The 144179-nt window shown below is 32.7% G+C and overlaps 5 protein-coding genes, 1 long non-coding RNA gene and 2 pseudogenes across 9 annotated transcripts; 4 read left to right on the top strand and 4 right to left on the bottom strand.

Moving 5' to 3' along the window:
- The window catches only part of LOC114384729, a 14643-nt pseudogene extending 7019 nt beyond the window's left edge, over positions 1-7624 (top strand).
- Positions 7625-9689: 2065 nt separating this feature from the next.
- On the bottom strand, positions 9690-12848 carry LOC114383534. Its single transcript, XR_003660536.1, has 4 exons — positions 12703-12848; positions 11198-11448; positions 10257-10348; positions 9690-10182 (listed from the first exon to the last, which is right to left on the bottom strand). It is a non-coding gene; the product is annotated as an uncharacterized LOC114383534 (long non-coding RNA).
- A 13311-nt stretch (positions 12849-26159) lies between these two features.
- LOC114383848 lies at positions 26160-32963 on the bottom strand (annotated as a pseudogene).
- A 1915-nt stretch (positions 32964-34878) lies between these two features.
- LOC114385459 (DEAD-box ATP-dependent RNA helicase 1-like) lies at positions 34879-45718 on the top strand. The gene is made up of 11 exons (XM_028345545.1): positions 34879-35090; positions 35759-35801; positions 40846-41028; positions 41144-41253; positions 41369-41556; positions 41960-42066; positions 42137-42836; positions 43043-43230; positions 43501-43705; positions 45005-45110; positions 45454-45718. The coding sequence occupies exons 3-11, from the start codon at positions 40856-40858 to the stop codon at positions 45528-45530; spliced, it is 1854 nt and encodes a 617-aa protein (XP_028201346.1). The 5' UTR covers positions 34879-35090; positions 35759-35801; positions 40846-40855; the 3' UTR covers positions 45531-45718.
- LOC114385460 (UDP-glucose 6-dehydrogenase 1) lies at positions 37564-38369 on the bottom strand. Its single transcript, XM_028345546.1, is given in 2 exon segments — positions 37564-37911; positions 37913-38369. Coding segments are annotated over 2 exon segments (477 nt in total). The 5' UTR covers positions 38137-38369; the 3' UTR covers positions 37564-37658.
- A 2459-nt stretch (positions 45719-48177) lies between the features above and the next one.
- LOC114384565 lies at positions 48178-82903 on the bottom strand. 2 transcript variants are annotated; one of them, XM_028344264.1, is made up of 4 exons: positions 49838-49952; positions 49075-49181; positions 48688-48779; positions 48178-48519 (listed from the first exon to the last, which is right to left on the bottom strand). In XM_028344264.1, the coding sequence occupies exons 1-4, from the start codon at positions 49907-49909 to the stop codon at positions 48416-48418; spliced, it is 375 nt and encodes a 124-aa protein (XP_028200065.1). In that variant the 5' UTR covers positions 49910-49952; the 3' UTR covers positions 48178-48415. The 2 variants fall into 2 exon arrangements, 1 of the variants encoding a protein (XP_028200065.1); XR_003660724.1 differs by lacking the exons at positions 49075-49181; positions 49838-49952 and adding an exon at positions 82590-82903.
- A 31841-nt stretch (positions 82904-114744) lies between these two features.
- Positions 114745-115609, top strand: LOC114382984 (14 kDa proline-rich protein DC2.15-like). The gene has a single exon (XM_028342546.1). The coding sequence runs from the start codon at positions 114844-114846 to the stop codon at positions 115222-115224; it is 381 nt and encodes a 126-aa protein (XP_028198347.1). The 5' UTR covers positions 114745-114843; the 3' UTR covers positions 115225-115609.
- A 14828-nt stretch (positions 115610-130437) lies between these two features.
- LOC114384519 lies at positions 130438-136760 on the top strand. Of its 3 annotated transcripts, XR_003660707.1 has the most exons (7): positions 130438-130512; positions 131070-131164; positions 131281-132828; positions 134561-134953; positions 135059-135718; positions 135811-136406; positions 136496-136760. XR_003660707.1 is itself a non-coding variant. In XM_028344213.1 (4 exons), exons 1-2 carry the CDS (start codon positions 134477-134479, stop codon positions 135230-135232), a joined length of 651 nt encoding a protein of 216 aa, XP_028200014.1. In that variant the 5' UTR covers positions 132969-134476; the 3' UTR covers positions 135233-135718; positions 135811-136406; positions 136496-136760. The 3 variants fall into 3 exon arrangements, 1 of the variants encoding a protein (XP_028200014.1); XR_003660706.1 differs by having other exon boundaries at positions 131070-132828; XM_028344213.1 differs by lacking the exons at positions 130438-130512; positions 131070-131164; positions 131281-132828 and having other exon boundaries at positions 132969-134953.
- Positions 136761-144179: the final 7419 nt, after the last annotated feature.

The following is a 144179-nucleotide window of genomic DNA, read 5'->3' on the forward strand; positions in this document are numbered from 1 at the left end:
TGCCTGTAGGTGGATTGCTACAAAGAAGACCGTACGTACACCTGCATACAGGGAGCGCCTAAACCGACTCCGGATTCTGGATGTCTGTTGGATCCCATATGGGGAGCACCGACCGGTCCGGGACTTCCATATGATTTCATGCTATTCTGGTCTCCTGTGTTGGGGGCCCGTTGTTGTGTATTATCGACCAGAGAGGGTCATGTGGCAGTTTGGATACACCCAGACCATTCGTGCTCCACCTGTCGATTCATGGGTGTCGTATGATGATATATACGACAGTGAATGCACTATTCGGATCATATGGTTCCAGCAGGTGAGGTGTGCGCTGTGCCAAGTCAGTGTGTCAGCGACTACATGAACTGGTTCTTCCGCATCTCGCATCCTTTCATGACACCAGGCCAGGCATTAGATCCTCTGCCAGATGGTCATGCTCCGTAGCCCCGAGTCGTCCCTCGGGCTCCAGAGACAGATATCCCTCACGTGTCGGAGCCAGGAGCACCGTCGACATCTGCGAGGACCGCTATGGAAAAGCCTAGACATGCAGTGGTAAGTAATACTAATAATTTACGTCATTTACGTTAATATTTTCATAATAATTTGTGTAATCTTTTTGTTTTGTATTTAACAGGAAGTTTGCCATGGGATTGCTGAGAGGTTGGAGCGCCATCATAGCCTAGGGGTGGTCACGCCAGGCTCATCGACACATGAGGTGATCGAAGAATGCTTCAGGATGGCCAGGAGTGTCACACAGGACCAGCTAGTATATGTTAGGTCTCGACGTAGGCGGTGCACGGATCAGGTGTAGTTTATTTACATATTTTATATTGATATTCGATGTATATACCGATATTGTAGTTGAACCCATTTCATTAGTAATGTTGATTTTATTTATTTCCATTAGTAATGTTAGTTTTATTTATTTCCATTGATTGTGTATTCCCTTTGCCTAATCTAGCTTATAAAATTTTATAATTTTATTCTATCAAATTAAAAAAATGTTTATCTTTAATTTCTCTCCTCAGATAAAAATCTGTATTTATATTTTGTAATTTTATAATTAGGCGTAACATTTATATTTTATTTTAAGAGACTAAAAAATAAAACCTTATAATTAGACATATATAATACTAAAACACTACAAACTTTTATAGGTAATAATATATATATTTTCAGCAAAAAAAAATTAAAGGTAATAATATATAATTAAGTCATACACTAGTAAGTCTTACAAGAAGAAAAAAAAATGTATTTTACTAGTTGTACTTGTATACTACATCGTATTATGGAGGAGGCTATTAAAGAACACTAGATTCTTGAAACCAAAAGCTAAAGTCATAAACGAAATAAGAAAAATCAAAGAACAAAATTGGTCAAAACTGTGAAAGATTGATGGGGTTCCCGTTCCATCATAAATTAGAGCAAACAAATTTAGTGTATTTTGATCACAATCATATATAAACATTGGATTCAATCCTTGATTCTGTGGGCAAAGTCAAAAAATAAAATTTAACCGAATCAGTAAGCACCTTCTACCAAATCCGTTTTAAAGTCTGCCATAAATCTTGTTAATTTGTTAGATAAAATAGAGAGAGAAAAACAAAAAATGACTTTAACGAATTGCCTCCTTTTCTCTTTTTTTTCTTATTAGGTGTCAAATATATTTATGATTTACACAAATTACGTTTGTATGGTAAAAATTAGTGATCACAAATACTGAATCGATGAATCTTATATTTTGTCGAACAAAAAAAAAACAAATACCGAATCAAATGTGTAGATTAATTAGTGTAAACCGTAAAATTGCTTCAGTTAAATTAATAGTTTTGAGTTTAAATATGGAATTTAAATATATAATTATATTAAATACTTGAATCAAAATTTTTACTATTTATAAAAGTTCTATCTAACTTAAATATATTTATAAAATTTATATCTAACTTAAATAAAATTGTTAGCTCCAACAAAAGATAGATGTGTCGTTAAAAAAAAAAATTCAATGGATGAAAACTCATGGTCTAAATGCAATATTTACCTTTGAAGGGAGCTGGTGTCATAGGGTTAGTGAAACACAATTAAAACTTTCATAATGATATTCATCACGTGTTAAGGGAGAGAGCATGACTAGAAAATCCACATCCAACTACTCAAACAGTACATTAACTTCAACATAGTCGAATAAAATTAAATTTGCATCAAATACTACAATTAACTCATGTTAATTTTGCGACAAGGACAACTCGTCTCTTCCATTTTCGGTACAGGTTTACTGAAAACAACTAAAATTTCTATTGGCTCAATCTTTTTCCAGTAGCTAGACTCAATCAACACCTTTATCATGTCATCATTGGTTTTGAGTTCAATTATTTCAAATTTTATAACTTTTTCTGAATACTCACGGTGACTTGGTTTCCGAAAAAACAATCGCCTTACCATTTGTGTTTCATCAATACCATAAGGGGGAATCCCAGTAGGCGCAACTTGCTTGATCAAATCCTTCAGTTCATCCATGGTAAATCCGGAGGGAATGTCAAACTTTTTGAGATTTTTTCCTGTGAACGAGTAACCAACAAACTCATTTTGGCGTGACATGTTCCACCTCCCATTGTAATATAGCAGGGCATCATGAGTAGGGGTTATAGTAGCTTGAAGTAAGTTTAAAATACCATCTGGGGTTCTAGCAATGCTACATAATAACTCAATCGGACCAACAAATGAAAATTCATGATTACACATTAACATTGTGTTAACATCAGCATCATCTTTCAATTGCATACATTGAAACTAAAATTGATTACCTGCATATGTGAAAGGCTGCGGGTAGTAAATTTCATCCAAAAATTTCTTGTCGGTTAGCTTAAGGGTATTGTGTATTTTGGTTTTTAACGTTTGAAAATCACACCCGTTAGGTACTCAAATGGGAATTGGAGTGGAAGCTTGAAAGGAAACACCACTGTCATTGTGAACAATGGATCCATTTGGAAAAATAAAACCTAATGTGGAGTTCACAACTGTCTGACTACTTGTCTCTCCCAAGAATGCCATAGTTTTTTGTAAGAGTTGGGTTACGACTGAAACTTATGGTTTTTTACAGTGTTAGGCTGTGTCATATATATAGATGAGTTTTAATATCAGTGCTGTATTTTTTTAAGATTAAAAATACGCATGCACATGCTTTCTGTATGTGTTGTCAACTACACCAATGACGTGACATGCTTTAGCTTGCATCAGATCTACATGTGTAGTCATGCTGTGCAAGGTCCTTTCGCGCGCTTTATGTTAATGCAGACAACAATTTATCATACACGTTTTTTCACAATGTGTTGTCAACTCAGACAATGATATATCATACATGCTTTTTTAGAATTAAGTAATAACTTTGTTGTGGACGTAACAAATAAATGTGAATATCCAATTCAAAACGATCAGTCATTATAAATTACATGTTCAATCATCATTTATGTCAACATAGTCTCTCTTGAACATCATGAAGCTCTTGTAATGCTGCATTCTGCTAATATATGGATTTGGCCACGACTTCGCCTGAGGATGACAATGGCTAGACCATAACAATGCTACAGGCGGTAAGGGACAACGTTCTTTTAAATAAACTTGTTGTACATGCAAAAAAAGTTCAATCCTACAAAACTCATTGCATAAATATAAAAAAAAAAAACACTTCATATCTAGAATGTACCTCAACAAAATGATTGTCATACACATGACCGATACAAATTATATGACCCAATGAAGAATTTGCCAGCGGTTGACTTCTAAGAGGAAATAATGTTGTGCTTTGTTGTTTAGACAAGGATACAACGATTACGTTATACCTTGATGCAATGACATGTCCCATGTCCGTTATATCCATCCACTTATCCGTAGTCACCTGAATGAAACAAATATACACGTCAAACTTAATTTCAAAGTTAAGTCTTAAAAATCAAATACATAAATTACATACCTTGGTTAATCCATCAACAAGTAGTGACATCCTTAATTCCTCAAATCTCTCCGTGCCACCAAAGAGCTTGATATAGTCTTCTGAAAATTTGGCAAGTTCTTTAAGCAGATGGTTGCGGACCACCGACCAAGAGTCTTGACCCATACCTAATAAACCGGCAACCGACCGATATCCACAGTTACCATCAGCTTTGACATCAACAATCTTATCAATGAAGTCGTGCATAAATGGTTGAAACTGGTCCAACATGAGCATCATCGTGCTTCGATTCGGTTGCTCAGAGGATGATGCAGTACGCCTCACCGATGAATTGCTATTTTGCATAGATTCAAAGGCATCTACATACTCTCAGTAAGATGGATTGCGCTTTGTTGACCTTGGGTTCCTGCTCATAGCTTTCTTCGGTGCCCCCTTTGTGTTAACCTTTGCTGGAGGAGGGCACATCGAATTCTGATCAGGGTATGCAATTTCCCAAAGTTTAGTCTTCAGAGTAAACTTGCCACAAACATCAAGTTCTTCGAATCATTTGGATATTGTTTCCATTACTTCCTTGATGCTAACCTCGGGCTCAGATAACCCTTGGTCTGAAAAATTGAGTCTCCTCCAGAACATATGGATTGAATCCAGTGGGATGCAACCACCAACATATTTGGATAGCTCACAAGTACAAGGAAGACCAAGCGTGGTTCTCACCACGCAACCACAACTTGAGGGATTCTTGCCAGCATAATCAACACGCTCTAATTCAGCAGCAATCTGATTTAAAGCATACCTTGAAACCATTCCAAGAAGTCTCCTGTATAAGGTTTTTTTGAACACATGTCCAACGACATGTGTACTTGTTTCAAATGATGCTTTAATCTCTGTGTGCTGCAACGTAATCATGTTCTTCATGGCATCCCACACACTGCATAAGTCTCCAAGACTATTTTGTAACAATCTTTTTAAAGACGAGTGAGCAGATTCAGCCCTACATTTCAAATACACAAATAAAAATAAACATATACAACAATACAATTCCATCAATTCATCAACGTTAATAGAAATAGCTAAACAGTTTCATACCTGTTTGTTATTGTGTTTCCTAAGTACATTACCTTATTAGTCCATGCGGAAACAAATTTTTCCTTGTGTGGTATTATCCATGTTTCCTTGACATAGTCAACAAACATTGGCCAAGGTGCGCAAGCCATTTCAAACTTCTTCAAGCATTCATCAAACTGCTGTTCTGAAGGACAATCAATCAGACATCCCCAGCAATCCATGACATAATCCCAAGCATTTTTTTGCGCAATTAGTGATTTACATTTGGCCTTCACATTCTTGTTTATGTGAAAGCTGCACAACAAATTTGTACATTCAGGGAATACATCCTTCACTGCATTCATCAATGCTTGGTCTCTGTCAGTGACAATAACTCCAGGGAGGGCATCACACTTTAAAAAAGGTCTCGGAAGCGTTGTAAAGCCCAGACCAAATTATTAACGCGTTCACCCTCCACATATGCAAAACTGGCAAATAATATCATCCCAGTCGGTGTCACCCCAACAAAATTGAGTAATAGGAGTTTGTACCGGTTTGTTTTGTGAGTGTTATCTATCAAAAATACCAAATTACATGCGTTGACTAACTTCACTGCATCAGGGTGACACCAAAAGATATCACGAACCATGTTTTCGTCCTTTATTTTGTGCCAATGAATATACTGATCACGTTCAAGAAACTTCATCAGATGTTGCATTTCAAGATCGCTTCCTCTTATGGAAGAACGGAATGCACTTCTTGCATTGTATATTTGTTTAATGGTCATACAGCTATTGGCATTGTGTTCCTTCAGAATTAGCAGAATGTTTCTTGGCTATACCCTGGACTTCGTCATATCAGCAATAAGTGTTTTTTCAGCTTTAGTCAATCGCCCCGCATATGGATGTCCAACTAATGACTTGGCCAATTCATGATTACGCACTCCACAAATCAACTTCACCATCCAGCCTTCTCCTCCAACCATTGGCTTGCAACGAAGCTTGAAGGGACACCCACATGTCCTAGTCTCAGTGTCTCTTCTGATAAATTCTTTTTTCCTACACCTATACTCGCCACTCCTTTCACAACCAATTAACACAAATGTAGTCCTTCCTCTACTACCTGTGTTTGTATCCGACCTTAAAATCACCGCCACAAATCCGTTTTCATGAGCAACAGATCGAGCCCACCGCAAAACATCATCTCGGCACTCAAACACCTACAAAGCAATCCACATAATTTAAGTTTTCTACCAGTATTCATTTTATTAAATCTATGACAAACATTAACATTATAACCTGAGAAGTATTGAACGCATCGGAACAATCAACATGTGGTTCATTCGCACCACATGCTTCTTCATTTTCATAATCCATATCCGCTTGTTTAGACATTATTTCATAATCCACTCATCTTCGTCCATCTAACCAAATCAAACAAAAAATGGTCATACAAACAAATTAATAATTTAAAAAAAATGGAAACTAAATTCAAAAAACATCACATTTTAAAAATAGTTACGTTTGCGACACAACCACCACCTTCTGCGTACCTCGTTTGCCGCCGCCGACCACCGCAACGCACCTTCACCTTCACCGCACCTAACCATTCACAAAGAACCCGAGACAATGTCGCACGAAAACCACAAAAACAGAGAAAAACAACGAACAAAAATGGCAGCTGTGTGAAGTGTAGGAAAAAAAAGTTTTTCTGATGAAAAAAAAAGACCAGGGACATTTTTATCATTTATAAATTTTGCTGGGTGCACCTAGCAACACTCAAATAACAGCCATCCCGCTATATCAGTACTTTCTATTTTGGCTTGAATAATTATCATTCTATTGTTTCTATAGTTGAGTGTAGTCAATGACCATTAGGATTTTGTTGATGCTCTCTCATCCCTCTGACTGACTAATTTAATTTATCAATACTAGAGTATGAATATTCTTGTTTTCCTATGTTTTATTTTAACCTTTGAACCTAAATCATGCATCTTAAATTCTTGTCCCATTCCAGGTCGGAGGATTTGAGAAGTTGATGAAAAAGGCGGAGGCCAGTGATTGTCTTCAGCATACTGTTCCATCCAGTTTGATTGAAGCACTTCATAGTACCTACAGTTCAGGTAAATATCTTCTAACGTCTCTGGAGATCTTCTAAAATCATTTTTGATTCCTGCATGAGGAATGAATATAAAATATTACTTTTGTTCGTTCAGAAAATCTGTATATTTTTTTTATTCATTAGAAAATCTCTATATTGTGCATGTATCTGGGACGATCTTAATGCTTGATTTTCTTTTCCTTTTTGCTGTTTTGAAGTTACATTGAATGCTTCATAGACTTGGTGTCATGGTTCCATTATACTTGTGGATGAGCTCAACGCTTCTTGATGTTGGTTTACGTTATGTTGTTTTGGATTTACATTAGATGTTTCATTAAGTCTCTGTCATGTTCCATTGTTGGCAACACTAACAAAATTGAAGGAGAAAATTCTGGAGGCCCGGAGGAAACCAAGGATAAGTCTTGCCAATCGATCAGAGTGAGAACAAATATTCACGAGAATAGTTTTGCCTATGAACGGATATACAAGAGATTATTTCACTGTACATTTTATGATTTAATTAGAATGATAATATTATGTATTTTTGGGTTACATATTATTTGTTATCACCACTATTTTTTGTTTAAAATAAAAAGAAATTAATATTATGGTACTCGTCTATTTGTTTACTTTAAAAAGGAGGATGTCTTCATTTTATTGTTTATGATGCACTGTTTATTTGGATGATTTATGTGATTGATTTAAGTATCCACACATTTAGCCAGTTAAGCAATTTTCACCAGCCCCGTCATCTTCAATGACTGAGTCACTAAGTTGACAATTTCATCAATATATAGGGTAATGTGGGCCTTGTCATTTCACTGAGACTAAAAATGAAAAAAAAAAGTACAGGGACTAAAAATAAAAAATAAGAGAATAATTTAGAGGGACTAAAAGTGAATAAAAAGGATTTATTGGGACGAAAATGAAAAAAAAAATGTTCTTATCAAAAGAAAAAGGGACAAATTTGCACGCATGGAAAATAATAAGCCATAAAAAAATCTTGAATAATAAAAAAAATTGTTAATAATGATGCATTTTTTCTTCTTTTTTTTTCTTGTTGCTCATGACTAAGATCACTCACTTTATTCCTTCCCTCTTGGAGACACAAAAAAAAAAACACTTTGTGCATAGATTGTATATTATTTATTTTTTAAAAAGCCTAAATTGGTGCCTAGAGTTTATTATTTTGTTGCAATGAGTGTGTTAGGGAGAAAGAGTAACAGATTGTGAGTGAGTGTTTATGTAATTTGTAAGTGGTAGAGGGACGAACAAGAAAAAATAAAGAAGGTTGAGAAAATGTATGATTCCTAACAAATACAATTTTTTTTGCTATTTAAGAATTTTATTTTATATGAATTTTTGATTAAAAATTATATATTTAAGGCTTAATTTTGTTTGCCTTCAAATTTGTCACTTTTCTTTTACTTTATAATTTTTTTATTCCTGTAAATTATTTTTAGTCACTATAAACTTTTTCTTCTCTCTTTTTTTTCTGTAATTTTTTATTTATTTTTATTCCCTCTACTAATGACATGACATTATAGTGACATTATTACTCATGTGACTGACCGTGTTGAACTTAACAAAAATTTAGTGAATTTTAATCATAAAGACTAAAAAGGAAATGCTTGTAACTAATAAGAACTTTTTTGAGAAAAAAAATGTTAAATTCCATGAATCAAAATCTTATTTAAACTTATAAATCAGGTATGCATGTAATATTAAATAGATGAGACAACTAACATTCCTCAATCACAAGTATCAATAATCTAGGAATTAGTTTATAAATTTAATTTATCGAGACATTGTCCGGTATCATTATTTCAATCCATCATTAACCGAAAAAAGATAAATGTTCTAGTAAAAAAAAAATAGCGAATAAAATCAACACAAGACAAATTAATGTCACGCTCAACTCAAATCCTAGTGATTGATCTTCAAGAACTAAACCTTTGAATCTCAAATCTCAAATCTTAGGACTACCGTATTCCAATCTCTGAATCCCAGATCTCAAATCCCAACTCTCACAGGGTCTTTGCTGTCACAACCTCATGTGTCTTTGCTGTGGAGTCTGATTCCACAAGCTCTAGATTCAAATCTATTGTCGAGGATCCCGTGAAATTGGTGAAGAGGACCAAAGTGTGAGGTGTGTTGGCCTGGGAGGGAGGTTCAATAATGTAGTGTGGGTCAATAAAGGCTAGCTTCCTGGTGGTGGCACTACTTGGTGGAAGGGTTTCTCAAATTTAGTTCTATGGATATGGAGTGAAAGACATAAAGAGAGAGATAGAGAATTGTGAAAGAATTATATTTTATTATTATCTAAATTATTTTAAAATATTTTCCGACAGTTTTTAGTCACTAACAAACAGTCAGAGAATTTAATAAATTAATAATAAAACTAATAACACATCATCATTTAATGATATAAATATACAGTAAAGACTAAAACCGTAATAAAAAAAAATATTTAAGAACCTTGAGTAGTCAAAGTTTGATTTAAGGACTAAAATCTAATATTTAAAACAGTTCAAGGACTAAAAATTTAGTTAACCCAAAAGGATAATGTTACTCCAAATTGAAATAAAAACTTAAACAGTTACTCAACGAAAGAACAAACACTAGAGCCTTTGCATTTATCTCTGCTCATTGAAGAAGTAGGTATATGATAGTTTTTGCTTTCATCTGAATATTGCTAATGTTGTACTGTACTACAAACTGAATGCAAATGGTATTTACCAGTTCCTAAAAAATGAATACATCTCACTACCATTAAGGTACCCATCACAAAGATACAAGTTCTTAAATATGAAGTAGACATCTAAAAACGAAGTTCCACTAAGAATGGAAGCTGCTGAAGATCTGATTTCATAACGTATAGAATTTGCATAAACAAAGTTTTCCATGGGAGTAGTAATTGCTTTCTATGAATATTAGTCGACACCTCATTATCAATCTCTGTTGAAAGTTCTGCGGGGAAATAAAATGATTGCACAAAAAATTACCACCAACAGAATTTCAAGATCAAACTTTTCCTTTAAATTCGGTAAGTTTGCGATCACCCACAAGAGTTAACAGGATATTTCTGCAAGGTCCTTCTACAAAAAGGAAACTTAAGTTAGATTCTTCCTTTAACTCCTTTCGTAAAATCTATCGAGTCAAGATTACTTACCCCCAAATACAGTATGAAGATATTGAATATCATCACGTGAGCAAGCATCTATTAAAGCAACGACACCCGGTCTTAGAGATTCATCCAGTTCTCTGCAAATAATGATGCAATAATTAATATAATTATTTGTTTATTGTTATGATCACTGGCAACACTTTTCTGAAGAAGTCTGCTCATCCTACCAAATTTTATCTCTATTGATATTTTCTAATTATTATTTGGTTCAAAATATGAGCAAGAGAGGCTTTATATAGATGAATTGGCCAAAGCTTAATGAAAGTCAGAAGCAGAAAAGGGGACTCTGCAGTGTGATGGAAATGTAATCTACTTAGAAGACTTGGAGTGGCAAGTGTAACATATTAACTATGCATACTCAATAGCTAAGCTTATGCCCTAAAAGATCAACATATCCTAGGACAACTACTTCATGCAAATGTGACAGATCCCAGATTTAAATTAATTTCAGTAGAGTAATAAGTAGAAAATTCACATCACTGAACACATTCAGTTGGATCCACGCTTAGTGTCAAAGCTTTGAGTGCTACTAACCACCCAAATGTACCAAAAATATATATAACTGCACAATGCCTCCAAAGTTCAGCTGCCATTATTAGATTACAGGCTGTAAGTAGAACCAAGGTTTAAATTTATGGTCAAAAAGTGATACATGATACTGATTTTGTTTACATTGTATAACAATTTAAGTTCCTATCATAATCTATAAGGGTAATCATTACAAGTTTAAAACAAGCATATGCATTCTTGACTTTAGACATACAAGATGCGACTCTTTGTCATCTAGGCCTACATGATATCATTATTAAGATATTGAAGCATAAGTGAATCAGTACCATACTACCCACAAGGAAAAGATGGACGAAAATGTAAATATACACATTGTGGCTGTAATATAATTAGGGAAAACCATGGTCAGTTCAAACCTGAGGCTTCCCAAGCCAATTTGAAGGAATAAATGTAGCCAAACGTCTTAATAAATCTCCTCTTTCCCAAGGTCTACATGAAGATCTTGAAGAATCAAAAAGCAGAACCGCCAGCACTTGTGCTCAATGAAGTCCATGGTGGTTGTGAACCAACACACGAGAGAGAAGCCGCTTTAGAGACTTGTCCATGACTTGACCCATCTATGCTGCCAACATTCATTGGAACAGCTGGGGATGATGCCCCAGCAGAACTGATAAAATTATGAATAATTTGTCAATTGAAAGGGTCAAATAAACAACATAATAAATAGACAAAACAATTGAGTGTCTTATAAAAATATCACAATTTACAATCACCAGTCACCACCCATACATCACATATGCATTAAGTTCAAATCCGTAGAAAATTAAGAAACCATCTGTTTTACATGAATTAAGGAAGGAGGTTAATTCTAAATTTGAGCTTTACAAACGCACAATGGAACCAAAGGGTTTTCACTTCAGTAGGATTAAGACATTGGATGTGTATTGCAATTTTAGCAAGAAAGAAACAAAAAGAAAATGATTTGGAAATAGAAATTGGAGATATCATATCATAAGTTTCTAAGTTTAAGTATCTGGATCAATATTACAACATGATAGAGAAATTAATGAATATGTCAAACACAGGTTAAGTGGTTAAAATGGAGAAAGGAATGGGGTTATTTGTGACCACAAAGTACTTAGCAACCTTAAAGGGAAGTTTTATCATACTGCTATACAACCAGGCAACCAGCTACATACTGTGGTAGTGAATGTTAGGCTTTAGATGGACAAGAGAAAAACGTAGGAACAGCATAAATGAGTATATTAAGATGGAAGAGTGACCACAAAAAAAAGAAGACAGGATGTGAAATAATTGTATAGCGAGAGATATTATTAGTGTGACATCTATCAAGGAAAAAAATGACAAAATGGGGCAAGGTAGCTTAGACACATGCGAAGGTCACTAGAGGCTCCGAAGCGGAGAGTGGATCGCAGTTTTTGTCCCTGTGAAAAGGGGTAGAGGAGGATTAAGGACATTGCAAAAAAAAATATTAAAAAGAATCACGTAGTGACCTCACCGGCTGAGATAAGACTATTGTTGTATCTGCTTTACACAAAGGAGATATATAATGGTGACGATTTAGCCATCAGTGTGGGTACTTAGTAGAGAAATCACGCAAGTTAGCCTTGATTAGGAGGTAAGGGCATAAGCACAACATTTCAAAAGCACACAATTCGCAACAAAAACAGCTCGACACCGCATTTTTTTTTTGGTTAATTAGATCCAATTCTCGAGGTGCAGGAGCAACAACAGCAAATAGTATTGCGTTTTACTGATCAATTGAAGTTGAAACCGAGCAAATTGAAAACAGCGGTTACAGAAATGCACGCAAAACGAAACGAAACCCTAATTAGGGAAGAATTGAATTCAACGCTTGCGAGGAAGAGAGAGAGAGAGAGAAGAAAGCAGTAGTTAGTACCTTGCAGCAGGTGTTGGATCAACGGTGCCTCCGTAGCTGATAACCTCTTCTCTCATTCTCGAATTCCGAAGCAAATGAAAGTGAAAATGATGAGTGAGGGAAGAAAGAGTGGGAAATGGGAATAGCAGCTTCGCGCATATAAGCAAGTGTCAGAGCGCGTGGACTCCACTGCGAATACGAATATTATTTTACGATGCCAATGCCTGCGCCTGCATTATTTTTATCAAACCAATATAATAATATTAAATCTTTCTCTAACATTTTTTTTATTAACTTTTTTACTCCTTATTAAATACAATTGTATTTTAAAATTTAAAAATATAAATAAATAAAAAATATTATCATTGTTAAATAGTGTTCAAAATTACATATTTTTAAGTATAATATAAAATGAATTATTTATTAATAATAAAAAATTAATTTCTGTTTTGGTCCCTAGCTATAAAAAAGTTATTTAACATTCATCCTCTAAATTTTGGAATGCTATTTTTCCCCTAAAATTCATTTTAAGATATACTTCCCATCACACATACAGCATATTAGAGATTTGATTTTTTCTTTCAATGATCACACATTCACACTGAAGTTAAAACTTAGTTGACCCTAGTCCAAGGAGCTAGAGCACATTAGAAGTTTAAATTAAGAGCACATAATACTTATCAAAACAAGACAAAATATTATTTTTGTGTCACTATCAAAACTAAGTAACTAACCATCTTTTTCTGTGTTGACAGACTCTTCTTTCCAAACCAAATGATATCTTGCAGTCTAGCAGAGAGATTCTTATAGAACTCCGAACATTAACAGTTCATTCCAAACTCAAGTTAATAAACAAGGAAAATCATTTATTACAAGAAAAACACATGGGGAGAAAAGAATTCAGCATCAAAACATATCATTGTTCATTAAGGTTTTAGAACTTACCTTGTCAAATTTCTCAGTATCCCCACGGATCTTTCCAATCTCAACCGCGTGAAAGAAAGGGTCTGCCTCAGAGATCATTAGAAAGTAGGAACATCTCTCACTAGTAACTTGAAACAATGTTCATTTCAACTAAGTTTCATGAATTTATTGCTCATTTAAATCTGGAAATTTTAGGGATTGATAAACTAAATACAGTAAATATATAATATTTTTTATTCTATTGACAGAAGCTATCATCTATTAACAAGAATATCAGGATGAAAAATGAATATTTAATTGAAGAGGCCTCCATAGTAGGAGATTAAATATACTTTTTTTGTTCTTAATCCATTCTATATCAAATTGTCCTGTTATAAATTTAAGTCATTTGTCTTCACAGAGGTATGATCTCTATGTATTCATCTTATATAGTTACATATGATGCTCATCTTGTGACATATGTTAAATGGACATTTTTCTTGAATTGTTCGTTTAAAATCTCTGGAAACCAGATTAAAACTTTTGAAAGACTTATAATATAATATTGAAGGTTTCTTTGTATACCTTCTTGAATCAAGGACATTGACATCAAGGATAGAACTCAAAGCTCTGCTGAGAAATATTTAACCAATATTTATAAAAGTGAAACCAAAAGGGTTTTCAGTTGCTTCACTGAAACCAGCACTTACTTTATCAGAGCTAATATTTTCCTGGGAAGATCTAGCAGGTTGATGCTCATTCTTGAACCATTCATCCTTCCACGACCTCATCAATTGTAATCCGCTATTTCATGACATCAGAAAAGTGATAACATTGTAATCTTTATTTTCTTGTTTCTCAAATTTAAAAGTCAACAAGAATGGAGATTAAATTAGAAATCACACGGCTTACAATTGTAACTTGTAAAGAAAGAGAAGAAAAATCTTAACTTTTCATATCTAATTTTTGGACTCACCAATACTCTTCACTATCCCTTCCATATCAACATATTACTCCACACATTTATACACCCAAGATAGAGAGATTAGAAGTATTAAATCCTTATCCCAAGAAAGTACGTCCAACCCGTGATAATTAATATATCGTACCCTCTATATCGTAAAATATACTATGACATTTTGAAAAGATGAAAATAATGTAATTTAAATCTGAATTAAGTGACATAAAGTTTTGTATTAATAATATAAACCAAAAAAGTATATAATATAGATGAATGAAATGAGAATAGAAAAGTGATCCAGCACGCACACCACGTCTTCTTCAACCTTCTTTCTTCTTGATTGCAACCCTAACTAGCCTCGTTCTTTGAAAACTTTCTTGCAATAGGAGGTTTGTGTAAGAATTAATGTCTCATGTGAGAGACATGTGACTTATGTAGGGACTAATAAGTAAATAATTAACGATTAAGAGCTAAATTGTAATTGGGCTTAATAGGAGAAGTTTCTAGGGTTAACTGCTACTTGATGGGAGTAGTGGTTATAAAATGGGCTTAATACCCACTAACGTGAAATAAGGTCCCCTTCCTGACCAGAAAAATGTTCTCTCTCATTCATAGCCATCACGAACGGAGAGAGGCAGAAAAGAAAGGTCAAAGGAAGTGAAATCTTATTTCTCTCATCTTTCAAGGAAATCAAAGTGCACCGGAGAGAAGTTCCTATAAAGAAAGGTACAAGTCTTTCTACGGAGAAAGGTACACAAAACATTATCTATTGTTTATTGATTGTTTGTGAGAATCATAGGTTTCAAGATCTTGTTGTTTCCTATAATTGATAGTCTAGGAAACCCCTTAAGAATTTTTTATATGTGGTATCAGAGCATGTGCTATGAAATTTATGATTCTCCAAGAATGATTTAATTTCTCTTAATTATACATGAACCCTAATTATGAAATTTAGGGATAATTTAATTTCTTTCAATTATGTATGAACCCTAATTATGAAATTTAGGGATAATTCAATTTCTCTCAATTATGCATAAATCCTAATTATGAAATTTAGGAATTTTATTTTCCGCTGCATGTATTGTTTTATTGGCAATATTTTTATTATTGTTGAATACCAATTTTTGGAGAAAGATTATTTGAAAACTTATGATTATGGGAGAGAAAGCTGCACGACATGTATATATTAAATTTGGAGAAAATTTTTACTTCTAATGGTGAAATAAAGGAAGCGTGCCTAAACGTAAAGATTCAATTTCAATTTTGAAAAGCTGCGCAGGTACGTTTGGAAATTGCTATTTGCAACCTTATGTTTGCTATTTCCAATCCCACTTGATCTTTTTTTTTCCGAAAAATTATTGTTGAACGTGATTAAAGGATTGAAAGTTTATATCCTATAATTAAATTAACATGAATGCTTTGAAATTATTGGTAGCAGTAAATATATGTATATGTTACATATTTGCTTGAACGTATTTGAATGCAAAAACATAAATAAATACAAATATTATTTTATGGCCTGGAACGAAATTAATAGAATGGCTATGAATTGTTAATAGCAATAAGTATGTACAGGCCATATATATTTGATTGGAATTAAATGTATGTTGAATTTGTTAGTCACCAAAGTGACCAAATTTGTAAGGTTATTTAATTCCAAATTAATGATTATTTCAATAATATTTGGTTGGAATTAAATGTATGTTGAATTTGTTAGTCACCAAAGTGGCCAAATTTGTAAGGTTATTTAATTCCAACTTAATGATTATTCCAATTACTCATAGAATAATGGATGCTAAATTATATGATTATTGGTTTATGGGTAATTGAAATTCATTGTTATAAGGCATTTATGGATCGCCCAAAGGTTGATTAGTTGTTCTTATAATTAATGAATATAATTGTAGGCAATTTGTGTGTATCATTAGTTTTATTTATATGCCCAAAGGAAATAGATACTACAAATTGGTGCATATTTAATTGCCAAATAATGTTAAAATTTTATTAGCATCATTATGTTTGTATGTTGTATGTTGGTGTATCACCCAAAGGAGAACATCAATATACATTGTCCGTTATCTGAATGAATCATATGTATGACATGTATTTTATGTCTCAAAACACTTATGTGAATTTTATTATGTAATACATGTTTTGAATTCATTGGATTCTTATGTATCATCTGTGCCAATTTTAATGGGCTTAACTTCTCTTACTGAAATGAGCAAGTCCAATTTCACCTCGGTGTTTTGGATCATGATCTTGTTATGTTGGAAGAGAAGTTTGTTACTATTATTGATGCTAGTAACAATGAAGAGAAAGTCCATTATAAAACTTGGGAAAGATCTAACAGACTCAGTCTAATGTTGATGAGAATGACTGTTACAAACAGTATTAAGACAGCTCTCCCTAAAACTGAAAGTGCTAAAAAGTTTATGTGATTAGTGGGAGAGTGCTCTCAAACAGCTGATAAGTCTATTGTTGGGACATTAATGAGTACATTGATCATCATGAAGTTTGATGGTTCACGTACTATGTATGAACATATCATTGAGATGACAAACATTGCAGCAAGACTTAAGACCTTGGGAATATAATGGTTGTGAATGAGAACTTTCTTGTTCAGTTTATTCTAAACTCATTACCGTCTGAGTTTGGCCTGTTCTAAATGAACTATAATACCATGAAAGATAAATGGAATGTGCATGAATTGCACAGTATGTTAGTTCAGGAAGAAATGAGGCTTAAGGATCAAGGAAGTCACTTAGTCCATTATGTTAGTCACCAAGGGAATCAAGGAGCTTGAAAAGAAATTTATGAAGAAGCATGATAAAGGCAAAGGGTCATTAAAGAACAATGACGACTCTTTGCAAATCCAGAAGAAAGGTATCAAAGGACAATAATTGTCAATTTTGTGAAATTAAGACATTTCCAAAAGGATTGCCTAAAGTGTAAGTTTTGGTTCGAAAAAAATGGTGAGCTTAATGCTCATGTATGTTTTGAATCAAACTTAACTGTAGTTTCCCATGATACATGATGGATTAATTCTAGATGTATGACTCATGTTTCTAACATTATGCAGAGATTCCTTACAATCCAAACCATAAGCCCAAATGAGAAGTTCATTTTCATGGGGAATGAAGTGAAAGCTCCAGTGGAAATAGTAGAGACTTATTGTTTAAAACGCAACACTGGACATCGTTTAGATTTACTGGAAACTCCTTATGTACCTAGTTTATCTAGGAATTTAGTTTCATTATCTAAACTTGATGTTACTGCATACTCTTTTAATTTTGGTAATGAATGTTTCAATTTATTTAAGCATAATCATCTCATTGGTACTGGTATTCTTGTGATGGTTTATATAAATTGGAAATAGACAGTTTGTATGCTGAAACTGTTTTAACTCTGCATCATAATGTTGGCACTAAACATAGTTTAGTGAATGAACGATCTGCTTTCTTGTGGCATAAACGTTTAGGTCACATTTCTAGAGAAAGGTTGGAAAGATTAATAAAGAATGAAATTCTTCCTTATCTAGATTTTATGGATCTAAATATTTGTGTGGGTTGTATTAAGGGAAAACAAGCAAAACATACAAAGAAAGGAGCTACAAGAAGCACTCAGCTTCTTGAAATTGTGCATACTGATATTTGTGAACCTTTTGATTTTAGTTCTTTCGGAAAGGAATGATATTTTATCACCATTATTGATGATTATTCACATTACGGTTATGTCTACTTACTGCCTGAGATTTCTTAGGCAATGGATGCCTTAGAAATTTACTACAATGAAGTAAAATGACAATTAGACATAAATGTGAAAATTATTAGATATGATAGAGGTGATAAGTATTACGGAAGATATGATGAAACTGGGCAACACCTAGGTCCATTTGCTAAGCTTGTTCAGAAACGTGCATTTGTGTGCAATACACAATTCTCGGTACACCACAACAAAATGGTGTATCAGAAAGGCGTAATAGAACTTTAATGGATATGGTTAGGAGTATGTTAATCAATTAGACTTTACCCGTATCTTTGTGGATGTATGCCTTGAAAACTGCCATGTATTTGTTGAACAGGGTTCCTAGTAAGGCAGTTCCAAAGACACCTTTTGAATTGTGGACAAATAGGATACCTAGTATAAGGCACCTGCATGTTTAGGGTTGCCAGGCATAAATAAGGATTTATAATCCGCAAGAAAGAAAATTGGATGCAAGAACAATCAGTGGATATTTCATTGGTTATCCAAAAAAAGTCAAAGGGGTATATGTTTTATTGTCCTAATCATAGTATGAGAATTGTCGAAACTGGAAATGCAAGGTTCATTGAAAACGGTGAAATCAGTGGGAGTACAGTTCCACGAGAAGTGAAAATTAAAGAAGTTAGAGTGCAAGTCATTTTAGCTTGGGCCTCTAGCAGTAAGGTGATTGCTCTTTTTAATTGTTGTTACAAAATTAATGAAGAGGAGCAACACAATAATGAACCCATGATGCATAATGAACCTATTATGGAAGAACCACAAGAAGTAGCATTAAGGAGGTCTAAAAGAGAAAGAAGACCAGCTATTTCGAATGACTATGTGGTATACTTACATGAAACAGAAACAAACTTAAGCATTAATGATAATGATCCAATTTCGATTTCACAAGCTATAAGTTGTGATAATTCTGAGAAGTGGTTAAATGCCATGAAAGAAGAGATAAATTCCATGGAACATAATGGTGTTTAGGATCTTGTAGAATTACCAAAGGGTTGTAAGAGAGTTGGTTGTAAGTGGGTCTTCAAGACTTAACGTGACTCTCATGGCAATCTTGAACGTTACAAGGGTAGACTTGTTGCTAAGGAATTTACTCAGAAAGATAACATTGATTATAAAGAGACATTTTACTGGTCTCACGAAAGGATTCTTTCAGGATTATCATGGCATTAGTAGCCCATTATGACTTGGAGCTACATCAAATAGATGTGAAAACCGCCTTTCTGAATGGAGATTTAGAGGAGAATGTTTGTATGGACCAACCAATGGGGTTCTTAGTTGAAGAAAATGAACACATGGGGTGCATACTAAAGAAATCAATATACAGTCTTAAAGCAAGCTTCCCGCCAATGGTATTTGAGGTTTAATGATACCATTATTTCCTTTAGATTTAAGAAAAATATTGTTTATCGATGTATGTATCTGAAGGTCAGTGGGAGTAAGGTTATTTTCTAATTCTGTATATTGATGATATCTTACTTGCAGCTAACGATCTTGGTCTTCTTCATGAGACTAAGAAATTTCTCTCTAGAAACTTTGAAGTGAAAGATATGGGTGAGGTAAGCTATGTAATAGGGATAGAAATATTCCATAATAGATCACAAGGATTGTTAGACTTATCTCAGAAAGTATATATATCGATAAAGTGCTAGAGAGATTCAAGATAGAAAGGTGTTTAACATCGCCTATTCTAATTTAGAAATGAGACAGAGTTAGTCTCGCACAATGTCCTAGAAATGATATGGAACGAAAACAAATGAAAGTAATTTTGTATGCATAAGTTGTTGTTGCATCTTAGAGCTGAATTTGTAGTATGTTTTGAGGCTACAATTCAGGCTAATTGGCTGCGGAACTTTATTTCAGGGCTTGGAATTGTCGACAGTATTGCTAGGATGCTAAAAATGTATTGTGATAATTCCGCAGCAATATTTTTTGTAAGAACGACAAGTACTCTAAGGGTGCTAAGCATATGAAATTGAGGTACTTTGTCGTGAAGGAAGAAGTTCAGAAACAAAGAGTGTCAATAGAACATATTAGCACAAACCTTATGATAGTTGATCCTTTGAATAAGGGATTATTGCCCAAGACATTATAGAACATGTTGAAAGTATGGACATTATTGTTATTGATGATCATTAAGTGTAATTTATCTTATGCATTTTAGTGACACTCTGAGCTCAATTATGATATGTTTCTGATTACCTGTTCTCTATGTTTGCATGCATGTTTGTGTTAGAGTAATGTTAACAGGTTTTGTCTTGAAAGAAGACATTATGTTGGACCAATTATGTACTCCTAACTTATGGTCATATTAAGGAGAAGGCTAATTTGTAGTACATGGGACGGACTATGTCGATTAGATGATGTACAACCGTCATGACTCGAATTAGTTCCTATTCTTAATCATGAAATTGTGATGTACCCTGTGTATAGAATAATTTAGTCAATTTTTAATGCGCATTATGTTAGTTAATCTATTTATTTATTTAGTCCATAATGTTTATTAATGTCACATGAGCCAAGTGGGAGAATGTAAGAATTAATGTCTCATGTGAGAGACATGTGACTTATGTAGGGACTAATAAGTAAATAATTAACGATTAAGAGCTAAATTGTAATTGGGCTTAATAGGAGAAGTTTCTAGGGTTAACTGCTACTTGATGGAAGTAGTGGTTATAAAAGGGACTTAATACCCACTAACGTGAAATAAGGTCCCCTTCCTGACCAGAAAAGTGTTCTCTCTCATTCATAGCCATCACGAACGGAGAGAGGCAGAAAAGAAAGGTCAAATGAAGTGAAATCTTATTTCTCTCATCTTTCAAGGAAATCTAAGTGCATCGGAGAGAAGTTCCTATAAAGAAAGGTACAAGTCTTTTTACGGAGAAAGGTACACAAAACATTATCTATTATTTATTGATTGTTTGTGAGAATCATAGGTTTCAAGATCCTGTTGTTTCCTATAATTGATAGTCTAGGAAACCCCTTAAGAATTTTTTACAGTTTGCACTGCACGCAGCAATGCGAGAGCAGCAGAATATATATGGACTTAAAATATCTATGATTGTATAGACTAATTATCAAAACTATTAATTAATTACGACACTTTTTTTAAATAAAAAAGAGCTAGCTAGAGGTTTTTTTTAGATTCTTGTGAAGATTAGAATAAAGAGAGGTAAAATGAAGAAAAAGAGAAATATAAAATTTTAGTATTTGTATGATAATTTTTTTAATGGAAGTTGAGATAATGAGTATAAAAGATTAATTTCTATGTATATAATATATAATGTCCCCTAAAAAAGGTTTATATATATATGATGTGATGAATTACAATTCAAATTAGGATAAGTATTACATTTAATGTTCACCTATTATGTCTCGAAGACTTGAACTGAATTTTATTTCAAGGAGAAAAAACGTGCAATAAAACAAAGAATAAATTGTAATTTTGCTTTTCTATCATTTTAATTAATTATATTAATATTATTTTATTTGTATTAAGAATTATTAATTTTTTTAAGTATCAAAATTCTTAAATTAAAAATATACAATATATAAATGTTTTTTTAGTTTTACGTTAACAATCAGAGCAAAAATAATTTGTATATTATAATTAATTTTAAAAAAATTATGTAAATAATTTTCATATTAATTCATGAAATTTAATTAAAAATTGATAAAATAAAAATACAAATATGTAAACTATTCAAAATAAAAACATATAAAATAAAATTTAAAATATTTATATAATAAATATATTTTAATTATAAATTTTTGTAATTTAAAAAATAATCATAATTTTTAATTAATGATACATAAAAAATAATTTTAATATAATTAAATAAAAAAAGTAAATATGTTAATGATTTATTGTCTTATTTTTAAAAAAATAATTTTTTTTTATTTTTAAAAATATAAGAATTAAATATTTTGATTTAAAAAAATATTAAAAGTATAATTTAACCAATAAAAATGTAGTATCATTTTATAATAACTTTTATCTAAGAGAAAAAGTGTGTATAATAAAAATAAATATAATATTTATTGGTGGATATACCAATGCAGAGAAGTGATATTTTTTGTAAGAGTTATATAATAAAAAAATTAAAATGGACTCAGAATTTTGCTAAAGAAACTAATTTTGTTATAAATATTAAAATATAAGTTGAAAAGTGTCTTGAAATGTGATAACATTTACTATGTATAAGAGTGCACTATTAAAATATTTAATTTTTATATAATAATATTTACACATAAGTTAGTGGTTCATGTTTAATAGCTAACGAGTGGAGCAATCAGTAATAATTAAATAATAAGATTAATTATATATTTTTTGTCTCCCTATAACTTGCAATATGTAATCTTAATTTGGTTTCTTTTGTTTTACTGTGCATATTTAGTTCCTTAAATTTTAAAATTAAGTCATTTGTATTGTGGTTATATTAGTTGACCATTCATTCACCATTTGAGACATTTGAGAATTCCTAGTTGAAGAATAGAAAGACAGTTTTCTCCTTTATCCTTGAGACACACAAGTATAAGAAATGCATTTAAAGGGAGGGTTTTCTTTTATGATTAAAAACAAAAATTGACTATTAAATCTGAAAAGAATTGTTAATATTAAAATATGTAATTAATGTGAATTTTTTCATAAGTCACATAACTTTTTTTTAAGTAGTCTTATTTTATGTCATTAAATTTTAATTATTTATATATGATTGTATCTCCTCATCTCACCCTTAAATAAAAAGTTATCTCCACTCTTACATAAAAAAAATTATCTTACTAGATATGTCTCATGTGGGTGTGTTACATTGAAATAATTATTTTAGAATTTAAAATATTGATACTATAAGTAAAATTTATTTAGAATATAAATTGAGTGTTATCTATAAATAATTAATATATGGTTGGTAAAATTATAATTTCTGCCAATTTGTTTACACCTCTAAAATATAGAATGGTGGACAACTCTTTTTAGAAAAATAAAAATTACTCTCCCTTCCAATCATCAAATCATTTGTTTATAATTACGATTCAAATACACTTTTAATATGTCAACCAAAAAATGAAAGGGGGAGCTAAACAAATATAAGATCGATACAAAGCTGGCGTCTAAAAACTAAATTTTAATAAGGGTATCAAATATATGACATAACAGACTCAATGATCCCAAATGAGTTCTGATAGTGTCAAGAGAATGCAATCATAACAAAAATCTCTCAGCAAAAAGTAACCATAACAAAATCTCTCAGCAAACCTGCCTTAGGCGCAAATACATGTGACAAACAATTAGTTGTGTTGCTGAAGTTGATGTTGTTGTATTCGCACCTGCACCTAAAATTGAAAAAAAATTAAACAACACATTAGAATTCCAAATAAAGAAAAAATAATAATTTTGAAATAAAGTATAGGAAATTAAGTCCTTAAAAATAACTTAAAAGAAGGGACACTAGCTAAGAAAAGAAAGAAACAAAAAAAAGCCATCTTCATCTTTTAACCAACCAAAAACAATTCCATAGCTCTTCTGCCATTTTCTACACTCCATGCATATATATAAAGGCAGATTCGGTACATTTTGAGCACCTAAAAACTATCTTTAATGGCAAGTCGTTATTATATTGACTTACCCTTTATAACCCTGCAAAGTAATTATTGTATTTTGTTCATTTGTATGATTAAACTTTGAGTATATACATTACTTGAATTACGGCATTCTACATCGTAAGATCTATAATGGGGTGCTGGAGAAGGCACATTTTCCTGTTTGGGATTCTTTTAGAAAGAATTTCTCAAACTAGGACTCTTCTGAAAGTATTTCCCAGGGGGTGTCCTTTTTCACGTAACTAGCCATGCATGGTGCCAGTTCTGATGGCGCCTTCAAGCTGGACGAGGCACGTGGCCACGAAAACGCCATTGTCAGCAGCGTTTTCGCTTTTGTTGAGCTGGCTTTGGAAGCGCCAGCAGCAGTGGCGACTGCAGTGCAGGCCCTAGGTCCTTTGGAAGCGCCAGCAGCAGTGGCGACTGCAGTGCAGGCCCTAGGTCCTTGTTGCAGTGCAGAGGCTTGCAGGGAAGCGCCAGTCATTACAGCGTTTTCACTTTTGATGCTTTGGAAGCGCCATTGGTACCTGCCATTTGCATGGAAACGCCAATGGTGATGGCGTTTGAAGGTGTTTAAATACCTTCGTATCTCAGAGTCTTCTACATTTGTTCTGAGCTTTCCTTTTGAATATCCTACTTTCGTTTTCGTAGCTTAAGCATTTTGAATATCTTGTGGTATGAAGCACTTTCGTTTAAACATTCTGCTTTCGTTTTGGCAGCTGTAGCATTTTAGTTGGTTTGAAAATTTCTATGGGATGAAGCAATTTTTTTTTTTAAAAAATTATATTAGCTTTTATGTTTTTTCTTCAGCGCTTTCCCTTTGAAGATTTTGTTTTCGTTTTGGTAGCTTTGGCATTTTGGTGGCTTTAGAAATTTATGTTGTATGAAGCATTTTATTTTTAAAAAATTATATTAGCTTTTATGTTTAAAAGGCTTGTTAGTGTGTGTTTAAATGTCAAAAATAAACAGAAAAATTGTGTAACGATGTTTATTTGAAGAAAATATTTTGAATATGAAATTTGTATTATTTTTTTAATTAAATTAGGTTGGTGTTGATGAACGTATGAAGTTTGAATAAAAAAAAAATTATAGATGATATTTATTTGAAGTAAGTATTTGGAGTACGAATTTTTTTTTTAATATGAAGTTGTAGTATATTTTTAAATAAATTAGGTTGGTTTGTTGGTGAGTTAAAAATGTAGAAACGTTGAATTCGAAAGTGTTATTTGATGCTTTGTTTTTCCTCGTACTACAAGTATTTTATTATATTTGTAGTAATTTTGTAATTACCTTTTTCCATTTTAAAGTTATTAATGACTATGTTGAAATTGTTCATTTTTTATAAGTTTGTCCCATAAAATTAATTTGAAGTTAATTAAATTTTTTTAAAAGAGAAATTGAATGTGAAGTTCCAATAAAGAGATCTTTTGTGATTAAATTTTATTAGTTTTGGTTAAAAAATTAAGTTTTACAAAATCGTTTGTGTTATTTAAGTGTGTTGATGTGAAATTTATTTAAAGTTAATAATTTTAATTACATCTTGATTAGTTTAAAATTACTACATTGAAATTGTTAATTTTTTTAAAGTGTCTTAATGTGAAATTGATTTTAAGTTAATTTATTTTTAAAATTGTTTTATTTTGAAGTTTCAGTAATGACTTTTTGTGATACCCATTTTGTAATTTATTTGATGTGTTCAAATATTATTTTTGTAGGTACACGATGAATTCGGTTATAACAGTGTTGTATTTCAATGGAAGGGTATATGAAAACAATGATGGTGTAATATTTGAAGGCAGTAAAAAAGCGATTCAGATTAAACGTGGAATTAGTTTCAATGCTTTGAAGAAAAAAATTGGAGATAAGGTAAAGTTACAAAATAATGAAATTATTTCTGCTATTAGCTGTAGATTTTTAGTGTCAGGAAAATATATTGCCTTGCAAATTTGTGACGACGAAGACATTGAAACAATGTTGGAAAGTTTTAAACAACAAGACCAAATGTTAGTTCTGGAATTGTACATAGAAAAGGATGTGGCTGGTGGTTCAATGTTTCATTCTGCCAATTCGCTTACATCATGTGGAAATTATTTATCTAATGATGAGACACAACCGGCAACAAATATGAGTAATTTACATATTGACGAAGATGGTGATGATGATGATGATGATTATCTTGTGTCTAACTCATACGTTGAAGAGTCTTTAGACGAAGATGACAGTGTTGACGGTATATCTGACATAGACGATGAAGTCACCAACATTCCTCAACCAGTAAGAATTGTTCACCCAGCAGAAGGTATAATGTGTTGTATAAAAAAAATTAGACAATACATTTATTATTTGATGACAATTGTATTCAATGCTAAATAAGTATTATTTGATTTTTTATTTTGAACTGTTAGGTGCACAACGAATTGAAAATCCATTTTGGAATGATGCCTCACATTATAGCAATATCAACTGGACTTATCCTGATGAGGAGGACATTTGCGGTTTGGAGATGCCGTCAACCTTTAATGTTGGCCAAGAATTATATGTTGGCATGGAATTTGATAGTAAAGATGCGGTAAAAAATGCAGTCAAACAATATGTTATGAAGGTGCATCAAAGCTTCAAAGTTGTTGAAAGCAAAACGAACAAGTATGTGGTTTGTTGTGTGAATAAAAATGCAGAGTGTCCTTGCCCTTTCTATATGAGGGCAATTATATCTAAAAAAACAGATACGTGGAAAGTCACACAATGGGGTGGACCACACACATGTCTGAATATGACCATGACACAAGATCACGAGAAACTTGATTCAGATTTAATTGCCACTTGTGTAGTAGGTACGTATTTTATGTTCATATTATGTTCATTTTTTTAATTATCATTTAAATTTTGTTATGTTATTGACAGGCGTGATCAGAGAAGATCCATCAATAAAAATTTCTTTGATTCAAGAGAGGATTAACAGTGAATTTGCGTACAAGGTGTCGTACAAAAAAGCTTGGTTGGCGAAACAGAAAGCCATTGCAATTGAATATGGCGATTGGGATGAGTCATATGCGAAACTTTCGTCGTGGCTAACACACATGCAAAATCATTCTCCTGGATCATATTTTCAAGTACTACATGACGATTTTATCGTTGGGAATACGGTTAGTCGCGAACACCGTCAGTTTCATAGAGTTTTTTGGACTTTTGGGCAATGTAAAGAAGCTTTCAAGTACTGTAAGCCAATCATACAAGTTGACGGCACACATTTGTACGGCAAATACCGGGGGACCCTCTTAATGGCCACATCACAAGATGGAAATGGTGGCGTCCTTCCTCTAGCATTCGCGGTGGTTGAAGGTGAGACGTTGACAGCGTGGTCATGGTTTTTGGCACACTTGCGTGAACACGTCACTGATAAGAATGGTATTTGTCTCATATCTGATCGACACGCAAGTATCAAGTCCGTTGTCGCTAACGAAGCACTTGGTTGGCAACCTCCCCACGGTTATCATGTCTATTGCGTGCAACACATAGCAAGCAACTTCAATCGAAAATTCAATAACGCCAAACAAAAAGAAATGTTGAAGAAGTTGGGTAAGATTTCATATTTGATGGTCACGTTTATTTAACTTCCCTATATACTTAAAATTGTTATTGATAACTAATTTTATGCATCCTACACTCCTTGCAAGCACATTTTTTTTATCAAAATTTAGAAAAATTTCGTGAACTAAGTCCAGCCATAGCAACATGGATTGATCGCATTTCAAAGGAAAAATGGACGATGACTTATGATAGAGAAGGACGTCGATATGGCCACATGACAACCAACCTCTCAGAATGTATCAATAAGGTTTTGAAGGATTGTCGCAACATTCCCATAACAACCTTGGTCAAATCAACGTACAGTAGGTGTCGAAAGTACTTTGTTGAGCGTGGCCGCCAAGCCCAGAGACAGTTAAATGAAGGCCAAGTATATTGTTCAAAGCTTGTTAAAGAACTTAGAAAAAATCAAGAACAAGCTTGTTCGCACATCGTTCGCGTGTATGACATCCACTCCACAAGGTTTGAAGTAGAGGAGACCTTCAATCCTATTACGCAACGTGGCGGACAAAAGTGGGCAGTTAACTTGAACGATCATTATTGTCAATGCGGAAGGTATTCTGCGCTTCACTATCCATGTTCACATATTATTGCAGCTTGTGGTTACGTGAGCCTGAACTACTACCAATATATAGATGTTGTTTATACAAATGAGCACATGTTAAAAGCTTACTCCGCACAATGGTGGCCTATTGGGAATGAAGCGGCTATTCCTCCTTCTAATGATGCATGGATACTTATCCCTGACCCAACCACAATTCGTGCGAAAGGTCGGCCAAAATCAACAAGGATAAGGAATGAGATGGATTGGGTCGAACCGTCTGAGCACCGAATAAAATGTAGTAGATGTGGAGCCGAAGGGCATAACAGGCGTCGCTGTCCAATGCAATCTGAGCGTGTGAGTTGTTCAAATCATTGATTTATGTATGTTAGCCGAGTGACTTGAATTTGTTTAAGTTCTCTTCAATGTATTGAATTTGTGGGGTTGAATACATTTGTTAGTTAAAAACATTACTTATTTTGGTTTGTGTGCAATAGCTATTTGTAGGTTTCAATGAATTCGTTACTTAAAAACACATCCATACACCCTAACACTAAACCCTAATCCTCAAACCTAACCCTAAGCCCAACACATTAAGCTCCAACCCCAACCCACCTAAACCCTAAGCCCAATTCACTAAACCCCAAACACCTAAGCTATAACCCTATCCCAACCCCAAAGAGTAAAACCACTAATCTCTAACCCTAACCTAAACACCTAAACCCTAACCCGTAGCACTAGGAAACAACCCTAATCCATATAATACATGAAACCTAACCCTAATCCAAACCCTATCCCCTAATCCAACCATATCCCTTAACTCCCTAAGCTATAACCCTAACCCAAAACAACTAAACATTAACCTCAAGCACTAGGAAACAACCCTAATCCATAAAACCTAATCCTAATCCAAACACCTAAACCATATCCCTTAATAATAGGAAACAACCCTAATCCATATAATCCATGAAACCCAACCCTAATCCAAACCCTATCCCTTAAATCCCTAAGCTATAACCCTAATTCATATAATCCATGAAACCTACCCTTCAACCCTAACCCTACCCCTAAATCATAACCCCCCCCCCATAAATCCACACCCATAACCTCTAACCCTAAACCCAAACTCACAAACCCTAATCTTGGTCTCCGATTTCTCTTATTTTCCTTGCTGTTAGGTAGGTCTTATAGTCATTCCATTTTTTCCTTCATCCTTTTGGTCTTCTTGTGAAGTTGAATCTTTAGTATTTAAAAGGCAATAACAACTTGCTTCGACTGACGAGGGGATGTTGTGCACTCCACTTGTGATGTCACGTCTAAGAAGTGTTCCTTTAGCCTGGGATTTAGGGCTGGGAAAAATTATGGTCTTCGTGATAAGTGTAATTGAATTGACTATGAGGTAGTGGAAGCAAGTTGTGAGTGAGAGTTGAAGGCTGATTTGGATGAGTTGCTCAATTGGGTGATGGTGGCTCGTGCTACTAAGGATTAAGGCAAATAGGCTTTTACCTTGCTGGGAGGAATAAAAGTATTTTCTCAAGATATTGTTGAGAAAAGACATTGTTGTCCTGAAAAATGTTAGGAAAAAGACATTTGTAGCGTACTTAGTGCCCCTCAAGAATTTAAAGCATGGGTAATTTTTTCTTAGTTAACTAAAATGGACAAAAATATCTTTGTACTCCAAAAGGTCATTTCTGCTTTCCATTGTTTGGTATCGCAAGTGTATAATATCACCAAATAATAAAATTTACCATTCTCCATTGTTTGAAAAATTTACCATTTCTACTTTGAATGAAAATTGATTCATCGCTACTATAAAAATGAACTTCAATTACGATTCTACCCAATAGTGTATTTTTGGAACAATTGTAGTTATAGTAGTTTGTTAGTGTACACCTTCTAAAAACCCTAATCCAAACCCTAAACCCATAAAACCCTAATACAAACCCTAAACCCTTAAACCACTAACCTCTAAACCTAACCCATAAACCCCTAATCCAAACCCTAAACCCTTAAACCACTAAACTCTAAACCTAACCCATAAACCCCTAATCCAAACCCTAAACCCTTAAACCACTAAACTCTAAACATAACCCATAAACCCTTAATCCAAACCCTAAACCCTTAAACCACTAACCTCTAAACCTAACCCATAAACCCCTAATCCAAACCCTAAACCCTTAAACCACTAAACTCTAAACATAACCCATAAACCCCTAATCCAAACCCTAAACCCTTAAACCACTAAACTCTAAACATAACCCATAAACCCTTAATCCAAACCCTAAACCCTTAAACCACTAACCTCTAAACATAACTCATAAACCCCTAATCCAAACCTTAAACCCTTAAACCACTAACCTCTAAACCTAACCCATAAACCCCTAATCCAAACCCTAAACCCTTAAACCACTAACCTCTAAACCTAACCCATAAACCACTAACCTCTAACCCTTACCATAACCCTAACCCTAATCCAATTTATTTTTCCTTTGTCTACTTTAGTTTTAGTTGTAAACTTGGTTAATTATTATAGTTTGATGCGCCACATAAACTCTATACATTAGTAAGGCATTAGTAAGGCATAATAAATGAGATGCGATAGATTAATTGTCAAAATCAAATGTCTAACAAACAACAACAAAATTACACAGATACATCAAAATCAGTCATTATGGTGTCCGTGATGTCGTGAAGATGTGCCACATGGTCGATCCCATCTTCGCGCTTGACGATCAGGATTTCTTCTGCCGCCGCGTTGTCTCCCCGCTCCTGCTTGCTCAGCCTCTGCAGAAAACTCCTGACGCAAATCAACACCTAATAAGTCGCCCATATCAGGTATTGCTCCGGGTACATTCCATTGCGGAGCAAATGGGGCGTTAGGTGTTGCCATGGGGGCATCGTGCTGCTGTGAATGAGTCATAGTGGGCCATGAAAAATGAGGTTGTGTTTCCGCAACACCACCGAACGAATGTGAGGTCTCAGAAGTATCAGTATGATGACCTGCAAAAGGATATTGATACATCTGTGAAGGATATTCGGAAAATGTTGCTGGCGTGTAATACATTCCATGACCACACTCCATCATTTGTTGGGAATATTGTTCCGCTTCAACAGGCTCCCTTCGTCTGCCTATGCCCCGAGTTTCAACACTTGACTGAAGAATGGGAAACTCTTGGGCTGGGAATTCACGCTTTGATGCTGGACCATGTGACACTAGTTCAGTGATTCTCTCTTGCTCTTCAGATATAATTGCTAACTTATCCACGTAAGGCACAAGATCATCAACCGTCCACGTGTTCCTTCCTTGTGGTGACACCATATATTGTAAAGTCTCCACAACTTCACCCTGCAATTAGTAGCGTCAACAAATTAATGCTCATGCTTAAGAAATTAATTAGAAGTTAAACATTGAAAAACAGATAAATACCAATGCAGCTGTGTTTGCATTGTTTGGGTCGACAAACATCTTTGTTTTACACCTATACCACACCATGTAGTCCGAGTTATAACCCAGTAGGCCCTCCTGTCGAGGATAAACGTCGACCCTAAACTCTGCTCGATTGTTCCACTGACCAATGATTGGGGCCAACAGGTGGAACCAATTCTCATCTTGTTTGCCTTTGAGCGTTATGCCATGGAGATTCTGCGGTTGCGAAGGACACCCGGGAATGGGTTATTGCAATCCAAATTGTCGTAAAACTCTATCGGGTTGGTGCCACTCAACAACATGGAAACAAATCAGTGGCACCATCGCAAACCAGGCTACACCTCCAACCACACAAATTGGAGGCAACGCTGCCATCACAGTTGCTGTGTATGGCTCCCAGACAAACTGCATATAACAATACACTTGTCAATTTTCAGTCAAACATAACATATTAAAATTCCATTTAAGCATTACATTACGATGTTCTTACCTCATGTCGTTTCATCAAATCCAATTTGCGACGGAAAAGTCTAAGATCATCATTGCCAATATGCTGATTTCCACATCGCAACCACCTACAATAAAAATGAAATCATCATTGTCAACATGTTCCATCATTAAATATTTTATCATTCAAACCTATTTTTTTAAACGACAAACCTGTGTCCGAGTGGTTTATTTTCTATGACGGGAGGCGTCCTCTTTGGAGCTAAGGTCGTGCATCGTTCCCATGCCCACATTTGGATTAAGATGCACATACCTCCGATTGATTTAACTTTGTAATCGGTGGCGCTGCACATCTCTCTATATAAATACGCAAGCACGGCAGGTCCCCACGCCTACGTGCTGCACTGTTCAAAGTCACGTAGAAATTGTAGGTACCTTAAGGAAACTCTGCTACTACTTTTGTTAACAAAGAGGACACCTCCTATGAATCGAAGGATCCACGCACGGGTAAACCTTTGTAATTGGTCAACGTTACCCTCATCAATATTTATGTGAGAAAAATGGTGAGCCAACCAACTTAATTTGACGACACTGCCTTCAATTTCCCCTTCCTGTGGTCTGACTCCTAATAATTCTTCACACAAGTCGGCCCAAACAAGATTAGTTGAACCAATTAATGGTGCTCCGTCACTACGCAAACCTAGTAAAACTGACACATCTTGGAGAGTAATGGTAGCCTCTCCGCATCTCAGGTGAAACGTGTGGGTTTCGGGCCTCCATCTTTCAATGAACGCACTAATTAAGGCCGCATTTATCTTTAGGTATCCCATCCTCATGATCCAATAAAACCCACATTGCCGAAGCAAAGGAACAATTTCCTCCGGTATTTGTTCTTCACCTTGATACGTCGGGACTGCTCGGCTGATGTGTAGTTTTCTGTCTGGTTCCCCATTCCAAACATGTTCTGAAACATGCTTGGGTTGCATCCACAACACGTCACTATCAATTGGACCAGACCTAGTTTGTATACTTGATGAGCATGACAACGAAGAAGCCATTGAGCCTACAAAATAAAATATAATACAATTAATTGACAATAAAATTTATACATTAATTATACATACACAAATTAAGTATATTTACACAAAATTAATTAAAATAAATAAGAAATTATATTTTTTAAATTTCAATAACAAAATATATTATACAAATAACCTAATTCATATATATTCTATAAATAAATTAAATTACAAACAAATATAAATTTAAATATATAAATTAATGACTACAAATAATTACGCGTAAAATAATTTAACATACAAAATCAATAATTTAAAATACGTAAAACTATTCTAATTTAAACATAACATATGAAACTGATAATAATAACTAAAAGTAACGTAATATAAAAAATTTAATTCTAACCTAATTTAAAATTACTAATTTACACTACATAAAATTATTCTTAATCTATCATAACAAATATATACAAAATTAATGACTTCAAATAATTATGAGAAAAATAATTTAACATACAACATCACTAATTTAAAATACCTAAAATTATTCTAATTTAAAAATAACATATGAAACTAATAATAATTAAAATTAAAATTAACATAATATAAAAAATTTAATTCAAACCTATTTTTTAATTAATAATTTACAATACATAAAATTATTTCTAATCTATCATCAAATATTTAAACTAAATGTAATCTACCATATACAAAATTTAAACTAAAGCTAATCTAAACTTAATACGTTATGGTACCTAAAATTATTCCTAATCTAAAATTATTAAATTATGATACCTAAACCTATATAAAAAATTTCAACTAAACTTAATCTATCATATAAAATTATTCCTAATTTATCATATAAAAAATTATTCCTAATTTATCATATAAAAAATTTAAACTAAATCTATTATATCCTATAACATTAAGAATTCAAACTAAACTATACAAAATTATTATCTTATACTACCTAAACTATACAAAATTATTATTATTATTTTACACTACCTACCTAAATTATACAAAATTATTATCATCTTACACTATCTAAACTATACAAAATTATTATCTTATACTACCTAAACTATACAAAATTATTATTATTATCTTACACTACCTACCTAAATTATACAAAATTATTATTATCTTACACTATATAAACTATACAAAATTATTATCTTACACTACCTAAATTATACAAAATTATTATCTTACACTACCTAAAACCATTATATTATCAGAATATAAACATCTATATAAATAAAAATATACAAAAGATTCAATATATAACTTACAATTTTTTTAGAAAAATGGAAGAACACAAGCAAACAGCACCAACCAAGCAAGAAAAACACCAACCAAGCACTCTCTCTTCACACAATATCACTCTGCAAACTCAAAAACGCAGGCTAAAATTTGAAGGCCAAACAGATTTTATAGAAGAAGAACGAGGCGCCAATGGCACCAGCGCCTTCAGGAGGCAGGAAACGCCAATGGCAATGGCGTTTCCCTGCACCTATGGCTAGCCCTGCACTGCTGCTGCTGCTGCCTGACGCTGCTGCTGCTGCCTGACCCTGCTGCAGTCAAAGCGCTAACGGGAATGGCGTCTTGCAATTCAAACGTGAAATCGCCAATGAGGTTTGCGCTTTCCTCCAGAACTTGCCACTTGTCGCACATGCATGAAGTCGTCAGTTCTGCTGGCGCTTCCCATGCAGGGTACGTGCAAAAAAAGCACCCCTAGAAAATATCTCCAGAACAACCCTATTTTGGGAATTTGTTTCTAAAAGAACCCTAAACAGGAAAAATTGCCTGCTGGAGAACCATTTTATTTGTAATTAAAAAAAAAATTTAATTTTCACGTCATTCATTCTAGTGGTGACAGTCTTATAATTAGGTACAATGAAGTCAACGATGGCTTTTGACCTAGGAACCCTCGTAGTATTACAAATATTAAAATTAAACGAGGTAAACCCGCGGCGCGCCTGCATTCCCTCAGTCTGAGGCACTTTCCTTTGTTCCTCAGCCATTCTCTCCGTCAAGCTTTTTACGTTGTGTCCCTGAAACTCACCCACATTGTGTACCTCAAACCCTGTTGTTTCTTGTTATTAGGTTACAAGCCATCGAAAGTGGTTGCACGCGCGCATCCGTACTCACCTCGTGAAACAGGTAATGTCGACAACCCTGACTCTATTTCCGGTTTAATTGTTGATTTCTTATTCTACCTAGCGCAATGATGAGGTTTAATCTACCTAGCTAGTTGCGGTGTGTTTATACTGTTATGGCCACAGTAGCATGATGAAACCACAAAACAACCCGAGTAACTCGAGCTCTAGAAGCCATTAAGGATGATACCAATTTTCCATCAGTGTAATTTCCAATGATGAGGTCAGCCTTGTCTTCCATGAAGTCAAATCTAGTCTCGCTCTGTTGTTTGTATGAAACATAGGTGGTACTGTTACTGACCCTATTTGATTTGAAGTCATGCCCTTGTGTTGTGTCTTGTTTATGTCTTGAAGATGGGTCTCAAGCTTTGTGTACTTGCTGCTTAGAACTTGAAGCATCATTCTTAGAGTGTTGTTGTCCTCTGTCAGTCGTTGTAACTCAGCTTTAATAGTAGGAACCTAATCATAAAAGAAGCAGTGTTGTAAGCTTTAAGAGTTAGCTACATATGGTTTCACCCTGTAGGTAAAATGTTCAAAAGAGGAGATTCATGTTCAATAAGCTTTTGTGGTTATGGATTCATGTGTCTTATAGTTTGTTTTACATTCAATAAGGTTTTGTGGTTATGGATTCATGTCTCTTATAGTTTGTTTGATCAATATTTGTATTTGTAGGCTTCAGTTTGTAGCTGCAGAGAAGGAGGCTGTTTTTTATCAGGTGCCAGAATATTTATGTTTGATATTATTCTTATGCATACATTAAATTAGTCAATATTGTATTTATATTTGAATATCTTCAGTATTAATTACTTTGATGCATACATGTCTGACATGGCAAGTAGTTGGCACCCCTAATTAAGAAATATATTGTTGCCACGATCATCAATATTGCAAACAGTTGGGTGTCTCTATGATAATGAAAATACAGGTACCCACTTAAGGTTTTTGAGGCAACTTGATCCCGAGCTAAGATTTTGTAGGTAGTTTGGACCCAATTAGTACCCATTAGAAGTGCCAAAGAACATCCTCACAACATCATCTTGTTTTATGTGACTTAATGTATATTATAAAGTGACAACTAATCCTAATTATTGATCCAAGACTAATTTGTAGTCGTTTGTATTGATTAGTAATCGCCTTAACGCCTTTGTCCTTTAACGGACCTATAACCTACAGCTATGAATATGAAAACTAGCTTCACAGTCAAGTATCTTCATCTTCATCCTAAAATACCATTATTGTGATAACATCTCTGGTAAATTGAAAATTAGTATTTTTGTAAGTGCTACAACTTAGTCCAATATGTTCTTAGCCAGCCACGACTAGAGTAATAGTTCATTGGAGATATTTTTTTACATTCAACTGTGGTGACATAAGCTATCTTAGAAGGTTTTACTATTACACAAGTTCAAATCCTAAGAAAATCAACAGCACAAAGATCCGAGCTTTACACATAACAGTGGTGACAGAAGCAACCCATTGGTAATGTAAAGGCAAAGTTCAAAACTTCGTCACCAATCTCAAATTTAAATTGAAGGGGAATTCATAATAATTCTCCTAAACCAACTGTATGATAATAAAAGGGTAGGTGTTGATACCTCTGTTCATAAGGAACCATGGGACGGTAAAGACAGCGGTGATGAGAGTTAAACCAATGAAGACATGTTTCTTGTCACCGCTATAGAGGTAGTGATTCAACCTCGACCTGAATCCCCCTCCAACGTTGCTGTTGGATGTTAAATATACCTGTTTTTTAGTATTTGAATGATGAAAATTAGATAAGTGATGATTAATAGGTTTTACTTTTTGAAGCATAGTTTATATTTTCTGTATTAGTACATAGTACTTAGTACCCTACCACAACAATATGAGGCTTCAAATATAGTGATTGGCCTGATCCCAAAATGAAATAGAATGAAAGTTTTTACTTTTTTTTAAACGTAGCTATAGAATGTAACTTTTTTTTTATTGAAGTATCAACACACCATCAAGTAAAAGTGCACTAATTTAAACTAGAGAGATAAAGGAGATGAATGAGGAATCACAAAAGAGAGTATACATGGTTTTGATGATTACACTTGATAACCAACAATAAAAAATTGAGTGAGGTCACGAGAGAGGATATTTGAACTAAGCAAATTTCATTGTGCACGCCCTCACCATCATCCAGCACCGATACTAACAGCGATCTCAACCATCAAGTGCACCAACGGCTTTCATGTCTTCTAAGAAAGCCTTATATGACTAATCAATGCTCTGTAGTGGTGCTGTGTGGCCTACTAGTAAAACGATCCAAGAAGTTTGTTTGTCACAGTCATTTCAACTCGTTTGTTTGTCAGCCAATAGTCCAAAAAGGGACCTACTAGTAGAGGATAAAATCTTATTTAATTATCCCAAATACTACAATACAGCCTCAAGGCAGATGCATTTTTATTTGAATAGTTTATATATGAGCCAGCAACAGGTAAACAACTAACAACAACTAAAGCACGTCTAATGCTTGAAATGATGTGAAAAATATCAACTGGTGAAATGTCACAAAGGATAACATAGTCCTACTCAATATTCATAATCTTCAAGCCTGTTGGGGCATGTTCTTTAGCCATTGCTCTAATGGCCTCCCAATTGAGTACACAATGAATCCAATTTCTCTCAGCTTGTCAACATTCAATATGTTTCTACCATCAAACACAAATGCTGGTTTGTGCATGTTGTCATACACGCTTTGATAATCAATGTTCTTGAACTCATCCCACTCTGTAAGAATGCATATCCCATGAGCATCTTTAGTTGCCTCATAGGCATCTCCAACAACACTAACTTTTCTGTGTAGTAGAACTCATTGGCTGCTGGTCCCATTCTACACCATCCATTGACAAATCCTTTTGAATCTGCTCCTCAGTAACGCATGGATCGTATATGCTCAAGCACGTGTTATCCCCCAATAGTCCTTTGCAAACATCAATTGCAGGAGTCTTCCTAGTGTCACTAGTGTGTTTCTTGAAGGCAAACCCCAGAATTGCAATCTTCTTACCCGAAACCGTGTTGAACATCGATGTCACAACACGCTTCACAAAACGACTCTTTTGGTAGTCATTCACCTTGATCACTTGTTTCCAGTAATTAGCCACTTCAGTGAGGCCATTGCTGTCACATATGTACACCAAGTTCAGTATGTCCTTTTGAAAGCAAGAGCCACCAAAACCAACACTAGCATTTAGGAACTTGGGTCCAATTTTGGTGTTTTTGCTTAGAGCATGAGAAACTTGTGAAATTTCGGCCCAGTGGCCTCACAAAAGGCTGACATAGCATTAATAGATGAAATCCTTTGTGCCAAAAAGGCATTATCAGCTAACTTGGAAAGTTCTGCTGACCACAAATTGGTTGTTATCATTCTGTCTTCAGGCACCCAATGAGCATATATAGCCTTCAGCTTTTGGATTGCTTCTAAACCTTCAGGGCATTGGCTCCCTCCAATGAGAACCCTATCAGGGTTTAGAAAATCTTGAATAGCAGTTCCCTCAGAGAGAAACTCAGGATTTGACAAAATTTGATACTTGATGCCCTTGCTATTAGTATTATGGCATAGAATTTTCTCAATTGCCTCAGCTGTTCTAACTGGGACAGTGGATTTCTCAACAACAATTTTGAGCTTGAACCAGCTCTCCACAGACCTGTTTATACATGGTCATAGTACCGCTGCAGTTGAATTTATTCATATGTGACACCCCCCCAATAATTCCTTTTGACTAAAAAGAAGAAAGCTACCTGCTGACGTTGTGCAGAAGCAATGAAATCAAATGAATGGAGGCTGATAGTTTCAATATCATCTCTGCAGTTTTCTGGATTTTCTTCTTCATTTTTGGTAGTATTTTCAAAATAATCCCTACGACTAGATGATTGCAGACCAATATAACAAATGTCTGAAATTGATAAAAACCGGAAATTCCTTAGAATTATAGGTTCAGTTGAGGATGAACTAATTGCAGACATTTGTCTGCCAATGCCAGCACCATTGTCCGCTTTGTTTACTTTAGTGGACACGAAGTACCTTGGGCTAGTCTCTGTTGGAGGGAAAAGAAAAAAACTCAGAAATTATCAACTTCTTTCATAAAGATTTAATTCAAGACCCCTAATTCTATGAAAGCATCATCCAAAACCAATATAAGATGGTCACACAATCAGGGCATAGGTGCAGACATCAAAATCCTGAAATGCAAGATCTTCAATCATACCATAAGAATGAGAAGATGAAAAATCAGCCAACTTGGATATAATTTTATCTGAGACTACAATATATAAAGAGAGGGGTCTGAAAAGGATTCATACCCTGTTTAAGTTAGTTTGTATCCACCAACCATAGGAGAAGAGACAAAATTAGCCTTATCCATAGTAGTCTTTGCCAATAAATATCTAATGTATTTGGACTGAGTGAGTAGAAGACATAGTGCTGACTTAGTGTACTTAGGTTCATGCCAAGTAGGATTAGGTAGAGCTGACATAGTGTTCTTAGGTTCAGCATGAGTGACAAACAAAGTTGGTTTTATAATACCAACTTTTTCCCTTGTATAGATTGGATGAGTATTATCAAGTCTGACCAGTAAAGTATGAGATTTTGTATTGGAGTGCACTAAAGTAGGAGGTGCTGGAGTAAATATCACCGGATTAGAACATACCACTGGTTGAGATGGTAAGTGATCAGTATATGCTGGTAGAAAAGTAGTTGCTATTGGTTCAGGACTAATTGAAGAAGATGGAACTTCATTTGTGGAATTAGTCCCTAAAGTAGATGAAACTTCATCTGTGGAATTATTTCCTGTGGGATGAGAAAAATAACTGCCACTGTTCCACATAGTTGCTTGATTTCCATATCCGCTGCTGTTATGGTAACCTCCGGTAGTCTGATAATCAGCAGAATTGTAATAAGTGCTTGAATAACTTGCGGATCCAGCATAAGACCCGGTATTCTGAAAGGAGGAAATAGGCTGATAAGGAGCACCTGTGTTTTGATATGCTCCTACAGGCTGTGAATAGGTATGATTAGGTTGCTGCTGATAGTTGTTATAGTAGCCTGAGTATCCCATGCTGCCATAACCATATGGATTAGAAGAACTTCGGTATGATGTGTAAGCATTGTAATCTTGGATTACATTAGCTGTTCCCAAATTTGATGAATTACCAGCAACTGATGATACATTTTGACAATCTTGAATGCTTCTTCCAGGTGGCTGTGGATGCTGATCATACTCAATAGTTTGGATTAGAATAAACTCCATTTCCTGTAGAGCTATGAACAGTCCATGGCGCAGCTTCAGTCCATGGATTAGTGTATCATATTTTGCACCCCTGTTAAATTCATATTTTATAATTTATAGCATTAAATTTTTTATATTATTTTGGACTGTTAATATATTATTAATTATTTACTCTAAATTTGAATAAAGGTATGTCAGTAAATCGAGTTGAATGTCCATCCACTTATAATATACAATTTTACATTATTTTCAATCATAAATTATATTTGAATAATTTTAAAATAATTATTTTAAAAGTCAACAAATATTTAGAGACTAATCTTATTTATAATTTAGGATAAATTGTAGTCGAAAAAATGCAAAAAAAATAAAATGAAATAATAATTAAGTGACAAGGTATGTGCAATGTAGTGTACACTTGCTAATTTTGATTTTTGAGTCAAAAACCTTGTTTGCCCTAACCATTTCACATTCCCCAATTTCCCCGGCCGGGTTGGTGTTGAGCAGATAGAGAGAGATGAACCCGCTAACACTAGTGAAGCGCACTCAGAACATCAATGCCAGAGAAGCTGCACTTGGCATCGGCGACCAAGCCTCCTGGCACACCAAGTACAAGGATTCCGCTTACGTCTTCGTCGGTGGCATCCCCTTCAATCTCACCGAGGGTGACCTCCTTGCCGTTTTTGCTAAGTATAACAACTCTTTCCTCTTCCATTTCAATTCAATTCATCAACTCTTTTTGCTTTTATTTTATTTTTAACATTTTTTTTAAAATCTGAAGTATATGTTTTTTTTTATTACTCAGATATGGAGAGGTTGTTGATGTTAACCTAGTTAGGGACAAAGGTACCGGAAAATCCAAGGGTTTTGCGTTCCTTGCGTATGAGGATCAGAGAAGCACGAATCTTGCTGTGGGTGGGTTCCTGTTCTATGATTTTGTTATGTGTTCTTTTTAATAGTTTTTTTTTTTGTGTGTGTTTGTGGATGCATTTGTTGAATTGCGTTTTGATGTTTGTTTTTTGTGGCTCAGATAATTTGAACGGGGCACAGGTTTTGGGGAGAATTATTAGGGTGGACCATGTTGATAAGTATAAGAAGAAGGAGGAGGAGGATAAAGAGACAGAGCAGCAGAAGAGGGAGGCGCGTGGCGTTTGCCGTGCTTTCCAAAGAGGTGAATGCACTCAGGGAGCTAGCTGCAAGTTTTCTCATGATGAGCAAGTAAGATAAGCATTTCATGATCATGTCACAAAGTAATTTGATTTTTTTTTTTTGGTATATATATTATGTTTTTAGATGTGTATGCTTCGTGTGACTTGAAAACTTGAGCATTAGGGTTTGAGTTTTTGTAAGGTTTAATTGAAGTGTTCAAATGCAATACTTTTTGGCTTATTGGAATGATTTATTGCTCTTTGACTCTTTGATATCGTGGGAGTGGGATTTTGGTATTGACCATAGATTGTAGACCATAAACTACAAATAGAGCTGTATTTTATTTTAGTTAATATTTTTGTTATTTGTTAAGGTTGTAGTCTTAGATATGTCGTTGGTCACATAGAAGTTTGGTATTTCAGCTAATAAGTTGTTCATTAGTAATAATAAGATGCTATGATACTAACAACAGGCATGCCTTATTCATACACTCGCGGTTCTGCCATGGATGCGTCACCCTGTCGACATCACTCGCTGTCAAGAACTTCCTGTCTGTAGTGTTCCTTTGATGAAACGCAGGTACACCTCCACCCATTAATTTCAATTTCGCTATCTCATCTCAAATTGATTAGTTTCACTTCACAACTAGGTTACAGTCGGTACTGGAGGAGAATATGGGAATCTCGAAGCTATTCCCGGTTCAGGTCGCACTTTGGCAAGAAACGGTTGGACCAGGTGACTTTGAGCGAGACCTTTGCATAAACTCGCCCACCGGAAGTGGCAAAACCTTGGCCTATGCTCTTCCCATCGTTCAAAACTTGTCCACCGACACCGGTGGCCGCCTCCGTGCTTTGATTGTAGTTCCCACTCGCGACCTTGCTTTGCAGGTTAAGTGCGTCTTCGACACCCTTGCATCACCGCTGGGTCTCCGTATTGGCTTGGCTGCTGGTCAATCTTCACTTCGCCACGAGCTTTCTAGCCTCATTTATCTACCTGGAGAAGACGACGGTCCAGATCCTGGGTTTTTGTCTCCGTTGTGGTTCCAAAGCAAGGTCGACATATTGGTAGCGACCCCTGGAAGGCTAGTGGACCATGTCAACAAGTTGTCGTTGAAGCATCTTCGTTATCTCGTGGTTGACGAAGCCGATCGATTGCTACGCGAGGACTACCAGTCCTGGTTACCTACTGTGCTTAAATTAACTCAGTCTAGGCTGGCAAAGATAGTTTTATCTGCTACATTAACTCGGGACCCAGGAAGGCTTGCTCAACTTAATTTGCATCACCCTTTATTCCTGAGTGCTGGGAAAATGCGTTATCGGCTCCCAGAATATTTGGAATGTTACAAACTGGTATATGACATTGCATAGGGTTTTTGTTTCTTTTAATTTACAGAGGGTGTGATTGGGATATGATTTTGAACCTTTTTCACGGTAAATTTGTCATGCTATTATATAGCTAGCTAGTTTTATTTAATTCTTCCTTAATCTGAAATTTTTTAGTTTCTACCAAAAAAGTTCCCTTATACTGTTCTATTTATAATTTTATTGTTTTGTAGATCTGTGAAAGAAAGGTCAAACCCTTGTATTTGGTTGCCCTTTTGAAATCCCTAGGAGAAGAAAAATGCATAGTTTTCACAAGATCTGTGGAATCAACACATCATCTCTGCAAATTGCTAAATTGTTTTGGTGATCTGAAAATTGGTATCAAGGAGTTTTCTGGTCTAAAACATCAACGGGTAAGAAGGTACGCTTTGATTAACTCTGAACAAATAGTAAATGTTTTAAACTTTGTGCTGAATGCTCTTTCTTGTAGACTTGACATTATACAAAACTTGTTCTGAAAGAACTTTTTCATCTTTGGATGAGTAGCGTGTTTAAAGTTTAGACTAGATTAACTTATTTTATGTTTGAAAAAACTTGTATTAAAAAACTTTGAAATAAAAATGACTGGTATCCCAAATTTATTGAAAATTATATATGCTGGGGTTTTGACAAAAAATGTTACTTTCTGCAGCAAGACAGTGGGTGAATTTCGGAGAGGGGAGTTTCAAGTGCTTGTATCTTCTGATGCAATGACTCGTGGAATGGATGTTGAAGGGGTAAGAAATGTCATTAATTATGACATGCCCAAATACACAAAGACGTATGTTCATCGAGCTGGTAGAACTGCAAGAGCTGGCCAGACTGGGCGTTGCTTCACATTGATGTCAAAAGATGAGGTATGAAGTCCTTGTCTCACTCATGTTCATTGTTTGTGCAGATCCAGCCTTATGCATTTGAGCCAAAGAAAGAAGCTACAATGAGTTTGTAATGACTACTAACTAGCAGGATTGAGAATAGCACAATATAGGGCTGTGGCAGAATGGAGCGGCCCCTCACTGCAACGGGGGCCCTCCGTAGCGGTGTAGTTCAGTGTCACAGATGCTTTCCCAGATGGAATACCGGGAGTCAGGGTGCTATTGTATAGCTCCCATGAGTGTTGTGATTGTGACTTAAGACATCCCCTGAAACTTTTCTGTTGCCACAGTTACTTAACTCCCTAGCTCCATCTCCCATCTTTGAACAACAGAAAAGTTAGGCTTAGGGTTGTGGCATTTGGGCCATGGGGCAAACACTTTTTTTTTTAGTTTTGGACCTCTATTTGAGTCTAGTTTAGCTTTCTTTTTTTTAAATCATTGTTGGACCAAATTGGATCATGGAGGTGGTTGGAACATCAATGATGTTTGAATCTTGGAATGTCAACTTGTTGGGTGAGCCTTTACCATTAAACTTTGTTGCATCTATGGTTGACAGCTCAGCAATGGAGCTAAAGCAGAAGGGATGTACCGAGGCAGTCATGATGATTAAATTTATATGGAGTCCACCTTTGTCCCTCCCACCACTGAAGCCGTCGGACCTCAATTTCCATGCAGGGACAGTGGGTCGTTCCCAGTTAAAGCTACAAGGGGTGCAGTTGTCTTCCAGCAATTAGAGAAAACTTGAGGAAGTTTCAGTATAATTCCAGTTTTCAAATTCCAACCTTGAGGACAAGAGTGATTGAGGGGTGTATTTTTAGAATATAGGGATAAGGGAAAGTTGATTAACATAGTTAGACTATTAATAAGTTAGTTACTATAGTCAGGATATTGATCAGTTAAGGGGTTAGTTAGTTAGTTGGGGTTTATTAGATATAAATAGGGGAAGAAGAATAGGAGAGAGGGAGATCTTTTTCTCATTTCAATTCTTGGTTCTTAACAAATACATTAAATAATAAAAGTAATAATAAAAGGTCAAAATAGCAGCCATCCCGCTATATCAGTACTTTCTGTTTTGGCTTGAATAATTATCATTCTATTGTTTCTATAGTTGAGTATAGTCTATGACCATTAGGATTTTGTTGATGCTCTCTCATCCCTCTGACTGACTAATTTAATTTATCAATACTAGAGTATGAATATTCTTGTTTTCCCATGTTTTATTTTAACCTTTGAACCTAAATCATGCATCTTAAATTCTTGTCAACTCTTGTCCCATTCCAGGTTGGAGGATTTGAGAAGTTGATGAAAAAGGCGGAGGCCAGTGATTGTTATGAGCATACTGTTCCATCCAGTTTGATTGAAGCGCTTCATAGTACCTACCAATCAGGTAAATATCTTCTAACGTCTCTGGAGATCTTCTAAAATTGTTTTTGATTCCTGCATGAGGAATGAATATAAAATATTACTTTTTTTCGTTGAGAAAATCTGTATATTTTTTTTATTCATGAGAAAATCTCTATATTGTGCATGTATCTGGGACGATCTTAATGCTTGATTTTCTTTTCCTTTTTGCTGTTTTGAAGTTACATTGAATGTTTCATAGACTTGGTGTCATGGTTCCATTATACTTGTGGATGAGCTCAATGCTTCTTGATGTTGGTTTACGTTATGCTGTTTTGGATTTACATTAGATGTTTCATTAAGTCTCTGTCATTTTCTATTGTTGGCAGCACTGACAAAATTGAAGGAGAAAATTCTGGAGGCCCGGAGGAAACCAAGGATAAGTCTTGTCAATCGATCAGAGTGAGAATAAATATTCACGAGAATAGTTTTGCCTATGAACGGATATACAAGAGATTCTTTCACTGTATATTTTATGATTTAATTAGAATGATAATATTATGTTTTTTTGGGTTACATATTATTTATTATCACCACTATTTTTTGTTTAAAATAAAAAGAAATTAATATTATGCTACTCGTCTATTTGTTTACTTTCCAAAGGAGGATGTCTTCATTTTATTGTTTATGATGCATTGTTTATTTGGATGATTTATGTGATTGATTTAAGTATCCACACATTTAGCCAGTTAAGCAATTTTCACCAGTCCCGTCATCTTCAATGACTGAGTCACTAAGTTGACAATTTCATCAATATATAGGGTAATGTGGGCCTTGTCATTTCACTGAGACTAACTGAAAAAAAAAAGTACATGGACTAAACATAAAAAAATAACAGAATAATTTAGAGGGACTTAAAGTGAATAAAAAGGGTTTATTGGGACGAAAAAGAAAAAAAAAAAATTCTTATCAAAAGAAAAAAGGGACAAATTTGCAGGCATGGAAAATAAAAAGCCATAAAAAAATATTGTATAATAAAAAAAATTGTTAATAATGATGCATTTTTTCAATCTTTACTTCTTTTTTTTCTTGTTGCTCATGACTAAGATCACTCACTTTATTCCTTCCCTCTTGAAGACACAAAAAAAAAATACACTTTGTGCATAGATTGTATATTATTTATTTTTAAAAAGCCTAAATTGGTGCCTAGAGTGTATTATTTTGTTGCAATGAGTGTGTTAGGGATAAAGAGTAATAGATTGTGAGTGAGTGTTTAAAGTGTTTATGTAATTTGTAAGTGGTAGAGGGTCGGACAAGGAAAAATAAAGAAGGATGAGAAAATGTATCATTCCTAACAAATACAATTTTTTTTGCTATTTAAGAATTTTATTTTATATTAATTTTTGATTAAAAATTATATATTTAAGAGTTAATTTTTTTACCTTCAAATTTGTCACTTTTCTTTTACTTTATAATTTTTTTTTCATTTTTTTATTCCTGTAAATTATTTTTAGTCACTATAAACTTTTTCTTCTCTCTTTTATTTTGTCTATGTAATTTTTTATTTATTTTTATTCCCTCTACTATAATAATAACATGACATTATAGTGACATTATTACTCATGTGATTTTGATGACCTAACGTGTTGAACTTACCAAAGATTTAATGAATTTTATTCATAAAGACTAAAAAGGAAATGCTTGTAACTAATAAGAACTTTTTTGAGAAAAAAATATAAAGAAAAAAAATGTTAAATTCCATGATTCAAAATCTCATTTAAACTTATAAATCAGATATGCATATAATATTAAATAGATGAGACGACTAACATTTTTCAACCACAAGTATCAATAATCTAGGAATTAGTTTATAAATTCAATTTATCGCGACATTGTTCGGTATCATTATTTCAATCCATCATTAATCGAAAAAAGATAAATGCTCTAGTAAAAAAAAATAGGATTAACTAATTAAAATTTTAAAATTTTGAATTTTAGTTTCAAAATAAATTTTTTATTGGTTAAGGTTCATTAACATTTTTTTATTCAGGTTTTAGTTTGACTGTTTATCTGTGCCATCATACAATGATGCGACATTAATTTTATTTGTATTTAGTTTCTACGGATGAAAGCTACCAAAAGTTAATTCTATAGTATTCATATTTTGACGCTCAACACAAAAATCAGCATAACACAAATTCATGTCACGCTCAAATCAGAAAAACCAATAGCAAATAGAATATAATCTTCAAAAACTACTGATTGATCTTCAAGAACTAAATCATGGCATAGTCAAATTGCGAAAACACCATTTTAATTATTTGAACTTTCACGCTCAAATCAGAAAAACAAATAACGAATAAAATCAACACAAGACAAATTAATGCCACGCTCAACTCAAATCCTAGTGATTGATCTTCAAGAACTAAATCTTTGAATCTCAAATCTCAAATCTTAGGACTACCGTATTCCAATCCCTGAATCCCAGATCTCAAATCCCAACTCTCACAGTGTCTTCGCTGTCACAACCTCATGTGTCTTTGCTGTGGAGTCTGATTCCACAAGCTCTAGATTCAAATCTATTGTCGAGGATCCCATGAAATTAGTGAAGAGGACCAAAGTGTGAGGTGTGTTGGCCTGGGAGGGAGGTTCAATAATGTAGTGTGGGTCAGTAAAGGCTAGCTTCGTGGTAGTGGTACTACATGGTGGAAGGGTTTCTCAGATTTAGTTCTATGGATATGGATTTGGAGTGAAAGACAATAAAGAGAGAGATAAAGAAGTGTGACAGAATTATATTTTATTATTATCCAAATTATTTTAAAATATTTTCTGACAGTTTTTAGTCAATAACAAAGAGTCAGAAAATTTAATAAATTAATAATTAAACTAATAACACATCATCATTTAATGATGTAAATATACAGTAGAGACTAAAACCCTAATAAATTTTTTTTTTAAGAACCTTGAGTAGTCAAAGTTTTGTTTAAGGACGAAAATCTAATATTTAAAACAGTTCAAGGATTAAAAATTTAGTTAACCCAAAAGGATAATGTTACTCCAAATTGAAATAAAAACTTAAACAGGTACTCAACGAAAGAACGAACACTAGAGCCTTTGCATTTATCTCGGCTCATTGAATAAGTAGGTATATGATAGTTTTTGCTTTCATCTGAATATTGCTAATGTTGTACTGTACTACAAACTGAATGCAAATGGTATTTACCAGTTCCTAAAAAATGAATACATCTCACTACCATTTTGGTACCCATGACAAAGATATAAGTTCTTAAATATGAAGTAGACATCTAAAAACGAAGGTCCACTAAGAATGGAGCTGCTGAAGATCTGATTTCATAACGTATAGAATTTGCATAAACAAAGTTTTCCATGGGAGTAGTAATTGCTTTCTATGAATATTAGTCGACACCCCTCATTATCAATCTCTGTTGAAAGTTCTGCGGGGAAATAAAATGATTGCACAAACAATTACCACCAACAGAATTTCAAGATCAAACTTTTCCTTTAAATTCGGTAAGTTTGCGATCACCCACAAGAGTTAACAGGATATTTCTGCAAGGTCCTTAAACTCCTTTCGTAAAATCTATAGAGTCAAGATTACTTACCCCCAAATACAGTATGAAGATATTGAATATCATCACGTGAGCAAGCATCTATTGAAGCATCGACACCCAGTCTTAGAGATTCATCCACTTCTCTGCAAATAATGATGCAATAATTAATATAATTATTTGTTAATGGTTATGATCACTGGCAACACTTTTCTGAAGAAGTCTGCTCATCCTACCAAATTTTATCTCTATTGATATTTTCTAATTATTATTCACGGTTCAAAATATGAGCAAGAGAGGCTTTATATAGATGAATTGGCCAAAGCTTAATGAAAGACAGAAGCAGAAAAGGGGACTCTGCAGTGTGATGGAAATGTAATCTAACAACGGGTAAACTTTGACAGAAAAAGAAATGAGTAAACAACGAGAGTTGTATATAACCTTCTGATGCCACTTCTCTTGTGATCACCATATCCTGAATAAACCCATACGTAATTGGATAAAAACAGAGAACATTGACGACCAAAGATATGTTTTTGCTTGTTTATCTGCATCATGATTATAAAAACAAACTGGGTAAGCAAAAGGAAATTAAAAAGGATAAGCTTTCAAAAGTAAGAAATAAAGATAAAGATATGATTTGTTAAATTACGGCCGTATTTTTTTTTTCTTCAACCAAAAAAAGTTTAATTTCTTGAATTTTATCACAGGCAATCAGTCTACTCACTACATCTTCTACAAAAGGCAGCAAAATGTCCTTAACAATTGCATGATCAAATTCAAATTTTTTCAAATTAAAATAGGCTAAAGTATACAAAATTCATGTTAAGATCCCAATTGCAAATGGGACTTAGTCCGACTTGGGAAGTATGGGACTCTTCTAGTATGTGGTTTATAAGGCTTCGGGCTCTGCAACTACAGTGGCTAACTTTTGTGTAGTTCTCCCAAGAATTTTATCATATATATGGACAAAAATCAAATTTGACCCCCTGAAATCTTGCTACATCTGTCCTTCGTCAATATTAATATAAACAGAAAGCAGGATGTAAAAGCAATTTATGCATAAAAAAATGACTTTCAAAAGGCAGGGCAAGGGGAGTAATTTAGAGGAAGAAAATTACTAATATGCTGTACAGGAAATGTTAATTACGTCTTCATTTTTAGAATTGGAAGGTATAGACAGACTTATATGGATGTCACAAACCTCTTCATAAATTCTTCGAAGAGAAGAAGCACATGCCACTCCCTCTTCTGAAGAAAAGCAAACTTTATTCATTATTGATTCATCATCTAAAACTTTCTCCTAGCAATTAAGAAGAACAGCAGCAGAAGCTTCAAGATGAGCAACACACTGGGAAGATTGTAAAACAAGCAGAATGCACAAAATGTGGTGAGAGATCAGGCATAGGAACATCTAATTGTCAGGATCATAATAAAAAGGTATCAAATTGCACACAGATGCTATCAAAATACATTAAATATATGTTTAAATGCCTTTATAGTCCCTGCAACTAAGTGTTTTTTTTTGTTTTTCGTCCTTGCAAATTATGTTTGTTTGGTTTTTCATCCTTTAAGTGGCTAAACCAGTTTAAGGAAGAAAAATAAAACAAACATAATTTGCAAGGAATAAAACCAAAAAAATATTTTGCAAGGATGAAAAACAAAGAAATGCTAAATTGCAAGAACTAAAAAGATATTTAAGCCTTAAATATATATTGTTAGGGGTGCTAATGACTGGCTTCGAGGGCCAGTGCCTCCAGAGAAGAAGAATCGAGAAGAAGAGCACAAAAGGGGATAATATGTTCTTATTATTTGATTGCTGATTATTTACATATATATAGAACTGCTGCTAACAGAATTTGTCCTATCCTAATACACAGGGAAATTGCAATACGAAATTGGGTAGGATTGACCCCCTAGCAACAGACCCAATATTCAACAATTCATTCATTCCTGCCAGCTCAGCCTTGTCTTTTTGTGCTTCTCTGATTTCAGATGAAATCTTTGAGGTACGTGGGCCTATTGATTGTTCTCTTTGCTTTTGTCATTCGCACCCCTGTTTCTGCTATTTTCGTTGTAGTTCCTGCTTCCTTTTCTGGTATTGTCTCTGCTTTGGAGAAGTACCTTGTCCTTAAGGTAATGGTCTTGACGAAGCTGGTTCCAATCTTCCCATGATGTATCATCTGGGGAGAGGCCCTACCATTGGACTAACACCTCCCAGGGAGCATCACGCATGGTTGACTTGCGGCAAGAATCCAGAATGGCCAATGGGGTGACGACGGGTTGGTCATTGAAGAAAGTAGCAGGTAACAGAGCAGTGTTTGCAGTGGTGGGATCACCATGGAATTATTTGAGCATCGAACAATGAAATATGGGGTGAATGCGGGCACTTTCTGGAAGTTGTAAACGATAAGCTACGGGTCCAATGCGTTCAATGATCTGAAAGGGGCCATAATATCGTTTTGCCAGCTTATCGGAAAAAGATTGAGATCCTTTAGCGGACCGTTGACGATACAGACAGAGCCTGAGTAAAACCCAATCCCCTGGTTGATAATGAACCTCTCTCCATTTCATGTCTGCCTGGGATTTCATAGTAGTTTGGGCCTTAAGTAGTTTCTTGCGAATGCTATGGAACACCTCTTCTCTGTTGGTCAACGCTTCGTCTACGACATCAATATTAGAGGTGCCAGATAGATAATCTGGAAAACTGAAAGGCTTCCGCCCAAATGTGATCTCGTATGAAGTAGTACCAGTGCCAAGGTTCCACGACGTGTTATGGGATAGTTCCACCCATGGTAAGAATTTACCCCAAGTGATGGGCCGCCGATGTGCGAAGGCACGTAAATATTGTTCAATGGTGCGGTTCATCACCTCCGTTTGACCATCGCTTTGGGGATGGTAAGCGGAGCTCATTCGCAGACGTGTGCCACTCAGCCGGAAGAGTTCTTGCCAGAATCCACTCAAGAACAAGGGGTCCCTATTGGAGACAAGGCTCCTTGGCATTCCATGTATTTTAACAACTATATCGGTGAACAGGGTAGCAACCATATGAGCAGTGTGAGCTATCGGTAAAGCGCCCAAGTGGATACCTTTCGAAAAACGGTCCACAACCACGAGAAGAGTCGTCTTGCCCTGAAACTGAGGAAGACTGGTGATGAAATCCAGAGACAAGTCTTCCCAGGGTTTGAATGGTATTGGAAGAGGGCAGAGGAGGCCTGCCGCTTTCTTTGTCTCGTATTTCGTATATTGGAATTCAACACAATTGGCAACAAACTTAGTAACGTCCTCGCGGAGTCCAGGCCAGCTGAAGTTTTCTGTTATGCGAGCCATAGTTTTGGCGACTCCCATATGACCGCCGGTGGGAGTTGCATGGTATTCAACAAGCAGGGAAGGAATAATTGGTAAATCCCGCGGTAGCCAGATACGACCGTGTTTCAGAATGAGGTCTTGAGTGATTGTAAAGTCCGGGTGTGATGTTGGTGAATTAGAAATGTCGTGGAGTTGTTGTTGGTATTGCTGGTGATTGGTCAACTGGTGGCACAGAGTGTCAAGGAAGGCTAAACATAGAACAGAGAGGATCAATGCCATCACGGGTATGTGCTCTTGTCGCTGAGAGAGGGCATCTACTGCCTGGTTATGAGTGCCTGCCCTGTATTGGATGTGATAGTCATACCCTAGCAAGCGAGCGAGGTACATATGCTGCTCTGGGGTCTGGACAACCTAGTTGAGCAGTTCCTTGAGGCTTCGGTGGTCGGTGATGATTGCGAAGGGATGGTCGATGAGGTATTGGGGCCACTTCTTGACGGCAGAAGTGATGGCGGCCAATTCTCTGACGTATGTTGAAGCGCGAAGGAGCTTCTGACTGAATGGTTTACTGAAATATGCTATCGGGTGACCTTTCTGGGACAACACGGCACCCATTCCCGTACCAGATGCGTCAGTTTCAATGGTGAATGGGTGCTGAAAATCGGGAAGGGCGAGAACAGGGGCAGAGGATAAAGCTTGTTTCAGCTATGTGAAAGCAGTTTGAGCTTGAGGGGTCCATGTGAAAGGTTCAATAGTAGTGGTTTTCACAAGGGGGTCTGCAATCATGGTGTATCCTTTGATGAATCTGCGATAGAATCTAGCCAATCCCAAGAAGCTTCGCACAACTTTGGTAGATTGCGGCACCGACCACTGAGAAATCGCGGCAACCTTAGTAGCTATGGGTTCTACTCCCTTCACAGAGACCAAATGTCCTAAGTATTTAACCTGTGGCAAGGCAAAAAAACATTTAGAGAGCTTGAGAACAAATTGATTTGCCAGCAAAACCTTAAAAGTGACTTCGAGATAATGAAGATGAATCTCCATGGAAACACTGTATATTAGGATGTCATCGAAGAAGACGATGACAAAGCGGCATAGGTATGGTCGAAAGATGGAGTTCATGGTCACCTGAAAGGATGATGGTGCATTGCACAATCCGAAGGGCATGACCTTGAACTCATAATGACCATGGTGAGTTAGAAAGGCCGTTTTTGGGATATCATCGGAGTGCATGCAAATTTGGTGATATCCCTGAAGAAGGTCGAGCTTGGAGAAGCATCGAGCGCCGCCAAGTTCGTCCAGAAGCTCATCAATTGTTGGAATTGGAAACCTGTCTTTGATCATGAGGGCATTTAAAGCCCTGTAATCGACACAGAACCACCAGGAGTCGTCGTGTTTCTTAACCAGGAGGACCGGAGAAGAAAATGGGCTCGTGCTTGGTTGAATCAATCCCTTTTGGAGCATGGAGTCCACTTGCATTTCGATCTCTTGCTTCTGAAAGTGGGGGTATTGATAGGGTCACACATTCACTGGTGTTGACTGAGGGATGAGGTGTATATGGTGGTCAGTGGGTCTCGTCGGCGGAAGTGAATGGAGGGGTTGAAAAAAAGCCCCAAATTGAACAAGAAGAGTTTGGATTGGTGGTGGCAAGGTGTCGATGTGTGGCAGCAGTGACTCAGCAGAGACGAGGGCAATATGAAAGAACAGACCAGGGCCCTGCTTCTTGCACAACCGGCGGAATTGGGTCGAGGTCAACATACTCATGTTAGCCGCATGATCCCCCTGAAGCTTTACCAAGCACCCTTCGTAAATAAATTGCATGCACAATGTGGAGTAATCAGTCAGTATCGGTCCCAAAGATTTCAGCCACTGCACCCCCAATACAATGTTCGCGCCTGATATTGGCAAAATATACAAATAAATGGAGAATGGAATGTCCTGAATGGTAATGGTGATAGCTTCACATACGGAGTGGCACTCAAGGTACTAGCCATTGCCAACCATTACGCGTAAGGGAGTAGTGTTGCGGCATGGCAAACCAAGCTGGGTGACGAGTTGTGGTTGAATGAAACTATGCGTACTACCACCATCCACAAGGAGGAGGAGGTGGTGGCCGTTGAGATGGCCCGTTAGGCGTATGGTCTCCGGGGCTAAATGGCCTGCTAAGGAGTTAAAAGAGATTTGGGCCGGGTATAAGTCTGTGGAGTCGAGTGGGTCAGGAGGTGGGTTATCTGTTGGTGGGTCGGGTTCGGTTATATTAGAAGGGGCTGGGTTTTCCTCATCTGCGATGAGGAGAAAACCCTAGAGGCATAGCAGTGTCCTCTGTGGAATTTCTCCTCGCAAGTGAAATAGAGACCGTGTTCGCGGCGATAGGCGATCTCCTCCGGGGAGAGCCGTTTCACGGGAGGTGGGGAAACACGAGGTGGTGGGGGCAATGATGGTGGGAGAGGCTGAGTGTTTATGGTGGAAAGCAGTCTGGGGTTATGTTGGGGTTGAAATGAAGGGCGAGGGCGAGGGGGTTGACGGGTGTCAAGAATCTTTTCTTCTTGCAGGCGGGCCAGGCCGGCGGCCTGGACCAAGGTCACTGGCTGGTGAGCCTGGACTTCTCTCCATATGTCTGGGGCGAGGCCAGATATGAAGCAACTAAGAAGAAAAGGGGAAGGAAGACCAATAATGCGGTTCGCAATGTCCTCGAACTCTGAAAGGTACTGAGAAGCGGTGCCTTTTTGAGTGAGTTTGCAAAGGGTTCTCGTCAGGTCTTTATATTGGGAAGGCGCAAAGCGTGTTCGCAGAGCTTGGAGAAACGCTTGCCATGAATGAAACTGGCCATTGGTGTTCATTCATTGAAACCAGGCGAGGGCGTGACCTTCCATATAGAATGAAGCAATGGTAAGCTTGTCCTGCTCAGGTGTATTGTGATAATCAAAAAATTGGTTGATCTTAAAGATCCAACCAAGAGGTTCTCTACCATCGAACCTGGGAACGTCTAACTTCATACGATGTACGGTTGCAGGGACAGGTTGAGGTGGAGGTAAAGGTGAGGAATCAAGTAGTGTGGGCGACAGGACAGGGCCAAGGCGTTGAATCAACTCATCAATTTTCAGAGTCATGGAGTTCACAGACTCACCTAGGTACATGTTTTGGTTAGTGAGTCGAATGAGGGCTTCCTCCAAGCGGTCGGAGGACCCTGGGTGTTTGGCACCATCAGTCATAAGGCAATGAGAACGAGAGCACCAATTTGTTAGGGGTGCTAATGGCTAGCTTCGAGGGCCAACGCCTCCTGAGAAGAAGAATCGAGAAGAAGAGCACAAAAGGGGATAATGTGTCCTTATTATTTGATTGCTGATTATTTACATATATATAGAACTACTACTAATGGAATTTGTCCTATCCTAATACACAGGGAAATTGCAATACAAAATTGGGTAGGACTGACCCCCTAGCAACAGACCCAACATTCAGCAATTCATTCCTGCCAACTCAGCCTTGTCTTTTTGTGCTTCTCTGATTTCAGATGAAATCATTGAGGTACGTGAGCCTATTGATTGTTCTCTTTGCTTTTGTCATTCACACCCCTGTTTCTGCTATTTTCGTTGTAGTTCCTGCTTCCTTTTCTAGTATTGTCTCTACTTTGCTATCATATATTCCATAGGAAATTTGTCATCTCTAGCTATTTAATAATATGGGAAGTTGTACTTTGGTCAGTGAATTCAAAGATAAAAAAACAAAGCATACCTTGGACGATGCATAATAGTGGTATACAATAGTTCACAACACACTTCAAATAGGTTAACTAAGAATCGGTGATCTACGTGACAGAAATCCACTCTCTTTATTTGATCACAAATATGCTCATCTGAAATCATCATTGTTTCTGATGGACCAGAACCTTTAGAAACTTTAAGCTGATAGAAGTTCTGAAAGAGTGCTACAGGGATATGTAACAAGTGACCCACATGCCACACATCCATCGGGAATAGAGTATGTTTTCTTGAAACTGTAACCAGTACTTCAACACTCAAGAGAATGGCTGACCCAGGATCAGGGGTACTGGCAACTTTTCCAGGTGCCAAGTTATCATAAAAAATAGGCAGGCTCTGTAAATGTACAATAATGTTGAAACCAGAAGCTACAAAACTCTGACAGTGTCTTTTAATCATCTTCAAGCCTTTTCGACCTTAAAAAGGAGAAAAAAGTCATCATTGAATAATTATAATACGTATGCATTGTCCTATTTAACATTTTGCATTGATTTGATCATACATGTAATATGTTGATAGAATAGTAGCGAACAATCAAATGTAATCAGTCTCAATTTGATAATCCAAGTACTTGATAATCAGTCTCAGTATACTTAAGGATTATCACATAGGAAATGTGGCCAGCATAATATGGAGTAACAAACAATGTTATGATTCCCAAAAAATAATGTCAAGATAACGTTACATATCAGTGAGTATTTATGTTACCCTTTATCCCACAAATGAATGTCATAAGCAAAAGTGTGTAGAGGTTTTTTCTGAATAAAAACTAATAAAACTGTAACAACTTTTTTAGTTAATATGAATCAAAATATAGTAATGATGTACTGACTTTAAGTACGACTAAAAGGATACAAAAGAAAAGATGTAATTTGAAGATTTTAAATACTGATGAAATGAAATGTTAGTTCAAAATTGCCATGATATGTGCTCTCAACAGATGTTCTTATTACCTGAAACAAACTCAAGAATCATGACAAAGCATTCAATGCCAGCTGTTACAAATGATGAAAATCCCCCCATCTTTACTTGTTATATCATAAATCACAGTACATCCTTCTTGAATACCAACTAGAGATCTCTCACTGGCCTGTATAGTAGACAAAAAATGCAATTCAGATGGCCTCTCTATATATGCTTTGAATGAATTCCGCAGCCCAATTTTAAATTCATCCAAGGAAAAGCAATGCAATTCAGTAAAAGAATAAGCTTCAACTAATCCTTTATGAAGTGACTTGGTACTTGACTATCTTTCATGAAAGGTTAGTGTTGCCCTTTTTCCTTGCAACGAAATGGTCTTTCCTATTGCCCTCATGTGAATCTGTATCAATTTTGTGTAAACTTTTCTAGAGGAGGTAGCATCAGTGAAAGGAAAATAACCCGCTAATTCTCTCAAATAGTTGCAAGTGCCATCTAACAAAAGCAAAGCAGAATATTGTGGGACCGCAACCATCTCTGTAAATTATAATAACAGGACTTGTGAAATTTCAATGAAAGTAGGTACAAAACTAGAAGGTAAAAACATCATCTTTTAGAAAATTTAACCTCAAAAGAGATGAGAAGACAATTAACAATTGTCTCAGCAAAAAAGCTATTTCAGGGTGATCACCTTTTACCAAGCTTTGCAACAAAGGCTTATTCAAACCCTGTAGCTCAGTGGATTCCACCCTGGCCAAAACCCTGGCAACATAGTTTTCACCATTTGGATTCAACATTCTCCCATGATTACTGACACTTTTGGAGACATTATCAATAGCTGATGAAGTAAAGCAAGTAGCTGCAACTTTAGATTCATTTTGTTTACCAACTAGAGAAACGCCCGTGCCGATGCACGGGCTCATACTTCTATTTGAATATTGATAAATGTGAAGTATGTCAAAATATATGTATAATGTTTGAAAATTTTATTTAATGGGATGATAATAATATTGAAATATATGTAGGGAAACGAAAACATTAATTTAGGAATGTATTTGAAACTAACCTGATTGTATGATAGAATGTTTTTTATGGTGCTGGAAAGATTATGATGGTAACATCTTCTACGGAGTGGGAGACTATACAACATAGTGTTGATGTATACTGCAATATAAGAAATGGTATACTAATAAGCATAGTATATTGTAATAATATAATCAAAAATTGACAAAGTGAAGATGAAACAAACAATTAGTGTTTGATAGAAAATGAATTTTAATAATGAAAATGTACATGAAAAAAAAGGATTTGGGAAGCATACCATGTTTATAAGTTTGCAAAAACTTCTTTGTATACTACATTAATGGTAGTATTTTTGGGAGTGCCTTGATTATCATGAATAAGAATGTGGAACCCTTTTTTGCTTTGAACTCGTGAAAGTGCAACATATAACTCGCCGTGAGAAAATACTGGGGTTGGCAAATACAATCCAACTTGTGCCAACGACTGTCCCTGAGATTTGTTAATTGTCATTGCAAATGAAACCATGAATGGAAATTGTCTTCTAATTAGCTTGAATGGCCATGGTGAATCAGAAGGAGAAAGATTCATTCTTGGTATGTATGTTCTATGACCTATGTTGGGCCCAGTAATAATCTCTGCTTCAACAACACTTGAACCAAGTCTTGTAACAATAAGCCTAGTTCTGTTGCATAACCCATAAGCTTGGTCCAGATTTCGTAGTAGGATGATAGGCGTACCAACCTTGATTCTGAGCTTGTGATTTGGTATTCCTGATGTCTTCAATGAGTTTAGAAATTCAGCTGTTAGTACTCCAAATGCAGGACTGAGTAGTTCATCTGATTTGTCAACAGAATCAGCACTACAATACTCTTTCTCCTCACCAGGAATCAAAGACAGGACATAGTCATTTATTTTATCAACAACATCTTTTGTAGAGGCAAGGACAACTCTTTTTTGCAAGAAATCGCCATTGTTGTAGTTGTGTAATAAGTCTGGATATGTTGCTTCAACAATTTCCTGGATAAGATATTGAAATTCCTTGATAAGAAACTCATCTGGGATATTGATTTCACCATAACCATCATTTGGTTCTGCAAGTTTACCATCACCTATGTCTAGCAACCACTCAGAAAATTGTTTTAGTTCATCCAAGTTGGAATGGTCAGTAGGATTTGATTGCAACCGCATATTTTTTGTCAGCTTTAGAATTTGACAATGGTTCCAAATGTAAGATGAATTTAGAGTTGCATAGACAATGTCAGAACGATTACCTCTTGGCACAACAGGTAGAATTTGACGGAAATCACCACCAAAAACAATGACCTTTCCTCCAAAAGGATTGCCGTTGTGCATGATGTCCTGTAAAATTTTGTCAAGGGCCTCAATACTATATCTGTGACACATTGGAGCTTCATCCCATATGATGAGTTTTGTGATATGCAACAATTCAGCCAAATCACTCCCTTGATGGATATTGCATGTAGAATTTTGTGTTGCAGGGACAAGAATAACAAACTTAGAATGTGTTGTTCTACCGTCAGACAATAGTATTGAGGCAATCCCACTTGAAGCTATTGTTAAAACAATGCCGCCAGTAGAGCGTATAGCAGATGATAAAGTTTTCCACACCAATGTCTTGCCTGTGCCACCATATCCATATAGAAAATAAACTCCACCTGATTGAGTTGCAACCACATGCATAATCTTATTAAAAATAGAAGCCTGCTCATCTGCATTTAGTAATGTATGAATGATTTATTATTAGTGTGGATTGTTGGGCATTCATATTGTGTTAGTAAAAAGTGAAATTTTTTGTAAATACCTGTTAGCGACTGGTAGCATTTGTCAAATTCGGCAGCCAATATGTCCCTGTCGTAAGCCAGTTCATTGTAGATGAGATTATTTTGGTGCGGGTTGGCGGCATATCCTAGTGGGTATGGCATTGAAGGAAAATCTCGTAGGCTTTTCCTATTCGCTTGCAAGAGGTTTTCAATTTCCATCAAACAAAGATGCATTTTTTCTTTGTCTGTTAGTTGGATACCTATGAATAGTAAAAAATGACATTGTCAGGAAGTGAGTTTTTTGCTATGATTGATACGTATTTATTTAGGATTTATGAAATTACCTTGTCTTCTATGATTAAATACAATATCATCTGCCATCTATTGCCAAGTTTGTTTCCACACATATTCTGGCCTATCCATGGTATTCATAAATAGCAGCTTCACAAATAACTTCCTAAGATAGTGTGGAGTTCCCCAAGTGTTTGATTCTCGTAAGGCACCAAAAAATTCTTGATCATTTCCTAGAAAACCTTTTGCAAAGCATGCTTCTCTGAATGTATGATAGACAACATTTTCTACTGTTCTAATATCTTCGTAACATTGTGATCCTTTAGCAGAGGAAAGCATCATCCTCATGTAGAACAACTCTCCACTGGAAAGGGGCACCCAAATGAGCCTGCCAATAGTATTTCCTTGTTTCCTTGGTTTCCAGCATCTTTTTCGTGCATCATAAACAAATTTGGACACATATTCAGCATAAGTAAGATCTCGTCCATGATGGTATATTTTATTAGAATCCATCCAAGCTGTGAACATTAATTCTTTGATTGTACTCTTAGCCAGTACTGTGCCAATTTCTTGGCTATCTTTCCAGTAAACAGGCTGTTGATTTTCTAGGTGGAAATAAAGGCGTTCAACTGCTAGTGCACGTCCATGCATTGGGAATGCGAAAATCTTCCAACATGCTTCAGGAGCTGACACATACCTAGAGAATGAAAAATAAAATATGAACACATAATTTGTAGTAATTATTAATTAGTTCATAACAAAGGGTTTTTTTTGTCTATATAAGAAATGCATTTAATGAGAAGATGATGGACACATACCGACAGTCAAGATAGTGTTTAATTTCATCATGAACCTGATTGTGTGTGCCATCCTGGTCAAGATAGTGTTTAATTTCATCATGAACCTGATTGTGTGTGCCATCCTGGTTTTGGTTATTGACAATAGCTGCTGTAATCTGATCAAATCCTTTGTTGATGTACTTAAACAAATATTTTATTGAGGTACTTTGATTTCACCATTCCACATTTAGGTGTGTTCTATATTTGAGTAGCAAATGTGGACTATATGGGACAACAAATCGATTATCGAGTTGAACACCCTGCTTTTGCACAGTCCGTCTGGTGTCTCTTCTTCTATAAACAGGAAAACCATCTTGGTCAACAATTGTGGTTGGCTGAAACTTTTTTGGGAAAAACCTAAAACACTTGCCATTGGCCATACATGGTGCCCTTCTATTGGCTAGTCCACATGGACCATGCATCATGTGGTTGGAGACAATTTGATACAATTCTGGATGTGTGTCCTTGTTTGGTATTTCAGCAGAAATTATGTTGTCAATGTCTTCTGGATTTTGATACTTATTTGAAGGATGCAAAAAGATTAAGATATGAGCATGAGGCAATCCTCTTTTTTGCCACTCAATGGTGTAAACAACTGTATTACAAATAAAATATCAGTAGCATGATTAATAATGTATAATTCTAAGTATAATTGTAAAATTGGAATGTAAGCAAAAATTGATGTAGGTGGTAATTACTTACATGCAAGAATGGGACCTAATACATGTCCACTCTTAAGATCATGCATCAACTGGTTTAGTTTCATTTTGAATACCCGTGACACAACATCAGGGCAATCATGAGCTGTAAGATTTGACTTTGCAACTTGTCGTTGTATTTCTGGCCATGCTGGATTACACATTAATGTCAAGAATAGATTAAGAAATCCAACATGGGCACAAATTTCCATCCCATCAAAATACAATTGTTATTTGTTCCATATATCTCTGACTACCAACGAACGAACTTGGTAGTATAATTCTCTTACCTTTTTCATTGCCTTGGGTTAAGGGATGATTATTACAGTCATTTAAATTGATGTACTTGTCAACTCAGAGTTCTTGTTGATGTTGTCTAACATAGTTTAGTTTTTGAGACTCAATCATACAATACCCATCAACAACCCATTGGTGAAACAATCTTCTTGAATGAAGTATTGTTTGTGCTTCATTATCCCTTGATTGCATCATGTAACAAAAATACTCACGCATGGTAACTTTGTTCCTCTTTGCAGCATGGCTATGCGGATGATCCTTATGAAGAATGTTTGGTCTGTAGCCATCTTCACCGTGTGGGTACAAAAGAGGATATTGCAAAGGTAAATATGCAGGATGAAGTTCATTTATTCTTTGCAGCATGCCTGTTTGCTTCTCAATGATGATATCTCTGTTATTTGTTGTATGCTCGTCACCAACAATTAAAGCAGCCACTTCAGAAGCATTTGACAAATTATATAATCTGCCATCAGTTTGCCTGTCACTAATGAGCTTTAGTTTCAGGTCACACACTATAGAAGAGTCTAGTTTATCCCTTGCCATTCTGAATTTTTGTGCATATGGATTGTGGGTATCTATCATATTCTTGATACCAATTATAATGTCTTCATCAACATTATTTTTGCTACTGGACATAGACAATTGTTAACGGTAACCATTCTTAAAAAAATATATAAATTTAAATTTAAATAACTATAAAGGTGACATTAGATTAATCGAATGTTTACACTTACGGGTATTGTGAAAGCCTATTGTTGACTTCGTTCTCCGTGTCATAAATATATAGTTGTGCAAACTTTGGTGAGTTATCCGACATAGGTAGGAGGCTTCCAATAAGGTGATGCGATTAACCATGTATGCGCAATGTAGGAGGACCTTTTCTAGTATTATAGGATGTGTCTACTTTGACACCAGGAGATGTGAATGCAAACATTAGGTTGTATAAACGTATGTTTTGCTGGAATTTCTTTGCTTGTGAGTCTCTGCTGTCAAAGAGTAGTTGCCGCAAGGGTTGCGGAGCATCATGTAGTATTGCCAGTTGTATTTTTCCATCACCACAACATAATGAAAACTTTGGGTTTTTTGTCTGTTTATCTTTGTTAATCCTCTCATCATACCACATCTTCGCTTTACATTGCTTGCATTGCCAAATAGGATCTCCAATATCCATGTAACCTGCACCTACATGTAAATACAGAAATTTAGACATGGTATTACATTGTCAAAGGTAATGAAGGACAATACAACATAATTTGGACAGTGAATGTAAAAATCGGTATTTTCATTGTCATATGGTGCGTCTAGATTGCCATCATAATCGGTATGAGCAAAATCCTCAGTTGCTATGTCGTCAAATGAATAATCTATATAGCACATACATAGTCAGCAATTAAATACAAATAGTTGAATATTTAAAAATGTTGTAATTAACATAACAACATATTACCTGTAACAATGTCTCCCTGTGTTATATTGAGTTTGTCATCAGTGTCATCCGAGATGTGCTCTATTAGTTTGGAATTGAATATTGTGTATCTTCCTGAATTTATATGTTGAGAAGTCATCCCAATCTGAGTAGGTTGACAACCTGTAGTTGTATGTGGTGCAGTACATGGTGATGAATTAGGGGTTGACATAGTTATATTCTCTTTCCCAAACTTGGACAACAAATTCCTCTGTATCGAAGATGCATTGATGGTACGTGAATTGACAAAATTTTTTGGTCAAGTTTCAAATTGCCCTGTAAAATCTTGTTGTTTCTGATTCACAGCTAAAGTGCTTTCTGATAATGGTGTAGACTGTGTATGTGGTAACGCACTGTCTACAAAAAGGTGTGTTTCACATGGTGAGGTACGTCTATGCTTTTCTGCACCAATAATTGTGATACATGCATAAATATTTATAAAATAAGTACAAATTAAAAGAATATTTGAATGTATTGTTACCACTATGTAAATCTGGATTAGGAGTGGCAAAGCTTTGTCTTCTTTCTTGAAAAATGTGTTTTCTATGTTTCCTCCATTGAGCAAAATTTTCCATTTAACCTTTTCGTAATGAATAAGTTCTACAATATTGTGTCAGAGCTTCATAATAAAAATGTCAGATCAACATACTCAAACACCATCATCTAATATGCATCCCATACATGTACACTAATTAGTGGACAATAATTAATGTAAAGTATAATTTATTGCATTAACATAAAAAGCTTACTTGAGAGTTAGCAGTAGAAGTAAGTGATGTGGTGTTATTGTTTAGCAGCTTCACTTTTGGTTCCTCATTTATGAATAGATGCGTTTTAGATGGTGGTGAATGTGAGTGAATGTTGTCGAAGATGGAAGACTAAGGTTATGAATTATTCTCCATTAATATTCTGCACTAAAGTTCTTAAACAAAAAAGAAGAAGTGGTTTCGGTCCATTGGCACTAATTTGTGGAGTTTTCTTTTCCTCCAAGCATGTGATCAAAGATTGTGTGGCCCTCACGCTTGTGTCAATCAGGCCCACAGTACACAACAGTACTGGTTATTAATTGATCCATTAACTGTGGTTGTAGCCTTTATTGATATGCACGCAAATGTTATAATTAATCCTGGGAATTTGTACTTTTGATTTGACAAACGGGAAAAGTTGTTGTATTGTGATATCTTTTTTAATATTTAATATATTAATATGCATCGATATTTGTTAATAAAATCCACAGTAGATTTTTTTTATTAAAATATATTTTATAAATATCCGCAGTAGCTAAACTCGTATATATTAGTCATCGTATTTAATGTAGGTTGGTAAAATTAAAAATTTATTGGTGTTCAAACAGAATGATTAATAAGACTAAAAGCTAAATTCATCGTACCCATTACATTGTTTCAGGAATAAAAATTAACTTAATTAACAAACATTGGTAATATTAAGCAATCAGGAATAAATATCATATTAATCAACTAACATCAAATACCTTATTCAAACATGTAAAGGCATAAATATAGCAACTAAGTAAATTGATAATCAATAGCATCCAAATCTTAAGCGAGTTTGTTGTTCATAAAACTTACATTACAAATAATAAATTGTCTGGTTCCCCAAGGGAATATTAAAATGGTTAAAAATATTACATGATTACTAAATAAAATATCAAACAAAGTTACAAATATTTTAAACCAAAATATTAAAGGCTAGTGGATTCTGAACATAAATAATCATGGGGAGTCGTCCTCGTCCTCGTCCCACACAGTTTGCTTTCTGGCAATGACCTCCCAAAGAAGTTGATTCGGCCTGAAATAAAAGACAACTTCATCACCGGCCATCAAATCATTTTCTGTTAAGAATTGGAACCATGGCTCAGCAAAACATTGAAGCCCATTATGCATACTCAACTTCCAAAAGTGACGATGCCCACGAACACCAAGGACAGTAATATACTCGTCTCCTGCATTAACATAATTCACAGCATCGAGTGGCAGTATCTACATTGGAACGAAGCTAGTCAGTAAATATTTAAAAGGTATGATATTAGAAAACAAAAACAAACTTCATATGACCAAAGTGTTACCAATGGATAAAGTCTAACAATCATGCGACTGTTGATCGACATCCACAGTAAACACATATTCTCTGGCAGAATGGGCAGGCCTGCCACATGTCTGTGCATGGAGTGGCGGTGAGAAGTGGATATCAAACTTCCAATTCTTGTCCGGCGCAGCAAATGTGATCATCACACCTTCATATATTCCCATATCCCTCCTGAAGTGTTTGAGACCATCAGCAATGTAGACTCGGTTATTAAATTTTCTAACTCTTATATGGTGCTTCTTTCCATTGTAGTCCAACACCACATAATTCGGGTAATCTGGAGCCCATTGTTTATGATAAACTGAGGGTACCTCAATGATATTCTAGAAGTAAAGACTTAAACGTGTTACTGATTTATATGGGATCATGTAAATATTTCAACATATATTATTTTTTTGTGGGATTAAAAGAAATGAATAAATATCATAGAGGATGGCAAATACTTTCCCTGTCAACATGAAATACGGCCTTAAATTGGTATGTCATACCGGATGCGAATAACATAGGTGGGTCCTGAATGGCATAACCAAAATGCAAGCAAATAAAATAATTTAAGACAAACAAATAATGAAACATAACAGTAGGTATACGAAGGTACTGACAAAAATGATCAATAAATATCGTTAATGTTCCGAATACAATCCTTAATATTCAATAGCCATTGCAAAAAAATGTAGTGAATCATGCACACGCGGGATTATAAGGCAATACAAACAAAAATAATGGTTCATTACAACAAACCTACAAATCAGAATAGAAAAATACGCTATACGAAGGCACAACAAAATATATGTACTTGGGTTTGTGTTTGGAAGGCATTTTTTAAAAACATGTAACCAAAGATGGACCGAAAACATATAAGTATCACACAAATAATAGGAAAAGACATAAATCTTATAGTCATATTTTCTAAATCTGCGGACTGAACATGATGAATATCGTAGTCAACAATGTTACAAACATGAACATCATGTAGTCTATAAAGGGCATATACATATAACATACATATAATATATAAAATAACCATACAAAAAGGAGGGAAGAGTAAAATACACTAACAACATTGCAAGGATTAGTGATGAACGAATGTTGAACATATACAAATGAGAAGGAAAAGAGGAACGATGGAAAAACATATACAAAGTAAAGACGAAGGATGGAAAAGTTAAAGAACTTACAACATTGGAGGCGGTTGATGATTGTGTACTCATATTGTTAAGGGTTGTATAATGTTCTTTGAGAAATGACATAAGAAATGTGGATAATTGTTGGAGGTGGTTTGATATACTGAACGTTTTGTAATTATTATTGAATGAAAATGAACGGGGTTTAGTAAATACATAACCTATTTGTCGTAGCAGTTATTGCTTATTCTCACCTGTTTTTAAGTGATGTCTCTTCAAATATACTACTATTTTAATACTATTTAATAGCGCGACTATCAACACTTAATTAACAGTTCATAATAATAAATGTTTTCTTAATTATATAAACTAAATTCAAATATTTAATACTGCTGATGTGTATTAGTTGGGAGGCTTTTACACTTCCCGTAATAATAATGATTACCTTTCTCCCCCCCCCCCAATAATGATTAGACCACTACAACTTTCGACACATATATTGTGCATTGGGAATTTGCACCTGCTCACATTTGTACTTTATAACTGCTCAATTAATTACTATGTATTGATCTATATCTAAATTGTACCCATAAGACTTATTATAGCTATAAGCCCATGATCCTTTTGATGGCATCGAGCATACCTGTGTATATGTACTATTTCCAAGATGATCCTTTGGTCGGATTTTGTAAATGAGTATACGTTACCTTGATAACTACGTCAGCATGATATGTGAAGCTTTAAATTCTACGTTTGTACTTGTCAACCTGCAAGGAAATAAAAGTATCACATTCCGTATTCCATATTAAAATTATATATTAAAATAATAATACTCAACTTTTGGTTACGAAAATAAAAGACATAACATAAAATGTTCTGAATAAACGAATTCGAATCTTAGGACAATTTTAACTTAATTGTAATATAATGCATAAAACACTTCAAACACCTGCATGTAAATAAAAGTATGACATTCCATATTGAAATTATATACTAAAATGATAAAACTCAAGTTTTGTTTACGAAAATGAAGGACATAAAATGTACCGAACAAATTGATTACACAAATTTGAATTTGACAACAATTTTAATTTCATTTTAATACAATGCATAAAACTATTCAAACACAACACTAAACGTTGAATGATTTCAGTGTTTTGAAGAACAATTAAAATACATTAATGTTTGGTATTTTAATATGAATCTTATATCCGAATTTCATTATGAACAATTTTAAAGTTATTATTTTGTTATTATCATATTTTGCATTAACTATTTTATAAATTAACTCAAGGTTGATGCTGGCATAAGTTGTAACATCCATACAATTCATTCTTCATACATCGGTAATTAAACTTGTTCCACATCACAAAATACATCATAATGATGACCTAATTGTTCAAACCAAAAGGTATGAGATGTCAAACATAACGTACATACATCACTTAAAAAGTTACAGTTTTTAAATGAAAATAACAACTAATTACTCAGCTTTTATATGCTTGTTGGTCGATAGTTCATATGTTGCGAAGTCGTCACTATCAAACTGACTACTTCCTTGCTGATCGGACGTTCTTTTTGCAGGAGTTACAAAGGCAGCATTTCCAGGATCATATTCAGATGACTGTGACAATGAAGGCTGTGTAACAATACATATATTATTAGTAAATAACAATTATTAGTAAATAGCAATACAATAATAATTATAGTGATTCCCGGTAAAAACAAATAATGTAAACAAACAAATAAAATGTCTACTGTAGGATGGCAATCTTGTTGTGATGAAGATGCAGCACCAACAGCCAGTGACTTGTTGCTTATACATTGTTCATCCTGCAAGTAAGAATAGATTGATAAGAATTTTTTTTTTTAAACTACGAATTACACTGACATGGTCAAATTATTATTACCTGTAGACCTAGCGTGGATATCACTGACTGTATATAATGTTCCTATTCACTAAAATCTAACACAGATGATTGGTGCATCTATATACGGTGTTTGAATCTGACAACCTAAGTTTTACCCAACAATTGATAAACACACGCAGGGAACACCTTGATCTCATCACCACTCTACAAATAAAAAACCATTTTAAATACACATTTGTGTTCATTGATCATTTTGTAATATAATTGTAATATAAATAACTTACCGCAATCAACTCTTGACGACATTCATCTGCAGTTTTACCAAATATTTTGACACATACAACATCCCAAAAATGGAAGTTCGCCTTCTCCCTATTCTGTTCCATCTTGACAACTAACTTATACCTAGACCAACAAAACATTGTTACAGAAAACAGTGAATGTGGATGACTTAAACAACAGAAATTTGAATAACTATTCCATTCGTATTCGGCGAAAAATAGATGTTACCTTGGAATAGTGTGAGTAACATGATTCTGGCACGAACGACAGGCTGCACCTATTTTTAATAGATCAAAAGTGGTAGTACAGCATGGACAACTGTCATAACTCCATGGTGTATCAATCATCACCTCATCGACAATGCCCACAGTCAAACAATAACAGTCCTAAATAAGTTTAATTCATTTTGAAAATTTATAAGAAATTAGAAATATCATAACAAAGTCCTCGACTAACTATACATTAAGTTCATCACAAATTGATAATATCATAACAGATTAAGTTCATAACATGAATATAATAATCTAAAAACAATGCCTTTAATAATAAATAAGAATACTTGAAAATGATAATGACTCTCATCATTTTAAATTAACAACAGTTAATAGACTTACTTGTCGCAGAGTCTTTATTTCACCAAAGTTCACTATTTGAGCATTATTCAAAAACTTATCTTGGCAATACTGGGTAGACTGCCACTGAGAAACACCACCCTCATCATCGAGACGGCCAATATAAAATGGCACGCGTAAACTGCATGAATGAAGAATATAAATGTATACCTATACCAAACTGCTTAATAACCCAGCAAAGAAATTCAAATCATTCATTGTACCTATCATGGAACTGTTGGATTTCTACAATGTCACCATTCACATACAACTTCGAACCATGCTTTATATTCTGTACATTGAGGGGATACTTGTCTGCAAAAAATATAATGCATATAATGCATTCATAAATTGAAGTCAACAATGAAACATTTAATAAATGGAAAACGACTTAATACTGACCCTTGGGTTCTTTGATCTTAGCAAGGGTTAGCATAACAACCAATGACTTTTGCACAAAATGGTTTTTCTTAATAGCATCATCCAGCTGAAGAGCATATTCCTTCCACACGGTCATGATGATCTCAGCATGACTATAACATAACAAAACATATATATACATGTTGTGTCTCAACTGGGGTAGAATGACAAAGTTAAATTTGATTACATATCACAGAATACTACAGAGGTGGATTAAAATTAAAAAGACCTGTTGTCTCTCAACTTGACAGTCACTCTGTATGCAGGATTAACTGTTTTGCGTTCAATCACTTCAGCAATAACACCCACAATATCTATTTACATTGCAGACACAGTAATGCTAATTATGTTAAATATATTCATACCAACTAATGATGCGTACAATGATGCCTACCAAAAAGATAAATTGCATACCAACTAAAGTATTAGGTTTTGCAACGCCTGAAATTATATCAGCAAATGAAGTAATGGCATGAACATTAGGAGGAATCTCAGGTCTGTCTACCTCTTTGACAGACGTTGTCTTCACGAAATAAACCAAATATTTAATTGCACTCACTTTGTAGTCAGAATGAGTATCAACAACCTTCACGTTCTGAATAACATATGCACCACCACAATGCAACTTGGGCTCAAATTCAGTGAATAATTCTTGCCATAGAGTTGCCCCAATCTTTGTACCCTGCAACAAATACAAATGAGACTTGTCAGTTAACTAAAGTAGAAAAACTTGTTAAACTGAACAACATTTAAATTACCGTATGGTCCATCAACACCATCTCAATGGATTGTCGACCATTATGCTTGTTAAGACGCCACATATCAGTTATTCGCACGACTATCTTCTAAGTACCTTTCTTTGTATGCAGTTCACATAAGAGGTTTTCTTTGCGAGACATGACTACAAAGAAATTTATGTCAAGCATTGAACAAATAAAAGAGGATTGAAAAAATAAATAAGGATTGAACAAATAAATGAGGAAAGAACAAACCTGCAGGTTTTGTCTTCGGCTTCTTGGTTATTCTCCGCCAACAGACAACCAAATTAAAGAGTATTGAACAAAAATGAGGGTAGAATAAATAAATGACAACAACAACAAAAGTACTAAAACATGCACATGCAACATCAACAAAGGTCCAACCCTTTGTCTTGTTGGCCTGCAAAAACTCATACAAAAACGCATACACCGATAAAGAAGTGAAAAAACCAAACATACCAAACCAAGCCAAACAAAAATGAAGACTAAAATGCAACAAATCTGGGTTTAGGAAACGTTAACATAATGATAAAATGCCCAAAGGTCTAACCTTTTGTTTCGTTGTCCTGCAAAAACTTAAGAATAAAACAAAAACGTATTCACTGATAGACATGCATCATCAAAAATGGTTCACAGACAAAAATAACCCACCAAAAAACGAAAACTCATATACCCTAACAAAAATGCATACACCGATATACATCGGAAAACAAAATTAACCCAGCAGCAAAAATGGAAAATGGAAAAACTTACAAAGGATGCACATACAACGGCAAAAATGGGTCCCAGACAAAATCAACCCACAAAAATGACGAAGAAAACAAAAACGATATACCCCGATATTCAAAAGTCATCATACATAACAAACCAAGCTGAAAACGAAAAACAAAAATGACTAAGAAAACCTTATAAAGGATGCACATGCATCATCAAAAATGGTTGACAGACAAAAATAACCGACCAAAAATGGAAAACCTTGGTGTAGGAAAAGATAAACAAATGACAAAATGAACAAAGGTCCAAGCTTTTGTCTTGTCGGCCTGCGAATACTCATATAGCATAACAGAAAGACCTAAACCGATATATACCAATATTCAAACCTCATCATACATTCCAACCCAAGTTGAATAGGAAAAACAAAAATGAGGAAGAAAACCTTATAAAGGATCCACATGCATCATAAAAAATGGTTCACAGCCAAAAATCGTTCACAGACACAAATAACCGACTAAAAATGGAAAACCTTGGTATAGGAAAACATAAACGAATGACAAAAAGAACAAAGGTCGATGCTTTTGTCTTGTTGGCCTGTGAAAACTCATATAGCATAACAAAAACACCTAAACCGATATACACTGATATTCAAACCTCATGATACATGGCAAACCAAGCTGAATAGCAAAAACAAAAATGAGGAAGAAAGAGCACCTACGGTGAGTCCAACGATAAATGCAAAGGAGAGCAAATCGAAACGAGAGAGAATTCAAAACCCACAATCCAAAAGGCACAACGGAAATGGAAAATGGAAAGGCGTGTAGCAATGGAAAGCGTGAGACATCGAAAAGAGTGAAAAATTAGAAAGCGCGCATTGGTAACATAAGGGTTACACAGAAAACGACGAAAACAATTAATGGCAAGTGAAAAGACATTTTTGGGCGGGAATGGGAAGCGCTGGTAGGGCGACACGTTAGCCCTGGCAATGCCACGTCAGCATTGTCAGGGCCTTGTTTGTATCATGATAGATGACTAAGGCATTAGCCTTAGAAACTAAACTTTTAGATGACAAATAATTGGTACTTGACAAGGATAACTTCACGCCTGGATCTTCAAAATGTTGTGTATTGTGTGAACTTTTGGAAAGTTGATTACTCTCGATAAGCAATTTGTTTACAAAAATATTGGTAAGTTCCATAAGAAAAGATATACAATTGTCCAGTTCAGAGGCATGCTCACTTTTCCACATCAACACTTTTTCTTTTTCATCACTATCTTTAGCATCTGTTTGGTCCGTGGAAGATGTGAGTAGGCCCCACAAAATTCTACTAAAGCAACAAGCTGAAGAGGACAATCTATTAATGTTTTCATAAGACCAAATCCCACATTGACATTGCAAGGGGTATTATGAACAGAAACAAGCAAGCTCTGTATCTGTTTTCTCAAATTCTCAGCCATAAAGGTTAAACATTTCAATGCCTCAAGCTTGGGGGAGTCCTGAGAATATGGAAGCAAATGATTCTCCTCATGGCTAATCTTATGATTAGAGATCTCTTCACAAGGCATCTCAGCTTCTTTAATAATGGAAAAAGCGTGAACAATTTGATATTTTCCTATGCCAAACAAGACATTTGATGTGTAATGCATTAAGGAAAACATCATAGATTTACAAAGAATAATATTTTTTGTTAAGTGTGACTCTTTAATCCCAACAACCACAGATAATGACTTTGAAAGTCACAATACAGGTAGCCAACTTCCAGAAATAATCGAGTTTGGGAAGAATGGGATAGTGTTTGCCTTATCATAAAATCCGACTAATATATGCCATAATTTCTTCTGACAAGGGACAAATAATCTTAAATACTCAAAATAATAATCTCAGTGCATTGTACTCTGAAAATACAGCAAGGCACCAATAAGAAGCCTGAAAAGTTTAAGTAGGCGAAAACTTGAGAATGAATCATTTTGTTTCACAAATTATGCTTCGAACAAATCTTTGCAGTAAACAACTAAAGAATGTGTCCAAGACATTTTATCAAGGGTTCACAACTATTTGAATTTCTTTTTCTTCAGCAAGGATCAAGGAATGTGTAACCAAAAAAAGGTCAAGGAATGTATCATAAACAAATTTGAAAATTTCAAGCAAAGAGAGATGATTTTATAATTTCGTCCAATTAATTTCTTAGTTCTAAGTATTTAAAAAGTTTAGGACCCCAATCAACATTCTAAGTTCTAAGTAGAATAGGACAGTGGTCAGAAAAATTCCTTGGCAAAGTAAATTGCACACTTCCAGGCCATCTGTCCCTCCATTCATGGGATATTAAGAACCTGTCCAATCTGCTTCTAGACTCTCCATTTGGTCTAAACCAAGTGAAATGTCTACCCAAAGAAGGAGCCTCCAGGACCTCCAAATCATCAATCCATTCATTGAATTCCTGTATACTGTTGTCTCCATATAGCCTTTCACATTTTCCAATTCTCTCTGATGGATGCCTTATGCAGTTAAAGTCCCCAAGCACACACCACAATCCTTCTTGGGATGATTGTTTTAACTGTCTCACTGTATCCCCATAATATTTTCTTGTTGTGTATGTCATAAGGAGAATATATGGTAACAATGCATACTTTCTGTGCTTCTCTGATGCATTCCCCTTCCAAAAAGATGAAGCCATTACCAATTACCTTATTTTGTAATTTGAATTTTGTTTCATTCCACATGCAAAGGATACCACCAACTAAGTTGTTAGCAGGTTGCATCTCTCACATAACATCATCACTCCTCCATAAAGCCTGACATAGTGACTTATCAATTGTTTCTTTCTTAGTCTCTTGAATACACATCATATGAACATTCTCCTTGTTAATCAATCTCCTTATTGCAGCCCATTTTACTCCCCTCCCCAAACCTCTGACATTATATGAAGCTATATTCATGGATAATTTATCATGGCTCCCAAACTCTCGGCTTTTATTCTGTCTCTGTCCTCCATACTTCTTATTTTTTCTAGGATTCTACTTTGCTGATCCTCTTCTATATTCCCCACTGTCACCCCCAATTGTTTAATCATTGCTCGCATGTTGATTGCTTCTTGGGCCTGTGTTTGCCTCCACACCGAAGTCATTGCTGATATCTCTTGTCCCACTGGCAGGAGCCTTGCTTCTACTGTCTGCATGTGACTTATATACCTGCTCCTGGTTGGCATTCATTTGCCCTTCCTTCCTTTGGTGTTTCCTTTGAGACCAACTCCCACGAGAATATACTTGTCATTTGCAGCCCACTTCTTTATTATTTTTAGGGGGGTGAGGCCCAGATTAATTGCAGGTTCATTTAGTAGAACAGGTGATAGGCCCAAGTTAGGCCCATATTGTAATGTCATCATCTGTTGTCCCATGATATCTTCTATTCCATGTGCTTTGTCTACTGCATCTTTTTCCTGATAGACTTCCTTCCCTTTTGCTAAGCTTTTGTCTCATGTACAATCACGTGATGGCTGGGGGAGCTCCTTCTGTACTCTGCTAGGCTCCCCCTTCTTTCTCTTTCTTTTTTCATGAAAGGCATAGACCTGAGGCTCCTGGTTGGTAAGATAGCTTCCCAAAGGTGAGACATTTTATGCATGCACCTCGATGTTTGAGTTGACCGTTGCGTTGCCATTCACTCCAGTCATTACTCCGGAAATAAGCATCAGACAACATCTCAAAACCTTGAAATCTAGTCGGTTTGGGTGCATTTCTCTGGGGTCTCACTTCTCTTTGAGTGGTTTTACCATTCCCTTCACTTGTTTCTTCCTCTTCTGACCTTATCATTATTGAAGGTCCCTTCACTTCAGTATTCTGCTCCCAGTCCCAGCTTCTAGATTCATCAAATACCACATCCCTACTGATTATTATCTGCTTACTCTTTGAATCAAACAGCTTATAGCCTCTAGTTGAATGATATCCGAGTAAGATCATTTGTTCACCTTTATCATCTAGCTTCCTTCTTAACTGATCTGGGATATGCCTAAAACAAAGTGATCCAAAGATTTTGAAATGACTCACATTTTGTTTAGCACCACTCCAAGCTTCTTCAGGTGTTATTCCTTCCAATCTCTTTGAAGGGCTCTTATTCAAGATGAAGACAGTTGTAGACACTGCCTCTCCCCACAAGTACTTGGGCAGACTCTTGCCTTTCAACATGCTCTTTACCATATTCATTATGGTTCTGTTTTTTCTTTCTGCAGCTCCATTATGTTGAGGTGTGTAGGGAAGAGTCACTTCATGAATTATGCCTTCCTGATCACAAAATTCTTGAAATTCTGTAGAAACATATTCACCACCACCATCTATTCTCAATATCTTGATCAATAAGCCACTTTGTTTTTCTGCCATATTTTTGAACTTCTCAAAGACTTCAAAGACATCACTCTTCCTTATTATTAGATAAACCCATACTTTCCTAGTCAATTCATCAATAAAGGATATGAAGTATCTATTTCCACCAAGAGATTCAGTCTGCATAGGGCCACACACATCAGAGTAAATCACTTCAAGTTTCTCCTTTACCCTGATTGGTACATTTTGTTTGAAAGTGCTTCTTGATTGCTTACATTGTAAAAAACCATCACATACTTCACTAGGAGGCTTGATATGAGGAAAACCCAGCACCATTTCTCTTGAGTTTAACTGAATCAGATCTCTAAAATTTAAATGGCCAAATCTGTAATGCCATAACCACTCTTCACTATTTACTACAGTGGCAAAACATTTCTGTTCTATCACATCAATCTCAATTTTAAATGTTATATTTTTTGAAAAATGGGACTTCAAAATGAGCTTGTGATCTTTGTCAAACACTCTCAACATCTTGTTTTCAAGCTTAGTCATAAAGCCCTTTTCTAGTAATTCACCTAAGCTAAGGAGATTACTTTTCATACCTGGTACAAAGAGTACATTAGTGATGCAAGACTAACCTCCATCCTTTGTTTTGATATAGACCTTCCCAATTCCTTCAGCACTCAAAGTTCTATCATCAACAAATTTGACTTGGCTATTCATAGATTGATCAAGGTTGAGAAACCACTCTCTTCTTCCTGCCATATGAGTTGAGAAGCCTGTGTCTAGGTACCAACAATTATCACTTGCCCCTTCAATTTGAGTAGTTACCATTAGCAATACCTGTTTAGTGTCTTCATCTTCTTCCTGAGCCAATTTTGCATCATCGCCTTTAGGTTCTCTTTTTTTATTGGGTTTGCTGTAACACTCATCAGCAAAGTGCCCAAACTTTTGACAGTTAAAGCATTGAATACTTCTTTTGTCAAATTTCTTTTTGTTTGAAGAGTTTTGGGAATTGGATCCCCCTCCTTTCTTGTGGTCCTTATCACTGTTCTTATTTCCCCTCCATTTATTGCTCTTCCATTCAGTTTTCTCTTTCTTCCATCTATCACCATGCTTCTTTGGATTAGACCATGCTTGCAAGGCTTGTTCACTTTTCTTCTCATTGATCCTTTCATTCATTCTCTACTCATGAGATTCCAAAGATCCTTGCAATTCCTCTAGGCTAAGCTCTTCAAGATTTTTGGATTCCTTAATGGCTACCACAATATGGTCGAACTTGGGTGGCATGGTTCTAAGCACCTTCTCTACAACTGATTGCACAGTTATCTTTTCTCCATAGCCCTTCATTGAATTCACCACTGTCTGTACTTTTGTGATGTACTCAGTAACTGATTCATTCTTTTTCATTTGTAGTAGTTCATATTGTCTCCTTAGTGTTTGCAACTTGGTCTTCTTGGTTTTTGTGGCTCCATCATGAGATTTCTCCAGAATGTCCCATGCTTCTTTAGAGGTTTGAGCCATTGCTATCTTTTCAAAGTTAGCAGTATCTACACTTTGGTGCAAAATGAAAAGTGCCTTGTAATCTTTCTTTTCCTTTTCTCTATCAACAACCTTTTGTTCATTTGTTGCTCTCTCTCCCATAGGTATATAACCTTCTTCTAAGAACTCCAAAACCCCTTGGAATCGCATCACCACCCTGATCTAAATCTTCCAATTTTCATAGTTCTTTCCTATGAGAATTGGTAGATTTGCAGGAATTGAGCTAGATATTGCAGCCATCAAAGAACTCCTTCAAGAACACCTCCAAGAACCTTTCTTTCTTTTCTTGTTAGGGATTCTTTCCCCTTCTATCGAAACCAATGCTCTAGATACCAATTCTTGGAACACACACATTGTTCCTCACTTAATTGCAAGAGATGCAATTTACTCCCTCACACATTCACCCGTGTATCACTCACTGTTTCAAGCAAAGAATTGCACACCTACACACTAGGAATAGCACCAGAGACAGAAAATGATAGAATGAAAAAAAATGTGTTATTAAGATGTATGTATGTCCTTTTATACAAGCACAACAAAGCAGCAACACTTTACACTTAGGCTAGGCACTTATAACAAAATTTTAAAATTTTGTTACTCTGTTATATTCAATGTACAATCAAATCTACACCACACAAAACAGAATTAAACTCTCACACCCCATAGTTTGTACTACTGACGCCCACATCACCACATACAACTTCAATAATTGTTTGTAAGTAAGTGCTTTGCTGAGCTTGATTGTTGTTATCCAGTTCAGATGTTTCATTCATGTCCACATTGCCATACATGCTAGAGGAGGGGAAATGAACATCATCAAGGTCTCCAGGGTAGTTTTTAACACTTTCCATAGAATCACCATTCACACTATGACATATTATGTCCATTGCAATGATAGATGATGCACGGGTTGAGTCTCTAGCTGATTGGATACCCATTGGGCGGTCACTACCTTGACGGTATGAAGAAACTCGATTTCCAGTAATGTAAGCCTCTAAACCCATTGAATGACTCGGACCGGCACCAGATGAGTCTCTTTGTTGAGGTGAACAATATGTGTCAAAAATATCAGAGTCACGTGCATGTTTTGAAGGACCAGCTGAATATTGTTCACCATCTGTAACTTCATCACCATCACGATCAATGACAGTTCCTTATACACTATCAGCCTGTTGTTGCTGTGACACCTTCTACCCCTACATATATATAAATAAATAAAATATATAAAAATATCGGTAAACAAATTCACATGGGTAAAAGGTTCACATTCACTTCACTATTATCAATTAAAACTTATTAAAAACATATTCGGCTCAAAATAAGGCCGTCAAGATTTACAAAAAGTGTTTTGTTAAATCAGCGAGATAAAATAAAATAGAGTAACATCATTCAATTAATATATAACTTATGCCCCAATGCCATAGCCTATTAAAGTATTGTGTCCCGACGTCCTTCAGTACAAGGTTCCTTAAAGCAATCCACCTAGTCATCTTCTCCCCCGAACACAAAGTTCAAGATCATCACAGGATCCAAACACAAACAATACACGGGGAGTGAGTTATCGCATTCCTAACTAATAGAGTAGCAAGATAACTAGATATACATATCATATAAACAAAATAAAACTTACTTAAACATAACTCACGTAATTTCACCACTTTGTCATTCAAAATTCCCTTTTCAATCACCAATTACACTTTTCAATGATCAATCACATTACACAAGAATCACACACTCCGATCAAGGAATCCCTGGCAATCCTGAGACATTTTTGGATGGCCTCTTCATGTGTGGATGTGCCTGGCGCATTTAGATGCTGCTCCAACGCCTCCGCGATCGCATGACAAGCCTCCTGTTAAATAGAAAACAAAAGAATTATACAAATTAGTATTAAAATAATTGAAGTAAATGACATACATCTAACCAAATAATAACACTTACCATTGCATGTCTGGGCTCGTCTACATCAGGATCCGCATATGTCGATGTCGGTGCTTCCTCATGAGGGATATGATTGGGTTGTGTTGCATATGCATCTCGAGGAGGATCTGTCTGTGGCGTAGTCATGAATGAATGTGATATGACGAAGAACCAGTCTATGTAGTCAGGCGCACACTGACCTGGCACAACACATAGATCACCTACTGCCGCTAGATGGTCTGAGTAATGTGTCCAGGTATCGTCCATGTCATCATATGACACCCATGAATGGATAGGGTGTGCAGGAATGCACTGGACGTAGCTGAACTGGTGCATAACCCTCTCCGGTCTGTATCTGGCAACATGCCCCAGCGGAGCTGTCCCGAGAAGCACGAAATCGGATGAAAGTCCTACACAGGTCGGTGCGCCGCATATGGCGTCCAGCAGACATCTGCGATCCTCAGACGATCCAGGCACTGCCTGTACGTTGTTGTAGATACCTTCTTCACAGTCTTCTTCATCGCAATCCACCGACACGCACGTGATGACACCTCGTCGTAGTCTGAATCAACATTGCACTCCGCAACTGACGAAAAGTGCTCGTATATCCAGTACTATAGGGTTTACCCGAAAATCATACATATTAATTAAATATGCACTCATTAAACCATTATTGTAAATAAATTATGAAATACATGTTAATTACCTGTAACAAGGTGATGTAACCAGCAAGCTGTCGGTTGGTGCTGAGACTGGCATCATTAAGCTGATCATACATATGGACGAGGCCAGCAGCTCCCCATGCATACCACCCAACAAGAGTGAGGTCACGGAACGCCTGTAAATGTGAGACATGAACATGGGCTGTACTCTTATTAGCAAAAAGAGTGCAACCCAAAAGAGGTAGAAGATAAGCGCAAGCGGCAGCTATCCAGTGCTGCATCTGACATCTGCATTGGTATACGTCTCGTAGCCACTACAGGCGTACATATGGTCCACCACATTGGCCTGTCTCGGCCATGGCCACCACTGCTGTGACCATCAGTAACTCAACCAACAGTACCACCGCCTCGTCGGTGCATAGAGGCTGGAGTCATGGAATGCGCCAACGATAGGCAAATGGAGAAGAGATGCGACGTCGTCCAGCGTGATCGACACCTCCCCCACAGGAAGATGGAAACTAGAAGTCTCCCAGTGCCACCTCTCCACAGAGGAGGATATAAATCCCCGATCACCGATGTCCATCGAACACGTGATCAAAGGACTTAATCCTGTCCCAGCAACCATGTCCTCAATTGTAGGAACAGGCCTGCCCAAGTTATGCACCTTCTTCCCATGGGAGCATAACTTCAACTCAGGACGTTCCCGAATCGAAGTACAAAGGAACACACAATTTGTTCAAATAACGTCAATCAGTAACCAAAAACTCAAAAAAAATAAAAGTTAACTAACTTTAATCGTATAAATACCTGTCCAGACCATACGCTGCCCGCAACATGGTCAACATACTTTGTAAGCACTGATGAGTCCCTGGGTCCACCAAGAAATCCCACAGGCTTGTCCCCATCAGTCTCTACACCGGTATCCTGTGCGTCAGTCTCTGCACCGGTGGCCTGTGCAGCAGCATTTACCATGGGCTCATCCCCAGCTACAGCAGCCTCTGCCTCTGGTACCGCAGGCGAGTCCGTAGGTACCACAAGCACATCATCATCAAGAATTACCGGTACCCGTCACTTGCGTGCCGATGCGGTCGGCCTTTGGCATTGGGGAGCACTGTCAGTATCATCACCATCCCCTCCTCTCCCCAAACCTTTGGCACCAACCCTACCTAATGCACGACCTAATCCTCTAGTCTTAACCATGATTTGCAAATGTCTACCACAAATTTCATCACTAAACCACACAAATTCCAATCAATCCTTTTATGTGTGTATGGTTTTCGAAATTTCATTTGGTTGGGTTTCGAGAAATTTGGTGTTTTGTGTTTGGGTTTGGACTATTGCTGTTATGTTGGGCACCGGGATTATAATAGTATACAATAGAAACACGGGCATCGGGAGACATTTATCAAAATAGTATATAAGTATACCTTGAATCATTAACAATTTTCTTGACTTTTACTTAAATAACATACTCAATTTGCATGATCCACTTCTTCAATCCTTTTAATTAGCATTAACAATTATAGTTTTAGAATCATTAATAATTTTCTTGACTTTTACTTGAATAACATTATTCCTAAACTAAATGACATTCGTAGCACACATCCAAGGATATTTTGCATTTTTGTTTGTTATAGAGTTAAACACTCTTCTCTATAAGGTGAGGTAAATGTAAGTACTCTTGTATGTGTTTTGTGTTTAGAGACTCTCTGCATTAGACTAAGGTATCATCTCCCTGGTCTCTTAATTTTCAATTACCTAAAAATATATTGTTAAAACATATAATCATGCATTCATAATTTGTTGATGGCAAAATGGTATTATTACATACCTCTTGTAAGGAAGTATGAGATTAATCAATCAATTATGATATTTAACCAGATTATAGGCATGTTTTTCATGAATGGGATATGCAGTAGCACAATCAATACAATGTACAACATATGATAATAATCAAATATCAAATATGTGTATCAATTGCAAACAAAACAACTAAAACAAGGACCTAATTATTCTTGTGGTTCTCATTTATCCATCTTAAAACTGAAACATAATCCCACGATCTTGTGGTTTTGATTATAACTCATGGGAGGAGTGTTATATAGGGGTCACTGAAATTTAACTTTTCGAAGGACCTAATTATTCTTGTGGTTCTAATCTTTTTTAGGCACATGACAAGGCAGCCTCAAAATTAACCCTAAACCTTAATTTAATAGCATTTTCATAAATAATAAACTAATTTTTATTTTTAAAAGTTTAAGTTCCTTCATGCGGATCAAGTGATCCGCAAGCTTCATGCGGATCAACTTGATTCGCATAAAGCTCGCAGATCAACTTGATCCGCATGAAGGAATTCATCAAAAATACTCATGCGGATCATATACCTTGTACTTGATCCGTATGCTAAACCATGAATCTTGCGGATCAACTTGATCTGCATTTAGCCTTAGAGAACCCTACCAATTGCGAATCAAGTTTATCCGCATAAAACTCGCGGATCAACTTGATCCGCGTTAAGCTTCACACTATCCTACCAAATGCGGATCACCTAAAAACTACGCGGATCATCTACATCCCTACCACTACTGCGGTTCAACTTTAACGCAAACGCAAAACACCTAAATGCATGTGCGGATCAACTACCCTAAGCACTACACAAAGCAACAATGGAAACGTAACGACAACGACGAAGGAGTGCTTACCTTGACAATGGCGATGTGCTGAAGAAGAAGAAGAAGAATAAGAAGAAGAAGAAATGAACAATGGCGCCGCAGAGGGAAAAGACAATGATGGAGAATGGAGAGTTGCCAACGATGGAGAAGAAGGAGGAAGAAGAAACGAGCAATGGCACCGCAAATCAACTTGCTGGGTCGCACACGGTCGCAAAAAAAGGAGGAAGAATGAGTCGCGGGAAGAAGAAAAGCCAATTGCTGGGTGCAAATGTTTTAAATAAATAAGTAGGGACATTTTGGTCTTTTGCGCTTAAGTGCTGGGTGCACCTTGCATGAGCCTTTAAGTTCCTATCATAACCTATAAGGGTAATCATTACAAGTTTAAAACAAGCATATGCATTCTTGACTTTAGACATACAAGATGCGACTCTTTGTCATCTAGGCCTACAGGATATCATTATTAAGATATTGAAGCATAAGTGAATCAGTACCATACTACCCACAAGGAAAAGATGGACGAAAATGTAAATATACACATTGTGGCTGTAATATAATTAGGGAAAACCATGGTCAGTTCAAACCTGAGGCTTCCCAAGCCAATTTGAAGGAATAAATGTAGCCAAACGTCTTAATAAATCTCCTCTTTCCCAAGGTCTACATGAAGATCTTGAAGAACCAAAAAGCAGAACCGCCAGCACTTGTGCTCAATGAAGTCCATGGTGGTTGTGAACCAACACACGAGAGAGAAGCCGCTTTAGAGACTTGTCCATGACTTGACCCATCTATGCTGCCAACATTCATTGGAACAGCTGGGGATGATGCCCCAGCAGAACTGATAAAATTATGAATAATTTGTCAATTGAAAGGGTCAAATAAACAACATAATAAATAGACAAAACAATTGAGTGTCTTAAAAAAATATCACAATTTACAATCACCAGTCACCACCAATACATCACATATGCATTAAGTTCAAATCCGTAGAAAATTAAGAAACCATCTGTTTTACATGAATCAAGGAAGGAGGTTAATTCTAAATTTGAGCTTTACAAACGCACAATGGAACCAAAGGGTTTTCACTTCAGTAGGATTAAGACATTGGCTGTGTATTGCAATTTTAGCAAGAAAGAAACAAAAAGAAAATGATTTGGAAGTAGAAATTAATGAATATTACAACATGATAGAGAAATTAATGAATATGTCAAACACAGGATACAAGTTGAGTGGTTAAAATGGAGAAAGGAATGGGGTTATTTGTAAAACAAATAAGAAAACTACATTGAATTCAAAAGAATAATTTTTTTACTAAATATTTTTGTGTAATCGAAGTTAATATTTCTTTTACATAATTAATATATATTTAATTACATTAAAAATAAAATATCAACATAATCATTATTATTTTTTGCATAAAAATTAGTGTCTAAAATTTTCTCTTTAAGCTGATAACTATTCATTTCTTATTTATTATCCTCTCATTTAAATAAGTTATTCACGATTTTATTCTACCTGAACAAATTTTAATTTTCTTCAACATGTATATGCTAATATGTTCAAATAAAAATCATATATAAAATATCGCACGTAGGTATGATTTTTTATTAATAAAAAATAAGTAAAAAAATTTCACTTAATTTAGAAGGATGAAAATTTTACCTGAGGTCACATTAATATCTAAATTATTATGATAAAACTATATTTTTATAAAATTACTAAGATAATAAAATATAACACATTATATTATATTATATACAAAATTCAAATAAAAAATCTTAAACTAATTTTTTAGACAAAAAATCTTAAACTGTTAATCATGTACGGCACGGATCAAAATCTAATTATTTATTAAAAAAAATGTTGTTTTACTAAAAATAATCGGTCCCAAAATTTTCATTCACGTGCAAGTGTGCAACTGTGTTATTTTGTAATTTAATTAGGATTATGGTACTTATATATACAAAAAAAATACTATTAAAAATAGTGTACATTAAGTATTTATAATAATAGATATATAATATTATAAAAATACTAAAAATATCAATTATAATATAAAAAAATTACGAATTGACATACAAGTTTCGAATACATGTGTGATCATTTAGTCTTCGTAGCTGATTCGTTTCGTTACAACACATTTATTTCAATATAGTTTAAAATCAAATTAATAACATTAATTAATCAATGTATATTTGAGTGGGGGAAATCAATTGCGGAAATTAAATAATACGGGTATATTAATTAATTTGTATCAAATTATACTTGATATCCAAATATAGATATCTTTTAATATTAAAACAGATTAGATTTATATTAAAGTAACTATTTGTATATACATCTAAAAAAAAGTAACTGTTTGTATCAAAATAAAAATAAACTGATATATTTTTTATATTAAAAATAGATTATATTTTAATATAACCAAATTTATTTTTTCTGATTATATACCAAAATTTGTATTTAATTAAAAAATGAAATATACCAATTTTTATTTTGATAGTATATAGAGGAACTTTTATTTTCTAATTAATAGGTTTTAAATAGTTACCTTTTATTTTTATATTAAAAGCATTCATATTAAAATAACTAGTCATATCAAAATAAAAGTTAATAAATTTAATCTGTTTTTAGTACAAAAATAGTATATATGCGTACATATATATATATATATATATATAAATTTTGAATTTAAATTTTTTTTCAAGTAAATTTTTAAATAAAGGTTGCTGTTACATGTTCTTTTACATTTACTATCGTGCCATTAAAAAAAATAATAAATTTTTAATAAAATACAACTATTACATGTTAAACTAATAAGTTGATATTCTGGTAAGATTGAATATGATTTTTTAAATAAAATCTTGGATTCGAGTACATTATATATTATAAAAATATGGTTGAGGAGGAGGTGGAGGGAAAAAAATCATACTAAAGTTCCAACACGAAATCAATAAATATTTTGTACCAATAGTGTAAATTCAAATATTTTGAACAAAATAATTTCTTAATAATATATATCCCATCAATTCAAATTTTTTACGGTATACACAAGGAATTAATATATATATATATATATATATATATATATATATATATATATATATATATATATATATATATATATATTAATTAAATAAAATCTTTAATTCCCGTTTCAAAAATCACATTTAATACCTCATTCTTTCCTTCTTTATAATCTTTGCATAAAATGTGATCGCTCAACGTATATTTTTATGTTTTATTCCCTTTGCTATGCCATCTACAAATTGCTTTTAGTTTGCGAAGTGATTCTTTTCAGTGAGACATTCACTTTGAAGATAGCTAAGTGTCCATTGTACTCTAAGGGGAAATTTGGTTCCAATTTGGTTTTTTAATTTTTAAAAGTTAAAAATAATCTCTTATTTATTAAAAATTGTAAAATGTCTCTTAAGTAATTTTTTATAGTATGATTATCTTTAAAAAAAAACTAAAAAGGACATTATTTCAGAGGCACCCTAAAGCATGCTATAAAAAATTACTTAAAGAAACATTTTATAACTTTTAATAAGACATCATTCTATAACTTTTAAAAAATAAAGAATCAAATTACAATCTAAAATAAAGATAAAATACCATGTTAATAATTTAGTCTTTTTTTCTTTCAATATTTTAAATCTAAAACAAGATAAATTAACTTAAGATTTGTTGCATTTTTTCTTATCTGAAGATATATTAGATTTTTTTTTTGACAGAATGAAGATATATTAGATATATGAATTAGTTCTAACATTTTAAGATTTACTTATTACTTCCCAATAAAATAGAAGAAAAATTAAATTATTTTGGTCGAACACCATAATTTTTTTTACTATTTGTTTTTGTTTGAAAAAGAAATAGAACAATTAGAGTTATAGATTGATTTCAATGGTTTTTGTTTTTGCCAAAGATGATGAGTGTACATTAATCCATTGGATAATCCTCTTCGCCACAGATGGTTGTCATTAATTTAAAAAAAATTTACATACAAAAGAAATCGAACATGAATTATCCCCTTAAATAGATTGTTCCACTCATGTGAACACAATGAGACCTTATACCATTATATCAACTATATTGATTATTGATTTTCAATGGTTTGCTAATGTAGTGTCCCATATTTCTATTAATCAGGGTCTTATTTATGTCAAACCTTATGTAGTTTGTAGATCTTGCTATCTGTTGACAATGAAATTTTGTGTTTGTTTTCATCAACATACATAATCTCAGATATTTGAAGAAAGGGACAAGTACTTTCTTTGGAGGTCTTTTATCCTTCTCGATAGGTCTTTTACAATGGGCCAATGTGTTAAATTTGTATCATTAGAAGAAAAAAAGTGTACAGAAGAAAGTAAAGTGCTTGAATAGAAAGGTATATAAAATTTAAAAAGTAATAAGTTTCGAGGAGAAATTGAGATTCGACAGAGATGAAAATTTAGAAAAAGTATAACAAATGTAAAAGACAATGATAAAGTTACTCTATAAATGCGGTAAAATACTAGAATTGAAATGATTAAGAACATTGTACTAACTCGTCGATCCACGAGCATCGCGACTGTGGACATAAGAGGATATTTGGGTGTTTAGAAGTTTCGACCCTTATCACATAATACAAACTAGTATTTATAGACAAAGATTCCTAACTATCCATACCGGCTAATAACTTCCAATAATCTTCACCATTGATTACTTGTATCTTCAATCTTCATTGTTGATGACTTTTATCTTCAATTCCTATCATTGATGTTTCTAGGATCTTGATGCTCTAAATCTTCAATTTTTGAATACCATAGGGTTAACATAAAACATTATTTCAATACTTAGTCGAAGTAATGTGGGCATTAACACTATGGCAAGATTCCATTGGAGTGACAACTCCGAGGAAAATTTCTATGTACTTCTTCTATTCCATAATAATTCTCATATAAAAAGAAAAAATTTATCCCAAAATAATTGTCACTTTAGTTTTTCAATGTAACATTATTTACTTTTTTCACTTATATTCCTTATAATATTAATAATATGGGTTACAACAGCAAAAATTGAATTAATGATGAAAAGGATAATTTTTTCAAATTAAAATTTTGTTTCATATATATATATATATATATATATATATATATATATATATATATATATATATATATATATATATATATGTATGTATGTATATATATTAAATTTTCTTTATTTGTGTAAAAATAACTTAGCACGACAACTATAATGGAGACATGGAGTAATTGTTTCTTTGTCTGAAAGAAGGAAAAAAAAAACATTTGCACATGGATGAAGTGCTCCTTGGGTCTTTTTCGGAGGCATTTACTTTTTGCACTTCCCTACCTGCTTCCTACACTTCCTATTTTTATTGTGTGGACAACATCTCAACACTCATTCCCCCAAATGTCTCAACCTTAAATCCCTAACACCTCCCTTGAACCTTCAAAATCCCATGCACCCCCGCACGACCCTGCACTTGGACAGAAAGATCCTATGAAGCTTCACTGTTTCCTGGGATTGACTTTGGGCTTTTCCTGCGCAGCTTAGGTAGAGGGCAAAGAAGGCCTCCATCTGGGGGGGCCAGAGCCATCAGTGAGATACCACTCTAGAAGAGCTAGAATTCTAACATTGTGCCAAAACCTACGGGCCGAGGAACAGTCTCAGATAGATAGTTTCTATGGGCGTAAGCCTCCCAAAAGGTAACGGAGGCGTGCAAAGATTTCCTCGGGCTTGCCTGAGTCGGCAATCCCACACGATAGTCACATTGTTTCGCTTAGTAACCTTCTAGGCGCGATACCGACGAAGGTAAGTGATGGACATTTTTTGGTTAAAAATGCGTTGGTCAAATGTGGTGTTGGGTTCTGGTGTGAGTGTGCCTGGCTTCTGTGGAGTGGATGTTGGATTTTGGTGTTGGTGTTCTGGAACATATTTTGAAATTTTCAAGTTTATTATGCAATACTCTTAATACACTTGTAAATCCAAAAATGTTCTACAAAACACCTATTTCGTAATACAAAACTTTATATATTTTGGCTTCTAAAATAGGTAATCTGAAACACATTTCATATTTACAAGTGAGTTATGGAATGATATTCCATAATGAACTTATAAATCCCGAAACGTGTTCCATTATACACTTCCAAAAAAGTGTTTTAGATTTTTTTTCTTTCGAAATAGGTGTTTTGGAATACCCATTTCGAAACGTGTTCTGGAGTATCTATTCCGGATTGCAAGTATATTATGGAACATCCATTCTTGAGCAACATTTGAGGGAAGGGAGTAATGAGACTCATTAAGGATAATTTTGTTCAAGAAATGAAAATAGGAAGAGCAAGAAGCAAGTAGGGAAGTGCAGAAAGTAAAAACCAACTGCTGATATTGAACGTGGCTGAACAAGTTGTGGAGCCAGACCCAGAAGCGAGGGCGAACACCATTATTCATTACTATTTGTTTTTGTTTTTCGTTGTTCTAATTGTGTGGAAAAATAAATTTAACTTTTTTTTTTCAGACTACATTTTCACTTGTTCTTGTCCTGGAAATAGAAAAAAGTGCTTTAAAATTCAAGCTCGAGGTTGAGTTTTTTTAATGCCAATTAATTAAAATAACAATTTTAATATTAATAATGGTTTTCTAAATATTGGTTTAGATTGAATGGATAATTTAGTCTAAGTATATGGTTACCAAATAAGTGTATTTCCTTTATATAATGATATATATTATAACAAATTTCAAATGCTAATATACTAAGAAAAAATAAATTTTCATAAAAAAAGAAAAAAATTAATTTATGTTAATTAAGAAAATAAGTTAATATAATTTAATGTTGATAATTTCATTTAAAAAATTTACTTATTTCCTAAAGTGTCATTTACATTTAATTGCATAGAACAAAAAAAAAATTGTTGAAAATAAAACTCTAATTAAATAAAAAAATATTTTGGAGATGATATCATTAAATAGGAAAAAATTAGTTGAAATTTGCTTAATTATATTTTATCTCACAATATATATATATATATATATATATATATATATATATATATATACATATTTTTTCTTATATTTTAGTCTAGAAATAGTAATATATTAATAAAATTATTTTGAGAATTTGTTTTATATTAGGGTACTGGTTAAAAAAGTAAAAAGAAAAAGATTTTTATTGGAATGTGAAAAGAATATACTCCTATATATAATTATCCAAAATGACGCGATTAAAAAAATAGACATAAAAGAAATGGAAAAAAAATAAATATATTTATAAGTAGCCAAAATGATAATATTATTTATTTGAAAAATATACTATTTGAGAGTGTTTGTTTCACGGAATCTTGTTAGATTTTCAAATATATGAAGATATGAATATATTATTTAGAAGCTATTAAAAAGAGATTCTTCACCATATTTTATTTTCACTTTTATGGGAAAATGAGATTCTAATGCTTGTATTGTTTTTGTATTAATTTGATTTTTATAGAAGGAGATGAGAATGTGAATTCCTATACGGTTAGAATGTGATTTATTATATAAAAATAATATTAAATTCTCATTACTAATATCTACTATATCCTACTATTTCTCTACTTAGCTATCAATTTTATTATTCTTGCTGTTGTGCTCCTACAATAGTAGTTTTCATAAGGGACAATAGGAAAATTCTAAAGGTTCACCTCAATTTTTGGGATGGATAAGGAAAGAGAAACAGAAAGAAAAGAATAAGAAAAAAAATAACAATATGATAAGTGATATCATTAAAAAAAATAGACATAAAATATATGGAAGAAAAAAATATTTATAATTAGCCAAAATGATAATATTATTTATTTAAATAACTATACTATTTAGGAATGATGGTTTCGCGGAATCCTATTGGATTTTCCAAAATATGGACATTTGAATATGTTTTTCAATGTTTGTTAGAAAGGTAGTAATAAAAATAGATTTTTGAACATTTTTTAGTCATGAAAATGAGATTCTCATACTCTTTTTATTTTTGTATTGATTTGGTTTCCATATAATGGATGAGAATATGGATTCCTATAGGACTATGTTTTATGGTATAAAAATACTATTATACTCTCACTACTAATATCCACTACTTCACTACTTTTTTATTTACCTACTAATTCTATTATTCTCGTCATTTGTGTAAATTATATTTTATTCCCGCTTAATTATACTCACCTGAAAATTATACATCATGCAAAACATCTTCAATTGTATTTTAATTTTGAATTTAATTTCATATTTATGTATGTCTGAATGATGCATGACGTTGGTGTCATTTATGATCGATTCATGGTATAGTTGGAGTTTAATATAAAATATAACAATTTCTTTAATACAAAATATTTTAGTAATATAAAATATATTCCTAACAAAATTTGTGTGAGTCAAACATATATTTTAAATATTCCTAGAAATATAAAAAAGAATTTCAATAGTTAACCAAACATTTTTTTTTGAAATAGCCCAAAATGTTATTTCCATTTAATATTCTTAGGAATAATGTTCCTTGAAATCTAATAGATTCCATGAAATAAACATCTCCTTTTATTTTTGTTTTAGTATTAGAGTATCTGCAATGCATAATTATTTAAATTGATTATTTATCTTAAATTTTTAAGTCCTACAATTAGAATTAGGAGTGTACACGAGTGAGTTGGGCTGAGTTTAACACGAAAGTCCCAGATATGTTTTCTTTTTAGCACCTTTGCATGTGAAGTTGGAGCTTTTGACCCTTGTTGTGTAGGAGGTTCCTACACTTGTTGTTATAGTGGTGGAGCTTTAGCACGTGCAAGTTCATTAGGACATTGAGGAGTAAGAGTGGCAAAAGACTTGAGGCACGGACACTTCTATTACGACTTCTATTTGCCATTTGTTTAAAACAACCTATATACTATAAAGAAAAAAATATCAACAACAAAATATACTCGATTAAAAACTACTGAAAACAAATGAGATATAATCCAACATCTCAATTAATATTTACCATTTAAAAAACTTTCAAATCATCCGAACTCTCAATTAATATCTAGCATTTAGAAAAGTTTCAAATGATCCAAAATCTTAATCAAACAGAGTTGTAATCCAAAATCTTAGAGGGCTATTATTATTATTATACAATCAAAGCAAATATGAATACAACCAAAACATTAGAATAGAACATTTATGATGTATATTTAATCAAATTTTTTATTGGAACTATAGACTCAAGACCCATTATACAATGAAAATCATTTAGTACTACATGTTTTTTTAACAATTGTCTGCAAAGATTATTTTTTATTATTATTATTTTTAATATTATTATTATTAAAATAATATATATCTTCGTATTGGGTTGCATCATGAGTCTATAATATAAAACCCTTTACCAACTTATTTAAAACCCGTGAGGTAATTGTATGATTTTCCAAGGTAAAAGAGCCCCGACCAATTAGAAACAAAAATAAATAGAAACAAAGTTCCAATAAAAGGAACCCACGGACCATATTCTTCTCCAATTTGAGTTTTGCTCACGTCTCGAATGAATTCAAGAACATATTCAAAGAAATTCTGACCGAAAGCGGGAATGGTTTGCAGATTTCGAATAATTAGAATGACTGAAACCAATAAGAGAGCAATTACAAGTTTAATTGGATTGAGTTGAATTTTACACAAATACTTAAAAATCTAAATCAATCGATTTGGATTGGATTGATTTTCCTGATCATCTGGACCCATAAATACTCCAATCTACAATGTCATTTAACAATTTTACATAAAAATTTACTCTAATATTAAAAGTTATTAGATTATTTAACGAGTCACATTAAATTGTTACAAAAATAAATTTTTTATTGGTTTAAAATCAGTTAAGCAATAATTGATGATTTAAATAACTCACTTAAGTAATACACTATTAAATTATGTGTTTCAATAAAAAAATTTATTAAACAATATTACTTAAGTTTAAATAACTCATGTAACCATGCGTATCGAAGATGCTCATAGTTGTTTAAAAAAATTCAGAGAAACTAGTGTTATCCTTTAGTATAACGTGGATTCACCGCTGCAAAGAGTTCAGCTGCATCACTAATGTTTGTGGTCCATCGTATATGTGAAAACGAGTCCTCCACCTCAGCACATCACCATAAATATTTCATATATATACTAGTTTTTCTGAGAATTGGGAAAAAGAAAATATTGTTAATTTGCCTCACCTGATAAGATAGTGACTGCCACACTTGCTAGAAAGTGAGGAATATTCAGATTACTAACGAAAGTGATATCTTATCAAACTATTTCGTAACTGTTTGTTTTTTACTTATCGATAAGAAATTGTGGTGACGATTCTGTTCACAAACCAGAGAGGCAATGATGAGGGAATAAAGAATGTCTGGTAATATTATGAATAACACCAAGATTGCTCACATCTTTGTAAAATGGCATTGGTAAATAATGAGTGTCACGGGTTATTTCTTTAATTCTTTACCATCAAAGAACTATACGGAATAAGAGTTTGTGAAACAGAGTACAGTGTAGAAACTAAGAAATTGATCAATAATTTATGTAATCAAAATCAATAGTATCTAAAGTAAGTGAATCCAACAATACTCATAAAGAAGAGGACTGGAAAATAACGTAAATAGAGGAGAAAGGAATGTAAGAAAAATAAGAGAAATATTTTGTATTTTAAATAAGAGAGTGATATGGGAGATTTTTTAAACAATGTGTAAGGCCTTTTTTGCTTAAAAAAAATTAATAACAAATATATTTTTATTGGTAAGCATAAAGCTTGAACTTTATTTGTCTTATCCTTACGTTAGTTCGATTATTTATGAAAAATTTCAAGTTTGAGATGTCCACTAAGTAAAAAGAGTATGATTTAATTTATTCGTTCTTTATGTATACTCTAATTAGTATACTATATTCTATACAATTAGAGTTAATCCTTTTTCTATTTAACATTTTCAATAATTGTGGTGAAGCGTGAGCAGACAAATGTTAATTAGTTTCAAATAAATTTATTTAAGGTTAATTCCATTGGTCTCGAACTGTTTGAAAACTTTGAAGCAAGTCCCTGAATTATTTGGTCAAACTAGCTTATAGTTAGTAAAAGAAACTTAATAAGCTCTTGGAGTACTGCTTTACCAAACACAATCTAAAAGATAGGTTTGTGGTGAATAAAAAAAGAGTTCCAAGAATTAATTTATATAGCGATTTTAAAAGCTCTACGAACTCTTTTTTTTTTCTTACAAAAAATACATGATCATGGCCCAATTAAAAAAAATCTAGACATTTATATGAAAATTCTCAAATAGTTCGTGAACTAAATGCGAAATTTAATCTTTTATCTAATATACACATATTATATTAAAGTGTCCATAGAAAATAAAGGGCATGTTTTATTATTATTTTTTGAAACATTTTTTTATTTCTAAACATTAAAAATAAAAACAAAAAAGCTTGTTTGATAAAAAATATTTCCAGTTAAAATTTTGAAAACAAGTTTTGGAAACTTTTTTACAAAATTAAACTGAGAAAAACAAAGACGACTATATCTACTTAATTATGATGTTTTCAAGAGCTAATAGCTGTTAATATAGTGGCAATTATTTTAAAAATAATTCATTTCATTAATGTTATTTAAAAAAGAAATCTCTAATATGATCTAATATAGTTTTATACATCACTAGGTCTTTAAATTATTTAAAATTTTTAATTAAGTCTCTAAACTAAAAAAAAAATGTAATTGAATCTTTGATCTTCTATAACTTTTGTAATTAGGTAGGAGAAGTTAATCAAACCATCAGAAGTTTTTTTTATGTGATGGTTTTTAGTTGTCATAAACTCACTCCAAGAATCCAATTACAAAAAATTGTAGAGAATCAAAGATCCAGATTAATACATTTTTTTTTAGTTTACAGACCTTAATTAATTAAAAAATTTCAAATGTTCAAGTACCTACTGCTGTACCAAACATATAATGTATTCAGATTTCAAATATAATAATCAAATTAAATTTGAAATTAAAATTAAGAAATATATTTTAAAAAGTAAAAAGTAAAATTAAAATTCAATTTATAAAATTAGGATAAATCATGTAATTTAATAAAAATAAAATAACTCCTAAAGTTACTCTAGTTTACGTATGAAAATTAATATAATATAGGGATATAAATACTATTTTTTAGATTCTATACAAGTTTTGATTAGCCACCATTTTCATTTCATTTTCATCTGCTGCTCTCCTCGTCTTTTTCATCTCCATTTCTCTCCATGTCCTCAGTTCAGTCAGTTGTCAGTTGAATAAGTGTCATAGTCAAATCTGTGTAGGTTCAAAATTTGTGCTGTGGGAAGGAATTGTTTGGGGTCGTCATGCTCCAATCTAACCATCAACAGAACCTAAACACCATGTTGGAGTGGGTGTTGTGATTCATTAAACCTGTACCTTTGTTAATTTGGTAGGGATATGTAGCTAGATTCTGGAAATAAAAAATTATTGGAAGAAAATACGGTTGATATTTCATCTCAATAATTCCATTTTAAATACACATTTAAAATATGGGTTTTCTAAAATATGCATGTATGTTTATGTAAAGGATGTTATTATATTAATTAATTGTTTTATTTTTTATTTAAATCATGAAAACAACTTTATTTTGTAAGAAAAAAAGAGTTATACAATCACGATATAAAATAATTTTACAAGTCATCGAATCAAAACTCACTATATGTTGAGTTTATTGACTTTTTATAATAATTATTTATAAGTCATATAAACAATTATTTGTTATTAGATGATAATGTAAAATTATTTTATATTATTAATGTATGATTTTTAAACTTTTTTTAAATTCTAAAAGTTATCTCTTTTTTCTTGAATTATTTATTATATTTCCTATTTTTGAAAAACTCAAACTTTTTAGAGCTCATTTGATGATCAAGATGTGATAAGATGAATAAAGACATAAGAACAAGATAAGAACATGAACATGATAAAATGAAAATAATATCAATGTTAATCTTATCAAATATTTTGTCACGCTATGATAGGTGGTGGGGAATGCGACAATGATATCAATCTTGTTAGTGACGATAATAATTACGATGGTAGTGACAATAATAATAACGATCATGCATAAGATAGTGCTAGTTACAATAATGGGGATAATAACAATGATAATAATTATAATAACAATAGTAACAGGATGATACAACAATATTGATTGACTATAGTTAATTAAGAGAGAATATATAAATGATGAGTTTTAAAGAAAAGGGGACAATGAAGAGAGATATTTTTGGAAAATAAAACATGAAAAAGATAAAGTTTTTATTTTTAGACATTAAAGTAAAAGAGATAAAAATTCATTTCTATGATTAAGACAAAATATTAAAAAAATAAATTAATGAGTGTGATAACATGTGCAATTTTTTTATTATATTCCCCTATTGTATTCATTCTACGTACCATTATAAATGGAATGAAATTATCTCATTTTCCATAAAAAAAAAATGTACAATTTAGAAAAACACGTAAAGTACAAATTGTCCGATATCTAACGGTTTAGATTCATGAATACATGAAATTGTAAATTCAAAATATTCATTTACGTAGCTTGAAAGTGGTGGAATGGTGGTGCTTCCATTATGCTTTCTTTTCCATGAATAATTTGACTTTAAAATATCTTCAATTATTAAGCAAAATTTTCCACCTCATTTTTTAAAATCATGTTAAATAACATTATATTAAACAACTTCTCCTTTTCATTTTATTCTACAAGCCGATTTTAAAAATCATTCTATAAAATACAAAAATGCAAAACACAATTACGTACCCACAACCAAGCCAAAATTTCTCACAAGATCAATTGAATTTACCAATTTTACTTTCCTAATTACTGAAAAAGAACCCTCAACCACTCTGTTTAAAACATACACTACTAGACTTTTCTCTCCCGTTTAATTTGTATGGTTAGACACTTAGACGTAGACGAATTGATCAGCATGTTGGAACGATGTTCACTCATTTCTTAACCTAGCTAGACAAAAATCGTGGCACAACAGCACGTGGGCAACTAGCATACGTCTAAGTACTAATTAATATGGATTCTCATATCTTTGCTATGGCAACCAACTTTACTCCATTTTCCCCTCACAAATTCGTTCACAATAATTTTTTTTATCAACAAATATTAATTATTAATTTATATATTAATTTTTATTAATGAACTAATTCAAACCTTTCATTTCTTTTTTCAATCACACCACATTGTCAACCATGATATTTGTGCAAGGGAGAAGATTCCAGACAATGAAAACGTTAAATTTGAAATGCCATTAGTGGATTGAAGAGATAGCAATGCCGCCACGTTGACGGCATGAACATTATTATTTTAATGTTTAAATAATATTTTTGTTTCACAGCATTTGTTAGCTCTTTATGAGTTTTAAAGAACATGATATCATTCCTTGCAACTTTCTGAACTTGAGCTAGCTAGAGAAGCGAACCTTCTGCAATTAACTATAAATTAAATCCAGTATTCTTATCGTCATGATTAACCAATCTGAAAAGATAGACTAGCTAAATACAATTTTATTATAATAATTCTTGACAAATTATTTTATTCTTTTCTTTGATATCACATTACTTTATAGTATTACTACATAGGTCTAGATTAATAAAATTTTGTAAAACAATAAATTTACTATGATTGTTTCGTACTTTATTATTCTTTCTTCCATAGAATCTTAGTACAATTTTGTAGGTAATAGTAAATTGTTGTTTTGCTTTTGTCGTTTAAAGATGTATGTGATTCCACCAATTATTTTAAATGCGATATATGTAACATCCAATGGTATTTTGATACGCCAAAACAATCAAATATATGAAGTACTTAATTATTGAGAATGTTATTGTTAAAAGAAAAAAAAATACATATACTTATTTAACCAAAAAAAAAATGGAGGGGACCATGGCTATCCCTGCTCACAAGTATATATCTCCGCCACTGCAACATATGCTTGTTAGTGTTGACATAAACGAAGACCTTAACCTTATAAGCTTATCACTAGAGGAGTTAATTTATATGTATTGGCTAATCTTGGAACCAAATCCATCGTATTCTTTACCTGCCAACTTTTCAACTTACTTCACTAATCTTTAGACTTTCGGCAACCAGGACTGCTCAAGAAAACTAATTTTAAGAAAATAACTATAATTATCATTAATTTTATATAATTAGTTATATAAAAGTAATTATAAAATTAAACTATAACTAGTGTTAAAATTATAGTTATTTCAAGTAGTTTATTTTTATTTATTCATATCTGGTTATATAATTGATTTGAGATATAACTTGTTATATAACTAATTTATACATAATCAATTTATACCCATATTTTTAAAATAATAATTAATTATATAAAATTATTTATAGTTATAATACCTACATATAATTTAATTATTTATTAATTATGATTATAGTTATATAAATACTTAAATCATCAGCATCCCTGTCAGCAATTTTCATGTGGACCCAGTTAAAACACATACTTTATAGACTTACAGTAGTCATAGCCTTCAACAAGATTTAATATTAGTATTATTACTCAAGTAATTTATAAAGATTAGCAACATGAACTATTTTAGTAATTTCTTATTCACTTTTTTTGCTACTTGATTATTATTATTATTATTATTATTATAATTGGAGTATGTTGTATATATCAGCTGTATGGGTCATGTGTGGATGGAGTTAAGGGAAAAGAAAATGAGAAAAAGGTCATAAATTTTTTTTTTTTTGGATAAAACTAACATTTTAATATTTAATATTTGTTGATAAAAAAAATGTATGCATCGGTGTTGACCATGAATACTCCACTCATATTTAGCAATATCTAAAGTCAAGCGTGAATTCAATAATGGTTAGTCCAAAATCCAAATGAAGTAGAATATTATCGCTGCAATTTTGAAATTTGAGACAAACTTGTGTTATTTAACTACATGTATCTTTCATTAAAATTAATTTGTCAGAACAAAAAATCTGTAGTTAAGTTAAAAACAACCTCGTATTGTCTTGATCCAAAGTGTGATTGTATATACTATATGAAGGTTTTGATGATGTCAAAGATTGAAGCAATTCAAAGTTTATTACAAATTCAAGACAAGATCAAGAGATCAAGAGAAAGGATTCATGATAATCCATTATTTGTTAAAAGAATTTCTTAAAAGATTGCAAAGGTTTAGCCTTGAATGCTTAAATTTTCAAAATCTCTTATAAAAAGTTTAAAGTGTTTTTACACCTTTTAAAATAGTATATTTCTCTTTGGTGATCGATTACCATAAGCAAAAATTAATTTTATAAAGCTTTCAGAAAGTTTGAATTTGAATTTTAAAGGTTATAATCCATTACCACCTTTGTGTAATTGATTACCAGTAACGGGATTTTTTGAAATGCAAACTAAAAAGCATGACTCCACAATAATTAACTATGTAATTGATTACCAAAGATCCGTAATCAATTACCAATGAGTAAATTTCAAAAATAACTCTAAAAAGTCACATCCTTTCATGAGAGTTTGAAAAACCACCAAAGGTCTATAAATATGTGACTTGTGTTCGAAAATCTTCAGAGTTTTTCATAACTTCATTGTTTTATTCTCTCAAAAGCAAACCTTTGGCCAAACACTTGCATATCAATTAATAATTCTTCTAAGTTCTTCAAGTTGTATTATTCTTCTCTTAAAGAGAGAAAAAAATCTTTCGTACTTCAAAAGCAAATTGTTGTAATCAAGAGGCAGTGAGTCTCTTGATTTGTAAATTTTTCTGAACACAAGGGAAATGTATCCCTAGGTGGTTCAGAAGTTGTAAAGGAATTTACAAGGATAATGAAAATCTCAAGTGGATTGCTTGAGGACTGGACGTAGACATAGGAAGTGGCTGAACCAGTATAAACTGAGTTTACAATTCTCTCTTCCCTAATCTCATTTACATTATTGCAGTTTAATTTTATTTTGCACATTTAAAGAGCATCGAATAAATTGTTCATCGTTTCTTTTTCTGCATATTAAGTCTGTATATATCTTTTAAAGAGAGAATCAAAATTTGTTAGGGGAAAATTTTGAAACTTAATTCACCCCCTCTTAAGTTATTGAGGCCCCTTGTCTAACAAGTGGTATCAGAACTTAATTCTTGTATAAGGTTCAGAAACTTCAAGAATAGTTATGATCTCATCAAACTTTCTATTTCTCGAATGGAACTCTATTAATAGGCCTCCTATATTCAATGGTGTGGGTTATCATTATTGAAAAACCTGTATGCAAATCTTCATAGAGGCTATAGATTTAAACATCTGGAAAACCATTGAAATCGGTCCTTACATCCCTACTATGGTAACAGGAAATGCAACTATAGAAAAACCTAGGGAACAATGGGATGAAGAAGAAAGGAAAATGGTACAATATAACTTAAAGGCCAAAAATATAATTACATCTGCATTAGGCATGGATGAATATTTTAGAGTATCAAACTGCAAGAATGCAAAAGAAATGTGGGACACCTTACAAGTAACCCATGAAGGAACAACTGATGTAAAAAGATCTAGAATAAATATCCTAACCCATGAATATGAATTGTTTAGAATAAATCAAAATGAAACTATACAGGATATGCAAAAGAGATTCACACATATAGTAAATCATCTTGCATCATTAGGAAAAATATTTCCTAATGAAGATCTTATTAACAAAGTTCTGAGATGTTTAAGTAGGGAATGACAACCAAAGGTAACGACAATTACAGAATCGAAAGACCTTACTAACATGTCTCTTGCAACTTTTTTTAGAAAGCTTCAGGAACACGAAATGGAACTCATAAAACTAAATCAACATGAAGAAAATGACAAGAAAAAGAAAGAAATTGCACTTAAAGCTTCATCTTCAATTCAAGAAGAAAGTGATAAAGAAGACTTGAATGAAATAAAAGAAGATGATGATTTCAGTTTCTTCATAAAGAGATTCAATAAATTCCTAAGAAACAAAGGAAATCAAAGAATAATCAAACAAAGTTGCTTTCAAGATTACTTCAACAAACATTCAAAGGTTAAGCATTTCTTCAAGATTAATACAAGGTTGCTTCAACAAACAAGCATTGCTTCAAGATTAATTCAAGATCAAGCTTTTGCCTCAAAACAAAGTGTTTCCAAGAGATCAAGGCTCAGGTAATCAATTACCAGGCAGTGTAATCGATTACCAGAAGATAATTTTGAAAACCAGCTTTTAAAATTGGTTTTGAATTTGAATTTTGAATCATGTAATCGATTACCAGATGTTTGTAATCGATTATCAGCAATGGCACTTCAGAAAATACTTTGAAAAGTCATGACCCTTCAAAATATAACTTTGTAATCAATTACTAGAAACCTATAATTGATTACCAGTGCAGAATTTTAGAAAAAGCTTTTTGAAAAGACACATCTCTTCAAACCATTTTGAAAAGACACGATGAGCCTATATATATGTGTGTTTGACTTCAAAAAGTAAGAGAGAGATATTCTAAGAGAACTTAATTGTCAAATGCTCTCTCAACAGCTCTTGGCCAAACACTTGCAAATCTATTGAGAATTCATCCAGGAACTTCAAATTGTATTATCATCTCTAAAAGAGAGAAATTCCTCTAGGAAATTCAATTTGTATCATCCACTCTAAAGGAGAGAAATCTTTCTGTTCATCTCAGAAAGTCAGTTGTAATCAAGAGACTGATTGTCTCTTGGATTGTGAGAATTGTAACCAAGAGACGGGTTGTCTCTTGGAGAATCTTTGAACACATGGGTGAAGGATCCCAAGGTGTGTTCAAAGTCTGTAAAGGATTTACAGAGATAGTGGAAAATCTCAAGTGGATTGCTTGAGGACTGGACGTAGGCACGGGAAGTGACCGAACCAGTATAAATCGAGTTTGCAATTCTCTCTTCCCTTATCTTATTTATTTTATTGCAATCGATTTTCTTTCGCACGTTTAAAGAACATTATTAAATTGATTGTTGTTTCTTCTTCTGCATTCTGAGCCTATCATTTAAAAGGGGGTTAAAGTTTGTTAGTGGGAAAATTTTGAAACTTAATTCACCCCCCTCTTAAGTTATTGAGGTCACCTATCCTTAAAAGAAGATCAAACTTCAAACCAAAGAAAAGAGGAGACGATTCATCTTCTGTTCCAAAGTGTTATGAATGTAATCAACTAGAACATCTGAGAGTTGATTGTCCGAGTTTCAAGAAAAGAATGGAAAGATCTGAGAGGAAAACCTTTAATGATAAGAAAGCAAAGAAAGCTTACATCACTTGGGAAGATAACGATATGAATTCATCCGGAGATTCATAAAATAAAGTTGTGAATCTAAGTCTTATGGCAAAAAATTATGAAAGCGAAGAAGAGGTAACATCTTCTAACAATAACTTATCTATTTCCTTTGATGAACTTCAAGATGCATTCACTGATTTACATAAAGAATCAGTCCAACTTGCAAAACTAGTTTCATTTTCCAAGAAAACTATTTCAAACTTAGAAAAGGAAGTTTTGAAATTAAATGAAGAATTAGAAAATCTTAGAACTGAAGTAAAAAATTTAAAACCAGTTGACACAAATCAATCTTCTACCATAAAAGTAATACAAGATAGTAAAGAAACATCTAACTCATGTAATTGTTGTAGCAAGTTTATAGAAGAAATCAAGGATCTGAAAAATTCTCTTGCCAAATTTACTATTGGCAAAAATAATTTAGATATTATACTAGGAAAGCAAAGATGTGTGTTTGATAAGGCTGGATTAGGATATAGACATGATAAACAACAAAAATTATATAAAAATTTCTTTGCATCTACTCAAAAGAATAGTTCTCTTTTCTTAACATGTTTTTATTGTGGAAAGAAAGGACATAGTGCATCTACATGCTATTTTAGGAAAAATAGTAATAATATTAAAATGATATGGGTTCCAAAAGGATCTTTTATCAAAAATGACATTCAAGGACCCAAGAAAGTTTGGGTACCTAAGTCATAAACATGATTATATAGGATTCTTTGAAGAAGAGTTGATACATTGATAGCGGATGCTCTAAACATATGATGAGAGATGCATCAAAGTTTACTTATATTTCTCCCAAGAATAGTGGACATGTGACTTATGGCGACAACAATAAAGGTAGAATCCTTGGAGTTGGAAAAATAGGTACGAATGCATCTACCTCCATTGAAAATGTTCTACTTGTTGATGGTCTTAAGCATAGTCTACTAAGTGTTAGTCAATTATGTGATAAAGGCTATCTAGTATCATTTGACTCTCATAATTGTGTTATTGAAAACAATCATGATAGAAATATAAAACATATAGGCTTTAGATCAAATAATGTATACATGATAAATTTAGATAAAACATCAAATCATGATCAATGTTTTCTTAGTAAAGATGATGATTCTTGGTTATGACATAAAAGAATTGCCCATATAAACATGAAACATTTAAATAAACTAATTTTTAAGGATTTAGTTATTGGTTTACCAAAACATAAATTTGAAAAAGATAGATTATGTGATGCTTGTAAAAAAAGGAAAACAAGTAAGGGTTTCCTTCAAATCAAAGAATATTGTGTCTACAACTCAACCTTTACAACTTCTCCATATGGATCTTTTTTGCCCCTCTAGAACTATGAGTTTTGGAGGAAACTAATATGCTCTTGTTATAGATGATGATTACTCAAGATTCACATGGACATTATTTCTCACTCATAAAAGAGATGCTTTTCATGCTTTAAAGAAACTTGCTAAAATCATTCAAAATAAGAAAAATCTCAAAATTGCATCTATTAGGAGTGATCATGGAGGAGAATTTGAAAATAAGGATTTTGAATCATTTTGTGATGAAAATGGCATTGAACATATTTTTTTTGCATCTAGAACCCCTCAACAAAATGGAGTAGTTAAGAGGAAAAATAGATCTTTAGAAAAGATAGTCAGATCTTTTCTTAATGATACAGTCCTTCCTAAATATTTCTGGGCTGAAGTTGTAAATACTACATGTTATATAATGAATAGACCTTTAATTAGACCAATCTTGAAGAAAACTCCATATGAATTGTATAACGGAAGAAAACGGAATATTTCTCATCTTCATGTTTTTGGATGTAAAGTGTTTTGTGCTAAACAACGGCAAAGACAACTTAGGTAAGTTTGATGCAAAATCTAATGAAGGTATATTCCTTGGCTATTCCTTGAACAGTAAAGTATTTAGAATTTATAACAAAAGAACTATGACCATTGAAGAATCTATCCATGTTGCTTTTGATGAAACTAATCCAATTAGACCAAGAAAGGAAATTCTTGATGATATTTCAGATTCTTTAAAAGGTATGCATATTCATGGTGAAGAGCACAAAGGCAAAGGAAAGGGAAATGATGAAAACTTTCAAATTGATGAAATAAAAACAAGTACAGATCTTCCAAGAGAGTGGAGAACTTCAAGATGCCATCCTCTTGATAACATCATTGGTGACATATCTAAAGGGGTAACAACTAGACACTCTATCAAAGATGTTTGCAATTATATAGCTTTTGTTTCTTTAATTGAACCTAAAAATTTAAAAGAAGCCACAATTGATGAACACTGGATTATAGCTATGCAAGAAGAGTTAAATCAATTTGAAAGAAATAAAGTTTGGGAATTAGTTGACAAACCCGATAATCATCCAGTTATATGAACTAAATGGGTATTTAGAAATAAATTGGATGAACATGGAATAGTAATTAGAAATAAGGATAGGCTAGTAGCCAAAGGATATAATCAAGAATAAGGAATAGATTATGAGGAAATCTATGTTCCAGTAGCCAGATTAGAAGCCATTAGAATGTTATTAGCTTTTGCATCCATAATGGACTTTAAACTTTATCAAATGGATGTTAAAAGTGCCTTTTTAAATGGTTTTATTCAAGAACAAGTATATGTGGATCAACCTCCTGGCTTTGAAATCTCAAAAAAGCCCAATCATGTCTTTAAATTGAAAAAGACTTTATATGGTTTAAAACAAGCCCCTAGGGCTTGGTATGAACGTCTTTTAGAAAAGGGTTTTTCCAGAGGAAAGGTTGATACCACCCTTTTTATTAAAAGAAAATTGAATGATATACTCTTAATATAGATATATGTTGATGATATCATTTTTGGGTTAACTAATGATTCTCTTTGCAAAGAATTCTCTCAAGATATGCAAAATGAATTTGAAATGTCAATGATGGGTGAGTTAAACTTTTTCTTGGACTGCAAATAAAGCAAATGAAGAATGAAATATTTATTAGTCAGTCAAAATATGGCAAAGACCTAATTCACAAGTTTGGGATGGAAAATGTTAAACACATGGCTACTCCTACGAGTACTGTTTGCTATCTGGATAAAGATGAAACCGGTCAGTCAATAGACATAAAGAAATATAGAGGTATGATCGAATCTCTTCTTTATTTATCTGCAAGTAGACCTGATATAATGTTTAGTATTTGTATGTGTGCAAGATTTCAAGCAAATCCTAAATAATCTCACCTTAGTGCAGTTAAAAGAATCATGAGATACTTATTAGGCACTATCAATCTAGGATTATGGTATCCTAAGAATTTCTCTTATAATCTAATAGGATACTTTGATTCTGATTTTCCCGGATACAAAACTAATAGAAAGAGCACTAGTGGAACCTGTCATTTTATTGGCTCTGCTTTAGTACATGGCATAGTAAAAAATAGAATAGTGTTGCTTTATCCACTGGTGAGGCGGAATATATTTCTGCTGGAAGTTTTTGTGCACAAATACTTTGGATGAAACAACAACTTTCTGATTATGGATTAATTCTTGATCATATTCCCATTCGATGTGATAACACGAGTGCAATCAATCTATCTAAAAATCCTATTCTGCACTCGAGAACCAAGCATATTGAAATTAGACATCATTTCTTGAGAGATCATGTTTAGAAAAGGGATTATATACTAGAAGTTGTTGACACAAAGAATCAATTAGCTGATATCTTTACAAAACCTCTCCCTAAAGAAACTTTCTTTGCTATTAGAAGAGAATTAGGACTCTTAGATATCAATAACTTAGATAAATGGCTATTTTGTTTGTCTATCTTTGATTATTTTTCTTATGATTGTTAACTTTTGATTGAGTTATTGATGATTGTTTTTGCTTGAGTTTTGATTGTCTTTGATGATTGTGTTTGATAGTTATGATGATTATTGATTACTTTTGATGATTGTTTTTTTATTGAGTTTTGATTGTCTTTGATGGTTGTGTTTGAAAGTTATGATGATTGTTGATTGCTTTTGATGATTGTTGTTTTTGATTATTATATATTTTGATTATTTATACTGAATGTGTATTTTTGTGGGTGCAAAATAGTTAGTTTTAATGCTTATTTCACTTGAAAATCCATGTTTTAGGGTTTGGTAATCGATTACCATAGAACAAGCCCTTGTAATCAATTACAATAGGTTGTAATCGATTACCAGAGGGGTTTTGGCAGCCGCAGGATACGCCTATAATCGATTACCATGAGTTGTAATCGATTACAGATCGTCCCTGATTATAAATACTACATTTTCTCTCTCCTTGCACAAACCCTCTTCTTCCTCATTCTTCTTGACAACGCCTTCCATTCCCAAAACTTCAAACCTTCATATCTTTATTGTTTCTTGTCCAAATCACTTCAAACAAAGTGTCAATTTCATCTTTTTCAATTCTCTACACACCCCACTAATCAAAATCTGCAGAAACAATTTCAAATGGCAGAACCATCAAAGAAGAGAAAGGGATTATCCTCCACAACCACCGCTGCAGGACAACGCAACCACGACACATCTAGTGACCCACCTAATCCTTCTTTTTCTTCTCCACGGTCATTGACTCTATTTTCTTCAGATGAACAACATCAAAGGTACTATTCTCTATTCTCAAATCGTGTCATTCTCGATCCTAAATATCTAGACATAGAATTCTTTGATGGGGAAACCTTTGATTGTTATCTGGTTTTTCAAAATTCTGAGTTAGTTGATTTTATGTCTCTAAAATTGTCGTTTTATCCTGAATTAGTTCAAGTCTTTTATAATAATCTACAAATTATGGATGGTGTCATTTTCTTTGAGGTGCATAAAATACCCATTGTTGTTGATCAATCTCTATTTTATTCTTTGACAAAACTGAGTAGTCAGGGTGTTCCTTTTGAGGGCACTCTAGTTGATGATTGGAAGCATATCTATTCTAGTCATGATGCCCGTAAAATGGTCCGTAATGACCATGCTGATATGAACGGCAGATTGTTTGCTGGCTCATTCACCTTTGAATGTCGCATTATGCATTATATTCTTTGTCGAGTTTTGCTTCCACATTCCACAAATCTTGCTCAGGCATCTGAGGAAGATTTAATTTTACTATGGACTCTTCAAATCGATCGCCAAATTGACTGGGCCCATCTTGTCAAGTACCGTATGCATAAGGCATTATGGGCCAATGCACCTCTTCCTTATCCTCATCTTGTCACTCTGTTTCTTCAGCATTTTAATGTTTCTTTAGAGGATGAACCTTTTGTTAAGGTCAAACATTCATTTGCTATTGGTGTTGGTGTTGTTGCCTCTTTTGGGTACCAAAAGGATGTGGATGGCCAATGGGTGCGTAAACACAACCTTCCACCTCTAATTCCTGATGAACGCACACCTTCCTCACCATTGCAACGAGATTCCTCATCTTCCTTATTGAATGACGTTCTCATCGAGCTTAGGGATCTTCAAGCTTTCGTCGACGATCATTTTTATGCTATGGACTCACGCATCACGCATCTTGAAGATGACATGAGCTTCATTCGCCGTTCTTTGATCCTCCTGCAGATCCATAGAAGATTCTTTTAAATCCTACTTTTATTTAGTATTATAAGTCGTTAATTTTCTGGACAATTTACTATTTTTGCCTTGTATTTGGCTTTGGCTATTTTAGCACTTGGTTCCTTTGTGCTTGCTTTAGATACTTAGCACTTGGTTATTTCCTATTTGCTTTGGATATTTCCCACTTGGTTATTTTCTGTTGCTATGGATGATTAGCTTTTGATTATTTTGTGATGATTGCTTTGGATTTTGTGGCTTTGTTATTTTGTCCGATATTTTTGACTTTTTGATGTTGCCAAAGGAAGAGGGAAACTCAAGAAAATGGGTAGACTATTTTTTTCTAAACATAGGCAATAAATTGCAAAATTAAGGGAGAGTAAGGGTGAGTGCTCGTCTTGCAAAGTGGATTGCTTGAGGACTGGACGTAGGCACAGGAAGTGGTCGAATCAGTATAAATTGAGTCTACAATTCTCTCTTCCATAATCTCATTTACATTATTGCAGTTTAATTTTATTTTGCACATTTAAAGAGTATCGAATAAGTTGTTCATTGCTTCTTTTTCTGCACATTAAGTCTGCATATATCTTTTAAAGAGAGAATCAAAATTTGTTAGGAGAAAATTTTGAAACTTAATTCACCCCCATTTTAAGTTATTGAGACCACTTGTCTAACATAAAAATCACTAAGAGACTCCCCAAGACCCAAACCCTTTGATCAATGGCCCCAATTAACCCTCATTTCCTACAAGATATAACCTCTCATTTATAGTACTTGCACATAGAATCAAGGGACAAATCAATGTGTCAAAAGTTGCAATTATTCAAATACGAAATGACATAATAATGTCTTGCTCTAGGTTAAAACATTACATGTGTAGGCGAAAAAGGCACAGACAGTTCTATCAACACAAGTTATTATTACCATGGGGAATTGAATTTCTCCAAAGAACTTGGCAAATCATTAGTAGGAAACATAATTAAGCTTTGTGGTTCAAGTTGAACTAAGAATTTGGAGAGGTTATGTACTGGTGAGTTAGGAGTTCAGTCATACAAGTTGTAGGTAAAAGGACAAGCGGTAGTTAGCAGTTCAGTCATACAAGTTGTAGGTAAAAGGACAAGCGTGTAAGTGAAACATCTTTCGCATCATACGAAAGGAATTAGGATTGTTGGATTGAAAGCTAGCGATGCAATAAGTAGGTGGAAACCGATTGTGTTAGTTGTTTCATAAATTCTTTTCATTTTGCACGTGTAGCAAAAGAGTGGAATGACAAAGCTGTCCAAGTTGCTAATTACCACATTGTCCTTTTTCATTGGATCCGTTTGCGCTTAATTATAGTGAGTAACTGTCACTTCAAAAAATATACAATTATGTGGAAATATTTTTTAATTTTGAAAAATAATCTCTCACTTCTAAAAAATACAATTATTAAAATATATTGGAAATAAAAAAAGAGACAAAAATTAACTTAAGTGCATAAATAATTTAAACCTATTATGTTAAATTTTTAACATATTATTATATTAACCATGATTTTTAGCCGTTAGATTAATCATCCTCCCTCTAGCTTAGGCTTGACAACGGGGCAGGTTGAGGTCAAGTTTTGCTTACCCTGCCCTTGACTCCCCATTTTTTCCCGTTCCAGCCCTCGAAACTCGATGGGGTGTAGATTTATCTCCAATCTTTGCCCCCGACGGGATCGAGTTTCCCTGCCCCGCCGCGACTCCGACATGCTTATAAAATCCTATAAAAAATACAATTTTTCATAGAATGAAAAAAACACTTTTGAATTGCAACCATAACATATTTTTAGATTGTACGTGACAACATAAAATCTAATCCAACATAACATAAAATCCAATTCAATAGTTTCAGGTTTTAGTGTGTTATATATATGCCATAATATTTTTGTAAATTAATTATTAGCGAGGTGGCTTCGGGGGTGGGTTTGGGTCAGGTATTAATAATCTCATCCCCGACCCAAATGTAACTTTGGTTGTTGGGAAAAACTCAAACCCGACTTCGACCCCAAATGCAACTTTGGGTGTCACATTCGAGAGTTTCATGGCCCATTAATATAAAATTTTGTTGTAAACCATTTTTTAACAATCAATATCGGGGTTTTCGATTATGAATCCATAAGCCTGATACGGATTGATAATTTGTAATCTACAAGCATGTTACGAATGTATATGAGGGTTTCTGATTGAAAATCCGTAAGGGACTTATGATTCAGTGAAAAACACGTATATTTAAGTTAAATTATTTTCATGTTATACATGTTTTGGTATAAAAAAAAAATTAATAGCTTCTGTTTCTTGATACAGTATGTGAATAATATGATTATCCTTATTATTATTATTATTATTATTATTATTATTATTATTATTATTATTATTATTATTATTATTATTATTATTATTATTATTATTATAAAAACATAGGTATTGTTGCATTTGTGCTTCTGTTTTTTTATTTGGGTATTGCAGTTTTCTTATAAAAATTAATATTATTTTTTAATATTTTTAGTATCAGCATTATATAACATAATATAATAACAAAAAAATAAAAAAATAATAACATATAACGCGTATTTTTCAATTTTATGAAATTTTACTTATATTTATAATTCACTTTAATTTTTCCACATTATAATAGTGTGTTGGCAAATTGCTCAAATTAGGTCCCTTTTAGAAACTAATTCCCAAAAAGGGGCTGTTTTGAAACTTTTTCCAGGGGAGTCTGTTTCTGAAGGGGACTCGCCAGTGGAGCTGGCGAGTTGGACACGTGGCGGCGCCTGGGGGACTCGCCAGTGGAGTTGGCGAGTTGCTGTCCACGTGGCGCTGTCCACGTGGCGGGTCCCGCCACTCGTACTGGCGAAATGCTTTTTTACGGAAAAAAATTTTTAACTTCAAACGGGTATAACTTATGGTAGGAATGTCCGTTTGAGGCCCATAATATGTCAAAATGCTCGAAATTGAATGAAGAATCCCTTGGCAAATTCCCGAAGGGGATTTGGTCAACTCATTTTTCCATAATGAATTTGTCAAGGGATTCTTCATTCAAAACAGCCCCCTTTTGGGAATTAGTTTCTAAAAGGGACCTAGTTTGAGCAATTTGTCCACTATGACAAATTATTTGTTGTTTTAAAAATTAAAAAATATTTTTTTTAATTTTGATTATAAAAATTAAATGTTGAATAAAATAATTTTTAATGTTTCTTAATTTATTTATTATTTTTAATTTGATTTTTTTATTTTTAATAGATTTAATTAGGTTTCTTATTTTTTTTAAGATAAATTAAATTGGATTTCTTTAGTTTTAAAACTTTTAATTTGATCTTCTGTAATGTAAAACTAGCGGAAACCAGAGAATGTAGCGTATGCATGTCTTCATCCCTGTTTTGCTATTACATTTTTTTTATATTAACATTTTTTTATTTTCTTCTATCGGAATACTAGATTTTTTAGAATCATAATTATTACTTTTAAAACATAAATGATGATAAATTATATTTTTACTGTTGATTTTAACATTATAAAAAAACCATTTTTAAAAAAAGGTTTATAAATATGTGGCCTTTCAAGAGTTCTTTTCTGCTTTAAGTTTTCTAAAATTTACTAATTTCTTTAAAACAAATATAAAAAAATCAAAAATAATAATTCTTATATTTTCTAAATTTTATCATAATTTAAAAAAATGAATACTTTAAATTTACTAATTTCTTTTAAACTATTTTTTATTTAACAAAAAAGGGCGGGTTACTCACTCCCACAATTATCGGCATACAATTTTAAATTTATTTAGTTAAAAAAAAGAGGTTATAAGTTACTTTGTGTTAGATTTAATATATTCGTTAATTTTTTATTCATCCCTTATCGTAACTGGGCGTTCCAATTGACAGTGTTATGTTGGCACACACCAACATGAACCTAATGTTGGACCCAATGAACCTCCTGAGTCCCTTAATGATAACAACAATGACAATGATGTTGTGATGTTAAAGGTGCTCAACATGTTGGTCAACAACAACAACTAATAAGTCGTGATTATCCTAGAATAAGAGGAGCAAAAACTCGTTTGAGAAGATGACAACCAACAACAACTAATGCAGTTCAACAGCATGACAAACCTATGACCATATGCACCACAAATCGTTGTGGGACATCGTGAGCTATTAATTTTTTTGATACCAAAACATGTATAACATGAAAATAATTTAACTTAAATATATGTGTTTTTCACCAAATCATATGTTCCTTACGGATTTTCAATCAGAAACCCTCATATACATTCGTAACATGCTTGTAGATTACAAATTATCAATCCGTATCGGGCTTACAGATTCATAATCGAAAAATCCGATATTGATTGTTAAAAAATGGTTTACAACAAAATTTTATATTAATGGGCCATGAAACTCTCGAATGTGACACAAAATCATTATTAATATCATGCTCTAACTAACATAATTGGCCAATGAGATTACTGCTTTTAATTAATGTCAATAATATATAGCACTAGATTTTGTAATGTTAGAGAGTTACGAATTGGCAGACCATACGAGGCTAACCATACAAGGCTTACGGATTTCCGATTATAAATCCGTAAGGCAAGACCATACCAATTGCCAACTCGTATTGGGCCTACGACAACTCATATTGGGCTTACAGGTTAGGGATTACAAAACCGTAAGCCCAATACAGATTGTCAATCCGTATGGGGTTAATGGATTCGTAATCCATAACCTTTTTATGGGTTCGTATGAGGTTTATGGATTGTCAATCCATAAGCCTCGTAAACTTGTAAATATGACAGTTTTTAAATAATAATTGGCCATGTTGTTCATCCTTAAAAATTTGAAGAAAAAAAACCTACTTCTTTATATATTCCATCGAGCAATTAAAAAATATAAAGCAATTTAACATAAAATAGATATTAAAAAATATTTTTGTGAATAAATTTTCAAGAAAGAAATCAAGAAATTCATTTATTAGGTTCAATTTGGTCTAACGACTAAAAATCATGGTTAATATAATAATGTTAAAAATTTAACAAAATAGGTTTAAATTATTTATGCACTTAAGTTAATTTTTGTTTGTTTTTTTATTTCCAATTTATTTTAATGATTGTATTTTTTAGAAGTGAGAGGTTATTTTTTCAAAATTAAAAAATATTGCCACATAATTGTATATTTTTTAAGTGACGGTTACTCACACTACAATTAAGCGCAAATGGATCCAATGAAAAAGGACAATATGGTAATTAGCAACTTGGACAACTTTGTCATTCCACTCTTTTGCTACATGTGCAAAATGAAAAGAATTTATGAAACAATTAACACAACCGGTTCCCACCTACTCATTGCATCGCTAGCTTTCAATCCAACGGTCCTAATTCCTTTCGTATGATGCGAAAGATGTTTCACTTACATACGTTAGACTCCGTCTTCAATCTAATATCAATTCGACCGAAGTTACATTTGGGTGTGATTTCATTAACTTGTTTTATACTTTGAGTACACGAAACAACTTAGGGTGTGTTTGGTTTGTATTTTCATTTTCTGTTTTCATTTTCTGAAAATTATTTTCATTTTCAAAAGATTAAAATTCTGAAAATATGTTTGGTTTGATTTCTTGTTTTCTGCTTTCAAGAAATAAAAACACTGAAAATGCGTTTTCAAAAGGAAATGTATTTTTAGATTTGCTTAAAATTACATTCTTTGTCACCGCGTTTTCATTTTACCCAAAAATGAGGTTCTTGATTTCAACTGAAAACACTGAAAAACGAGATTTTATTATTTGCAGTCTTTGATTTGTTTGAGAAAATATTTTCACTGAAAATGAAAACAGAAATCCAATCAAACACATTTCCATCATCATTTTCTATTTACCATAAAAATAAAAACAGAAAACAATCAAATTAAACACCTCTTAGTAATTCAATTTTATTCGAGTGACACTACGAATTCAATTCATAACATTATGTTCTCATAGCAGTCAAAGATAGATATAAGAGTTTTTAAGTAAATTAGTCAGTTTTAAAAAAACATTAATGTACCTCCGGAGGTTCCTCACTATCGAAAGATATAGATAAGAAGAATCATTGTACATAGTTTTACCCTTATATATACAATGCCCGGAAGTTCCTTGTATGAAGGTATGAAGACAAGATCATTATAGGTAGTCTTATCCAAACATATAGAAAGAGGTTGTTTCCATATTCGCATCCATTCCCAATTGGTCACCAAGGTTCAAATTTACTAGTGTCATGGTTCGTCCTTTGAATAAAATTATAAAGAAAAAAAACTTATAAGCTATAAACTAATTAAAGTAACATATGAAAATAACCAAAAAGCTATTAAATAAACTTATATTATCAAATAAGTTTATTTTAATTAAACTAGCTTATAAACTAGTCAAACTAGCTTATAAACTTATAAAGGGACTTGTGAAACACATGCTAGTTAGTTCACTTGAAATATGATGTTAAATCCCACCTCTCGTATATTGAAAAAAGCACAATAAATACAAAGATATTATTACAGTGAGGAGATGAAGAAAATCAAGTTTGATTTGATATGATCGTAGTTGATTTTTATTATGAAAACCAGATCATCATCTCACGCCTTAGATGCTGACCTCACAACCATTCGAGGCTTACCGACAAAGAAATTTGTAGAGGACTTAATTGTGTGCTACTTGCATAATGCATACCCTATTGATTTCAATAATTCATTCATGCTATACAACCAAGTAACGGACATGAAACACGACAAACTCTTTGCCCCAGTTTCTCTTTGTAATTTGAACCAATTAGGCTGGAAACCACTTATATCCAATGGAAACTAGTCATTTAATTTTGTTGTCCCTCTTCTGTTTGTTTTTTTACTACTTTTTCTTTTTCTTTATCTTCTTAATGAAACATTAACTTTAACTAGCTAGCTAGTTTTAATCTTGGGAAGTCATGTTTTGGAAGAGTATTAATTAATAGTTTTGATTCAAAGGAAAGAACCAAGAGAACCATTCAAGCATGGAGCCTAATCTGCTCAATCTTCATTTTTATTTAACAAAAATCCATACTAAAAATTTGTTCATTCTAAGATTAATCTTATTTAGGAATGCTCATTCTTCCTACCAAATCCCTTCGTGTTAGCTCAAATTTCAAATCATAGACCCTAATTTATAGAATTCTTTACATATCATACTCAAGTTAATTTGATATCAGATTAAAATTAGTGTATAATCTTATAGATAAAACTGATTCATGATATTTCACTTCTAAATTATAACTCACACCCCTCTCCCTTAAAAAAATAGTTTACTTCTGTAATCACATGGCACATAAGCCAAATCTGCCCTTTTCAGAGTTGAATAAGAACAAAAAACTAGTGATTTAGAAAGTGAACCTAGTCCACAAATTATTTTACTGCAGTACTTAAGAGTAACACAACTTTTCATGCTGTAAATTTAACCACAATGTGACATCCTGTGAACCAAGCTTGTTTGGTCAGGACATTTACTTGGAAGTTTCTCCCTATTCTTTCTGGTCCTCTATTTAGATTTTCTAGATTCTACTTTAGTGGCTCCTAGTTCACTGCAGGCTCTAGTAAAAAAACAACAACAATTAATAAGCAAAGAATCTTGACAAGGGTAAGTGAGAAAAAAAAATCCAAGTTACTACTTACTATAGATAGTCCTAGTCTTTAACAACCACTAAGCAAGGAACCTATTATTTCAGAAGCATACAAAAACATCCAACTGTAACATTATCACCCTCTCTTCCACTCAATCAGATTTGCACATGATCGAGCCTCACAATTTGCCTTTAAATTGGTCCACCCCCCCTTGTCCTTCCCCATTGTGATTCATTTGCACATTTGGAAAGTGTTGTTTTTCTTTTTTTCATTTGCATTGCAAAGCAAAAACCTTGCAAATTGCAATGGCTTCCAACAAGGTTATTGCCACCATCTTGGTTCTTTCTCTCCTTGCCTACTCAACATCATTCACCAATGCATGTCGCACATGCCACCCAAAACCTACTCCTTCTCCCCCTCCTCCATCAGGGAAGTGCCCCAAGGACACATTGAAGCTAGGGGTGTGTGCTGATGTTCTAGGACTTGTTAATGTTGTTGTTGGTTCCCCTGTCTCTAGCAAGTGTTGTGCATTGCTTGAAGGTTTGGCTGATTCGGAGGCTGCACTTTGCCTTTGCACTGCTATTAAGGCCAATGTTCTTGGAATCAACTTGAATGTGCCTATCACACTCAGTGTGCTACTCAGTGCTTGCCAAAAAACTGTTCCTGCTGGCTTCCAATGTGCATAGAACTCCATCACATGCTAGGTTCATTCCATCACCTGTGTCCTCAAATTGTTGTTTTGTTTTAGTTCTTCTTTGTGCTATGACACGTTTCATTTTAATAATAAGCTAGGTAAACACGTGTTTGCCTTAGTTAGTAACCTTTTCTCTTTTCTAGTAAATTTGGGGAACTTTGATTATTGTAATTTTTACTTTTGGGGTATATTGGAGGTGGAAAATGTTAAGTAGAGAAAGAGAGTGACTTCCTTAGGGGATGATTAAACCTCTGATGGCATTGTTAAACCTTAAAGACCAATGTTAGTCGACAAAATTGTATGCAAATTGTAATGTACGTTACAATCAAGTGTGTGTATTATCAATTTATGTTAACTACGGTCTATTATTTTTTTTATATTGTTGTCATTATTCACATATCTCTGTTTACAAGAGAAATCAAATCTGTTTTGCTAACTACTTTAGTTAATAGAGTAAAGATTAAAAAAATAAAAAAGAGAATTTTTTTATTAGAAAATGTAATAGTTTGTTATAAATATATTTCTATCAAGATTCTGACAAAAACAATTCTTTATTAATTTTTTAAACATTATACCAAGGCTAATGATTAGCCAAACAGTTTTACATTTTTTTCTCCTGCCTATGAATTTAAAACATTAGTGTTCTTATGCTGCACGTACTACATACAGATCTCAGTGGAGAAGTTGACCGTGTTTTATAATTTTCTCTCCAGAAACATTTTAGTAAGTATAATTATATAATAACAAGTATATTAAGAGAGAAAAAAGAAGCTTACTGCCAAACTGTTTAGAAAGAAATTATTATTGTATAGAATAATGCTATTTCAACAACATTTTTTTAATAGTTTTTACATTAAATAAAAATGAGAGAAAACAGAAAGAAAAAAATGTGTGATAAAATAATGAAATGATAGAGAGAAATGAAAAAAGTATTGTCTGAATAAAATTATGGATAAAATATGTTTGGAATCCAGTCAAATTTAAAAGTATTATTTTGATCCTTATGAAATTTTTCATATTAATTTGTTTCTTATAAAAAATAAAACATATTTTTATGGTGCCTAATAGTAAATTGGTTAGACACAGTTTCTTTTGGGTGACCAACAACCTTAATTATTTTTTATCTCTATCTTTGCGGAACTCATTTTTACTATCTTTCTCCCTACTTTCATAAGAAAAATGCGAGAAAATCATTTAGGAAGTGACAAAAAATTGTTAATTCATTTAGGAAAATTTTAATCGTCATACATTATTTAATTTATTTATAATCAAATTACACATGTATGTTTATTATTCACGTCATATTACTCTCTAACGAAGTTATTATGCTGAAGAGCATAAAAAATCTATTTTATTTTTACAAGAACTAGATTAATACAAAAATAAAAATAATATTTTTAAATTTTACACCAACTCCAAACATATTTTATCCTAAAATTATTCAATTTTATACCATGTTAAATTTATTGATGCATTACTCAAGTTGAGTATAAGGGTCAATTCAATTTACAAAGGTTTGGTATGCATATATATAGGCTCGTAAATGAATGGATTGGAGCGGGATAATTCACAAAATAAATGGGTCAGTATAAGGGTTATCTACACTGGCCCACAGATTGATGGACTAGCATGTGAACCTTAAAAAAGTATGAAAAGGAAAAAGCTAAAAGCTTAAAATAAATTATAAATAAAATATAAAAAATATTAACAATTAACAAACATTAAATAGTTGTACGACCCAACTAAATAACCATAAAATATTAATGTAAAATTTACAATTAATTAGGAAATAATTAATTGATTTATATATGTTAACTCATGAACTTGTAGACCAATAAGTTAAATGCACCAATCAGTATAGATCCATATTCAATAATTCTCATTAAGTTTAAATTTAGATAAATTGCGGGTTATATGGGTGGGCCTGCACGCCACAACTCATACCCAACTCCAGCATTGCATAATCAAAACGGTCTTGTCAATAAAGATTTTATTTACAACGTTCCTAGCTAACTAAATTTACCCTAACTATTATATTTTCAATAACAAGAGCTCAAGCGCAAGGCAACTGTACGTCTTGGCTCGCATTGGGTCCATCTATGATTGATCCAAATCCAGTGTTTTAAAAATATTACTTAAATAATATTTCAAAAATTATAAAAAATTACTTATAAATTTATTTATTGAATAATCAAACAAATGTTTCAACTTATTAAAAAAATTAAATATTAACTGAAATATTTTATCGGGCTTAGACTTATAATAAACATGATTGTCTATTTTAATAAGAGTATTCCTACCAACACTTACCTTTGACTTCCTCTGCCTAAATGAGCCCCAAAATGATGCAGTTTGGAACTGTACGGCTTTGATCTTATGAAAAAATTGGTTCTAAGGTCCAAGATATTATATGACCAAAGGAGTGACCGTTACACAATCCAATTGAATGTATTTTTCTTGAGAGATACAACAGAAATTTGACATCTTAATCGTTAGATGGATCAATATTCCATTAAAGTGTCAATCTAAAATTTAGGCGGATTTTATCAAAATTTGACAGTGTAGGATCATTCGTTTTTATGAGTGGCGGAACTTAATAGGAGGGGAGGGGGGTTTAATTTTTCTATTATATATATATATATATATATATATATATATATATAAAGGTTGTTTTTTAAAAAATTATAATAGTTCAAAATCATGTATTAAAAATTATCTATATTATAATTGTTTTCAATAAGATTTTCTATATTATTTTTAAAGTTTTTTATTTATTAATTATTAATGATTTTAAGTAATTGAATCAACATAAATCATCAGCACTTTAATTGAATATAATCTTTAGTTATTATTATTATAGATGATTGTACATTAATCTTACACTTCAAGTTTTTGCTTTTGATAACATTAGTACTTATGGTTAATTTTAAACATTGATAATTCTTTTCATACATGAATTATTCCATTAATTAATTGTATTTTTATAACATTTTGTTTTCAACTTTTCAAACTTATTTTTTTAAGTTTTTATATTCTCATTTTGTATATGATAGTTTATACAATAAAACTTAAACTTGAATTTTTTTTATAGATTTTTTATGAAAATTATTTTTTTTATAAATTTTGTGATTTCCTTACAAATTTTTTCTTCAACTTTTGCTATGATTTTGGCAAAAATATGATTATTTTTTAAAATTTATTGAAAAGTTCATGAAAATTTTTAAACTAATTTTTTGTGAATTCCCGTACATTTTTTTGGTATAAAGTAACTTAATTTGTCATGTAAATTTTCACAAATTAAAATAATTAAAATAAAAAATTTTATTTTTAATTTAGTAGCATAAGTGTATAAAGAGTCGTTAAAAAATATTATTAATAAAGTAGAAAAATACATACAAATACCATAAGAAGTTAATTTAGAAAACATTTTATATTTACATAATACCATTAAAAGTTTAAAGTTGCTCGTAAGATATTATTTTATAAAAAATATATTACGTTTAATTATATTATAAGCTTAATTATTCTGGTCCTCCAAGATTTTCCGTGAAGCTCCGCCACTGATTATTCTAGTGAAAAACTGATAATATACATAATCCCACCCTTTAAGTTAATTACTTGATTTTAATACATTATATTCATTAATTTATTTGTTTCCTAAAGGCAAATTATAATTTGGACCCTATACACTCCTATCATGCATGCTCATAAAAGGAAATTATAAATACCCTTCCTTTCCTGTAAACATTAAATTGCAGCATTGTACATTTGTACTATATAGTATACCGTATATACGACATAAAGACAACATAAATAGATCGATCTTCATCACATTTAGTAAATGAGAGATAATAATATATAAGAATTGTTGCTAAAATAAATTGTACTGTTGGGATTGTGTAGACGGAGGTAAGTTACACGAGATATGCAGGGTCTCACAAGTCACAACTAGGGTTAGACCCACCATGTTTCTTTGCTTCTTTGATGTAACTTGTTATGCCACACAGCTTGTATTTTTCTAACTAGTCCCAACCCAAGCAACCTTAGCTTAGCCCGTTCCAGAAATTAAGTGGCTGTAGATTGGAAAATCGCTGAAAAATTGTTGTATTTGGTAAAAAGCATACTGGCGATTGTAGTAAAATAATTTCTGAGAACAAAAGAAAAATCCAAAAATACTTTAGGGATCAAAAGAAAAATTTAAAATTATTTTAAGGAACACTTAACATAACATAATTGTAGGGATGAATTAAATGCATGTAAAAAAATTCAAGGGCCAAATGAAAAAAATAAAATAAAAATATTAGCGACCAAATATAAAATTTAAAAATTTTTTAGGGATAAAAATATATTTAAGTCATAATTTAATGTAATTACTTACAACTTGTCATAGTGAAAAACTTTTTGTTTAATGACACTTATTAAAAAGCAAAAGGAGAAAGTCTTTTATTCAGATGCCTATAAATGTGTTCACCTATGACTTTTAAATGCACTCTAATATGATTTTCAATTAAAGCTTTTCTCTTTTTAAGAACACTCGTCGGTAAAATCTTTTGTTTTACAAGTACTTTATTTTTTTCTTTTTATTTTTCTTTTATATAATGTTTGGTTGGAAGGAAATGGAAGGGAAGGGAGAAGGCAAATTGACCAAACTGGGTTAGTTTTAAAAACTATTTTCCAAAACAGGTTTCTTTTCAAACTATTTTCGAAGGGAGTCTGTTTTTTCAAAGCGTTCCGCCATCACTATGAGTGAAACACCACGTGGCAGCATGATATGCGTTTCGCCATTAGTGTTGGCGAAACATGCTGCAACTTTTTTCTAGCGTGACATGGATTTCGCCACTGGTGTTGGCGAAATAAGCTTGATAGGGTTTCGCCAGTGCCACTGGAGAAACAGGTACAGGTACGGAAAATTAATTTTGCCAGGGGATTTGGTCAACTCATTTTTCCAACAAAAAACACCTCTAAGTAGGTGAAAAATAGGATTTAAGATTTAACCACCTGATTTTTCCATTATTAGAGAATAACAAAACTTGAACAAAAATAACTAGCGTGTGATAGTTTTGTCAGGGGATTCCTCGTTCAATTTCGAGCAATTTGACATATTATGGGTCTCAAACGGACATTTCTATCAAAAGTTACACCCGTTTCAAGTTTACAAGCAAAACTAATTTTCCGTACTGGCGAAACCCTATCAAGCTTATTTCGCTAGCATCAGTGGCGAGACCCATGCCACGCTGGAAAAAAGTTGCAGCATGTTTCGCCAACACCAATGGCGAAACGCATGCCATGCTGCCACATGGTGTTTCGCTTGTAGTGATGGCAGAACACTTTGAAAAAACAGACCCCCTCCGAAAATAGTTTGAAAAGAGACCCGTTTTGAGAAATAGTTTCAAAACCAACCCAGTTTGGTCAATTTGCCGAGGGGAGAAATTATCTTTAAACTATGATTGTTTGGTTCAATTTTTAGGAAAGGAAGGGAGGAGAATTGGGAAACCAAACCCATCCTCATCTCATTTTCACTCCCCTCCAATTTTGGGGGGTTTTAAGGAGAGGGAAAAAGGATTTAGAACATTTTAATTGAAATGCCTAAAATATCTCTAGGTGTATTTTGAAAATTAAAATTATAAGGATATAAAAGTAAATTCCTTTTAAAACCACATCCCTTCCATTGTGAACCAAATAAGAAAATGATTATCTCTCTTCCCCTTGATTAAAATTCTAATCAAAATCATTTCCCTATGATCCTCTCCTCTCCCCTCCCTCCATTAAAATCCTTCTCCCCCTTCCCTCATTTAAACCAAACAATAGGTTAAGATTTCTACGCAGAAATCAATAAATGCAATAATTTTTTTATCAAAATAAAATAGTAATGAATTTTTCTATTGTATACTTCTTCATTTTTACTCCACAATAAATGCATAAATACAAATTAATTGAAAATTAAGTGTAAAATAAGGGTATAATGACAAAAGAGTAATTAATGTTATCTTGAATTTTGAAAATGGCGGTCAAATAAAAACAAAAATTTGTCAAAAATCATACTATTAAAAAGAAACAAAGGTATTGACAAATTTTTGCTTGAGACTGAGTTAACTATTGTTAGAAATCCCTCGTTGACTAATGATGAGACCATAATACTGTATATAAGTGAATGACAACCCATACCTTACAAGACAGTTTTGTAGGGTTAAGTTAAACCCAAACCCACCATATTATCCACACATCAAATCCAAAAGTGTTGGGCATGAGATAGTGTATTAGGAAAAATTCAAGTTTCACACTAACTAGAAATAGTACCAAGATAAAATATATAAATCGGGGACAACTCTCATCCTGGGTTAGTTTTTGGGAGTGAATTAGATCCATACCCACATTCTAAGATGGTGTATATATCAGATCCTAGCATAGCAATCTCTGTTTGTTGGTCTTAGTCACATGTTGTCGGGTCGTTATCAGACCGCTCACAAATGTCTAGTCATGTAAACTTCACGCTTGAGATGTTGAAGATCTCACATTAACTAGTGATAAGATCATAATAATGTATATAAGTGGAGGACAACCCTCACCATACAAATTATTTTTGTAGAATTGAGTTAAACCCAATCACATTCTAAGAACTATCAACTAATTAATTATGAGTGAGAATTCAAATTGGCATTCACCATTTTGTGAGTGTTTGATAAAATTATATAGTAGGTAAGTTAAATATGTTTTAAAAAAATGAGTTAAAAGTCAACTTAACTTTATTTTAATGGAATACATTTTGTTTTAAATTTCCATTTAAAAACATGCAACTACCTTAACATTCCTAATTTATTAGTTTTTAATTTGTTTTTTTTTTAGCTTTTCAAGAGTTTTTTTATTTATTTACTAGATTTGTCAAATATAAGATATATGTTACTTTATTAGATTTGTCACACACACAAATCAAAATAGAAGTTTAGGATTAAAATACTAATTTAGGAATTCATTAAAATTTCACATACACTATCAAATCACTAAAGATATAACAAACGAAAATCAAATGTGTAAAAAATCTCAATTATCACATTGTAAAATATCTCAATTATCACATTACCTTTTTCTAAAATCATCGTTAGCTCATCATTATCACTATCATCACCATCATTATAACCATCATAATCATTATCACAATGACTATAATTGTTGCCGCCATGTGGTCTTTGAGGGCTATAATGTGGATATTCCCCATCCCGTGAAACTAATCCATAATCCATAGCCTACTCGTACCATAATCATATAAAATATATACAAAACAAACACAAAAAAGGAGTAAGGATTTATATAGTCTCAATCCTTTTCTCAATAGATTTGTAGGTCTAACCTACAACCTAAACTACACAAGTGTTAGTTAACACAAATACATGGGGAACTTAGGATTTGACATAAGTTATAATGACACGACCATAAAACATTTTTCACATGTATTGATCCATATCCATCTTTGATGATTCTCCTCATTCATTACAAAACCTAGAAAGTGATTGGGAGCTTGTATATCCTCTCATAAGGTACAATCATTCATATCATAATCAATCTTCCTTGAGAAATGTTCTCCTAGTCCAAGAGAGAATATTGGTGATGCTCAGTAGCTATCAAGGTTATCAAGTGAGTTTATGTTATTTGTTTCAGCTACAAGACATTACTTTGACCATTAGAATGTTCATACATTACTTATGACTTAATTAGGTACTAAGTTTCAGTCATAAACTTTGCAAACAATCTGAGAGTCTTAGTGGTCATTGGCATAACTATTTACAGATATACATTTTAATTATTGTATATCAAAGAAAATGTATTTTTTCCTATTATTACCTAAGATTGCCTATAAATATATATTATTTTACAAAATATTTATTACAAAAATATTTTTTTGAGAAAAATATGTTATAATTTTTTTCTTGGATTGCTTAATGTTCTAAATTGGGCCGGAATCCCATAACCCATTATATCCCGACTTCCTTTTTTTTTCCATCTACTAATCATACTTAAGAAAAACAATTTACTAAATTACTAATCATAGTAAAAAAAAATTCATTTTCCTCCTTAATGGGCTAATAGGGATGAAAGCCCAAATTTCACTGTAATCCATCATAAGAAAGTTCTTCTACATCTTCTATTTTTTTAATATATATATATATAATTGGATGCTTGATTTCAAAAAGGAGCGTGTGTCCATTTCTTGTTTACAACCCAAAATCAATTTTTTTTTATAAAAAAAGTTAATAGAATAGTAATAATTGATATTAAAAAAAAAAAAAAATCTTCTCCCCTATTTTAAATCAAGAAGGCCGAAATCCATTCTCAACTAACTAGTAACATTTTTTACACATTCCAATCATATTATATAACAAAATTATTCAAGTTTAACCATACTAATCATAAATCAATCATTCATAGCCAAGTTTAAGCAACAACCCTCAAGAATTTACATACAAAAATACCAATCATATGTGAGTAAAAAAATTTTGAAACCAAGCAATAATCATCATAAAAGAAATAATAAACAAAATAAGCACAATAATTAAAATAAATTCGGATTTAGGGGAAATCCAACATACAAATTATAAAAATAGAGAGAAGCTAGTCACTCCCCCATATACATTAGATGACAAACTTGGTGATGGAAATGACTTGATTGTGAATATGTTGTAGTAGAACACTTGATATTTAAGTCTCCTTTGCGCCTTTAGTTCTAGCAAGTGAGGTCTTTGGGGCAAAAATATCAAATGGGGTTCATTTTACAAATTATTTACCTAAATGGGTATGTTTTGAAATTATTTATTTCGTGGGTCTGTTTTTTTATTACAAAGCGTCTCCCCGAAGGGTGCGTTTCCCGTAAAGTTGACACGTGGCAGACTTAGGACGCGCCCTGCATAAAGGCGCGACGGGACGCGCCCTGCGTACAGGCGCGACGGGTCGTGTTGGGGACCCAGGCGCGACCCAGTTGGGTCACACTTCATTTAATATTTTTTATATTTTATATATTGTTTTTATTTAATATATTTTTATATTATTTTATTTATTTTTTATATTTTATTTAATAGTTTCTATATTAAATAAATTCTTAACATTATGTATGATTTTAAAGTCATAAATAATTTTTTATATTGATTTTATTTACTATATTTTTTATATTTTATATAATATTTATATATTAAATAAATCATTAATATTAGAAAAAAAATAAAGAAAATATTAAATAAAATATAAAATATAAAAAAGTAAAAAATATTAAATAAAATAATATACAAAAATATAAAAAATATTTAATAAAATAATAATAAAAATATTATTTTAAATAAAATTATTTATGACTTTAAACTCTAAAGTTGAATTTTAAAAAAATAATTTTTTTACGATTTTAGTAAAAAAAAAATCATAAAATGATTTATTACTTTAAATGTAGATGAAAATATCTTACACATATTCTTTCTGGCTATTTATTTATAATTGACCCCTTTTGTTAATTTAGAAGAAAAAAAAAATCTTAAAAGATCGTTTGATCGTCCTTGTCGAGAGTAGAACAAATTATAATAACTTGAATGTTCCAGCTGCCAAATTGGTGACGTGTCTCAACCCACATTTCCCTAAACTATAATCCCACTCCTACTAGCTAGAATGTTTTTATAATATTTTTTATATTATTTTATTTAATATTTTTTACTTTTTTATACTTTATATTTTATTTAATATTTTCTTTATTTTTTTCTAATATTAAGGATTTATTTAATATATAAATATTAAATAAAATATAAAAAATATAGTAAATAAAAACAATATAAAAAATTATTTATGACTTTAAAATTATACTAATGTTAAGAATTTATTTAATATAGAAACTATTAAATAAAATATAAAAAATAAATAAAATAATATAAAAATATATTAAATAAAAATAATATATAAAATACAAAAAATATTAAATAAAGTGTGACCCAACTGGGTCGCGCCTGGGTCCCCAGTGCGACCCATTGTGCCTGGGTCCCCAACACGACCCGTCGCGGCTGTACGCAGGGCGCGTCCCAAGTCTGCCACGTGTCACCTTTACGGGGAACGCACCCTTTGGGGAAGCGCTTTGTAATAAAAAAAATAGACCACAGGATAAATAATTTCAAAACAGACCCATTTAAGTAAATAATTTGTAAAAAGAACCCCATTTGGTATTTTGGCCGGTCTTTGAAGTGTGTAAGTGAGTAAAAAAATCTAAGAGAGCGAGGCTGATGTGGAATGGTTCATCCGCAGAGGAGGGAAAAAAGAAAGGGTAGCGTAAAAAGTGTAATCAGTTTGGAAAAAAAATTGGTTTTATATATAATGTTTTTAATTTAATTTTTTAGAATTTTTTTAAAGAAAATTAAAAGAGATATTTACTTGGATGATTCTAGAGCTACCAGCTCTCCCTGAGTGGGGGTGGAAATCAGACAAAAAAAATGATTTAATTTTCAGTGATAATTTTGTAGAAATTATTTTAATTAATATTTAATAGTGTAAAATTAGTTTTGGGCTTTTGAAGTGGATTTGGGTTTGCACAAGGGTATCACATCCAAGCCCATATAGGATTGGATTTCTAAAAAAAAAAAGTCATAATTTATTATTATTATTATTATTATTATTATTATTATTATTATTATATAATTTTTAATAATCATTCTGTATGTAAAAATACTAATTAATCATTTTTTATGGAACTAATTAATGACTTAATAAATCAATTTTATGATAAATAATTGCTGTTTTGAAATTTTTACTTTCAAATAAAATATTTATTATTAAAATGTACCTATTATAATTTTTTAATCATTTTTAGCCTCAAAGGTCTCCGGTTAGCCCTTTACAATTTACTAAGGGCATTTTAGTTATTTTACACCGATAAATTTTGTTAGAAAATTTTTAGAATTATTTTTTAATTATTCTAAACATACTTTTAAATTAAAAATGAATTTGAAACACACTTATTGATTTTTACTATTTTACTTTTCTCGGAGACATAGTAGTCATTTTTATCATTTTACGAGTCCCGTCTTGAAAAAATTATTAAAAAACTAATCTGAATAACGATTGTTAATACGAACGCAACCATGGAATTTTTTTAAAAAAATTCCTATCTAATTTTCCAAAAATAAGTACATAATACGTAGAAAAAAAATGCATACTGATGCAAACAACAAATCAGCATATTACAAGTAATACAACCATATTGCTAGCATATTAATTAGCAATAATGGCATGCAAAATATAACACATGGATTAAAATTGATGTGAGTCTGACTCTACTTCATGGAGCTGATAACAAGTTTCACATTTACATAATCTTTGTCTTCTAACATAGAAATAAACACAAGACTTTATGGTTCAAAAACATGGCACATGGAAAAAACCATTTGGCAGACACTAATCAACTTGTGAGTAGCGTTGCATTGCATCAGAATATCTGTGTGGGGGTAGTTGAGTTCTACACACATGGTGTACATGCACCAACATGATCCCTTTTACCTCTACTTATTTGTACTCGTATAAGGAATGAAACTCTTATCCAACCACTTAACATATGCATATGAATGTACATTATCTTTGTACAATTATATTCTTATATCTTAAACATTTAAGTGGAGACATATTCAACCACGTAACATTGAGCCTCACAACAACCACGTACCGGTCATACATGACACTCCACAAGGTATTAAAAACTTTTAATCCACTTAATAAGGTTTTGAACAATATTCCTCTGGAAAAAAAAAAAGTTTTGATAATATTGATTCAGTTCCAAAGATTTCTCATAAGTTTCATACATTAATACCCAGTTAAATTATCATTTATGATCAGTATTAATATGTTTTATTATAAAATCACATAAGGTTTAACTTTAAAGTTTTAATGAAATATTTATCATTTAACTAATATTTCAATCTTTATTTATCTTAAATTTTCCATGACATATTTATTTTACAATTTTTTTTTATTTCTAAATTACTAAAATTTCTAATATTGATTCCTTAACTTCAAAATTTAATTCCAAGAGGTCGTTAATGTATTTTAACATAATTTTTTCACTAAAATTCTAAAATATTATTAAGTACTAGAACATACGTTTCTCTAATTTTTCAAAAGTCTTAAAATGTGAAAAGACCATTTTGCCCCCAAGTTTAGTTAATTGGACTATAATGCTTTTAATTAACTTATTTTAATTCAAAAATTATTTTCTCTTCAAATTTGACTTAATTAAATTTATTATGATTAAAATCATTTATTTTAGTTATTATATTAATTTAATTATGGAAAATTTATCATTTTACCTCTAATTAATCTAATTTTCAAATTAATAGTCAAAACTAATTTAGATTAGGTTCTTTTTAACTTGATCTTTTTCCTATGCCTATTAACATTTTATTAATCAATTTTAAATATTTAAAATTAATTTGATCTCTATATCCTTATTCTATAAAATTCATGAATGTTACTGCCTTTGTCAAACTTCATATTTTTCTTAGGTTTTCTTAGTCAAACTAAGTCCTAATCACATTAGATGTCGTATTAGGGTTTTATGTCCAATTTGAACTCTTGATTCTAGTGGCTCTCATAGTGCAATTCGTTCCTACTTTCTAATAGCTCGAAAATTGGGGACCGTGTCCAAGGTTTCATTTTTTAACTTATAAGGCTGGCTTATGCAAATTAAATGTAAATATTTAAAGCTTTATAGATACAAATCACCAATAACATGACAACATAGTATATATCAAATAGCACCATTTAAACTTGATTAAACAGATATCATATCCAACCAATATATATATATATATATATATATATATATATATATATATATATATATATATATATATATCACCAAAATATAGTAACAAAATTCAAATAAATTAATATGACAAAAATAGAAAAAAAAATAAATGTTTTAATTTCAAGGAGAACTATGCATCAAAAACATTTTTAAGCATAAAACCTTTCAAGCAGAGATCTTTAGCAAAGAGGACATTCAACCATAGTAAACAAAGGCACAAATATTTCTAAAAAAGAATAATTTCCCTTATCCCAAAGAAGAGCTTTTGGTTTCTCGATAGATTCCTTTAAGATTAGTGCTTTCCAGCTCCAACTACCACGAACAAGAGAGAAGAAGATGAAAAGGAGATGGAGGAGATAGACGAGGAGACAATTTTATGCAGCCCCAAATAACAAAGAAAACGGGAGGAAGCTTACCATGGTTGAAGAAGGTGAAAGAGAATGGAGACTTGAACCAAATAAAGTGTTGTGGCCTGTGGGTTGAAGTTTTTGCATTGGTGAGTTGTAAAGGAGATGTGGGAAGGCTAAAATGGCTTGTGGATGATGCATTTCGGACATATGAGAGAAAAGAGGGAAAGAAAGTATATGGCAGAAGAGGACTAAGTGAGCAACAAGGAGAAAGTTGGTGTTCTTAGGTTTTAAACCTTGATGGAACTCAGATCCAATTAATCAAGCTTTTGAAATGGATTGAAGTCCTCTCTCCTTGATCATGCAGATTTCGGCCAGACCTATTGGTCTAATGGGAGATCACAATTCAAATTTCGGATAAATTGGTGCAAAATGTACGTGTAATTAGCCAAAAAATTTCTCACTCGACCATTTCAAACTACCATCTATGTTTTCTTATTTATATATTTTGTCTTCTTAATTATCTATTTCTTCTAATTTATCCTCTTTTTATCCTTATGTCTAAATCCAATTTCAATAGTTTTTTTAAAAGAAATTATTAGTAATTAAAAACAACTTTATATCACGGTTTAAATTATTTATTATAAATATGAAATATAAATTATATTTCAAAATATTCATTTGTTATAATTTTTTAATTATACAAAAATAAATATTATACTACACCATAGATATAATAAAATACTAGTATTTATATATATTTTTAGTTCTTATAAAATGAACACATTTTGATTTTCATCCTTTTGTAAAAAAAGTTCTTTGATTTTCATTTCTATAAAAAAAAAATCTAAATTCATTGTTCGGTCTCAATAATACTCGTTACCTAATTATGTGTTTAAGGAAAGATCAAATGACTATACCAAGTGACACTCATTAGTGTTTGGGGTACTATGTTGGTGGGTGACAGTTCTACTTTTTTTATAGATCCCTAACATGAATTTTATTTATTTATCTTAAAATGAATGCCAAAAATAAAAAATAATGATTTCAAAAATACTATGTTGGTGGGTGACAGTTCTAATTTTTTTTATAGATCCCTAAGATGAATTTTATTTATTTATCTTAAAATGAATGCCAAAAATAAAAAATAATGATTTAAAATTTTTGAGGAATGAAAAATAATTTTTTTACAAGAACTAATATCAAAATTGGCTTATTTGCAAGGACAAAATATAGTGATTTCAAATTTAGAATAATAAATAATTTTTTTCATAGAATCCAAAGTCAAAATCCACTCATTTTATTAAAAACTAAAATTTCACAAAAAAAATAAAATAGAAAGTTGCTACTATGCACTATTTTAATTTTTAACCCCTCATATCCTTTATTTAAATGATATTCTGGTATAAATATGTTTTACATAAATGTTCCCTTTATTTCTTGTTTTATTTGACAGTGTATGCTTCAAAAGTCCAAAGGAATACGTCACATAATTAAGACAGTTACTTCTTTTGAAACCGATTCACCACACATGGCGGTTAGTTCGGTCTTGAAATTAATGAAATTATTTATAAATTATAATTAACTTGGGCAACGTTAATTATAAGATCATTTCACATAAAATCATTTATGGCTTTTTTTATCTTTTCTAGAAAAAGTTTTCTCGGTAACTTTTTTATATAACTTATTAATATATAAAGTTTTATTTAACAATAAGTTATTAAATTAAAAAAATATCTAAACCCAATTAATCTATTTTAAGAAAAAGATATTCACTTAAAAAACTTATTTACTTCATATATGATTTATGATGTTTAGTAAGTTTTAACAATGCCTTTTATTTCAAGATTTTTTTTTGCAAAATTTGGATGTCTATTGATATCCCTTTCATAACTCTAAAGATTTTTTAGTGGCAAGAAGGCATGCATTTTAATTTACTCTAGAAACATGCCAAAGAATCTACCCTAATTAAACCCTCCATATATATATATATATATATATATATATATATATATATATATATATATATATATATTCAAATCAAGACTCAAGCAATGTACAACTTAGACCTATTTTCATTACTCACTCTCCTCCACCCCTTATCCTTCTCTCCCCGGTTGGTATTCTTAGAAAACTATTCCGTAGAGGGTGTTGCTTTGTGAATGGTCTTTTTCGTGATCTTCCACAGCTTTCTTGAACTGTGTTGTGTGAGGTTTCTCCAAGTGAAGGTTTAAGATCCCTTATGCAACATAAATTCTTTGAGCACAATTCAAGATAGCTGTGGAAAATCACTGAGATGATCTCGTTCATCACTTCCTCTTTGAATTAAATCGTTCTCTATGTATGTATCGCATGACAACTACATGCATGCCATCTCTCTCTTTCTGCACAATCTATACACACACATATCCAGATTCACTTTTTTTTTTCTTCTGTTTTTGGTGACTTGCTCCTTTCTGTTGGCTTATCCATACATGAACACTCACTTGCTCTGCCTTAATTTTGCTTTATTAAAACTAAATTTTCATTTTGTCATGTAGCTAGTGTGATCAATGTAACCATCTTCGCTGGCAGGATAAATTATGAACATCATTGTTGTTGTAAAAAGATGTATTTTTTTTTTGTTTTATTGACTCAATTTTATCTGGCTTAAAATGACTATTTTCTGTAAAGGATACTTGCGATCTCATCATGCATAATCAAAAAAGTAGTTGAGGGATGAAGTTGGAACTGCGAGACTTTGTCTTCAAGTGAAGAAAAGAAAAATTGTATGTTTTACTACCATTTGTTTTTTTTTTTCAAGGTACTACCATGCTTGTAAATTACAGTATCAGTTACATTTGCTATTTAAATAATCAGAAAAAAATAGTGAACAATAATGCAGGTAACGTACGTAGCTGCAATTGTGACTGCCACAGATTCTGAACACATGCAATCAAGTTTGGAGTCACTTCTTTCTACCTAGTTTTTTCTACTCCTTTTGATTAACAGTTTTTCTTTTAGTTATATCAATATGCAGCTAAATTATTTTGAACATAAGTTACCCTTCATATTTTTTTAACATATAATGCCAGGATATAATATTACTATTAAGCATGTTTGGATCTACCTTATATTTCAAAATTGCACCATTTTCACATTTAGCATAGAAGTTTATATGGTTAACTTCTGATTTTCACATTCTATATACACGTTCTAAGCTGATGGACTTGGAACCAAACACGTACTTAACTGGCAAGCACTGTTGCGTTAGGTACTTTGGCCCAATTGCATCAGACATGTCACTATGGCTCTTGTTAAGATCGTGATCTTGAAAACCAAACCTTAGGTTAGGTTTGCACTAAAGAACAAAGGAGAAAATAAATTTGTGTTTCCTCCTTAGCCAAAATAAATAATCATGTCTTTTATTTTTTTTAATTCTTTATTAATTTATTTTGAGGTTGTTGGCCAAGCCAGTTGTATATTCTGGAGTTTTCTGTACCATGGCTTGTGATATAATTGTTGCTCTAAAACTAAAGCTGATAACTTTTGGAAAATAATTCATTTCTTTCTACCCCACTATTTTTTTTTTGTTCCCAAAAAAGAAGTTATATATATCAACACTAGAGGTTGAGCACTGAGCTCAGCAGAAGTTTCAGATCACACTGAGTGGGTGGTGACAATGAAAGGTGAGGAAGGATTCCTTCTAGGAGTTATGTATGTATGCTTCCTGAAATTCAGATGCTATTGATCCCAAAGCAGAATCAGAAACAACCAAACCTATCACTTTTCTCATTATTGTTGGAGTTGGAGTTGGACCACAAGAATTGTTTTGAGAATCATTGTTTTCTAGTGTCGATATATGGATGGGGAATTGCATCCACTCATATTGTAAAGTATTTTATATTAATTATTCATTATTATGGATTGTAAGGTGGTGTACATTTAAATAATTATTATGATAATAAATTTTATTGGAATTTTAAAAAATTTGATTTTGCTAGCTTAAGTAGAAATGCAAAATTGTGACATGTAACCGACTTCCATCTTCTTTTGAAGTTTATGCTACATCTCAGGCTTTTTGTTTGCATGTAACACTTAAAAAGTGTGAGATATATATCATTAGGGTGTTGCTAGGTGCACATAACATTATTGTTGGTGCACCCAGCACTTAAGCAAAAAAGATGCAAATACCCCTTAATTTAAATTAAAACTTGTACACCCAGCATCACCAGCTCTTCTGCGCGTTCCTTCCGCTGTGACCTTCTTGCTTCCTGCTTCCTTCTTTGCAAGTTTGGTTCCGCGCCTCCTCCCTTCCGCCGTTCATCTTCTTGTGAACGTACGTCTTTGACATTGCCAACGGCGTGGTTGCTCCTGCGCTTTCGTCTTCCTTTTGCAACTACTGTTCCTCTTGCGCATTCGTCTTCTTCTCTTTTGTTGCTGCTCCATCGAGGTAAGCATTTGCTTTAATTCTTACATTGTTGGTTTAGTGTAGTTGCATGTTTGTAGGCATTTCATTGATCCGCATAGGGGATTTAGGTCATCTGCATTTGATTTTTGCACAATAGGAATACATGATTCGCAAGAGGAAGACATGATCCGTAGTCAGTTTTGCACCCCACTATTCATGCGGATCAACTTGATCCGCAAGCTTCACGCGGATCAACTTGATCCGCATGAATGTATTTTGATTTTTAAAAATGAAAATTAGGTTATTATTTATGAAAATGCTATTAAATTAGGGTTTGGGGTTAATTTTGAGGCTGCCAAAAGTAAGATATTATATAATGTTTTGAGGCTTTTTATTGTATAATGTATGAAAGTATAATGCATGTTTAAGATATTTTGGTTGGTGTCCTTTTATATTTTGAAGGTTTTAGTGGTTTATAGATTTATTTATATCCTGTATGGTAGAGTGAAAGTATAATGGTTGTTATTAAGTTTTGATCATAGTTTCTCCTACTTATCATGTATGTTGTTATTAAGTTTAGTGGATTATCATATGGTGCTTGTCATGTGCCTAAAAAAGATTAGAACCACAAGAATAATTAGGTCCTTGAAATAATCAATTACTGCAACTAACCAAGAAAAATTGAAAAAAGTTAAGAATCAGTGACCATTATATAACACTCCTCCCAAGAGTTAGAATCAGAAATGCCATACAACAAAGCTAACAACCAATCCTCCCTTAGTGGAAAAGAACAGTTTGATGAATGGATATAGAGAATCAGAATAACATGCGACTAAATGACATGTCTTGGGATAATTTGAAATTGATTTGCATTCCATCAATAGATCTTTAGATTAAGTCACACAGTAGAACATATGACCAGAACATTACAGCTTCAGTAAGTAGAGACAAAGATTAATAAAACTAGACATACACAACACTAACAACAATCAAAGCATTTCGCAGTAGGTGGGTTGGTTACATGGATCAAACCACATCAGTGTGCTTTGTAAAAAACTGATTCTTCAAAGACCATTTAGATTTGTAAAAAATGAATCCTTTTAATAGTCTTCAAAGGCACTTAAGAGTTTTCCTCTACATTAATTATTGAGATATCCCTCATTCGACCAACTCTTCTAACTAGGCATTTTATTGGTCTTCTCACAAGTCATGACAAAAAAGAGTAATGAACTATTGTATCACCATACTTCTGAGCAGAAGATCTCCAAATATCAGGAACATCTTTCCACTCGTTTGAGGGCACACCACCATTACCGGAGAGTAATGAACTTTGTAGAAAGGGGGAACACCTTCTCGTTTGAGGCCACATCCCCAAAATATTTGCCCTGACACTAAAATTAAAAGAATAAACAAGTAAAGAGCAAGAGCAAAGAGCAAATGAATGATGTTAGCAGTAATTACCTCGAATTACCCAACAAATACTTGGCTCTGATTACCCAACAAAGGATGAGCTTGAAGTTGATCCTTAAAAGAGTTTACATCATCCTAACATCAATAATATTGTTTTCAAATACAAAGAGATAACCTCAACTAACAACATAAGACACCCGTTAAAATACGAAATGTATTCTTAGGAAAGCCAATAGTCAAGATACTATAATGAACTTCATTACCCATATCCACAAGATATATGTTTATAAAAAAAGAACAATATTTGCCTGAATATACAGAGAAGTATACATTTAGTGATGGAATTTGTGGTAGACATTTGCAGATCATGGTTAAGACTAGAGGATTAGGCCATGCCTTAGGTAGGGTTGTTGGCAGAGGTCTGGGGAGAGGGGATGGTGATGATTCTGACGGTGCTCCCCAACACCGAAGGCCGACTGCATCGGCACACAGGCGACGGGTAACTGTCATTGTTGACGATGTTGTGCCTGCGGTACCTGCAGACTCGTCTGCGGTACCAGAGACAGAGGCTGTTGTAGCTAGGGATGAACCCATGGTAGATGCTGACGCACAGGACACCGGTCCAGATACTGACGCACAAGATATTGGTACACAGGATGCTGCAGATGAGCCTGAGGGATTTCTTGGTGGACCCAAGGACCCATCAGTGCTTACGGAGTATGCTGACCATGTTGCGGCCAACGTATGGTCTGGACAGGTATTTATAATATTCAAGTCTATTAAGCATTCTTTTTTATTGAGTTTTTGGTTACTGATTGACGTTATTTGAACAAATTGTGTGTTCCTTTGTACTTCAATTCAGGAATGTCCTGAGTTGATGTTATGCTCCCATGGGAGGAAGGAACATAACTTAGGCAGGCTTGTTCCTGCAATTGATGACATGGTTGCTGGGATAGGATTAAGTCCTTTGATCGCGTGTTCGATAGACACCGGCGATCGGGGACTTATATCCTCCTTTGCCGATAGGTGGCACTAGGAGACTTCTAGTTTCCATCTTCCTGTGGGGGAGGTTTCGATCACGCTGGACGAAGATGCATCTCTTCTCCATTTGCCTATCGTTGGCACATTCCATGACTTCCAGCCTCTACGCACCGACGAGGTGGTGGTGCTGTTGGTTGAGTTACTGATGGTCTTAGCAGAGGTGGCCATGACTGAGACAGGCCAATATGGTGGACCATATGTACGCCTGCAGTGTCTGCGAGACGTATACCAGTGCAGATGTCAGACGCAGCACTGGATAGCTGCCGCTCGTGCTTATCTTCTACATCTTTTGGGTTGCACTCTTTTTGCTAATAAGAGTGCAACCCATGTTCATGTCTCACACTTACAGGCCCTGTGTTACCTTACTCTTGCTGGGCGGTATGCATGGGGAGCTGCTGACCTCGTCCATATGTACGATCAGCTTAATGATGCCAGTCTCAACACCAGCCGACAGCTTGCTGGTTACATCACCTTGTTATAGGTAATTAACATGTATTTCATAATTTATTTACAACAATGTTTTAATGAGTGTATATTTAATTAACATGTATGATTTTTGTGTAAACCATGTAGTGTTGGATATACGAGCACTTTCCATCAGTTGCGGAGTGCAATGCTGATCTGGACTACGACGAGGTGTCACCACATGTGTGTTGGTGGATTACAACAAAGAAGACTATGAAGAAGGTATCTACAGCGATGTACAGGCAGCGCCTGGATCATTTGAGGATCCCAGATGTCTGTTGGATGCCATATACGGAGCACCAACCTGTGCAGGACTTTCATCCGATTTCGTGCTTCTCAGGACAGCTCCGCTGGGGGCCTGTTGTTATCAGATACAGACTGGAGAGGGTTATGCACCAGTTCAGCTACGTCCAGTGCATTCTTGCACACTCTGTCCATTCATGGGTGTCATATGATGACGTGGACAATACTTGGATGCACTACTCAGACCATCTGGTGGCAGCAGGTAATCTATGTGTTATGCCAGTCAGTGTGCACCTGACTACATAGACTGGTTCTTCGTCATATCGCATCCATTCATGATTGTGCCATAGACGGATCCTCCTCGAGATGCATATGCGATGCAGCCCAATCATATCCCTCATGAGGCAGCATTGGCATCGACACAAGCGGATCTTGATGCGGATGAGCCCAGACATGCAGTGGTAAGTGTTACTATTTGATTAGATGTATGTCATTTACTTCAATTATATTAATACTAATTTGTATAATTCGTTTGTTTTCTATTTAACAGGAGGCTTGCCATGCGATCACGGAGGCGTTGGAGCAGCATCTAAATGCACCAGGCACATCCACACATGAAGAGGTCATCCAAAAATGCCTAAGCATTGTGAGGGGTGTCACAGAAGACCGCAATGTGTATGTGAGGTCTCGACGTAGGTGCCACACGGATCAACAATAATTTATTCACACTTTAGATGTCATTAGTTTTTTACGATGTATTTGACTTAACATTTTGTATATTTTAAGTTATTTTGATTAATAATATTAGTTTATAATATTAGTGTTATTTTGTCAATTATATTTAAATTACTTTATCCGAAATTTATACCAAATTCATTCAAAATTCATCGATATATTATGAATGGAAGTAAGTAAATTAGAAATGTTAAACTATTATTACAAATGTCATTTAAACTTAAGTTTCAATAAAGTTAAACTTTTTAAAAAAATTCAGTCTCTTGCGGATCAAGTTGATTCGTGGAAAACTCGTGGATCAAGTTGATTTGTGTAATACTTGCGGATCAAGTTGATCTGTGAAAAACTCGCAGATCAAGTGTAATACTTGCAGATCAAGTTGATCTGTGTATGGCTCACGGATCAACTTGATCCGCATTTGGTCCGCCTGTGTTACACGGATTACCTTGATCCGCAAGAGACTTTCGCAGATCAAGTTGATCCACAGATCTTTTACTGATCAACTTGATCTGCACAACGAAACATTAGAGGGACATTTTTGACATTTTTAAGTGATGCTGGGTGCACCAGCAATTACGCTAAATACACCTAGCAACACCAATATCATTATCACTAAATAATTTGTAACTAATACATAATTAAATAACCAATATATATATATATATATATATATATATATATATATATATATATATATATATATATATATTATAAAATAATTGTCGTGAATCATGTTGTTTTCATAAACTATTCTCTAGCAAGAATGTTTTTAAGAATTTTTCTTCAACAATAATGTTTTGAGTTTTTCTTCTTAACTCTTTTTTCAATCCATTCTTCTCATCTTTATCTTTAAATTGTACTTCATTTTTTTTTTATAAAAGACATTATTAATAATTAAAATTAATATAATTTGTTTATCATAAAACTAAAATATAATTTATTTCAAAAGTATTTATTTATTATAATATAATTTATATATTTATTAGAACTATTTATTTATTATAAATTTTAGTTATATAAAATAAAAATTTTGTATATAATAATAACAACAACTCGATTAACTAAATTGATACGGTCAAGATTAATAATACTATTCCCACTCACTTGTTTGTGTGGAAACAAAAATTAAAATCATTTTACATGAATTTATATATTAAAATTCTCGAAATTAATTTACCAATAAATAAATAGAGCATCTGTCAGTATATAAGATCCCGAATCACAAAACAGACAAAGAAGCAGTTTTGTGTCAAAGCATGTTTTATGCCATGCATGGATCGATGAACTCAACTCATGGGTTAAACCAGTTATAGAAATATATTGACTTACTTTTTTACAGGTTGAAATTGAAGTTAGCCAACTAAGATGAGTCAGATCAATTTATGCCAACCCGCTTTTTCTTATGAAAATATGTTTATTTTCCTTGTTTTGTTATGAACTGATATTTTCATTTTTATGATTTTTCCTTTTTTTAAGTTTGTTATTATAAATTAATATGTTGTTTAATTTTTTGTATTTATAGTTTTCGTTTTCTATAATTTCTTGTTATTTTCTTGCCTTTTTTAAAAAAAATCTCAACTAAATTAAAAAAATATTAACTCATGATCAGCTCATAAATAAACTCACTTAATTAGCCAACTTGTTATGGATTGAATTGTATTTTTCATTCACTAAAAAGAGAAGAGTTAACTCACTTTTTAAGTAACTCCTAGTGAGATAATCATAATTGTCATGATGACGGTCGTTTTTGAGAAAATAAAAATAATAATCAATAATCTTAATTAATTACATTTTTAGTTTTCATATTTTTGTTTATCTACAACTTTATTTATAATTATTCGAATTTAGTAATTACATTTTTCCAATTGTTAAATTAAATTTGTCGGATCAGAATTAGCAATGGAATGAAATGAAATTTATTCATTACTAGTAAAAAGAGGCACATTGTGCCTTTATTGTTTCAAATCAAAATAAAATAAAATAGAAACATAATAATGGAGATTAAATAACAGTACCTTGGATTTATTTTATTTTAGTAACTAATAAATTTTTAATTTTAAAATAAATGCATGTCATTACAGAATTTTTGTTAACTAATGAGTGATCAATAAAGTGTCACATCTATTTTTCCTTTTCTGATTCATTGTATATACATTAAGTAAGGAAATTGAGATCTGCCAAGGAAACACGAGGCTTTTGCTCACATGTAACACCTATGCAAGAGGGAAATTGACTTGATAAGTGAAGTAAAACTTTGAGTAATTTATCTTTTGTCTTATTTAACTGACTTGGAAGTTTTCAGGGATGAGCCTTAGTGGCTGTTTTTTTTTTAGTTTTTTCATTAGAGAAACTTGTCTTTATAGGTGAATAATACTTGTGTCTTTGGTTCACAATAGTATAACCAGATTATATGCTTAATTATAATGTTTTTACTCTATTTTTTGTGACAGATTTTGTAATTGAACTCACCAATCACCTTTTAGTCATATGTTAATTTTTTTTTTAAAAAAAATGGTTATCTATATCCATTCTAAATAAAATTGATGTTGAAAATGCTTCTATAACATCGGTTTTGAACAAAATGATATTTTTTTACAATTTTTTATATTGATTTTGACTAAAATCGATGTAGACATCTAACAAGAATACAGTTTCTTCATTGATTTCTTCTTTAACTGATGTCGAATTTTGATTTTAAAATCGATTTTAAAATTGATGTTGAAAGACATTTTCAACATCACTTGTTTCAATATCGGTTCAAAACTAATATTAAATGTCTTTTTTATCTAATGCTAAGTCCTTTTTCTTGTAGTAGTAAGTCCATGTCACTTAAAAATTGTTGACTCGACAACCATGTTATTTCTAGGACAAGTATTTATTTTTTTTCAAAAAATAAACATTTATTAAGTGCCAAAAAAAAGTTACGTACCAAAACCAAAACACAAATAGATACCAAAAAGTTATTTAAGCATACAATAATTAAAAAGTTAATTATTGTTGTCATATTGCATCATATAAATTATTTCATCCCTTCTTTGGAGGTGGCCTTGGTGGCAAGGACCATGAGCTATAATAGAATCTTGTGTTTGAGCAGTTGGAAGCATTTGATTTTGGTGAGCAAGTCAAAACAATATTGCAAAGAGTGCCTTCGAGGTGGAAGTAGAGGGAGATGAAATTGATGTCAAAGTGTAGAAATTTGCATGAATTGGAATGAGCAAATACAACATAGGAGAAACATTAAGTGGTGATGTAACATCCTAATATAAAATTGTTATTGGTTTTAGTTTAAAAATATTAGTATAAGAATTTATTTGAATTAAAATGATTGTGATATATATATATATATGGAATTAATGTTTGTGTTAAGATATATTAAATATAGAAATAATTGAAAAATTATGTTTGTTTTAATCATAATTTTAAAAATCGGTTCAGTGATTGACCCGATCATGACACTCATTCGTTAGTGGTCGAACTGGTGGGTCACTAATTGACTCGTGTGACTTGATTTGTGATAAAAAAATTAAAAAATTTTATGTTTGTCTTAAAAATATTTAAAAATAACATCACAAATTAATATAATTTCATAACAAATAATTAAATACCAAAATGTTAAAAAATATCATTGTCAAAGTTCAAACAAACAAGTAATAAAGATTACAAACATAAATAAATAGCTAAATAAGTTCAAGTTCAACACATGTTCCTAAACAAGTTGAACTTTTTTCTATGACCAACGAACATAAACTAAGTCATTGTCATTTTCAGTAACTCCTTCTTCATTCAAAAAATCTCTCATTGTAACTTCATGATCAACATTGCTTTCATTTAAATTCATGTTTTTCATGGGATTGCCTTGTGCTTCATCAACATCATCACCATCCAAATTTAAAGGACCTATGACAAAAAAAAAAGATAGAAAGTAGTAATTATCATTTAGAGATAACAAGTACGAAACAAATTTGAAATAAAAATATGATTAAAATATACCAATATCATTTGAAAGTGGTTGGATGGTCATATGTGCAAGGTCTTTGCCTAATGCATCCACCTCCTCATTGGTTAAAAATGGTAGTGAATCCTCCATTACCCAATCAACATGGTCATCAAGTGTTTCCAAATTAATAGGATCATAGTTTTATTGTCTCTTTTTCCTGAGCACATGTATTAAATATGTAACCTTATGTAATATAAAAAGATAAACAATGAAAAAAAGAATAAAAATATAATAATCCTTATTTAGATTTCGCAACCTGTAGCCTTTACTATTTGTGGGGTTTAATTTAATTTTACAAAAAGAGGTATTGTAATGTACAAATCTTCATTGGTTGCATATTAAATCTTGAATTTATTTAAAAATTCATGAATCAACTTGCTTGAGTTTTGTGGTTAGTTATCATATACATAAACTAAAATATATTTTAATACGTGTGTGTTTTATTTCATAGTTAATTATTAATTGATTCATATGATGATATAATTTGGGGTATGACTTTGTGAGTTAATAGTGTGTATGAAATTAATTATTTATTTGATAGTTATTTAGAATGATGTTTTGTAACTATGTGTAAATTGATCATCATCTTCTAAGAAGTGTTGGCAATGTATAGTTTATTTTGAGAATTGAATATGCATGAGATACCTCCATTTGGGATGAGAAAGAGATATGAGATACCTCCATTTGGGATGGAGATGAGATAATAGATACTTTCATCTAAAATGAGAAAGAAATTCTGGATACCTCCATTTATTATGGAAAAGACAGTGAGACGTCATTGCATGAATATGAACTCATAGACCCTTTAAAGAATATGATATCCACATCGATTCTGGGAACCAAAGGGTAATTGAGTCTAGTGATTCTGTGAATCACTGAGTTGTGTTGTGATATTTATTTGTTTGTTTGAGAATTGAATGCAGTGAAGTGTTGTGTTTATTGACTAGAGTGTTATTTGGTTGCCTGAATAATTTGTGGTTGTTTATAAATATGTATATATTATTTTTAATTTAATTTTGTAGATATTATGGTTCAATTTTTCTGGTTACTGCGCCGACTGAGAACAACATTATTGTGAATTCTATTAGAACTTATTTTATTCACTAGAATTATTATCTCATTAAAATTGAAGACTTATAGTTTATTATTAGTTAAACTTTGTAGATGTCCATATTTGAAAATAAAAATATTCATTTATGTAAGGACTCATTTATTTATAATATTTGAAGTATTCCAAAATAATTGAAATTTATAAATTCTTATTTTATGTATGGATGTTTTAAAGTATATTTTTATTATGGGTTTTTATTATAAGGAAGGGTGTTACAAGTGGGGTGAGTTAGGATACATATTATATGGGCTCAAAGTACCAATTAGGGCTATTTTTTTTTAAAAAAAATTTATCATTTTGGGATAGATTTTAAATTAATATCCGTTTGGTAGTAAATCATATCAAATGTTGTGACTTATGAATTGAAAGTCGTTACTTCTCCTACAACTTCTATTTTTAAAAAACAAAACATTGAAGTGGAGAAAAATTTTTAAGACTTCAATATTTTTTTAAATACGACTTTAAAGTCGTCATTTTTTTTTTGTTTTTTACATTGAAGTCGTAAATTAGTTTACAACTTCAATTTTGCTTTGTTTTTTTTTTAAATTGTAAATAATTTATTTATTTCAATTTTTTAAAGAATTAATATATGATTAATTTTTTTTATTTAATATTTTCTATATATTATTTATATTTTTGAATATTTTTGTATATTATTTTATTTAATATTTTTTATATGGTTTTATTTCATATTTTTATTTTTTTTGTATATTGTTTCATTCAATATAGTTTCTATATTTTTTACTATTGTTAAGGATTACTATTTGTTTTGTAAATTTTAAAATAATACAAAAGATTTAAATTTAAATAAAAATATTAAAATGTACTACATATTCATATATATAAGCGAACCAATTTCAAATAGGCCTAAAAATTACTCATTGTATAGAATTAATGGATATAATCGTAGTAACGGTCATACAAGCAACTTGAAACTAATATTGTCTTTATGGTTTAATTTTATGCTTCTATTTAGTTTGTATTTTTCATTTTATATTAATGTATTATGTTATTTTTATTTTAACAACTACTTTTATTATTAAATTATTTTTTGTTCTTAATATTAAAATAATTAAAAAATGAAATTAATTAATACTATCGTATGAAATTATCAATTTACTTAATGATAATTGTAAAATTAATTAAATTTGTTTTAAAAAATTAATATTATTTAATAAATCATAAGTTAATATTATTTGTTACTATTAGTAACAAAACATCTTAATATTTTTGTTAAACGAATAAGTAATATATTTTAATATTTTTATTTAAATTTAAGCCTTTTGCATTATTTTTTTAACTTAAAAACAAATAATAATCCTTAAAAATAGTAAAAAAAATATAGAAAATATTAAATACAGAAATTATATCAAATAAAAATATAAAAAATAATAATTTTTTTAAAATAAAACCATATAAAGAAATATAAAAAATATTAAATAATATAATATACAAAAATATAGAAAGTATTAAATAAAACTATATAAAAAATATAAAAATATTAAATAAAACAAAAAAATTTAACATACATTAATTATTTAAATAATTAAAATAAATAAATGATTTACGATCAAAAAACAAAACAAAATTGAAGTCGTAAATTACTTTATGACTTCAATATAAAAACAAAATAAATATTACTTTATAACTTTAAAGTCTTATTCAAAAAAAAAAATTTGTTGTAAAATTTCTTATAACATCAATGTTTTTTGGAAAAAAAAATAGAAATTATATGACTTTCAATTCAGAAGTAATAACATCTAATACAATTTACTCTAAACGGATATTAATTTAAAATCTATCATCAAATGGTAAATTTTTTAAAAAATTATCCCCCAATCGGTAATTTGGCCATTATATGACAATTCATTGTCCGTTTGTCACAATAGAAGAACAATACATTTTGAATAAAAACTCTCTTTCCAAAATTTTGTGTAGAGGGCATCTAACATGTATTTATCTCCTTCACAAACTACAAGAGGCAAAAATTAGAATTACCTTGCAAAGACAATGAGAGTAAAAAGAAGATGTGAGCAAAAATTCGTGTGGTATAATGATGATATTTTTTTTTAATCCCTATAGTATAAAATATCATATTTTGGTCATTTATAATTACAGTTTTTTAAACTGTTTTGGTCCTTGCTATCTAAAATTGTTTAACCATGTTACATTTAGATCCTTTAAAATTTTCTACAAAACTAAAACTGATGATGAAAAACGGCTGAAAAATATAAATAATTTCAGTTTTGTAGTGGTTTTAAAGTATGTGAATGTAATAATGTTAGGCAATTTTAGATAAAGAAGGTGAAAAGAGTTAAAAATTACAAGACAAAAATAAATGTTTTAAATTATAGTAACTAAAAAAAAATTTATATTGCAACTATAAGAATA

Source organism: Glycine soja, chromosome 14 (assembly GCF_004193775.1).
Source record: "Glycine soja cultivar W05 chromosome 14, ASM419377v2, whole genome shotgun sequence".
NCBI classification, from domain to species: domain Eukaryota; kingdom Viridiplantae; phylum Streptophyta; class Magnoliopsida; order Fabales; family Fabaceae; genus Glycine; species Glycine soja.

Excerpts from the sequence above, each read along its gene's own strand:
- LOC114385459 (XM_028345545.1), top strand. The coding sequence starts at position 40,856 with ATGAACCCGCTAACACTAGTGAAGCGCACTCAGAACATCAATGCCAGA. Across the intron at positions 41,029-41,143 it reads CTCCTTGCCGTTTTTGCTAA|ATATGGAGAGGTTGTTGATG; the intron begins GTATAACAACTC and ends TTTATTACTCAG. Across the intron at positions 43,231-43,500 it reads AAACATCAACGGGTAAGAAG|CAAGACAGTGGGTGAATTTC; the intron begins GTACGCTTTGAT and ends TACTTTCTGCAG.
- LOC114384565 (XM_028344264.1), bottom strand. The coding sequence starts at position 49,909 with ATGAATAAAGTTTGCTTTTCTTCAGAAGAGGGAGTGGCATGTGCTTCT. Across the intron at positions 49,182-49,837 it reads TTCGAAGAATTTATGAAGAG|ATAAACAAGCAAAAACATAT; the intron begins GTTTGTGACATC and ends ATCATGATGCAG. Across the intron at positions 48,520-48,687 it reads TCTTCATACTGTATTTGGGG|AACTTTCAACAGAGATTGAT; the intron begins GTAAGTAATCTT and ends ATTTCCCCGCAG.
- LOC114382984 (XM_028342546.1), top strand. The coding sequence starts at position 114,844 with ATGGCTTCCAACAAGGTTATTGCCACCATCTTGGTTCTTTCTCTCCTT.
- LOC114384519 (XM_028344213.1), top strand. The coding sequence starts at position 134,477 with ATGTTTATAAAAAAAGAACAATATTTGCCTGAATATACAGAGAAGTAT. Across the intron at positions 134,954-135,058 it reads CCAACGTATGGTCTGGACAG|GAATGTCCTGAGTTGATGTT; the intron begins GTATTTATAATA and ends ACTTCAATTCAG.